The sequence below is a fragment of the Salminus brasiliensis genome, chromosome 14, assembly GCF_030463535.1.
Source record: "Salminus brasiliensis chromosome 14, fSalBra1.hap2, whole genome shotgun sequence".
NCBI classification, from domain to species: domain Eukaryota; kingdom Metazoa; phylum Chordata; class Actinopteri; order Characiformes; family Bryconidae; genus Salminus; species Salminus brasiliensis.
In genome coordinates, this window is record NC_132891.1 from 25,684,895 (window position 1) to 25,829,073 (window position 144,179).

Genomic DNA, 144,179 nt, shown 5'->3' on the forward strand with positions numbered 1-144,179 from the left:
TCTGAGCTTGCTAGCGGTGCTGACCCGCTTAAGTTAGCTAGTGCTCAACAGGACAGGTAGCGACGTTAGCATACCTTGCGCGTCCCGCTTTCTCAGCGACGAAGATAACATCCTGTCTGCAAACGGGTTCTGATAGCCCAGATTAGTGATCCCAAAGAAAGCCATCGTGAAAATGAACGTAGTTTGGGGAATGAACTGGAGCGCGAGGCTAGAGTCGAGCCAGCCGGCGCTGAACCAGCCGCTCTAGTCATGACTGTTGTTTGGCGTGTCACGTTGTCATGGTTACTGGCGCCGCCTCTTCAGGCTCTTTTTCTTCTTCTTTTTCTTTATTTTTCTTATTTTTTTTACAAATATGGGAATAACACAGACTTTCTGTGCCTAGGACAATTAGGATTATTTGGCATACGTGGAATTAAATGAAATAGTATTAAATATTATTAAAGAGTAATAAGGAGCAATAAACAGTTGTATTCGGTTTACGTCACACCTCAATTATTAAGATGGCGTATCTCATTTCCGGTTGGGATACATCGCTGTTTCCGGTTGCAGTAGTTGCGGGGAGAACTGAGGGAAGCCGTTGAAAGCTGTTGAGATCATGAGTGTTTTTACGATAAAGGAGAAACGATCAGTGACATGTCGCCGTCAAGAGAAGAAGACGTCTCTACATTGCTGCGTGCTAATTCTTCAAGGTACAACTCGGAGAGTAGCTTTCATAGGTTTCCAGTGGATCCTGAGGTGCGGCTCAGTGGCTTACTAAGATCCGTAAGGGGGAGGTGATGAGGAGAGAGAAAAGTCAATAAGCAAATAATAATTCAATGCATATTCAGTTGAATGTCAAATTAGCATCTACAGTGGACCGTCCAAGTAAAGTGATGGATTCAATGTAAGAGCTGTGAGAGACAGGCCAGTACAGAGTCCATTTACCTTTAAATAAATAACGATGACTCTGAAATCTGTAAAACTACTCTTTGATTATTCTAATTAAAAGGCACCTGCAACCACAATACTGTGTTTCATGTCTTTAATTACACTTAAAGAAGGCAATGGGCTAACAGATGTACAAGCTTAGAAAATGAATGAAAGAATGAAGACAATATAATGAATAACCTATATATTTATTTCATTACCCATCTCTGACTTCAAGCCTTCAAACAAACTGCCATGTAAAAGTCAAAACGATTGCAGCAACTTCTGCACCTTTGTAAAACCTCTGGATGATCATGTCCTCATTCTCGAAGCCCGTCTCACTATTACTTCTGTGTGCTGTCGTCGAAGCCTGAATGATGTGCTGAACACCATTGATGGTCATTTTTGGCAAGTCTTAAAATCTTTGCTTGTAGAATGTGATTTTGCGTGCTGATCGGAGGACAACGGAAATGCTTGTGCTCATCAAATTTAGAACCGGAAACGTCACCTTACGCAACTAGGCAATTTAAACCCTAATATTTCCTCAGGTATCGCTGATTTTTCTAAGGTGCAATCAAGTAGATCAAAGTATGACTTTAGAATGAAGTTGCAAAAACACGGAGCCTAAGAGCCTGACATTTTCCCCTAAGATTGACTTCAAACATTCAGGTGTTGCAGGAAAAATGCCTTGTGTTTTTCTTTTAATCAGTGAAACTGACACCTGTAACTTCATTGAAGCAGCTGTGGTGTTGAGGAGGCGGGAGGCCCGTGTGCCACCCTGCACCACCCTGATGCCATGTACCAAGGCCTGCTCAGCATTGCACAAGAGAGCGCGGACACGGTGAGCACTAGGACTGAGCTGCCCGAGACTACAGAAAAAGGGTCACGTGTGTTGAGACTGTTGGAGCCCCACTCGGGCTGTTCGTATGTTTTGTTGAGTTTTTGTTTGGGTGTGGTGGAGGGAAAGCAGAATAAAAGGTTTGTGAGTCACTTGAGCCCTGTGTTTGTGTTGTCTCTGAGCCTTGCTCCCTACTGGGTCAGAGGGGTGCGCCACGCTGCATTATGCCAGAATAGGCATTTCTTTGTCCTGGGCTTCCTCTACAGCCGGGAAGTGAAATTTGCCTCTAAGAACAATGCTTTTCACATGCATTTTACAAGCCAATACAACGGTGTAGAATTAGGTAGAGACTGCCTAACTTTTGCCCAAGCAAATGTTTATACCCATTGAATGCCATGGTAGATATTAATTTGAGATAATGATAGTACTTTTGGAGAAATTAAGATGTATACACTTATTCATTATTAATTTAATTGGTCAAATGAATACACATTGCTAGCAACTGCAAGCTATTTATGTATTTATTTAAGAAAACTTGTGCTACAAAATAATTTTGAAATTGATAAATAAATAAATATTTTTGCAACTTCGGCCAGAGTACTCCAAGAAAAAAAGAAAAAAAAACTTTGGTCAGTGTGCCCAGGTTTGATTGTTGGAAACTAATAGGCCACTGTTCTCCAACCCTGCTCCTGAAGGTCTTACCTTGCTGCAGACCCTGGATCCAACCCTGATTCACCTCACCTGATCCAGCTAATTGCTGTACTCAGAAATCACTGATTGGCTCTACTACATTTCTTTTCCTTCGTCCACTTTACTGCAGGGCTCCAGTCCTCCACCTCTCTATTACTTCTGTATGATACATGGTTGTATTTTAAATACAATACCCCAAAAAACAAAAACATGGTCAAATAGCTTTTATACTCAAAATATTAAGAAGTAAATTAAAACACCTTTCACAGATATCTAATCAGCTCGGCAAACTAACATGTCTAACATCATGCTGGCTACTTAATATTAGCATGTGTTAGCATAACAGTTAGTCTGAGCTTGACTATTATATTAATAATAAATAAATAAAATATTTACATAACTAGTTAAGTTAGGTCGTGATTTTCATGAAGGTTATTGGACGAATTATACATATCAGAACCGCCAATCAGCGACGGTGGGCGGGGCCGCACATCCGAGGGCTGAGTGGAAGCTGGCGAGGGGATGTTAACCCAGCTCGGAAACGGCGGTGTGTTTGTCCGTCTACAGGCTCCGAGTCTCCAGACTAATTAGCAAGTTCCAGCTACCATCAGCCATTCCTCCAAGAATCAGTTTATACGCTAGTGAAACACAGTCAGCGCAAATCAACCCCGAGGCTGTGTTGTGAGCCTCACTTGTGACGGATTTCGATATCTGACAAAGTTCGACTGAATTGGCCAGGAGTGAGTTTGGTTTTCTCCCCTTGAATGAGGACATTTTGTCTTCTTTCGTCAGACGAATTTGCCTGATTTGCCAGATTTTTTTTTTACCTGGAATATTGGTGAAGATCTTGATGTGTCACTGAAACGTGGTTTCGTCCCAAAACACACACTGGTACACTAGTGCTTAATAGTGTGTGGTTTGGGACGCAGGCAGGGACAGGGAACGCTTGGCCGTGCAGCTGTGTTTCCCAGTTACACAGTCCCAGTGTCCCAGTTATATCTCGTTTAGCTAATTCGTTTAAATCTTGTTAACAGTGCACTAAAATTATTTTTTTTATTATATTGTTTATTTTTATTATTGTCCTGTCCTGTCTATCTGAGCTTATGATCCAACACATTTAGATCAGAAGCTTGTCATGCATAAATGTACAAATGTCCCTAAATACAGTGTCATTATGGAATTGAATCAAGCATAGATCTGGGAAAATCCCAGAATTATCATATTATAGTTGGATATATTACTGTAGCACTGTTGGTTTTCTAATTTCTAGCTGTTATAACTATTATAAAAAAGTGCATAACTATAAGTAAGACTTGCACATAAGTGCAAACCTAGTGCAAAAAAAAAGCAATGGGCCGAGTTCAATCAATTTGGAATCCGCTGTTAATGAGCCTAGCCTCAAAATCCCCTCCTCGTTGTGTCCAGCGTATGTTCCACTCTAGTACTGTAGTAATATTGGTAAGTTTAGCCAGGTGTATGTGAAACATGCTGTAAAGTGACGGACCCGCAGCAGGACAAGGCTGGAAAACACTGATGCATGCTAGTCTTCATTCACTTGATTCCCAACCTGTAACCTTTGGGTTTCTTTTTCTCTATAGAATGCGCAGGCATTTACGTCGCCTCCCACTGCTGGTCAAGCTTGTCCTGTTAGTTTTACTACTTTTCCTCAGTCTGTTAATAGCACTGCAGAAGAACATGGGGAGCTGGACATCGTCTGACCAAAGCTCACATGGCCTGTCTCTTAAACGAAGAGAGGCTAGTACAGTTCCTAGCACAGCTGACCATCTGCGGTTTCAGATTGGTGCCCCCTTTCCACAGTTGCCGGAGGTCTCGTCAATATCTGCAGATCAAAGTTGCCTGTCTGGATTCTACAGCCCTGATGAGTTTAAGCCTCGTCTTGCGAGACCACTGGAGGACCTGAAGGGTCCTGGGGCCGACGGTCATGAATTTATTCCGGACAAGATGAGTCTGCCTGAGATTGCAGAGAAGGAAGAGGGTTTGTCTAGGAACTTTTTCAACCAGTTTGCTAGTGATCGCATCTCTGTGCATCGTAGCCTTGGCAACGACACCCGCCATCCCGAGTGAGTATTAGATATGGGGGTCTGCATATTGATGGTATTGTATGGAAGGTTGTAAAGCAGAAGCAGCAGAGCATGCTTTCGTATGGCTTGTCTTTCACAAGATGTGTCGACCAGAAGTTTCGCCGCTGCCCACGCTTGCCGGACACCAGTGTAATCATCGTGTTTCACAATGAAGCATGGTCCACTCTCCTCCGTACCGTCTACAGTGTCCTGCACACGTCCCCTGCCATCCTGCTCCGAGAGATCATCCTGGTGGACGATGCCAGTACCCAAGGTAAGAAAGTGACTGTTGAATCTTTAGGAAAACATGAAATTCACATATACCTTTCCTGTATGTCCCTGTTGGTTTTTCTCCACAGATCATCTGAAATCTCCACTGGAGTTGCACGTGCAGACTCTGAAGATTGTGCGTGTTCTGCGGCAGAAGGAAAGGAAAGGTCTGGTTCCTGCTCGGCTGCTGGGAGCACGAGAGGCTAAGGGAGAAGTGCTGACATTCTTGGACTCTCACTGTGAGTTGGTTATGGTTTAGGAGAGATTAAGAGTGTCTATAACCATTTTCCCAATACTGGAGACCCACAGCATGACACTTTTAATGGCCATCTTTTTCTAGCAAAACCTAGTAGATTAGTAGAATGCATAATTAACTGAATTGGGTGTGTCAGATAACATGGACACTTAAAAAAATAAAGAGCTCTGGGTTCCCAGGAGGAGGTTTGGAAAACGGTGGTCTATAAAAGCAGTGCCCAGCTCTTATACAAAAACACCCATTTTAAAAAGGGTAATTAACGACCAAATTGTACTGAGCTGGAGTGCTGTAGTAATGTGCGCTGGATACTTTTGGTTCATGATATTCAAAACAATGGATTGTGTTGATTTGACATTGTGATTTTTCTCCCCTCTCCAAAACAATTTTAATTTGTCCTCAGGTGAATGTTTTAATGGCTGGTTGGAGCCTCTTTTAGCTCAGCTACGAGAGCAACCCACGGCTGTTGTTAGTCCTGAAATTGCCATCATCGATTCAAATACGCTGAAATTTACCAAGCCGCTTCCCAACTCGCCCGCCAGAAGCCGTGGTAACTTTGACTGGGGACTGAGCTTTGGCTGGGAAAACATCCCTGAACCCGAGCGATTAAAACGGAAGGATGAGACTTATCCTGTGAAGTGAGGATGCTTAACTGTTCTGTTGGTTTAAACATGCTTTGCCCAGGTTGCCAGTTTGTATCTACACTAATTGATCACTTTATCAGGTAAACAAACCATATAGGCACTTGGTCGATTTTGTTATGAAGGGAAAGGGACCACCATAAGACCATCACTGACCAGATATTATTTGTGACCATGTAACCATAGTGGACCATGCTCAGCACAACATGGTGGCATGGTAATTGGTGCTGTGTATCGGGCACAGTTTTAAATGCTGTATGGCTTAAAAGGCTTGGCGTTACCATAGTCTTTCAGTCAGCTTTAACTAGTTTGGACGTTCTCCATTGACCGTAGTGTTTTTGTCTGCATAAGTGCCACATACTAGTTGTTTTTGTTTATTTATTATAAACTCTAGTGACTGTTGTGCTAAAAAAGAAGATCCAGCAGAAGACCAGGAGATCCCCGCAGTTTTAGAAACTCTCATATCAGCCTGTCTGGCACCAAAAATCATGCCACACTCCAAATCGCTGCAAAAGCATTTTCTCATTTTGATTGTTGAAGTGAACATATTTAGAAGCAGCTGGCCTATATCTGCCTGATTTTGTGCATTACACGATTTGAGTATGTCTTAATAAGGTGTTCACTGAGTGTATCGTGTTCATGTCATTGCTGTGCTGTAAAAGGACGACTATCTAATGAGTCATGGTCGAATGGTGGTCCCTGTTTGTTGCTGGATGGGCTAGATGGTAGGTGACAACAGTTTGTAATTGAAAACATGTGTTGGTAATCGCTCAATAATAATATTCCAATTTAAAAATATGGTCATTATTTCTCTTTTTTTTTTTTTTTTTTTTTTTAAGTGCTCTTACTACTCGTTACTTTACCAGCATATTGCTCTCCCAGCTCGTAGCCAGTTTTTGCTGTGCTTGTTCAAACTTGGGTTAGGATTCTTTTATTTTCTTTTTTTTTTTGTCAGTTTACAACAGTGGAAGCTGTATGCCTGTGAGGGCAGTTGTTGCACACTCTCCTTCTGCATTGCACTGTGCAATAATAAGTAATATTGGTCTCAAAAGTATAATGCAAGTGCTGAAATTGTAATGAAGTGAGTCACCATAATGAGAAAATGAATGAAAATGAATCTGCAATGCATTACTCTTTTTAGCCATGTTGTTTACAGTGTTCCCCTCCAACACTGTCTAAAATATGCACTGGTATGGTGGATAAAATGCCCAGTGAGTTCAATTACAAGGTAGTCAGTCAATAATGGCTATGATTACTTGATGCAACTTTTAAATAAATGGTAATTCATACTCCAGTAAGCTTTTGTTGGTTGTTGTGTTTCAGGACCCCAGCTTTTGCTGGTGGCCTGTTCTCCATCTACAAGAACTTCTTTGAGCACATTGGAAGCTATGATGACCAGATGGAAATTTGGGGTGGAGAAAACATTGAAATGTCTTTCAGGGTGATTTTTAAATTATTATTATTATTTATTACTTTATCAACCTTAAGATTGTGCCAATGTTTAGACTGATTTTATACATTTATAATGTGTTTTTTATACATTATAATTATAGTTAATTGCATATTGCAATATAGTGTCATTCATTGCAATCATATTTGCAGTTAAACATACTATAGTGGGCTGTACCTGTGTCTCTCTCTCGCATCTTCAGGTGTGGATGTGTGGGGGTCAGCTTGAGATTGTCCCCTGCTCTGTGGTGGGCCACATTTTCCGCAGCAGGACTCCCCACACCTTCCCCAAGGGCATGGAAGTGATCGTGCGCAACCAGGTGCGAGTAGCAGAGGTCTGGATGGATGACTACAAGAACGTGTTCTACCGCCGGAACAAGAAGGCTGCTGCTATAGCACAAAATGTGAGAGTTGATATAATAGATCATGAAGGTCTGCTGCACTGCACGTCTCTGTAGAATGTATGTGTATGAATGTATTTGTCCTTAGTCAGAGGATGTATGGACCCCAGAAGAACTTGTTATAAAATGACAGAATGTAGGAATTCCTTTTAAATTAAATGTGGGTTTAAATGTTCTAAATGTCATAACTGTCTAATAGACAGACCTCCTGGTCACTCTTTTCCTCTTTGCCTGGAGCACTGCAGAATTCTTATGGTGACCTCTCCGAACGCCTGGAACTCAAGGAGAGGCTGCAGTGTAAAAATTTCTCTTGGTACCTGGAGAATGTTTACCCAGAGGCTTTTGTGCCAGAACTTGCCCCTGCACTGTTTGGTTCGGTAATGCTCAAACTTACGTTGTTTATGCTGCACCCTGCTTCAGGTTGCTGAGGTTGAATTTCAGCTTGGTTTGTTCTGGGCTTCACAGACCTTCACTTGCTGACAATTGTTTTAAAATCTATGGTATGCACTGTTAAAATTCTACTTGTCCCTTGAATTTGCCAAACTGAACACCAACAGTGATTTACATTAGACAGTATGTTGCTATTATTTGTCACTCTTCATATCTCATGTCATTGTTTGTAGCTGAAGAACATTGGCTCCAACACTTGCCTTGATATTGGTGAGAAGAAGCCAATGAGGAAGGCTGTGATTTTATACTTGTGCCACAACATGGGTGGTAATCAGGTACTGTCATGTCACCTTCTTCTGTGTTGATCTGAATATATAACAACTGTGTACTTCAGTCATCTTGGGTGTTCAGGTGTTGATACTGTTATAGTGATTTTAAGGGTTCATATTTGTCAGTCAAGAACTTATACTTGCCTTATGGTTCAGCTCTCTTCACCACTGAAGTCTGGTGCAGGGACCATAATCCTGTCATCCTGCAATCTCTCTTCCCATCACTCATAACAAGACACTGAGATACTTAAACTCCTCCACTTGGGATTGGCTCACCCTCTTGATTTACCAGTTGATCTACGTCTCCACCCTCGCCTATGATAAGGAAGTGTGGGTGCCTGGCTAACTCTGCAGTGGTTTGAGCATCTGATAAGGATGCCCCCTGGTTGCCTCCCATTGGAAGTGTACTGGGCATGACCCACTGGGAAGAGAGCCAGAGAAAGACCCAGGAACTGCTAGAGGGATAATATCTCCTGGCTGGCCTGGGAGCACTTGGGGATTCCACAGCAGCAGCTGATAGAAACCCCCCCCCCCCCCCCCCCCCCCCCCCTGCATTCAGAATGAAAGCTGTGAAATCTTTAGTGCACTGATGTGGTCTATAAAAGCATTACCCAGACTAAGAGTACAGTAGAGTAAAGTTGCATACCTGCAGAAGACAGGGGTTGCATTTTTCCTAATAAATAGTCATTACACAGCCTGTTAAACATACTCTAAAGTGTGCTCTTTTGATTACACAGCATTTTGAATATACAAGTCATCAGGAGCTGCGTCACAACACTGCCCTGCAGCTGTGTCTGCATGCGACGATTGCACCCGAGCCTGTCCGCATCGAGCTGTGCAATTATAAAGGTGGCAGCACTGTCCCAGCCCCGCAGCAGCAGTGGAGCTTAAAACTGCTGTCTCAACAGGTCCAAATACTTTCAAAAAAAGTTCTTTGTTTGATTTTTCTTTTCTCTTTTTCTGCATTATGTCTAACCTGTTTACATGTTCTCCTGTTTTACAGTGCTATCTTCTGGAGTGTGAAGTCTTTAAGAAGTGTCTAACAGTAGAGGGGGGTAAAGCTATCATGGAAACCTGCAACCCTGCTGACAAATACCAACACTGGACTTTCAGTTAATCGGGATGAGTCAGGTTCTGAGTTCAGTAGATGAGATTTCACAATATAGGATTTTGTTAGCCAGCCCCCCCCCCTTTCCCTTTCTTTCCCTTTCTTTCCTATTTGCATGGTTGCTGTTGCAGCAGTTTCGGCTCTTGCTCACTCCATATTCCTATTCTACTGCCTAAGTGCAGAACATTTGAAAAAGGTGAGGCTTTGTATGATGGGCTGAAGTGCTAGTTTTGCTCACCTGTGTACTGACTGTCTTGTATTTCGAAGATAAAGGTATTTTGTGCAATTCTCAGACTTTCTTTGTTTGTTTTTTTTAAGCACCAGGTCAATTCACGTAAGCCTACACACTAGAGTGCTGGTCTGCTTAGTGGGGATTTGAGGGACGTGTTCTGGACGTTCACGTGCACCAGTAGGCGCACCTTTTGAGTCCTGGGGTTGTTAGAATCTGTAATTACCCGAAAAAAAAAAAACAGCCGTATTAGGACCTCCTAAAGTAACGCTGCGAACTACAGCACCTCCTGTAACCGGCAGTGCGACGTTTGGGAACGTCTGGGTTTGCGTTGTCAGCTTTGCCATGTTGATCTTGATCTTGTAGAGTCAGGTCTCTGATTGGCGCACGGCACCTCCTGTTTATCCTTAGCCCCGCCCAGACCCACTCTCTGTAAGAGCCTTGCATGCATGACGTCACCGAGCAGAACAGGGATGGGAAGTGGAGCGAGCGCTGGTGAGTTTCTGTCTAAACCAATAATATCGCACAATTCCGCAGAGTCACGTTAATGGGGAACGAGGAAGCGCTTTCAAACAAATGTCCAGCTAGCGAGCGCTTACTTCCACAGCCTTCACCTCTCATCACTCCGCCGTGCCAACTTCCCCCTTCCGCTGTGTTTAGCAGTGAACCTATAGATGTGAGTAAGCTCGTTTTGGTGCTCTGTGTGTGTGTGTGTGTGTGTGTGTGTTTTAAGCCCCTGTGCAGAACACCGCTATTACATCGCCTTCATTTGTTTTTTTTAAGTTCACGTTCAACGCTCCCAACTTCTGCAACGTGAAGCTGGTGTCCGGTTAGCCAGCCTCAGGCGTTCAGTCTCCACATACCGTGATGACTAAACCCTTCAACAGCGACCGTGAACGAGTGTGCGTTAATCAGTGGAGATGTGCGGAGTTAGATGCAGTATGTATGGTCGGCTGTAGCTCCTTTAAATCCAGGCTTTCACTGAGGCTCCTGCTGGCTAATAACGTGGGAGTAACGTTGACTTCTGGAGTCTTAGCTAGCTAAGGGGGTTAGTTGGGTTATTCGCCGTGGAGAAGTTGAGCAGAGGGCGCTTGAGCTCGATGTAGCGACTTACAACAGTGTTGTGTCTGTCCTTTTTATGCTGCACCACCAACCCCTCCACCTCCACCACCACCACCGCCGAAGAGCCCAGCACAGTAGTCGGAGGGGAGCCTGGTAGGCCTGTGTGTTTGTATGTGACATGGCTAGATAGATGCTCCGTTACTCTTAGACCATTGTGTTTGTGTGTGTGTGTGTGTGTGTGTGTGTGTTGATGGTGTTGATAATAGCTATATTTTACCTTGACAGATACTTAAGTCTCTTGAACCAGATAGCAGGGGTAAGGAACTAAACAGCTGACTGTTAGAATAATGAACCTCATCCCTTTGCTGTGGTCTTATTTTTCTTTTATTAAATGGTGGTTGACAAATGTGTTCCTACAGCCATCTTTAGGCTGTTTTAATAACCTCAAGCTTTGCCACTCAGCATCTCTCTCTCTCTCTCTCTCTCTCTCTCTCTCTCTCTCTCTGGGAAGTGGGCTTTGGTGGTTGCTATACTTTAAAGTGCATGCAGAAGTTCCTCCGCAGTGTCCTGTGAGTGCTGTGCATGTAGTTACCTTCTTGAATGAGGAAATATGCCTCATGAAGACAGCACCGGGGTTGAGAAATACAGTAAATTAGTCCAGTGGTGGGTTCATTTCATGGCTTTGAATACCGATCAGTCAGATGTGATTACAGCAGGCCGCCAAGTGCTGACTGAGACCATGCTATGGAAACTCGGCAGATGTAAAGTATCTAACCCTGCAGTTCATGCATTTATGGCGTATTACTTTTTATAGAAAATAGTCTGTAATTTGGCTTTAGTCTGTAAGTGACTTGATGACGGTGTACTCAACAGTACGCCACAGCACCTGTGATCATGGCTTTTGATCCACTTAGCTGAAAGTGGCCTTCATGTGGCATGTTTACAGGTATTAAATGACTCAGGAAATTTCAAACGACCTTCCTGGAAATTCTGAGGCCGTGCATGTAATTCATTCAGGATTCATGTCAGCAGGGCGTGAGTGGGAACATAACTGCGGTGTAAAAGGGAAATCTGGGAGGAATCCGTAACCTTTTTGTAAACGTCTTTTACAGAGAAGATGAGTGCCCTCCCCCTCTCTCGCTCGGAGGTGTTTGGGGAGCTGCGGAAGGAGCTGTATGATGATGTGGAGTTTCACCATTCCGACGTGCATATCTTCATCATCATGGGGGCCTCGGTGAGTTGGAATTTGTGATGGGAAGGTGCTGGGAAGTTGTGTCCCAAAGAGATTTAATCTTCATCACTTGCTTTTCCAACTTAAAATCCCTAGACACTGGTTTAGAGTATCATCTGAGCATGACCCAACAGGTGCTTATCCTGGAACCTGCGCTTCTTGGAAGTAGCACCCTTTAACTTGACCGTAACATGACCAGGACTTTTTTCTCCTATACCTCTTCCCCCTTTGGGCTTCTTCGTGCTGTGTCTCTGAGGAGGAAGTAAAGGTGTAGTTTTGAAATTGAGGAAAGGAAAGACGACTTCTTGAATGAGGAAATATGCTTCATGAAGACAGCACCGGGGTTGAGAAATACAGTAAATTAGTCCACTGGTGGGTTCATTTCATGGCTTTGAATACCGATCAGTCAGATGTGATTACAGCAGGCCACCAGTTGGCCAACTGTTATGAAAGGGCTGTGTGGTTATGCGTAACAGGAAGTAGGTTTGAAACTGGGAACTAACTACTAGAAGAGGATTGTAGAGTCCACTAGACAAAAAAACATCACAATCAAGACTGCAGTCTAAGGCAGTTTTTACACCCACACATTTTAAAATCTGGTTAAATCCGACTTGTATTTGTTATTTCCCCCCTGGTGCGATCCATTTGGGTAGGTGTGAATACAGTTCTAACAATCTGATGAGGACCGAAACGACCACTCAGACACCATCTCTGTCAGATCACGTTCTCACCACAAGCAAACCAGACAATCAGGTGTACTCCCCAGGTTTGAGCGCATTATCTATTGCCCAAAATGTCTGTCTAGAATGCAGGACTTTTTCCATGTGTTTGCTTTCTTGCCTCTGCCCCAGACAGGTCTGACCAAGTCCAAGTGGAGAAAAGTTCTCAAGTGGTTTGGTGTGACTCGTTTGGTTGGGCTTGTATTTTTCCCTGTGTGAAAACAAGCTTTACAAACTTGCTAACTGATTCGGACTAGAGCAGACCGACTACAGGCGTGTATTTTTTTTTAGCACAAGCAGTGGTACTGTAAGTTAAGAAGAGTTCTACAATGGACCAAAAAGGAATCCACTGTTATGAGTCAAACGAACTCTTGTTCAGGACTATATAGAGCTCTTTTTGCTGAGAGTATAGTACAAAAACAATGCTGAGTGTTCTGGTGTAGCACTGACTGCTGTTTGGCCTTATTTGTAACTGTAACTGTAACTAACTAACTGTAAAATCCTAAAGCAGACCAGGTTGGTTGTTTGTTTGTTTTTTTGCATTTCAGTAAACAAACCAATCAGTTTCCCTCCTTGCCTGTAAAACTGTAAAACCAGGTAGCAGCAGGAGATAAGGGTGTATGAGTGTGGCAGATATGCTTCTCAAATACTGGCCTCCCTCTTTTGCTTTTTTTGCTCCCTTAAAACAGGAGTGGTGCGAGTAAGCCAGCTTGTGCGGCATCATTCCTAGTCAGCACTTTTCTTTCAGCAGGCTGGAGTTAGCGAGGGAGGGAGGGAGGGAGGTCATGGCTAGGTAACTGTAGCACTCGTGGCCTTAGCTTTGGCACTGTACTGAGACATGTAGAAATGAATTAAGCAACAGTTGCATCAAGTCTATTCTTTAGTCTCTGTTTGTTTATTGGAACAACCCTGTAACTGATTTGGACTTCACTGTACTTGGAACTGATTTCTGCTTTTTGTTGAATTCTTCCTATTTTTCTTACCTGCTTATTTTGTCTTAAGAATATAAACCGAACTACCCCCCCCCCCCCCCCCTTTGGGCTTCTTTGTGCTTCTTTGTGCTGTGTCTCTGAGGAAGAAGTAAAGGTGTAGTTTTGAAATTGAGGAAAGGAAAGACGACTTCTTGAATGAGGAAATATGCTTCATGAAGACAGCACCGGGGTTGAGAAATACAGTAAATTAGTCCACTGGTGGGTTCATTTCATGGCTTTGAATACCGATCAGTCAGATGTGATTACAGCAGGCCACCAGTTGGCCAACTGTTATGAAAGGGCTGTGTGGTTATGCGTAACTATTCTTTAGTCTCTGTTTGTTTATTGGAACAACCCTGTAACTGATTTGGACTTCACTGTACTTGGAACTGATTTCTGCTTTTTGTTGAATTCTTCCTATTTTTCTTACCTGCTTATTTTGTCTTAAGAATATAAACCGAACTACCCCCCCCCATTCCTAACTGGATCACCCTGTTGTAGCTTTGTAGCAGTGCAGCAGAGGGAAAAACAACTGTAATTCTTTTGCTGTAATTTGTATTGAGCACTCTGTGAAATTGCACTACAAGGTTAAACCGAGTCTCTCTCTATGTACATATTATATACATATATATTTTTTTTCTCTTACATTTGGAAAAGCAAAAACACTAGGTTAAACACTTGGGGCTAACAGTATGAGCAATTGTGTAAAGTCATGCTTACCAAGCACTGAGCCTTTTGATTATACGAGCTGTGACTAATTGATTATTTGACTGGAGTATCTGTTAAGAAAACTAAAGATATGCCTCGCCCATAAACACAAAGCACTTGGATGCCAGAGAATTTTTTTTTTCTCTTCGCAGTTATATGTGGCTGCCTTTTAGCCTACTGATACTTTTCTGTAAAGGATTACTTTTATTTACCTTTGGTGTAAACTGGTCTTACTGAGCTGTATGTGTTTATAATTTGTCTGCACCAGAATTATGCATGGCACATGGTGCATGTCTGCAGGTTCCTTTGTAATTACTGACATCCTTGACATCTTTTCATGCCTTATAGTCTTAATCTATATCATGCGTTGTAATGGCTGACCCAATAAAAGCATTTTTCTTTTTTTTGATTTCCATCTGTTGCCTCATCTGTGCGGACTTTGCCATGAGATTGCAGCTGTTCAGTAACTGTGGTTTTGGGACGTATTATTTACTAAGTGAAAAAAGATGTTGGTTCAATAACTTGTGCAAGTTTATCTGGGAAACTTTGAGATCCATCAAGCGTTTAGCTGTCCTGGCCACTTATGTAGGCACAGGTTTTTTTAGATGTTAAAGGGCCCCTATCATGGGAAAACTCCCCATTCCATATATTGGGGAGGAAAAAAAAAAAAGCTCAGAGTGCTTTTTGAGCAAGGCTCAATACATGGTAGGCAAGTCCAAAAAGGGCTAGTTGATCGTGTATCCACAAGCCGTGCAAGTGTTAAGTGCACCTCAAGGAAAATTTATTAAATTTAAGACAAATGTAGGATATGACATAGCTTGATGGGTCACTTTTAAGACTGAGGTCACCAGTCCTGACTGAGACAAATTATTTAAACATCTGGATCTTTGTGGATAGGATTGGCTCCATCTCTCAAACATCAGTGTTTGAAATAATTGTTTGTTTTTACAGCCATGTCAAGTCAGTAATTATCAGTAATAAATATCAGTAGCACATAATTAAGTGTGATGGCTGGTTAGCGCATTGTCGCCTGGATAAATCTAGAATGCTTGTAGATAAGCACCTGACTGGCAGGAGAAATCTGATTTAGTTTTATCCATCCTTGCATGTGTTGCGTTTAGGAACGTTGGCCAGAACAGGGATTGAGTCTAGGTCTGAACTACATAGCCGTCTGAATGGAAGTTCTCTGTTGAAAGAATAATGTTGTGGATTCAGCTTTTGATTTCGTCATAGCCCTTATTTATGCATTTCCTTTTTCATTTTTAGGGAGATCTGGCAAAAAAGAAGATCTATCCTACTCTGTGGTAAGGAGACTTTTTTATTATGTAGTATAAAATTAATCAGGATGTTTTTATTGCCATTTGCTCCACAAGTATTTGGGATTGGTTCATAGTTCTTGGGGAAACGTGCAGTTAGAATATTGCACATCACGCAAATGAATTGCTGTAAGCAACAGTCAGTATTACAGAAAAACTGGATGTTCTGTGAAATATATATATACTCTCCCACTCGCAGGTGGTTGTTCAGGGATGGTCTGCTCCCTGAACAGACGTTCTTTGTTGGCTTTGCACGTTCTGACCTGACTGTGGATGCCATTCGTACGGCTTGCTTGCCCCACATGAAGGCAAGTTATCTCTCATGTGAAGTTTGTGTCTGTGTGTACATTTTCCGTGTTCTGAAATTGACAGTTCTCATCCTCAGGTGGCAGACACGGAAGCAGACCGTTTTTCAGCCTTCTTTGGACGCAATTCCTATATAAGCGGGAAGTATGGTGATGAGGCTGCGTTCTCCAAGCTGCATTCTCATCTACTTTCACTGCCTGGTGGAGCTGACGCCAACCGCCTCTTCTACCTGGCCCTTCCACCCACCGTTTACCATGATGTTGCTAAGAACATCCGACATCATTGTATGAGCAACAAGTGAGGAGCAGTGAGATTTCAGCTGACTTGCACAGTTTAAGGGTTTGTCCTTTACTCAAATGTGGCTGATCAACCAAGACGTTTGCATCTTTAGTATTAAAGCTAGCTGTCAAAGCTACATGCTTAAATCCTCACTTTCGGTCACATTTCAGTAATTTCAAATGGACTTACGTTGTCGTCTTTTTTTTTTTTATTTATGAATATTCAGCTGGTACAATCAATGTAAAACTGTGTAAATTGTGCTGTTTTAAGAATGAGATGTCCTTGATTGATTTGCAGAGGATGGAACAGGGTGATTGTAGAGAAACCGTTTGGACGTGACTTGCAGAGCTCAGAGGAGCTGTCCAATCACCTCTCCTCGCTCTTTACTGAGGACCAGATCTACCGCATAGACCATTATCTTGGCAAGGAGATGGTGCAGAATCTTATGGTCCTCAGGTAGCCTCCTAAAACTTATTTTTTTCCTTTATTTTATTTATTTATTCTCTTTCCACAATTCTTTTTGGTTTCTTCCTCGTTGTTAGCATTTGTTAAGCATTGACCTACTCTCTCTGCACTGTTTTGCAGGCTGGCCTTTTCTTTCCTCTTCTCATCTTTTGCCTTTCATCAGTTGTCAAACACAGTTGTTGTTTTTGCATAATGTCTGCATCAATATGGTTAGCAAGCTCTTGTCCAATACATGTGATGGTCTAATGAGAGTTGTTTCAAGTGTTTGTTTGTTTTTTTTGTTTTTTTTAAGGTTTGGAAACAGGATATTTGGACCCATATGGAACAGGGACAATGTGGCCTGTGTGGTTCTGACCTTCAAAGAACCTTTTGGAACCCAGGGAAGAGGGGGATACTTTGATGACTTTGGCATTATCCGGTAAGAAAATTAGGATTAGTCTGATCGAACAGATCTGTATTTTGTCAACGTCAAACAATATTTATTTTATTTATTTTATGAACTCAAAAAACTTAGATGCTCTAATTCTGTTATTTTACCATACCTAGCATGAACATGCATGTGCCATAACATGCAAAGTGTCAGATTTAAAGTGGACAATGGCATAATGGTCAAATGGCCTGTGGGGGGATAAAAACTAAAAGTCACACAAAAACTAAAAGTCACACACACTCTCATGTCAAGTTAATTAGAAAATCATTCTTGTACCATATTTATTTTTTAAACAGTGGACCTACTTGGAGCAACACTGATCTCTCAGTACCCAGTTGTATATTAATAATTAATTCCTTTAATGGCTTGGTTTGTAGATTTGATATTTAATTCCACTCCTCTGCCCTCTTCTCACTCATGTTTAGCGATGTCATGCAGAATCACCTGCTGCAGATGCTGTGTCTGGTTGCCATGGAGAAACCCGCCTCCACCAGCTCTGATGATGTACGAGACGAGAAGGTATGTAGCCTGCCAGGAAATTCAGTTTAGCCTAGCCCTGCTAAACTAGTCCCCAGGGACTACACAGACTTCTGAAGGGTTTGTTGTAACCATAGAAACCCCTTAAAGTTTGGCTGTGGATGACCCTGATTCAATTCAAATGACTTGATTTATGGCCTTGATTCAAGCAGTGGTGATTGCGTTCAGTGCATTTTTTCCTATAGGATGAAGGAAACATTAGATCTTATTAGATGAAAATTATTGTGTGTGTGTGTGTGTGTGTGTGTGTGTGTGTGTGTGTGTGTGTGTGTGTGTGTGTGTGTCTCTATTTAACCTATAAATTTGGATGGCACCTTCTTAAAACAAATTTGGTTTTCATTGGTAATCAATTGTCTGCCCTCAATAGAATAAATGACATCCATTAGCGCACCATAGGCAAATGCGCTTAAACTCCTCCCTGTCTCTCCAGTCTCATAATTACTTTGTCGCCCCCTGCAGGTGAAGGTGTTGAAGTGCATTGCCCCAGTTACTCTCTCAGATGTGGTTTTGGGGCAGTATGTAGGAGACCCAGAGGGAGAGGGAGAAGCTAAGCTGGGCTACCTAGATGACCCTACTGTCCCTAAAGGATCTACACAGGCTACGTTTGCCACAGCTGTCCTTTATGTAAGGAATGAGCGCTGGGATGGTATGTGGCCTTTTTTGCTTTGTTATGGTAATGTTAACTGCTTTTCTTGAAGTTCTGATGGAGTTTTTTGTCGATGGGATCTGATCTAATGAGGACAGCTATTGGTGGCTTTTCTGTTATTTGTAGCCTTTTTGCATTAGTACCCATCAAAAATATTGTACCTCTGTTAGCAGGAATGTGTCTGCCTCACTGTATGCCTGTGTGGACTAATCTTCCTATTTTACAGTTGCTGTTCTCAGCTCTCATTATTTCACTGTTTACATTTCATTCCCAAAGACTCTTCTGGTCTATAAAGCCACTTATGGCTATAGCGAGTTGTGATGACTCTAAGATCACTAACATGTCTTAAAGAACACCATGCTTTTCTCTTTCTAAAACCTTACATGGGTTTTTTTTATATATATATATTTTGCTGCTGGTCACATTTTCATAATTAGAGAATAACAAGGAAAGGCAAGTTTTTGCAGGAAGACTACAGCCTGGTCAGTTTCCCCATGGACACTAAAGTCTTCTCAAAACAAGTTTTAACTGTCAATAGAGGCTTTTTAGAGGATATCTTTGCAATCTACAAGTAGGACATTTGTGTGTGTGTGGTGGCTGTGGTGAAGATATTGATTCTGATTGGAATACATGTTCAACATTGAATTGGACGTTTTGGGTAATTTAGTATAGAAGAATAATGCATAGAAATGGCAAATGTTAGGGTTTAAAATAATATACAGATCATTTGTGGTGTAGGGTTTACTGTTGACTTACTGGCACAAACAAACAGTGACTGGAATTGTACCCATTTCTGCTCTTAATGCTTTTAATGTTTGGGTTGGTGAATTGTCTCTTGCATTCTTTTGCCATTCCTCATTGTGAGCCTTGATATTCAATTCCATTCCATCTTTCTTACCTGGGTCTGATCAACACAAGCTTTCATGTAAGATGCACATAGACATCTTGTAGCCTTTTCTTTAACATAAATACTATTTTCTGTGAAAGCTTAAAAAAGAAGGTAATAATGAGTGAAGTGAATGCTGTCTTTTAATTAACCCCCTCTCACTTGAAATAAGGAACATATGGTAAGCATGTGGTATTTATAGTGCGTTTGAGGTAACAGCTGTTGTGGTGCACTTTTGTTTTACCTTGTTTTTGTTTTGGCTTCTGCTGGTAAGTTGTTGGCCAGCTTTCCAAAAAACTAGATCTTTATACTACTTGGATAAATATTTTTTCTCAATAAAGTATAGCGAAGATGACTCCTACAAATGTCTGCTTTTCTCTGTTCCTTTTAATAACCTGGGCATGTGCAAATGTTGCACTGCATTATACTGACCATGAAGAATATCGAAAGTCCACAAAGGCCATGCCAAAGTTCCTTTTTGTGTTTTTTTTTTTTTTTTTTTTTTTTTTTTTAAACAAAGAAGAATGGTTAAAAATCTCAGTCTCTAGATGCACAAAGCTGGTAGAGACATACCCCAAAATACTTGCAGCCAACGGTGGCTCTACAAAGTCAAGTCAAATTTATTTGTATAGCACTTTTTACAGCTGTTGTCACAAAGCAGCTTTACATAATTAGTATTTAGTAAAAAGAATACAACAAATTATTGTATACTTTTGCACATCATACATTTCAGATTTTTATTTGATTGTGTGTGTAGATTTTGATTTTTACCATGTATTACTTTTGTTCCACTTCACAATTATGTGCCACTTTGTGTTGGTCTAGCACTTAAACTCGCAATGAAATGTAAGACAAAATGTGGAAAAAGTTTTTCATTTATTCAGAACTGCACAACATTTCTTTTCCTGAAAGGCTAAATGCAGCTGCATATCCTGTTCTTACAAGACTTATCCTTGGAGTGACAGAAGTCAGTCAAATAAATTTCTCACAATTTAATTAAAGTCCTTCTTAAAAAGTCCAACCATTTGCAAATGCTTTTGCAGGTTAATGAGCACTTGTGAAATTATATTAAGAAAAGGGCAGGTTAAACTGTTAAATCTGTAAGTCTGTTCTCTCAGATAAACAGCAGAGAAGAGACAATGAGACTCCACTCTCCCTTCATATCTGCAGAATGGTTTGTTGTTTCACTGAGAGAGGCAGTGCATATGGAAATATGGAAGGCACAATTTAAAAACAGAAGCAAAAAAAATGTAACTGACATCTTTTTTTAGTGGACTAGTGTTTTTTTTTAGGGGACCACTAATTTGCATTTTCACCCCAATACAGTTCTCGTAATACAATGAAACATTGTTCTGGTTTACTCTGTTCAACATAAAAGGATCTGGCTCAGACCCCTGCCTCTTTGCTTTGGGAAAAGCTCTGATTTGGATCCAGTTCATCACCAACGCTGCTTATTTCCACCAGGAGCTCTACAGGCAGTAGTTCTACTGGCTTTGAGACATGCATGCTCACGTGCTGCCCCAGAAGCAGTGGCATATGGCTCACCAGTTGAGCTACCTGGAACATATGGCTGAGCTTATCTCCAGGCAGAAAGGGAACAGGACTACTGTACCAGAAGCCAAAGAAGAACAAAGGCCTTCTTTGATGATCAGTTATTCCTGATGAAAGAGGAGGAAGAGGATGAAGTCAAACACCCATAGACAGGAAGGCTCGTGTGGACCACAGTAAGGAGAGTGCCAGTTACAATGTTGGGGGGGAGGGCGGAGAAGAATAATTTTTGGATATACTATATTGGCTTCACCTTTTTTTTTCATTTTACATAGGACACTAAGAATTGAAATTTTAAGCATATGTAAATTGAACTAATAAAATAATAAATTAGAATAATTATTTAGATTGTACTCTTATTTTCAAGTAGTAATAGTTTTTTAAATAAATATTAATTATAATAATTAATATTAATGTTATTATTACACCTACCCTGTTGTATGAATAAATGATACTTGTACATATCATTAAATATAAAAATAATTAAATTAATAATAAATAAATAAAAAACATGGACGATAATAATAATAATAATAATAATAATAATAGTTGTAGTACACCATGTATGTAACTAATTGGTTTGCTCTGGGGAAAAATCGTTGAATCTCGACTCTGGGGGGGAAGGTTTTATTTTGTAGCGGAAAGGCAGGTGACGTGTCTTCCGAGCATGGGCAACATGGTAGAGGAAGAGTAGCCGCTGTTAGCTTTCACCATCTTATTTACTCCCAACGGATTAATTAGCGACAGTCCGGCTGTAGCACAGTTTAGCGTAGCGAGACCGTAAACCTAAACGGCGGTAAAATGAATATTCGCAATGCGCGGGTGAGTAACGACTACCTGCCTGACTGTAAGCCACTCTAGTTCACGTTAGCTAGCTACCGTGTGGCCGGCAGGCTGGACCGCTCTCAGCTGGTCAGATACAGGTCACTACCGTTGTGACCAGCCGCCCCAAGTGTCTTCTCCCTTTCTTCTTGTCTTGTGTGTAAATAGTTTATAAGGACCTGAACGCGAATGGTTCGCATGCGTGCAGCAGCAGAGAGACGAGCCGCTGTTAGCCAGCTAAGCTAATTGTGTACACTGCTTCACGCTAGCGGGTTAGCTTGTTGGTGGAAAGTGTGCTCTGTCTTTAAATGAAGAGACAGCTCTGGCTGTGCATTCAGCCCAGTCTTTAAATAGTCCTCCCGTCCATTCTGTAGTGATGTCGAGAGATTTGCACTACTACTCCTGTAGAGTGTGCTATTAACATGTTCAGCGGTTTGGGTGTTTGTTGTTTTTGGGTTTTGTCTGATTAGTGTTTGTGTTTTTTTTTCTCTGCTTTTAGCCAGAGGATCTGATGAACATGCAGCACTGCAACCTGCTGTGTCTTCCAGAAAATTATCAGATGAAATACTACTTTTACCATGGTCTGTCCTGGCCGCAGGTATGTAGCACACTCCCTGTGGAGGTTGCTTAGCGTAGCTGTTGGTTGTTCTTTATATTGTGTCCAAAATAACTTGGAAGAAGAACCTGTGTTGCCATTTTGGAGATTCAACTGTTTTGTCACAACTTTTTTTTTTTTTTATACATGTGTGGTCTTGATTGATATTGACAGGATTACATATGACTCAGATTGTTGTTGCTTTTCTTGTTTTTTTTTTTTTTATTAATTTTTTTAAAAATACAGCTTTCCTACATAGCAGAAGATGAAAATGGCAAGATCGTTGGATATGTACTTGCCAAAATGTAAGTTCACAATTATCACCTAGATTTGAGTCAACGCAGGTGGCAGAAATTTCAGTCAAAATGTTGTCGCTTGTTTTCTAATGATCGTTCTTTCATTTTTTACAGGGAGGAGGATCCTGATGATGTACCTCATGGCCATATTACATCTCTAGTGAGTAATGGGAGCCTGTGTTTGTCTCAACCTCTTCAGTTGGTAGTTAGGTGAATGGATGCTGTGAATAAAACTGTCTGTGTTTTATATAGGCGGTTAAACGATCTCACAGACGTCTTGGCCTGGCTCAGAAATTAATGGACCAAGCCAGTCGAGCCATGATCGAGAACTTCAATGCCAAATATGTCTCCCTACATGTTAGGAAAAGGTACAGCTGCAGCTCGTGCTCTCTCTTGTATTTTGTGTGAACATAGTGAATGACCTCTGACACACTTTGGTCACATATTATTACCTTGTTGTTTTTCAGCAATCGAGCAGCCCTGCACTTGTACTCCAACACACTCAAATTTCAGTGAGTATCTGTGTTTGTGTCCCATAAGCACATTTTTAATTTCATGTTTGTTTGATAATATGATATTTATCAATAAGAGTTTGTAACGTTATGTAGTTTATAGCATCATTTGTATTATATTAACTTACTTCTGTACATTCTAACTTAGGATAAGTGAAGTAGAGCCCAAATACTATGCAGATGGAGAGGATGCATATGCCATGAAGAGGAACCTCACACAGATGGCGGATGAGGTACACATCTCTCTCTCTCTCTCTCTCTCTCTCTCTCTCTCCCCCCCCCTCCCTCGCCATTTAAATCTTACTTAATTTTTTTTGGTTGTTTGCACCCCTCAATCACACCCACTCGCACACATTGTATATGTTTACAAGACAATTTCATGACTTGAATGTATGGTACTACCTAAAAAACTTTCAATGAAACTATTTAACTATTTAGTGCAATTCAGAGTGTTAAAATGCAGTTGTGCACCTTAAGCTGCTAATCCTAAATTATACCCTGCAGCTTTATATATGTAAAATAAAATATACATTAAACATTCCCCCCCCCAAAAATACATTTTAATCAACCCTAATTGGCTCTGATGTGTAGTTGCAGAAGCCAGGTGTGCGTCTGTGGGGCTCTGAAGCACCTCCATCACAGGTGACTGCAGTCACAGGGCTGGTGGAGAAGCTGACTGTGCAGGATGGAGAGAAGGAGGGTGATGGAGACAGTGGTGGAGAGAGCAAAGAAATGAGTGAAGTGAGCGAGGCAACCGAGAGCACAGACGTCAAAGACTCCTCTTCTGATTCTTAAACCTCGGCTTCGTCTGATCAAAAAGCTTCTATCCCGCTCCCCAACGTCTCACCTTAGGTTTTTAAATTGGTTTACTACAACTGTGTATTTGGTTCATTTTATCAACAAAAAAGATGCCTTGCTCCTGACCATGGGAATATTTGTAACAGAAATATGTGAATAAAATTGGACACTGTATCCCTGACCTTTCAAGGCTGTTTTTTTTTGTTTTTGTTTTTATTTTGTTTTGTTCAATCATAGCATTGTATTCTGTTTTGTATTCTGACCTCAGAATGATCTGGTAGTGTTTCTGATATTCAAAATATTGGATGCTGTTATTCTAGATGGTTAGAATTTTTTTTTTTTAAAGTGTGTCCTTGTGTAAATTAAAATACTACTAATAATATATATATATATATATATGAGAGACCAGTAGGAGGCAGCAGGGTGCCGATTCTACTCTAAAATTGTACACTAAAAAGCACAAAGGCAACATTCCTTTTATTCATATTTATGATATAAAATACATATATAATAATACATAAATTATGTAAAGATGGTGGTTGGTGTCAAACAACTACCCAAAATCATCGTACTTGATGATGAAAGCTTAAACAGCCTTGGACCAGATATAAACATGCACTAGTATCTTCTTACCTAGCTGTGCTTGAGATGCAGAATAACAAGGGTCAGCTCCAAAAGTATTCATGTGATATAAGGGTAGAAAAATACATTGCTACCAGGCCATTTACTCATCAAAGTCATTTCAAAAACATAATGCAGAACAGAAGCAAATCAGTGTTACTGACCAAATAAAGAGTCGTGAAGAAGCGAAGCTGTCTACAAAACCTTTCAACTGTTTTGACTTCACCTAAAACAGAAGCAAAAAAAGTGTACAAATACAGTAAACAAATATGCCTGAATAAAATTCCATTTCCATTGCTTTGTTGTAGATGTGACCAGTAAGCAACATCTTCAGCATTAAAGGACACTTTGTGGCTCTTGTCCATGGATATTCGCCTAAAGACATTTTTTCTTTTTCCAGCTATCATTCAATGGTGGAAGATGGCCTAATCTGTGAAATAGGGATCGTGGTGCATGACTGTATCATATATCTGTAGGTCATTGGTAGTTGAGAACACCCACTCTGGTCTCTGTGTTTGTCTGAGCAGACAAACACTCCCGTATGCTCTGTATGCTTCACACTGGTTGAGATGTTTTATGCAGTCCATCTAAAAGCTTGCTGTCCTCAGAAAAGACTGGTTTCCCTGGACTCCAAGACTTTGGGAAGAGGTACCTGGTGAGAGAAATTCAACATCAGTACAGTATATGACTGACCATTTAATATCCTTTGTGTACTGAAGAAGTTTACTAACATGAAAAAGCTTGAACCTTTTGTGATCTACAGTACTCTCCAATAGTTTAGGCATCTGAGGAAATGGCAATTAAAGCTGTTTCTCTTGGTGGTAAGCATTTCTTTTAGTTTCAAGGAGAACCAACATTAGAATAAATAAAATAAAAATAAATGCACAGTTCAGTGTGATTTTCTGTATATCAGTGTTAGTTTAACAATTAGCTCCTCCTCAAGACAGCAGTATTTACGGCTACCATCCATTGCCTAGTTTATCTAATCGGTTCTGCGTGAAAGTAAATCAGATGAGCTGCTGGGAGAACTGATCAAATCTATACAGCGTCTAGAGCTCATGGAGACGTTATTGATCTCGTATTCTTCTAATTGTGCTTGTCTAACCAACGTTTTTACACACATGGAAAAATAATTTTACTATAGTATTACTTTAATATCCTGCTTTTTAACAAATAATGAAAATAACCACAAACAAAAGTAATAAAAATTCAAAAAAAATTTTTTTAACAACTGTTTTAAAAGAAACTCCTTCCACCAGCAGTAACCTACTGACCCCCACTCCTCACAATTTCTACACGTCTGTATAGGTTCTTAGGTTATTTTAATTGGGGTGTTGCATAGCTCTACTGGACAGTAATTGACTGCTAATTTGAGGAGCCTCGACAGCACTTACCGATTTTAGATAGGCCACATTGCTCTGTCGAATTTCGCTCAGGAGATGGTCACGTGGCGTTAGTTCCACTTTTGGTGGCTCCCTTCTTCGGGGAACTGGTTTCAAAGTCTTTATCAGGTCTTTCAGGTTGGCCCTGTCATCTGCTGGCTCTTCACTTACAATGCTTCTCTGCCTAGGAGTGCTGCGTAGATGAATGTTAGCCCTCCCCTCTCTTCTATCCTCTCTTGGATTCAGCTCCAGCAGTGGGTCACGCCGCTTCGGAGTCTTCTTGAGCTGCACGTCCCTCAGCAAATTGCCTGAACCTGAGTTTGAGGTAGAGGGAGGTTGCCCTGGAGGGCGGTGGGCCCTTCGTAGCTGCGGAGATGGGCTTGAGGCTGGGGAGCGCTCTGGAGAACCTTGAGCGATATTTGAAGGCTCCTGGATGGCCTGCAGAAGCGCCATCTCAGGTATACAGCCTCCTAACATCTCCAGCAGACCAGGAGGCAAGTTCAGACTGCTTTCGTACATTTCCATGATCTGCCGTTGTTCTTTCATTTGCTGAATCCTCTGCTCTTCCTTCCTCTGCTGTCTCTGACGGTCCAGGTTCCTGGTGAGTAAGTTGGTCACAACCATTCGAGGCCCAGGTAGCTCAAAGTGGTAACCCATCTTCAGAAGTGTGTTGTTGGCTTTGAGGAGACGTGACACCTCCATCTCGGCGTGGTGGCCCAACATGTGCCTCTGGTTGTGAAAGCGAAGTTCGGTCAGAGTCTCGTTGAACTGTAGGCAGCGCATTATTGCGATGATGCCCTTTCCAGTGATAAAGTTGGACTCGATGTTTAGAGTGGCGATGCTCTTGTTCTCTCGCAGCATGTTGGCCAGGGAAAAGGCCACATTTTCATCTGCACCTGTGTTTGCAATGCTGAAGGTCTTCACATGCTTGTTCTTCCTGAGTGCTTCAACGTAGTCCAGGAGCATTTCTTTGGGAATGTTTTCAATGTTGTTGAGGTTGACCTCGGTAACAGAGGGGTTGTTTTTGCGAATCTTGTGTAGAGTGCTTTCCAGATTGGTCTCATTCCCAGAGGGCCTTGCGGTCTTTTTGATCAAGCCATCACCAAGTGCTAGCTTTGGGATCTTCAGCTTGGAAATGACCCTCTCTTCTTTCTCAGGGACCCAGTTCTCATAGGCGGATTGAGCAGGTTCGGTTGGAACCGGATCTGCTTGTTTCTCTTCAGGTATCTTGGATTCTTCCTTGTTCTGCTCTGAGTTGTGCGCTTCTCCTTCCTTCTTTAAATCAGAGAACTCTGGAGGAGGCTGTACGATTTCTTGAGCGGTGAGAGACGCAATAGTGCCGTTTTTAGTTTCGGCTTTAATGTGTTGTTGGGTTTGTCCTTCTGTTTTGTCATCCTTCACCTCCAGCACTTCTTCTATTACCTCTTCAATCACTTCCTCGATCACCTCGTCACCCTCTCCTCCCTCAACCTCCTCCACTATCTCCTCATAAACATATTCTACTTCCTCAGCGTTTTCATTCCCTTCTTTAGCTTCGTTCTTAATTTCCTCTTCCATTTTTTTCTGGAGACAACAAATGGAAAACTGTCATTTCTCCAGCCAAGGGCTGCATGATGCTTACCTAATGTTGAAGTTTCAGGTTGCATTATTGATGCTGTGCTTGAGAAATCCATACTGTAAGGCTCTCTTACCTGACTTGGTAGCAGGGTTGCGGGGACTCTTTCCTCTTCTAGCATACGTTTAGACTCTCTCTCCCAGTACAGGTAGTCCACGAGTGATCTGTGGTCAAATGAACCTGTTGGTGGTTTTTCTGTCTGGTCTTTCTGTCTCATCCCAACTGGCACTCTCTCGTCAGGGACAATCACTTCCATCTCATTCTGGAGTTGCTTGAGCTCCTCAGCTGAGAGACCTGCCAGAATTGTATCTTCATCAAGCTCCTCCTCGTCTTCAGATCCTTGGTTTTTATCTGAAATGAAAAGAGGACAAAACAAAACCCCTGATCTATGAACCTTCTGTACATTATCAAATGTTTAAAATCCTCTCAGTCTTATAACTAAAAACCATGTTTACGCAGAGCTTATAGTTCAGAGCATTAGTACTTAACGTAAAGGGAAGCAAATATTGTAAGCTTGATTGTTACGTTACGTAATTTTGAGAAGGAACGTCATGGTAAACGACACATGAGCAAAATCCAAAACGGCAAATACCTTGACCCACTGCTTCATGAGAAGCGTCTTTTTGTCTCATCCCCACCGGCAGTCTCTCGTCAGGGGCGATCACTTCCATCTCGTTCTGGAGTTGCTTGAGCTCCTCGGCCGAAAGGCCTGCCAGAATTTCATCTTCATCAATCTCCTCTATGTAGGAGTCCTGGTCACTGTGGTTAGACATGTCCTCTCTTCAGCTACTTCAGTTTGAAAAATGTAATTCAGGGAAAAACCAAAAAGGACAAATGGGTGCAGTAACAGAGCTACTGCATACTGCGAATGTCCGTCTGAACTCTGTGCGAGAGAATCCCTCAATGCCTTATGCTTGTCTATAAATATCCCTGTTTGACAGAGGGGAAGGTATTTATGGTACAGGGGGGGTAGATACTAACATATTCTTTTTTCAGCAACTTGAGTCAGCTGGTGCTTGAGTCCATGGTGCTTCAGTGTGGCAGTTGACTGAAAGGGGGTGAGAAAGACAGAAGCAGGTGGACGTGCCAGTCTAATAGCCTCCGCATCTCAGCCCAGAACCAATCCCTAAAGACTTTCTCTACAGCTATTCTACAGATTTGTTTAGGACTGTTTTTATGCAGTGTGGAAATGTTTATGAGTGCTCCTGCTGTAGTAAATGAAAAATACTCTACACAATGTACAGCCAGTCAGCAATCGGTAAATCAAAACGATCGATTCGTAGGAGATGCATTTATATTGAAGAGTGTCAGAAAGGAACACTTCTGACCTTTTTCCCCATAAAAATAAAGACTATACTTGACTGAGAAGGGGTCAACATGAAGGACACTGGCTGTGATTTAGGACACACACGTTCTTCTTTTCATGCTGCCCCGCCTCTGATCCCTAAGAGTTCTGTGTAGTAATAATATCTCTGATATACACAAGAGGCTTGGCTAGCTGAAAAAAGAAATCAATTGCAGCATGGAAAAAGTGCACAGGCAGTGGCTGAGTTGTGAGATATGAGAGTGGAACTTTAGAGGGGCTGAAAAGCTGAAAAGGGACTAAAGCTGTATCTGCTGCTTATGCTGTTAACTGTGTCTATGTGTGTGTTTTTTTATGTTGGATGTGTTTTAGGCTTAATGCTCAGTCTGCTTTAATCCAGCACAGTATTCTCAGTTACACAGTATTCGTAAGTATAAATGACACTTACATAAGCAGTGACGACTGGCAGAAACACACATTACGTAGGCCAGTGTCAGCTGTCAGAAAGGCTTGTTTTGTAAATTTCAATGTGGTGCTGACAGTTTTCATCACACTTTCCAGTTTGTGAAATAGCAGGCTGGAGGCGTACACCTGCTCATGTTGATCACCTCCTGTCTTGGTTCAAAGTTTAGTTTGATGGCCACATTTACCATGATCATCTAGCAGAGGTGAGCTGAGCGATAGTTTAGAGACAACAGAGCTTAGTGCTCAGTGGCTAAATCAGTGGTCAGCAACGGTGCTGTGGTCGACCTTCCAGACTTCCAGACCTAATGTACTCTACTTGTTTACCTCATTACTGCCTTTTGAAGTTCTTCATTTCTTCTGGACTGCATATGAGCTCCCATAAACAGCTACCAAATACAAATTCATCAGTCAAGTCCTTAATTTGTCATGAAATACTTAGGGGACAGGCCACATCTGCCCTGCCAGGTATCAGTGAATTGTTCCATTACTTTGTAGCCTGTGAAAAAAGAAGGAACTATGTAACGTGTAGTTCCTGTTCAAATTAATGTTAAACCCCTTGAATTAAAGCTGAACGTAAGATTTTCCCTTTCTGCTAATGCTAGTAGACGACAGAGCTTAGTCCTCAATGGCTTTATCAGTGGTCACCAGCTGTGCTGTGGTCTACCGTCCAGACTTTACCTGATCTACTCTACTTGTTTACCTAATTACTGTCTTCAGAAGTTCCTAATTTGCTAAATCAGTTGTGTTTGATTTGGGTTGGGGGTGAAACCTGCAGGAAGGTAGATCTCTAGCAGTAGAGTTGCTGACCAGTTGGGTTAGATGCATAGATACCCCCTCCTTCCCCCATGTAACGTGTTTATGATGATGAGGCATAAACCTACATAGATGTAGGGGAAGTCAACTAGAACATCAGACATTTGAATTTTTATAGCACACATGCTGTTAACACTTATAAAGACAGTTTTTGATTGTAGCAGTGATATACCTACAGTGGGGAAAAAAAATATTTAGTCAGTCACTAATTGTGCAAGTTCTCCCACTTAAAAAGATGTAAGAGGCCTGTAATCGACGTCATAGGTACCCATCAACTATGAGAGACAAAATGATAAAAAAAAAAAATCAGAAAATCACATTGTCTGATTTTTAGAGAATTTATTTGCAAATAATGGTGGAAATAAGTATTTGGTCAATAACAAAAGTTAATCTCAATACTTTGTTATATATCTTTGTTGGCAATGACAGAGGTCAAACGTTTTCTGTAAGTCTTAAAGGTATAAAAGGTATAAAGGTGCACGTATTCGTCACTGTACAGTGTGGACTGTACAGCGAAATGTGTCCTCCGCATTTAACCCATCTGGTAGTGAACACACTCACACACACACACGTGTTAGGGGCAGTGAGTACACACACACACCCAGAGCGGTGGGCAGCCAACTCCAGCGCCCGGGGAGCAGAGAGGGTAAAGGGCCTTGCTCAAGGGCCCAACAGTGGCAGCTTGCCGAGCCCGGGAATCGAACCCACAACCCTGTTATCGATATCCCGGCGCTCTAACCGCTTAGCCACCACTGCCCTCTTCAACCTTGTCTTCACAAGGTTGGCACACACCGTTGCTGGTATGTTGGCCCATTCCTCCATGCAAATCTCCTCTAGAGCAGTGATGTTTTGGGGCTGTCGGCGGGCAACACAGACTTTCAACTCCCTCCAAAGGTTTTCTATGGGGTTGAGATCTGGAGACTGGCTAGGCCACTCCAGGACCTTGAAATGCTTCTTAAGAAGCCACTCCTTTGTTGCCCTGGCAGTGTGATAATTCATTGTCATGCTGAAAGACCCAGCCACGTTTCATCTTCAATGCCCTTGCTGATGGAAGGAGGTTTGCACTCAAAATCTCACAATACATGGCCCAATTCATTCTTTCATGTACACGGAACAGTCGTCCTAGTCCCTTTGCAGAGAAACAGCCGCAATGAGTTGTGTTTGTACCAAACAGTTCTACTTTGGTTTCATCTGACCATAAGACATTCTCCCAATACTCTTCCAGAACATCCAAATGCTCTCTAGCAAACTTCAGACGTGCCCGAATATGTTCTGGCTTAAGCAGGGGAACACGTCTGGCACTGCAAGATCTGAGTCCCTGGCAGCGTAGTGTGTTACTGACGGTAGCCTTTGTAACGTTGGTCCCAGCTTTCTGCAGGTCATTCACTAGGTCCCACCGTGTGGTTCTGGGATTTTTGCTCACCATTCTTGTGATCATTTTGATTGAGATCTTGCGTGGAGCCCCTGATCGAGGGAGATTAGCAGTGGTCTTGTAGGTCTCCCATTTTCTGATTATTGCTCCCACAGTAGATTTCTTCACACCAAGCTGCTTGCCTATTGCAGATTCAGTCTTCCCAGCCTGGTGCAGGTCTACAATTTGTTTCTGGTGTCCTTCGCCAGCTCTTTGGTCTTCACCATAGTGGAGTTTGGAGTGTGACTGTTTGAGGTTGTGGGCAGGTGTCTTTTATACTGTTAACGAGTTCAAACAGGTGCCATTAATACAGGTAATGAGTGGAGGACGGAGAAGCCTCTTAAAGAAGTTACAGGTCTGTGACAGCCAGAAATCTTGCTTGTTTGTAGGTGACCAAATACTTATTTTCCACCATTATTTGCAAATAAATTCTTTAATTCTTTTCTTTAATTTCTGATTTTTTTTTTCTCATTTTGTCTCTCATAGTTGAGGTCTATCTATGATGTCAATTACAGGCCTCTCTCATCTTTTTAAGTGGGAGAACGTGCACAATTGGTGACTGACTAAATACTTTTTTTCCTCAAGAGTGTTCTTGACTAGACTAGATGCTGTGAAGGACTTTGTTCCACCAGGAAAGGAACTCTGCATTCATCCATTTTTAGTTGTCTTCCACTGTGGTGATCTAGGTGCTTTGGAATTGTTGAGCTCACCAGTGAATCCCAAACTGTTCATTTAGTTGAGTTTTTTCCGCCTGATGACACAATTCTTTACTTGCTATATCACCTCTTTGGACTGCATATGACAAAAATACAATTTCAACAACTGCAGTCAACACCTTATCGGTCAGGTCCTTAGTTTATCATGAAATAATGAGGGAACAGGCCACATCTGCCCATTAAAATGCTTATCAGTTAATTGTCCCATTACTTTGTAACCTGACAAAAGAAGAGGCTTTGAAGAAAACTGTAGTTACTGTACAGGTAATTAACTTTTTTGGTAAACACTTTGAATTACAGTCGAAAGTAAGATTTCTACTTTTTTAAGTATGTGTAAATTTGAAGATGCACTAATTAAAACTTTTCCTGGGATTTTGTCTACTAGTGTACACTGGGGAAAAAAAGACATGGGACAAAGAATTGTCTGTGAGTTCTAATGGTTCGTAACCAACTCAAAAGCCATAAGAAATAACACTAGATTTTTTATTTTTCTTTGATTCAAAAATCAACAAAAACAACAAGGTAAAATTTGTGTCCAATGGCCAAAAATAATAAAATTGAAAAAAAAAGAAAAAGGCAAATGTTAATACAGTAATGATACATTTTGAGCATTTTTTTTTCTATTTTTTTTTACAGTGTCTGAATAACAAAAAAGTCTGAAGAGAGACTGAAGCAAAAGTTTGGCCACCCAGCATAGTCAGTAATTAGTAACACCCCATTATCACAAATGCAATCTAATTGATATTTCTGTGAGATGTTTGAGCAGTCTTACATGCAGGGCCATTTCTAAACCTTCAGCTTGTGCCATGTTAGGCCATCAATTGTGAATTTGCTAGTAGTTGAAACAACGATTATGAGCCATAACCAGAAAAAGGCTAGTTAAGGTGAGAGATCGTGGTAAAGGTTTCCTTTTTTCCACTCTAAATTAGTCTAAAACAGAACTAATTTACTAATCTGTCCTGCAGTGTTAAACACAATGTAGAATGTTTTTATTGGTTTGTTTTACAAAAAAGTTTTATTTAGGTCTTAAGTTATTGGTCAAAGTAGACCCAGTGCAGGAAAAAGTGTATCATGAACTTTTTGTACTTTGTTTCCCAAAGCAACATCATCAAGGAATTTTTTACTGCAATCACACAGTTATTTCTCGAGATTCATCCTGAAGACAGTTGATGTAAGGAAGGCCTGGTTTAATTGTATCACACTAACTCTTCTATTTTACCTATTGTACTTCTATTTTAGAGACAATTACAATTACCTCCATCTGTTACAGCGTCCTATTAGTTATTTAGTGGTTGGTGCAGGTTTTTATACACTGTATTATACACACACACACACACACATACACACACATATATATATATACACGTTGGTCAAAATTGTTGGTACCCTCGGTTAATGAAAGAAAAACCCACAATGGTCACAGAAATAACTTGAATCTGACAAAATTAATAATAAATAAAAATGCTATGAAAATGAACAAATAAAAATCTGACATTGATTTTGAAGCATGCTTCAACAGAATTATTTTAAAAGTAAACTCATGAAACCGGCCTGGACAAAAATGATGGTACCCCTGAAAATAATGTGACCAAAGGGACATGTTAAATTAGTGGACACTAATTAGTGTCCACTAATTAGCATCACAGGTGTCTACAATCTTGTAATCAGTCAGTGGGCCTATATTTAGGGCTACAGGTAGTTACTGTGCTGTTTGGTGACATGGTGTGTACCACACTCAACATGGACCAGAAGAAGCGAAGGAAAGAGTTGTCTAAGGAGATTAGAAAGAAAATTATAGACAACCATGTTAAAAGTAAAGGTTATAAGATCCACGGGACTGTAGCCAACCTCCCTGGATGTGGCCGCAGGAGGAAAATTGGGAGGAAAGAGACAGATAATACGAATGGTAACAAAAGAGCCCAGAAAAACTTTAAAGGTGAACTTCAAGCTCAAGGAACATCAGTGTCAGGTTGCACCATCCGTCATTGTTTGAGCCAAAGTGGACTTCATGGGAGATGACCAAGGAGGACACCATTGTTGAAAACAAATCATAAAAAAGCCAGACTGGAATTTGACAAACTACATGTTGACAAGCGCCAAAGCTTCTGGGAGAATGTCCTATGGACAGATGAGACAAAATGGAACTTTTAGCCAGCTCTATGTTCACAGATGGAAAAATGCAGCATATCAAGAAAAGAACACGGTCTCTACTGTGAAACTGCATCTGCTGCATCTGGCACAGGGTGTCTTGAATCTGTGCAGGGTACAATGAAATCTCAAGACTATCAAGGGATTCTAGAGAGAAATGTGCTGCCCAGTGTCAGGAAGCTTGGTCTCAGTCACAGGTCATGGGTCTTGCAACAGGATAAAGACCCAAAACACAGCTAAAAACACCCAAGAATGGCTATAAGGAAAACATTGGACTATTCTGAAGTGGGCTTCTATGAACCCTGACCTAAATCCTATTGAGCATCTTTGGAAGGAGCTAAAACATTCCGTCTGGAAAAGGCACCCTTCAAACCTGAGACAACTGGAGCAGTTTGCTCATGAGGAGTGGACCAAAATACCTGCTGAGATTACTGTCTCATTGACAGTTACAGGAATCGTTTGATTGCAATGATTGCCTCAAAAGGTTATGCAACAAAATATTAAGTTAGGTGTACCATCATTTTTAAAATAATTCTGTTGAAACATGGTTAAAAAGCAATGTCTGACTTTCATTGGTTAATTTTCATAGCATTTTTATGTATTATTACTTTTGTCAGATTCAAGTTATTTCTGTGGCCATCGTGGGTTTTTATTTCATTAACCAACAATTTTGTGTTTATATGTTCTTTCCCCACTTTCCACAATCTTTTTCAATACTTAACAGATCAAACATAATTTGTATTACAGCTGCTAAAAACAATTGACAAAAATATATTTCAAATGCAAAATTATTGTTTATTTAATTTGACTGGCTTTATTTTCTCAAGCTATTTATACGACCCAGGTCTTGGCGAGAAGCTAAGACCACAGTAAAACGCCAAGTGGAAGTAACTGTTTTCTTTGTCTTAATCAAAGGTTTATTGACACAACAAAAAAGGTTAAAATTCCAATAAACTGAAATTGCTTCCTTTTAACATCTCTGCAAACAGTTTTACGACTATAAATTCAGTGACAAGTTCAAAAGCAACTGCAGCAACAAAGCCTATCTTCAAGCGCAACCCATCCAATTAAAGGCAACTTGAAACAATAAACAATAAATAATATATAGTTCTAATAATGTTGTTCTTTATATATGGAAGTATGCACAACAGTATTTATTAAGAACAAAAAAAAAACAGAATCTTAAATAGTATCTAGAGTTGACCACATTTATGGCTTCATAATTTCTTCATGTTTAACATTCAGACATGAAGCCTGAAGGGTTTGGTGATGGTTCATATATTACCCACATTGTAAACTTACTACACACAATATTACAAACGTTCCAGTTTTGCAATATAGATAAAAAGAACATGGTTATGTTTAAACATAATGTAGCTTTGGTTCGACAGACAAAGACAGGTGAGCAGAAAAGTCAAAGCAACACAAGCCAAAAACAGACACCACACAGAAATATACAACAGATTTCTGCAGAAACTCCACCTGACTCATCATATTAGAAAACAGAAAATGTGCCTCGCACATCCGTGAAATAAAAGTGATATGTTGAATTCACACACACAGACTCTCTCTCACACACAGAGGCACCACGCATGCACAGAAACACATGTAGGCACATTTTATCAGAAGGGTCCTGATTCAAACCACCTTCAGACTCCAGAAGAAAGCAGAACGTTGACTTGATCACAGCCTTAATCATGGCTATAATCAAGCGTCATGGCTTAAATAACAAAAAAAGAAAAAACAAAAATATATATATATATTACGGTATAGTATAATACGGTTATTTTATTTCTAGCATACTGAAATGATGTCATCCATGTTACTTCTTTAAATTTCAACAGACTTTTATTTCGTTTAAAGGTTAAGAACACAATAAATTAAACAAACAAAAACAAGCAAAAATGTCCCATGTTTTGGAGGCATTTGGATGGAACAAATGGCCAACACACTTTGGCTGATGGGATTTGAGGTCCACAAACGTGTACAGATTCTCACCGCTGAGTGCCTCGAGTGTACACTTCATTCACTAACTCCCCGAGCCAGTGGCCGGCCTTTTATACCTCTGTGTACAAGCTGACAGAGTACAGTAGCGCACGTGAATGAAACTCTGATCATGTCTCCAAGCGCAACAGAATTAAAGCTGCAATTCCTCTTAGGAAAAACGAACAAAACAAAAACAAAAGCACTCTCAAAACGCCCTTCATTATATAATGACACCAAATATGATCTGTGCATTCTCAAGTTAGTGAAAGGAAAAGATAAATGAATAAAGGAAATCACTATTCAAAGCTTCGCACCTGCACACGAACGGTTGGAACAAAAGCACTTAATGTAAATGTATACAAAGTATACTAGATTATTTTTTGGTATAATATTCATTACTTAGTGTACGTCAGTAATATAGAAGCATGTGCGGTACTTTTCCCTTTCTGACAACATCTAACCCATGAGCCTCTGCAGAGTTCTCTCTGTTCTCTTCAAATCAAAGTACAACTGGAAATATCGAACAGAAATGCACAGAACTGGCACAACAGAACTGGTTCTTTAAAAAAAGCCACATGGCTTACTGTCCACAAAGAAGGCAAATCTGAGTTCGTCACGCTCTCGTAACAAGAAATCAAAGAGCAAAATGAAATTCACCATAAAGCTTAGCATCCAGCACTTAATAATAACAATGAGAATAATAATAATAATAATAATAATAACAATATCAATGATAAGAATTAGAATTTGTTAATCATAGTAAGTGATAAAGCATTTCATTCCCATTTTCAAATGTTCCCGGCACAGACACTGAAAAGAGACATACACACACACACACACACTCTTATAAATCTTTCTCTCTCTGTCTCTCACATTCACACACATACATACATACACACACTCACATACACACACACACACACACACTCCAGTTTTCACTGTTTGTGCCCTTGCAGATAGTCAAACCGAAGCGAGGGAACATCTAAATAGACTAGTAATCTTGCACAAAAGACCTAATAATAAATAACCTATCGAACAAAAGAAACCGACACGATTCACTTTACAGCATGCGCCAGACTTGATGGACTTCCAACACAAAACCTTTTACACCTCATTTAAAAAAAAAACCCAAAACAATATCAATGAGAGGAAGAAAGAAAGCAAGTAAGAAAGGAAGAAAAGTAAAACTAGAGAAGGAGCAAACATCTGGTGTGGTTGATTAAATAAAAAGTCGATGCATATGTTTCTGCTCCCAGATGTAAAATAAGGATATTACATGTGTTCGGGGAAGGCATGGTTTCTCCCTGTCAAATTACAGAGGTTTCAAGATTCCAGAGGCAGAGAGTGAATTCTGCGAGGAACTGTAAAGTACACTCAAATAGAAAGAGAGAGAGAAAGAGAGAGAGTTCAATATTAATATGAATATTAATAATAATAATCATAATAATAATAACAATAATAAATCATCTACAGAAGGAACAACTGTCTGTGGTTTTAGTTAGATTCATTTTCATTTCTCTAAGCGTCTCATCCTTCAACCATGCCGCCATCTCTGGGGTCCTTCATGCATACCACTTACACGTGGGCATGCACATCTACACACACACATACGCAGCTGTCCCACTGGATACTGTTCCTCCTTGAGAATGAGATCTAGAATGCAAGTTATGTGGAAATATTACAGAGGGACTGAGGAAAGTCGGAATATACACACACCCTAACCTAAGGTGAAGCGAACCTAGTCTCTCTCTTTCTCTCGCTTTCTCAGTAAAACACTTTTGCGACTCCTCTTTCACTACAGAAGAAGAGCTGTGGAGAACTAGAAAGATTCATTTCTGCATAGTGTTCTCTCTTCCTCTCTCTCTTTCTCTCTCTCTCTCTTCCTCTCTCTCTCTCTCTCTCTCTCTCTCCCTCTCTTCCGTCCGTTGGCTTTGTTTCGCCACCACAAAATCATCAAATGTACGGGTTCGTGTTCTTATGTGTACATGGTTCAGGAAAACGTAAGTGGCGGAAGAGGAAGAAAAATATCAAAAAGGCATACATTATAATCGGCAACTTCTGCACAAATATTCATATATAACAGTCATGAGGACACGTATAGTTAAAGGTAGGTGCGGTCACCATATTCGTCTATGTAAATTGGAATAAAAATGTAAACCACAGAAACAAGGAATTGAGAGGAATCTAGTAAATGTTTGTTAAAGTGCAAGTCTGTGGCAGTTTTTCTTTGCAGAAAACAATGTGCTAAAAAAAACTGCTGAAAGTCCTTTGAAATATACAGCTTTGCAATAGATAAGACAGCACCCGCTGGTGACTGCATGGCAAGACCACTCTGGTCATATGCTTCCTTTCTCTGACCCGTCAGCGTATTCTACTGATTAACAGCAACAACTAAGACACTTTGAATCTCTGTGGTCAGGAAAAAAATAGATATATAAAACACCAACGCTCAAACGCATCTGGTCCTCGCGAGGGAAGAAAGAAGGAGACGAAGCAAAAGCCAGGCCAAACAGACATTAGGGTCATGAAGAGAAGACTACCCATTCTCCTCTGACAGCCCTGCCTCCATCTCTAGGATCTGTGTGGTTTTGATTGTGTGTGTATGTGTGTGTATATGTGTTTGTGTGGCTCCGTCCACACACAGCGATCCGACTGTGGCGCTTCAGATCGAGCACACACCCCGTCAGAAGGGGGGGAAACAGGTGCTTCAGGATTGGACCGGGCCTCCTGGCTCTGAACTAGGAGATCCACGCAAAGTCTTTCTCGCTGCCCGCCCGGGCCTCGCCCTCCTGGGCCGAATCGCTCTCCTCTTTGCCATCGTCCGTGGCTCCGTCGTCGCGCTGCGACATCCCTGAGTCTGCTGGCCACTTACTGCTCTCCTCCTCCCCTTCGCCCATCAGCTCGGCCTCCGCCATCATCTCCTCCTCGCCGTCGGCGCCGTCGTCTGGGAAGCGGTGGTCTCCGGGGAAACGGTGGTCGCCGGGGTAAAGGAGCTCCTCCTCCGGGGAGGCATCCTCGCCGTTCTGGTCCAGCAGGGCAGCCATGCCCCGGCCCGAGCAGTCTGCGCACACGCCGTGGCGCCGGGAGCCGTGCTTGATGCCCACGCTGGCGGCTGACATGAAGACACGACTGCACACCTTACACACGTACTTCTTGTCCTTGCTGTGAACCTAAGAGAGAGATCCAGAAGTGGGATACAGAAGCCCGTTAGGGGGAGGGAGAAACAGATGGGACAGTTAACCAAACCACAAGTTAGCCCTATATCTACATCTGTCATGAAGAAATCCAGACCTGTGTCAAATCTGGCCTTTTTCTGTTACATCACAGAGAAATCAGTCCTTGTCTTTTTGAATCTTGGAGCTATGCTTTAAAATGTAGATCACAATACATTATCAGACAGACCTGAAAGCTCTCGGCCTTGGCGAATTTGTATTTTAATCCATGATATTCACTGGGGTGTACCTCAAGGGACTATTACGGCCCTTTTTGTATTGTTTATATATGCTGTGATTGTTTCCTGTAATATGTTGCTGCACCCATTGAAGTGGGTGCGTCTTTTCTTTAAAGCACTTTAAGCAGAGAGAGGGGCAGGGCTCAAAGTCCTTTAGGCTGGAGTTCAGGTGGCATCTGTTTTGAGCTAGAAGGCTAGACCAAACACTGATAAGCAGAGCTAGGCCTAAGAGATATGACTCTATATGGGGGAGAACACAGGTTGTAGGACATTATAGGATGTAAGAATGAAATAAGCATGTTCTATCTCCCAAAAGTCAGTTATTTCATGACTCCTCCGATAATATAAAAGTATTCTAATGAACAAACAGGAAGAACTATTGAGAAATAAGACAGATCATTAATCACTGCACTGAAATAAGACAGATTATTAATCACTGCACCCAGTGCAGAATAACAGAGCAGCCTTTAACCCTTTTTATGTTAAACTGTTAAAAGGGCCAGATCTATGAGGACCTTTTGGAGGTTCTACAATTTAAAAGTCTGCTAGTTTGGACCATACCATCAGCATATGATAACTTGGAAAACTGTTTGTGGTGGGAAGCCAGCCCCCCGTCTCTAGTAAGTGAAGCTAGGAATGAGAGATGGTAGAGTTTAAAGGGAGGAGGGTCGGATTCAAATATAGTAGCCTAAAGATCCTGTAGGAACGTTAATTACCGAGCAAGACACCGCTACGATCATTTGAGGAGTATTTGAGTTCTTTGAGGAACCTACAGCCAACATGTTTCTTGTCTCTGGTTGAAAAATATTAACATGGTTAAGGATGAAAAATACATCGCTTGGCAGGGTGCAGAAGAAATATTTTACTGATGCGAAAGAAGGAACAACATATGAAACGTGGGCTTGAAAAATGGCAAATGTAGTGCATTTGGACACTACATTTGGCCTTCACTGTGAATATGTATCTTTTTTGTGAGTTTTTTCTTTGAAGTTTTTCTTTGACTTTTTGTACATTTTTAAAAAGCAACTGTCTTTTTTCATTATTTTTTAGTAGTGCAGCCCAAACTTGCTCACTACTGTTTACAGAAAGTGAATATGTAGTTTTTTTTATGGCAGATAGAGGGGCACCATACAGAACAAAGCTTTACGACATGATGGCTAGCTAGTACACAGCGGGGACAACAATCATGTCACTGTTTTACTATCAAACACATGTTAAGCCTTCAGTTCTTTCTAGCTGTTCTCACAGCATGCTGCCTGTTAATACTGCTACTCTGTTCTTGGTTCTCTGATCTGCCTCAAACCAGAGCTGATTTCTGTGGCATACTCTGTTAACCACATTCTGACAAACATTCACCAGATCATGCACATGCTTTCTCACGAAACAGCTCAGAAACAGCGAGATAAGAGGAGGAGTGGGGAAATTGGTCTCTATTTTATATTTAGACACTCCTTATATATGTGCATAGAATGATATTAGGCTATACAGTAAGAAACCAAGCAACTAAATAAAACTATACAATATACAGTATCTTAAGGCAGGAAATGCTGATAAAATGTCTTTTCTTTTGCACTGTAATTATTAAAATGCCAATACTCAATACTCAGAAATCTGTTTATTTGTTTGGAGTGTTTGGTTAATTTGCATCCACTTGTGTCTAATTATTTTTTCCAAAAGTTAGCACAATCAGTCATAACAATATTTCCATACTTTTTCCCTCAGTAATAATAACAGCATTCCCACAAATACCCTTCTCAATGGGCAGTACAGTTTATAGGCCTACACATTCTTTAAATCATCTTTGGTATTTTAGAATATAATAATATATAATAATCGGTTCCTCGTCCTAATATAACATTTTTAAACAAATTTAATTTCTTAACATAATTATGTATGAAATTAAGTCACATATTTGTATATTTGTTTTTAGAAAACAGTCTAATGCAAAAATATTTTTTTATCAGGAATATTAGTCATCAGCTGTGATATCCATAGTTAAAAATATCCTTCCCCTGTAGTGTTTCATCTTAAAATAACCATCTACAGCATTTTCATTCATATTACTTTCTAAAAATGGATCTAAACCCCATTGCTGCCCCCTGCTGACTTCCTTGCATCCTGCATTTCACTGCACTCACCAGTGTGTGCCTCTTCATATGTTCGCGACGGGTGAACTTCTTCCCACAAATTTCGCAAGGGTAGGGTCTCTCTCCCGTGTGTGAGCGCATGTGCCTCTTCAGGATGCACTGGTGCATGGCGGAGAAGCTGCAGTATGGGCACTTGAATTTCTTCCTGATCACCGTGAAGTCGTTTACTACAGACAGAAAGAGGAGAGATGGTCAGAGATGGTGCACACTCCCTGAGCAGACATCACGACAGTCCCAATTTTAGACAGAGATGCTCTGGAGGTGTGAGTATGGTATACTCACAGTGGGGTGAACCTTCCCTTCCTGCTTGTATAGATTAACAGATGCTATTGTTAATAATGTGAGTTACTGTACGCATGTGAACTCCCTTGCCTACTGAGACTCCAGTGCCTTTTATGTTTATATAAAACCTGGGCCATATGAAAGATATTTTGCCTAGAAGCTAGTGCATATAAAGACAGGGATGGGATAGTACACTCACTATAAAACACATTACCACTGAAATGTGACCTAACAGAAGCTCCCATCACATGCCTGCTTGCATTAATGTGCAGAAAATGCCTGATTTTGTGCTCATTGACTGTTCAAGTCATATATATATATATATATATATATATATATATATAACTATATATATATAGTTGATTCATTAGCAAAATGCTCAACCTATGCTGAGAAATATTAAGCAAGGTCTCTGAGCTAAGCTCACCTTCCCTTAGCTACCAACGCCAGTCCTAAAGGACAGTTTCCTTAGCAACCACTACAGCACTGAGGCACATTTGGCCACATTGTTGAAAAACTCAAATTCAACTAAGATATAAATATGGAAGAATAGCAGCACATCTCCCTGTTGTCTGCTGAACGGTGTAACTGGCATACACAGTGTGACTGGCATCAACTGGTTTGAGGCCAAGATGCTTTGCCTAAGTAACAAAGCAGTTCTGAGGAGACAGAGGAAACAGTGTGCACATGCTTTGTACTTTTCCCGTTCTGATGTCTGTAATCGCATTAGGCCAATGGTCTAGACCAGCAGGGCTAATAAGAAGATGAGGACAGCAGGCTCAGGCCAGCACAGAGCCAGGTCCTGCTTGCTAATAAAAAAGGGCTCTGGCCTCTGCAACAGAAAATGTGTGGAACATGAGGTTAAGTCTCAGAATCAAGCAATGTCTGAAGCACTTCCACAATAACATGCTGAACAGAAGAGGTCATCTTCAAAAACATTTCTACACTAAAAAAAGTGTGCATGTATTCATGACCTGTTAACAAGGTTGCGAATAACGGCAGTGAGATTTCATTACAGAAGAAGAAAAATGGATACAGTTTTTCGAAGATTCACAAGAAAATTTATTGACTACAAAGATACAAACAAACATTTACACAACTGCTAAAAAAAGATAACAGTATTTGGTATGAAAACGTTCTTTTTGTTTTGTTAACAAAAGTTACAGTGCAAACAATACAGCAGTGATTGCTGCATCACATACTATAAAATCCCTTAAGGGCTTTTCAGCATGGTTTTCATTCGCTTAATGTGACAGGAGCCGATCCGTCTTTTTTTCCCTGAGGAGAACGTCTCCAGATCTTCCACAGAAGTTCAAGTTCCCTGTTGTCTTTTTTTTTTTTTTTTTTTCCATTTTTGCATAGTAGTTAAATAGTGAGTTCCATAAAATGCCTCCAACATTCAGTCTAGCACCAGTGGTTATACCATGTTTTGTCATTTCAGGTTATACCACTTTCAATACCTTGAAAGTGAATACTTTGGCATAGATCGGATAGGTGTTTTCCAAATACACCAAAGGTTTGTATACAAGAACCAATTATACAACAAGAAACTTGCAGAACAACCATATAATATGGACAGCTCACTGAAAGACATGGGAATGAGAAAAGACCCACCTTCTCCATCACTGCAATATCTGCTTAGAATAGACACTAATCAGCCATAACAGTACAACCACCTTCTTAATGTTGTGAAGGCCCCTTCGTTCCACCAAAACAGCTCAGACCCATCAATGCATGGGACCCCACAAGACATAACCAGCATTAACGTTTCCAGCTGTCTGTCTTTTGTGAGACCAGATCAAATGGGCTAGGCTTTGTGCATCAGTGAGCGTTGAATACTAAGACCTAAGGCGCTCGTTCACTGGTTGTCCTTCTTTGAACCACTTTTGGTTGGATGTAACCACTGCACTGCATGGGAACACTCCACAAAACCTAACATTTTGGACATTCTGTAACTAACTTGTCTAGCTATCACAATTTGGCTCTTGTAAAAGTCGCTTACTAATTTTCCTGCTTCCAACACATCAGCCAGTTCCAGTGCTTTTGACAGGTGCCATTTTAACAAGATAATCAATGTTATTGACTTCACCTTATGGTTTTAATGTTATGGCTCATTACCGTAATGTTTTATAAGCCAGTGGTTATCAGTAAACCCCAGATGATCCACATATTTTCTCTATCCCAATCTGTTTGATAATCATAGGTGTCCTAGTAAATGCTTTCAAAATGAATGACTAGGCACCATTACAGACGTTTCCAGTGCATATCCACATAGACCTGTATGTTCTCCCTAATATGCCTATGCCAAGACATGATATCCAAAATTAACAGCTGTAAAATGCTCTAGAACATGAGTGCCCAGTTTAAGTCCCGGTGATCTTCCACCCTGCACAGTTTAACTCCAACCAAGTGTGGTGGATCGAAGCTCTCTAGGTTGGTAGATCTCTAGGACCAGGATTGAGCACCCCAGCGCTAGAAAACGAGGTAGCTCTAAGCTCTAACTGACTCCTATTTTCCCACTGGAGCTGTTTTATCACTGACAATTCAGTGGTTGCATTCAACAGCTGCACATTTCTTGCAAATGACAAACACTGAACAATTATTTATCTTCTGAATCAATAATTAAAGCTACGTGTCGGGCAAGCCATTGCACCAGGTTCTGTTTTATATGCTTTTTTTTTTTCAAAATAAACATTTCTGAAACCAGTAAATCAAAATATAGTCCACAGAAGCCCTCCTTTTCAAAAGATGAGCGAGCCTGCAAAAATGTGATTGTGATTTAGACCTAACTGTAACACCACTAGGCCACTGTTTCTCCTAAATACCCCATGTTCTCCCCTCCTTTCTCTCCTGTGGCTCTGACATAAACTCTATTGTAGGGTCAGTGAGGTTTATGGAGGTTACTAGGGCACCCGCGACCTTAATGACTCTACTTCTCTCCTCCCACATCCTCTTTATCTCCGAGGTCGGGGGTGAACCGGGGTGAGGGCCATGCTGAGCCAATTACTGACATTATTCAGCTGTGCTTAGACACACAGACGCACACACATACACACACAGAGGCTTACAGTGAGGACGTTGCTGGCTGAGGGATTTAAGGTCTACCCCTAACCCTCCTCATCCCTGATCATCTGACTTCACTCAATTATAGAATCGTACAGGAAGGAGTAACAAGGAGATTGCACTTTCCTCCTGCAGGGGGCAGCACAACGCGCAGCTCCCCAGACCCCACAGCGAGGGTATGCTTGCGTAAGGCAGAACTTTTCCAGAAAATAACACTTTAACGGTCAGCTAAGTTAAAGCTCCATCTGAAACCTGGGCTACTCAAAGACACACTAGGAGATAAGTTCCTTACTGGGACACTGGAACAGAAGCTCTGTTTTGCATTCTTACAATGAGTGGGACGAGGGTTTGAGAAACAGAGCCACCCAAACACTGGTCATACTGGCATCCATTTCACTGAGATCACTGCGTTCTCTTGTCTGATTAGTGCCTAGTATGAAATGAAGTCAATGCACAAACACAGGTGCCTGGGCGTAAGATAAGGTCAATGTTTTGTCTTTGTCCTTGCATAGAGGTTGCACTTATCAATACCCAAAGCTGCTGCAGTTGGTGCATGTCCAGTAATCATATAAAAATATTCACATATATATATATATATATAGAATATAGAGTTTAATTCACAAATATTCACATATATGTTACAAAGTCTGTACACATCTTGTACAAATACATTACAAAGCTTGGTTGTACAAAGCTCAGTGCTAAAGCCGAAAATAGGCATCAGTTCTTTTAAGGAACCCCTGAGTAGATTTTGTGGTGATACTCTTGTGTCTTCATTATTACTTACAGGTCAAACTGAGTGTTGAAGCAATTAGAGGGCAGACCATGAGTATCCAAGTCTGGTCCTTGAGGGCCAGAGCCCAGCACAGTACAACACACCAACTAAGCCTGCTATTAAAACTAAACTGATGCTGAGCTGAATCAGGTGTGCTTAAGTTTAAGCAGAGAATTCTGAAACTGTGCTGAGCTAATGGTCTGCATCAACTCCTTAACTTCTAAACTTGTCACACCACCAAACTGACACTACCAGTTGTTTAGATAATCATCAGGAACTGGTAAATATATTAGAAATGCACAATGAAATCGGTATCATATTGGTAGTGGAAGATAATTGCCTTAAAAAGTATCTGAGGGACAGACATTTAGATTTCACCAATATTTCAAACTGATATTTAATGATGTGTTTACTGTACTGTAAAAGGGACAGACGTTTAGGTGATGCTGGGTAGCTGTGCTAAAACGATGCATTCTTATTAACTGTACTGTATTTATAACCCTACAGAAATTAATGTTATCTTTTCTGTAAGGCTTATTAAGTACCAATTTATATCTATATCTATCGCATGGGACGCTTCAATGCTATATTGGTCATTTCATTCGTGTTCATTTGGTGTCATATGATATGACACGCATAACAGGGAACTAGAGTTTACACCTTTGTCAGATATTTGAATGTAACTTGATAAATGCATCGGTTTTCAAGTGTATGAGGACACATCCATATGCACTAGAAGACCTGGCCCCCTATGGTGGAACAAAGACACAGAGCCAGCCATCATTCCGCACTATGGTCTAGCCTGAGGTCAGAATGGACTTCTTCCCTGAGGGCGTGCGAATTCCAGAGTGGCTCTATGGGGGCGGCCCCTGCCTGGCAGCAGACCTTGGTGTGGGTGGCCAGGTTCTTTTGAGTGCTGAAGGCGCGGGTGCAGGCCGGGCAGGTATATACGCGCTCGCTGGAGTGCACGGACGACAGGTGGCGGTTGAGGTCAGTGCGGTCACGGAAGTGCTTGAGGCAGTACGGGCAGCGCATCAGTTTGCGCTTGAAGTGGATGGTCTTCTCGTGCCGGTCGGCGTTGGACTTCAGCGTGAAGCTGGCTGGACAGCGTGAGCAGTGGTAGCGCGGCGGTGGCGGAGGGGGCTCCAAGGTGGACGAAGGAGCCATTAGGGGGCGCTGCGGCTCCAGGCAGTCCAGAGACAGGGCCATGAGCGAGAGCGTGTGGCCGTACTCGTGCTGCCTCAGCTGGAGCAGGCTGCTAAACAGTTGCTTGCACAGGGAGCAGGCCAGCCCTCCGGCCCGCACCTCCGCCACACACACACCACGCCGCTCCTCCACCATCTGATCCTCCTCTATAGGAGCCTGGCCACACTCCAGGCCTGCGAGAGGGCGAGAGAGAGGGGCAGAGAGAAGGAGAGAGAGAGAGGTGAGAACTAACACCGGGAGACGAGCTTATGTATGTGAAAAATAACAGCCAGTCATGCAGAGAGGGCCAGATAAGGTACGAGAGGCCAGAACAGCTCACATGCACATACACACACACACACACACACTCACAAATACCTGCACTGTTACCCGGACTGTCTTCGTCCTCTTGCATCTCCTCCTGTAAGAATATATGCACACAGTGTTAAAGCGAACTGCTATATACACATCTTGTATAATGGAGTGTACTCTTGTGGCATGCAGTTTCATGTCCTGTATGAACACACACATATATACACATATACACACAAATGAGAAAGAAAATTAAACAGACAGGACCCCTGAACAGAAATACAACAGAGATGGTTAATGAAAGAAACATTAAGCAAGAAAAACAAAGAGACAAAGGAAAGAGCTAGTCTGTTAGAGGAAGCCTTGCTGTTGGTGGGTATGGTCAGTTTAATACTCTGACTTTCCCCCGGGTTTGTCTTTCAGTGAACACAGCAGGTGGAAAGAGAAGTAGAAAGCTCTTTGTCTCGTGACACAAGAGGATATTCAATATTTGTTTTTGAAGAGGTGTGCATGTGTGTATGTGTGTGTGTCTGTGAGAGAGAGTGTGGAAAAGGGGGTGGTAGTTCAGATGCACTTTTGTTTGCACATCCTCGCTCTGAGAGTGTATGTAGGTGTGACCTATCCACCTTTATATCTCTATAGAGCCCCCTCCTTTTCTGACTCGCCCTCACTTTCCTCTGCCCCTCTCTTTCTCTCTCCCTCTCTCTCCCTGCCCCTCCCTTATGTAAAAGCAACATGCTTGAGTCTAACCAAACAGATGGCTTGTCCACAGAGATGGTACGGCTTCTTGGGAGGGAGGTCCTGTGAAACCAAATGCCACCTTAGAACACACGGGGAGAATGCAATTTCCTGGACCCGTGCAAGAAAACACAAAACTCGCCCCGCCCCTCTCATTGTCCAACCCTATTGATTCCCACCATCGCCTCTCCCCTCTTCTTATCTGTGGTGGCCCCTTGGCTGGTGTGGTTGAACTGCTTGAGTTTTCATATGCGTGATGACTGTTCTGCAGCTTGGGGTTCTGGGCCATAAGAGGAGTCGCATGCAGGTGGATTGTTTTTTTTTTTGAGAACAGAAGTTGACAGAGAGAAAGTAAAAGACAAGAAAAGACAAACAAAAAAAGGGTGGAAAAAAAGAAAGGCAATTCAGCAACATAAATGCTGTGTCTCAACGCAGCACACTGTGCTAGTCAATGTAGCGAGTAGTGTGTGTTTTTTAATGTGAAATGTAATGGAACATTGTGCAGTTAGTACCCAGCTTTTTTAACAAAGTACCGCTAGAATTGCTTCTCCCTCTTGCCCCAGCCTGACTGGTTGTCTGATTAGTAAAAGTGCAAAATGCTTTTCCACTCTACTGCAGCAGTCTCTAAGTGAGACACTCTTGTCTGGGTGCTTGAATGGCCACCTGACAGATCCTAGTTGGAGTTAATGTTGGCTATCAGTGCATAGTAGAGAAAAAGGATTCGGTGACTTATATCAATAGTGGAAACCCTAGCTGGTGCTATATAGACCTTTTGAAGGGGTTCTATACAGAACCGTGTGCAGTTTTTATGTTAAGAACCATTTGTCCATGCAAAGAACCATTCATGCATTCAAATGGTCCTTTTGAGTTGTCATGGTTGTCTATATAAAGCCATTGCCTTTTTTACCGACACCCTCCTTTTTTAAGGGTGATTAATATTAGGGATAATTAATATTATTCGAAAATTTAGTATGCACAAATTTTCTGACCAGAAAATACTCAGATTAAATGTGTCTGATGCAACAAGAATTGATGAGCAAAAATGCAGCATTAGTAGGTTATATGCTGGTTTTCGTTCTAGTACTAGTCTAGTCTAGTCTGATAACCCTGGATTATATCAGCATATCACAGTATATCCACTACTCCAGTCTAGACCACGCCGCTACTGAGCTGAGACACAGGAAAAGACAGAGAGACGTCGAAAGAGAGAGAGTACAATGAGTGTGTGCTGATGGCCGACTTACCTCGGAGGGCGAGGGCTCTGGATCCTGCTCCACATCCTGACTGTACGAGGAGCCCCCGGCCAGCGGCAGGCCGAGGGAGGCCCCCAGGGGCCGCGCCTCGGAGGGCGGCGGAGGAGGTAGAAGAGGGAGAGCGGACGGAGGAGAGGACGAGGAGACCCCACGTTTGCTATCAAATGGGGCCCCGGGGCGGTGGGCGCCACTGCCGCCGCCATCGGAGCGGTGAGACCCTGGGGAGCACAGGAAAGGAGTCTCACCCACCTGCACTCAGAGCAGCCGCCATCTTCCACACAGCAGGGGTGGGGGTGGGGTGGGGGGGGTTCAGGGGCCAAATACAGCCACTTCATTTTACAAGCAGAGAGGGAGAGGAGGAGAGGAATAAAGGAATAAAATAACGAGAGAAAAAAAAAGTTGAGGCTTTTTTTTTTGTGAGGAGAGGGGTTAGGGGTTGAATTCTCTCTCTCGCTCTTTTTCGCTTCTCCATCCTCCCACGTGCGCACACGAGGGAGGGCCGCATATGTGTGTGTGTGTGTGTGTGTGTGTATATACTCGCTTGCTTGCTTGTGCTTGTGTGTGAGAGTGAAAGAAATCGAGTTTTGAAAAGATGGCTGAAGTTCTTGTGAAAAACATGGTAAGTTATTTGACAGGGTCCATCTGAAAAGAAAAAAGGAGCTGCTGGATATATTGAGCGGTGTAGAATGGTAGGCTCTGTGCTGTTGACCATCCAGGAAATTCACACACATTTTTTTCCCCCCACATTGTAACATTAGCTGACAAAAGGCTAATTTTCGACTGACTTTTTACTTCAGTCCTTCGCTTGTTCCACTGCTGTTAAAGGTTTGATACTGAATGAAAGGAGTGAATAGCGGCCTATTGGAGTGCGCCAGAAGAGGTTGGCTTACAGTTTGCATGTTGATGTTGTAAAGCTTGTATTTATTTTCACAGCTTCAGAGTGCTCACAGAATCCGCGCCTTAGGACAGATTTAAGCCTCCATGCTGCGTCCTGTTCATGATTCGGTACGTGATTTTTTTTGCAATGAAATGTATATTCCGGTTTGTCTGTACATTTGTGTATGTGTGTGTGTGCATGGTTGGGTAAAGAGCGGTAAGTGTTGAAAGGACAGATGCACACACTCCGGTAAAGCAAGACCACGGATGGATTCCTGGAATGCTCTTCTCCCACACCCTGCACTCCCATTTCCTCATGAGAACACACACATACGCACTCAAAAATGCATACACTCTCTCACACATACACACCGGCCAGTGTGCAACACAAACACGATATGAGTATTTTCAAATAAAAGTGGCCTCACCTCAATCTTTGACCTACCCTCCCCATACACCACTCATCCCCCTTCTCCTAGGAAAGGTCACAAGGCCAAGGGTGGAGCATGCTCTAATCTCCAGTTAACCGCCCCCTTTGCCATTTTTCCAGTCTTTTTATGACGCCTTATCCCTAACAGTAATTGCATCAGCGCATCCATACAGCACACTTCAGTCATCTCCCTAATATCAGCCTTATGACTAAACCAAGGCTTTCATTCAGACTGCTGTTCAGAGTGTTCAAAACAGTAATACAATTAACAAAAAGAATTCAATCAGAAATGCTAATGTTGCTAACTGTACATTAAGGCAAGTAACCATCAATTAGCATTATTCAAATGACATGCTAATCGGTGAATTCTGAATTCGTGTTCATTGTCATGTTAGCATATTTACACAATTCCAGCTCAGCTGCAAAGACCACATTGGTCCTCAATCTTTCTAGGAAGGAGTTAAGGGGAGAATTGGTGGCCTGATAAAGGGTGTGTGACATGATCGGTGTAGGATCTTAGTCAAAGGGCACCTTTTTTCCTGTTTGCTCCACCTCATGGCTTAAGCTGAACTGCTGATGCTCATCTCAGATTAGACTGTGAACCTCAGAAGCATTAGGAGAGTGTGATATACTAGGTTGTCTGCTTCCATGGCCTGTGGTCTCTCGTATTTTATTGGGTAAATAATCCATTATTGTGTTTGCACTAAAATGCATCTCTTCCCATGTTTTGTTTAAATATTCTCATCATTCTCACTTGCAGTTATTTGAAAGATTCCTAAGTTTTCAGCCAATTTTGAGTTTGAACAGGATAAATGTTATCCTGCTTCTCATTAAACTGAATTGATAATGTAATTCTGTATTATTTAACAAATAACTTTAGACTTCTAGGGGTACTTTAAGATGAACTGGCAGAAAAAAAGAAACACTTGCAGGAATGAAGCAATAAGCCAACCATCAACCTTGGCCAAAATGACAGCCAATCTGAGAGTGAGATACGCTTTCAATATAGCATTCAACGCATTCAAATATAGACCCTGCTACACACCCAGATCATTTCCCCAACACCATTATATGTGCTTTTAACAATTGGTCAGTGAGTTTACTAGTAGCAAGATCTGCAAGGAGAAGGAAAGTTTATGAGTTTGTATTATAAATGTAGAATTTATGGATCACATCCCACAAAAAAATGAAACTTTCTCAATCAAGGTGTATGAGTTTAACAGAGATTAGGATTTAGATTTAATACAAACTGTGAATTGGCTGACAGCTTAAACCAATGTGATTGTGTAATATTAACAATCTAACTGATATTGATGGTTTCAACCTTGTAACTTCATTGGTTTTCATCTGTTATTTTCTTTTGTATATCATTTATCGCAACAATTTGAATTACTAGGGTTAAGAAGTGGTTACATGGATGTGCATTCATTCTTTTTCTAAAGTTACATAATTGAGCATTTTGGTAGTTTAGTTTCAACAGTGATGATGAACTTAGTTAAGAAGGTTTTTTTTTCTCTCTGTCTCTCTCTCTCTCTTTCTCTCTCTCTCTCTAAGGAAGTGGGCCAGAGCAGGGCAGGCAGGCTGCTAAGTGCTGTGTTCACCTCACTAACCCCCTCCTGCCTCTGCACACCCATGGGAGAGGAGCACCGAGGAGAAAGGCCACTCAGCACTACACGATCCGAAAGTGCTCCAATACACAGCCACCTGCAACTTTTCACGAATGCAAAAAACCAAACAAAAAAAAAAAACACAAAAAGACAATGAAAGCTAAGGCGAAATGTTCATTACAGTATTCAGGTCTTTCTAGAGGAACTACAGCAACAACAGCAATGGCAGCAGCTAATTTAGCTAATTATTCAGCAAGTGTTGGCTCTAGTGTTTGCAAACCATTTGAAAGATCCCCAGATTTTTACCAGGCTGCAAGTCATATATCATAAGTTACAGGACACAAATAACCAAACGATGTGGCTAACGTTGGCTTATTTCCCAGTCATTAGAAAAATATTGGATTATTTGGTTCCGTTTCGTCAGTGCTTAGTTTGTGCTTCTGACACTGACTAAATTTACGAGGAGTGCTGGCTTATTAACACTTGTATTTTCAGATCGCAGCGTGATCAACAGAAGCACCACCACAGAATCAGTATACGTTGTCAAAAATGTTACAATATTATGTGCAAGAATATTCAGATGAAGCAGCCTTACATTAAACATTATGTACAGTTTAGACAGGTGCAAATTAGTGCCTAATACTGAACTCTGAGAGGATACACTCAACAGAAACACAGCATGCGCTTACACACCAACTCACATGTGCCCACGTGTTTGTGCTCACACACAAACTCAACGATCCTAAGCTGAGAGCAAGGTTAATTGGTCTCTAGTAATTATGCTAATTGTAGATTCTCTGAATGGCAGAAGTTTCCAGATGGCAGGACAGCTCCTGCAGGATAACAACCATTCTGGGGTCATAAGCCCTATTCGGACCAGATTCAATTTACAAGGGGTCCTGGCGTAATTCTCTCTTTCACAGGAGCTCCTCTGTGATTTTATTTCCGCCCGGATCGACCGTGTCTGTGTTTTTCTCCATCTTCCTTAAAATTACAGACTGAATTACCTACTGTTTTTCACTGAACTCAGTGTGGGCTAAACATTTTAGTCCTGTCTGCATACACATCTCTGTGTTTTCAAGCAGGAAAAAAGGGGCTGTGGTATGCTGCTAAAAGCCATGTTTAATGTCTGTGCGCAGGTATTCGTCAGAGAACCTTGTATCTCAATTTTTGTCATTTTTCACTTTGACACAACGAAAAATGGAATTCTGTACATTGTGCCAACATTTCGTGATGAATGGACCAGTAGAAATGTTCCAGAAAAACGTGGATTCAAATCTTTTCAAATGGACCATTATGTAAAGTTGGGCTCACATTGGTGGAACGCGGGCTAGGTGGGTTCCAGGTGGGCCTGGGCTCTGAGTGGGTTTGTCCATGAGTTACTCCAGCTTTACAGCCCACCCTAAGCTCACATGGGTCTCATCTAGGCCTCATGTGCAGTGTACAACCAGATGGGGCTCATGTTTAAACCTTCCAGGTCCAATTACTAACCCTGGTGGTACTCTGGGTTACATGGAACCCATGGACGAAACTCTCCGTTTGCCAGTTGTGCCCCACATGGGCATGTAATCTGTGACGGGAGTTCACAGAGAATTCAGAATCCAACCCTGCCTTCTTTTAACCAGCATACCAATCACTTGTTACTATTGGACCATTTGTGTAATATGAATTTTCAAAGGCTAATCTATAACTTTAGTATTCAGTCCTTTGAGTTGCAAAGAGATGAACTCAAACGTATGATGTAGCTTTTATAAAAACACTAGGATTACTGTTTTGTACCTGAAATAGTGGGTTGGTGCTAGTTTTCTCTTTGTCCTGACAAAATGCAACAAAAACGACGCACAACCGCACACAAGCACACATGCACACATGCACAAACACGCTCAAATCGATTCGCCACCTCCCTGTCATCTTTATTTTCTTGCAAAATGCAGCACAATAAAAAAGCCCTCAGTCCATCAACTCGCTCGTCAATCTCACTTCCGCGCCTGTCCCCTGTAATACGGCTCCCACACGCACTGTGGGATCTAACCGGCATCTGAGTGTGTATCAGCGAGCGTCAAATTCGCAAACACTCTGCGCGCATCTCCCCTGAGAGGCTGCCGGTGACAGCTGGGTGGACAGGTTGGCAGCTCGCTGTCACAGTCTATAGATCAGCCTGTGAGAGAGGGAGGCACACACACCTAAAGTTGAGCACACATGCTGCCCGACCTGAGATCAGTTTCTTACAGAGGCTGGGAGGAGAGTGCGACAGCAGACGAGCTGCCGAGGCCAACCTGGCGCGACCCCGCGGCTCGATTAAATCAATGCCTCTACTCGGGATTGCAAAAAAAAAAAACACACTTTGAAGTTGTGGAGAGGAGTGGCTTGTGGCTGGTGATGCAGCGGAGCGGGCAGGCCTCAGGCCTCAGTGCTGTTTGTTTAAGTGGGGCTGCTTGATCCTTTCTGTTAGGCATTAATGAGAAGGCGTGTGTACGGTTGAGTTCCTCCTTTTCTTTTCTTCTGCCCTTTTTTTGGGAGATTTTACAACAGTAAACACAAGCAAAATACCATGATTTCCCCCAATACCGATAGTAATGCTGAAGATGATGATCTGTGATCCTTTGTTTTCTTTTAAAAACTACTAGGCTGTAAAATGAGCTGCTTTGAATTCAATTGAATTAATCCGGAAGCTGTGCATATGTTCAGTCTTGCAAATGTAAATAAAGTTATTCCTATTGTGAAATAGTGTATATTGGTGGTGAAAAGAACCAAATGGTCACAATATCTATAACACAAAGAAAAGGCATTTTATTTACTATCCAAAATCACAAGTAAAGCAACATGTTGTGAGTTATTATATGTTAATTATTAAAAAAAAAAAAAAGCTTACAGGAAAGAGCCAATAAACTCTCTCAAGCCAATTAGTCTTAAAGGTCTCAAAAGAGTGTTTCACACCAAACCACCTCTGAGTGACTTTGTTTACGATCTAACTTAACCACTTGAATGCAGAAGTTGAAAATTTAGTGTATTTCCCCTTTAATCTAAAAACACCGTGATCAAACCTCTCCGACCCACTCAAACTACCCTACAGACTGACATAAATAGCCAAGATGTGGCTTTTACACAACAGCAGCTTCTCAGTTTTATTTCTCAAGAAAAACAAAAATGGTTACAGACCAAATGTGGGCAAAATTAGCTAGTTCAGAAAACTACAGAATGATAATTCTTGGTATGTTAAGTTATGTTAAGGTTCCATGTGACTACAGTGTCCATCACATGACCTTGTCGCTTTATATTTTTTTGATCTGGCATTTTCTGTTGGTACCGGCCTGATGCCAAAGCTGGTTATAAGGTCAGTGCCATCTCCAGTAAACACATACTGGGAGATGACTATGTATCATATTTCGTAATTTCTCTATGCACAAATAAGACACTTTGAAGGCTTCAGGGAGAACACATTTTTCACATCGATCAGATAAAGAGCATTACATGCTTCCTTATTGTCCTTTGGCTGGAGTTTGCCAAACAAAGCTCCGGTGGCCTGAGTGACAGCAACTGTGTTTCATCCTTAAGAGTGCCCATTAAGCCTTAATCCAGTCCAGAGAATGAACACACACATACACACACACACACACACACACACATACACACTTGAGCCTGCCCTGAGGGATAGTATGAGTAGCTGTGGGTTTTCCTCTGGTGCTCCTCTCTCACACAGAAGATAAAGACTGGGAGTTAAACACACAAAAGACACAATTACCAGAAAGAGAGAAAGAGAGAAAGAGAGAGAGAGAGAGAGAGAGAGGCACAGAGTACAAACACAAGTCTGAATATTTTTTAAAGCTTTTAACCTATAATCTGTACGGCTGTGAAAAAATATTTTTAGGAAGGACAGGGTTCTGGGGGCCGCAAGGCTGAGTGATCGTGAACACGCACGCACGCGTACACACACACACACACACACACACACACACACACACACACACACACACACACAGAATACAATAGTACAGAGCAAAAATCAGACAAACAGCATTTAAAATGTGGCCTTTTTCACACAGCCCTATTAAGCAAACATTGCTCAGACAAATTGAATTACAATTCACAGCCATTTAAAACACGCCACAGATGTGCAAAACTCACCAGCTACCACTAAATATCTACAGTCTGATCACCAAGTATCCCCAAGTACATTCAATTACAAAGCCTGTGCCTAAAGCCACGAGAACACAGTCACTCTAAAACAAGCACAGAACCAAATAATAGGAAGGGACCGAAATTTATTAGAGAATGACAATAACCTCTATTTTCTCCAAAGGCAAAGGCATTTCTAAAGGAACTTCAAACCCACAGAAACCTATTACTGAACCTACGCTGTCACCTGCAAGTGCCTCACCATAGGTGGACTTTATGACAATAGGTAATCATTATTGTGATCGATTTAAGTGACAATACACTTTCCATCAGTACTTCTTCTAACACTGGACAGCTCCATGTACCTTAATATAACACATTACAGTACTGTAAAAAGCGACCAGTCTAAGCTGAGTTGTTCTAGTTTTCATACTTCCATGTGTTTTGCATGTTGTTCTTTACAAACCCCAGCAAACCAAATACAGAGAGAGATATTATGCATCATGAAAAGGTCTGGTTTTAAGTGCTGTGATATTATTATTTGCCCTATCATCTACCCGTACTACAAGAGCGCATCTAATCAGAAGCCTTCAGTACTACAGTAGCTGAGGGGCTCTGGGAGTCTACATGAGCACACATCCTCTAGGAAGATGGTGTGTGAGCTACAGCAGAACAATAAGCTGCTACTTACGGGACAGCGAATGCCCTCCTTTGGGCAGGTAGTCGAACAGCAGGGGGTTATCCTCACTCAGCATTTCGGCCCCCAGAGACAGCAAGCTGTTCTTGCTCATCAGCGCCGCCCGCAGGTTGGCCACGGAGCTGCCTCGCTCCTGACCCCGGCCCCCAGCCTCCTCCCTCTCCGCGGCCAGCGACGAGCCCATGAATCCCGACTCCCCGGCCAACGCCTCCTCTTGCTTCACGAAAAAGTCCATCCGCTCTCCCCGGCTGTCTGAACTGGGCTCAGCCTCGTCTGCACCTACAGGATGAGAGATGTGTGGTGTGACTGGTTTAGAACGCAAATTTAATTTCACTTACTTACAAGTTATAGCTGCTAGACCATAGTGTAGTGGAGCTCACAACATGTTCAAGGAAAAGTTAGTCAAAATACAAAACTTTAAGCCAAAGTGGTCTGGAAATGAACCTTAAAGATGACTGATCAGCCAAGATTTGATTCTCTGAGATGTTCTACAAGACCAATAGCTAATACATCTTATTTGAACAAAATACATGAATACATAATACATCTCAGTGATGTTCTACCATTCTTTAAGAATATCCAGTTTAATCAAGTTAAATCATTTGTATACTAAAAGTAACTGGTTGATTTACATTGGTATAGTAATTAGTTTTTACTCAATTTTATTTGGTAATATCCTTCAATGAAGACATTTCTTAATGAAATCCACTTAGATTCTGACATACACCAATGTTTTCTCAGCTGGGATTTGTTCGATTTACAAGGATAAAGGGATCCATCATTATGAGAGCAGAGCAGTGAACAATTCTGTGGTTTTAAAACACATCGTGAATCTGATGTAGACTTTTCTCAGCAAAAGATTTAGGCCCAGTGGTTTAGATTTACAGTGTTAGCTACATGCCTAATCATCTAACCTCTAACTACCTCAAACCATAAGGAGCAATCTCACATAGACTTGCTTCTGTGGTTTCTGCATGACATACTGTTATAAAACCAAAAAATAGTAAAACAGCAAAGCTGTGTCTGAAACGGTGCCCTATCCACTCTCCCCTACAAGTAAAATCCAGATCGCTATATAGAGAACTCTTATAGGTAGTCAACAATTTTGGATAGTCATTGTGTGTGTGAGCTCATTGCTAGCAATTTGAAGGCCGGTTTTCCCCAGAGAAGCTGCGTGCAAATCTTCAAACAAAACAACACAATGGATTATGGGTATTTCACATCTATGTACATCTATTGTACGCTATACATTGACGTGCATTGAAAAAGTCAGCACTACGTTTTTGGGCACCACTACAAAATGAACCCCAAAAGTAGTGCACTATATAGTAAATAGAGCATAGCTTCAGCAGCTTGGCTAATGCAGACTGAATCATGTCCGTATTTTTGCCATTTTTTGTACAGATATTAGCATATCATACTATGTCAGAAACACAAAAACACTTCTGTATTAGATCCCTTAACAACTCGCCATGGTTTTAGGCAAGTGTTGAGTGATTCAGATTAGTGGTTTGCACAATCACAGCTAACATGTCCATGTGGGGCCTGTATGGGTAGCTCAACTGGGAACCAGAACGTTTTGTCCTTGAGTTCTACGTTAGCCCCAAACATGGAAGCCCACAAGGGTCAGTGATCAGGACCAGGAGGGGTTAAACATGGGTCCATAGATGGGAGATTAAGGTTGGCTGTAACAAAGGGTCCTATTTGGGAAGCCAAACTGGGTCCCAGTAAAAATGTATGTACAAACCCACTCAGAGCCCACGCGCACCTGGAACCCACCTAGCCCACGTTTCACCCATCACGCTGGGATGCTAGTTGGTGTACATAATCATTGATTCCCGTACCTGTTAACTGTTTTAGCCTCACAGCTTCAGTGTAAAACTTTGAACCCTAGACATGCGGGGTGATCAACTACATTTATAGAAAGAGGAAGACAGAAACATGACTTTAAAGACGTCTTGACGTGGGAACAATTACAGCTACAGTTTTGCGTTCGCCTTGGCATCTGCTACTAAGTCTGCATAGACTTCAGTTACAGCTAAAAATACAAAACTGAGCCTCAAAATAAATCATCAAATGGATCAAAAGCAATACTTGATAATTTCTTTCTTTTCTCAGAAAAAAAGGGGTGTCTGTTTCTCCTATGAAATAAAGGCCTAAGCTACGAAGTAAAGGCTGCTCACACACACACACACACACACACACTCACAGACTCACACTGCACCCATCACAACATCTCCTTCCTCGTCTAGGAGACAAGGACGTGCGCTTGGATGGATGGAGCCTCACACAGTACCGTAAATGACAAGAAGAAAGAAAAGCAGGGAGGAAAAAAACAGCGAGATGGAGGGAAAAAACAACAGCGTTTAGTGAGTGCGAGAAAGGAGGCCTGTTTAGACTGCGCTGACAGTCCAAAGCGGAGGGGCTGTTCAAAACAGCTGTCACGCCGTTCCACAGTGACTTTAGATCAGCGCTGGGCTCAAAGCAGCCAGGCTGACAGGCCGACCGAAAAAACCAAATCAGGCCCAACTGAAGCTACACACACTACACCATCCACCAGCCAATTATAGCTTAAAGACAGGCCATAATAACTCAAAAGCTAGCTCGCTACCAATCTCCACACTCACATATCCTCAAAAAACACACATATGCATACACACACTAACACACACGTGAGCGCTCATGTCCCTCCTGAGATCCGAAGCATGGTGTGTGTTTACACTGTATTCCCTGGAGCTTGGGCGACAAGAGACAAGTGTGTGGCTCTAGAATGAGCGGTGAAGTATGATAAGTACAAACGGACTCCTTGTGTACACTCTGTGCCAGACGCACACACACTCACCCACTCGAGCACACACACATGCTGTGAGGGTAGGACAAGAATTGGTTCATTTCAGGAGAAAGCTGTATGGGACATAAAGGTTGGATTGTGAATGAAGGTGTATCTCCTGTGTGGATATGTAGATGTGTTAAGACCTGTGGGGTAATGGAAATGAAATGAAATCGAAATTATCAAAATAATGACACTACATCCACAAGATGTAACTCGTTGCCGATTAGCACAGGCATAGTAAAGTGATGTGTTTCTCTGTAGTTACAAAACAAAAACCTAACAAAACAACTGCTGCACTCCGAGTGGTGTAGAGGTCTAACGTGATGACACTATGGCTTGGGGGTGGATGTTGGCCAGCACAGGTGTGTCTGTTAGCTGGTCATCAGCACTATCAGCTGTGGTAACTGAGAGTACAATACAGATAGGGCAGACATACATACTGAAAAGCATAGGATGGCATTCCTCTATGTGGGGTGCCAGTTGTGCCATTACCGGGGATCGTGCCCATGATAGGGCCAGCCTTTAATAGTAGCCAGGGGTGCCGTATTGGGACCTGTGACTGACAGGAACACCACACTTTGGGTTGTGGGGCCTAGTGTAATATCTTTTTATTGAGGCCCAAAATCCCTGGCAGCGCCCCTGGTAATAGCTCCCAGAATTCTTGTGCATTTGTATGGATATCCCAATTCTTACTCTCACCTATGAATGGCTGCAAACATTAGACATTGTTTTTCATAGCTTCTCATGAATATGTCTGCCGTAGCACTGTTGTATATTCATTAGTCCTTTCTTCCTTCATTATTTTTATTGCTATTGTCATGGTATTGCTGCATGTTCTGGATGGGTTCCTCTTTTGAGTCTTGGTTCCTCTCCTGGTTTCTTCCTCCTTGGTTAGGGAGTTCTTCCCTGCCACTGTCAGACTCAACTTGCTCACTAAGGGCTACGGATTTGTGTAAAGATGCTTTGTGTCAATGGCCACTGTAAAACAGTGCTGTAGAAAAAAGTACTGAATGGAAATGAACTGAAGTGACCTTGAGAGCTAGTTTGATGGGTTTTCTAGATTTCTCCAGCTCACCTGATTTGATATACACTACATAGACAAAAGTTTTGGGACACCTGCCCATGTATTGTTTCTTCTAAAATCAAGGGTGTTCATCCTGTTTATCCTGCTTTTGTTGGAGAAACTGTCTCTACTGTACAGGAAAGGCATTAGGCATGGTGCCACTACGTTCATGTTGATCTGCTCCAGAAGCTGTGTGTGCGGACTTAAAGTAGCAGAATGCATTCATTAGAAGGGGGTTCATTTTGACTTAAAGCGAAATTAAACGCACTGATTTGCCAAACCAGCTGTTGGATGATAACTATAAAGAATATCTGACTCTCATGAGATGCTCTAATGAACACAGTGATGTAAAACCACTGTGTTTTGTATGAATGTGAATTGCACAGTACTGTAAGTAAGTAAGTCTGAATAACAGAATAACAGAGTGTGTATCTGAACAGATACATGATCCATCACACATACAGATAATTCCATTTACCTCCTAATATTCTTAAGAGTACAAAGTGTACAAACATGTAGCATGTATTTGTTACCACTGGGTTTTATAATCGAGCGGCCAGTGAAAGAAGCATGCACACTTTGCCTTTCAGATCGTCAGAGTGAGAAAACAAAGAAAGGGGAAAGAAAGAGAAGAGAAACAAGCAAAGAGGTCACACACAAACACACACGCTCACACACACACGCATACAGAGGCAGGCAGAGTTAATTAAGGTGGTGGAGTGGGGGAGTTGGGCTGGGAGGGCGCAAGGGTTGGAAGAATTCATTAGAGAAAGTCCAGCCTTCATCTGTGGGCAGGGGGCACGAGAGTCAATCAATAAAATGGATCTTCCACTCCCAACACTCTCACACACACACACACACACACACACACATGCACACACCCAGCATGCGGAGACAGAGCCGCTCACCCTCCGACCCCGATCTCCCCCTTTACTCATTTGCTCCCTGCATGCTGCAGTGACCCTTCTAACACACACACACATATAACACACACAAGCATGCCATTCAGATACCATCACCTACACGCAACACGCGTTCCCATGCTGCGCTTGCTGCGTAATTCAGCGACATCGGACTGTGCGTGACACTCAATTTAGTATTCAATGCGTCCATTTGCCCACGAATGAGGGTATAATCCCTGCCGGTGACAATGCAAACGTCCAATTAGCACCACAGTGCATCGGCAATACAACACATTAATAAATAATAACAAATAATCTACTTAGAATAATAATGCTGTGCAAATGAAGCGTGCTCACGCAGCGAGGTGGAAATCAGAGAAGTGCGCTGACTTTATTGTTTGACGGCAGATTTGGAAATCCGTAGTCAATTAGAAATCTGTACAAGTGTGCGTTTCCTATGGCCGCCCTTTGTTCCCGGGTATTATGTGAGAGCTTTTAAATGAGCAGTGGTTTAATTACCGTGTCACATTGCGTCACGTTACAATGGCGGCTTAAAGAACACTGGAGAGCATTGTTATATCTCTCCCTCATAAGAGAGGGGCTGAATAATTTTGATGCCTCCTTGCAAAGAAATTCTCAGTTTAATTTGGTTGCCATGGCAGCCAGGCACACTTGGCTTCAACATTTATGCTAAATAAAACACCCTTTTAAGAGTAGACACAAATAGGAGGACTCATGGTGAAGGCTTTGTGCGCCTGTATGTGTGTGTGTGTGTTCATATGTGTGTGTGAGCGCACCCATGCGTGGGTGTACTCCAGTTTGGACATGATTCTGTATGTTGTGCGTTCAGTGCAAGTGTGTGAGCGTGTGTCCGTGAGTGTGTATGTGTGAAGAATGCATGCAGAGGAGGTGATGTATTGGCCTATATGTGCTTGGACTGAATTTCTGAATTCATGTATGCACAGAATGTGTATGTGTGTATTCTGTGACTGGATGTGTTATGTGCGTTTGTCTGTCTCTGTGTGGGGGTACGTGTTTAATAGAGGGGGCGGTCATTTTGGAGTGTCTAATAAAGCGATCAATAAATGAGAAAAAGACAGGATGGTGATCAGCTGACGAAGTTTCACCCCATGACCCCAGGGTCCAGCTGCAGTTCTATCCACACCCCTGCCCTTTTGAAACACTGTCTTTTGTTTTGCATGCTTTTGGGGCGTCGCTGCTGGAGTGTGTTTCTTTAACCTTTCAGGTTTCATGTTTATTATGCTTTTAAAGGGATCCTCCAGCATCAGGATCTGTAGCATACAGTTTATTAGCACGGAGGAGCATTGCTCTGTGCTCGCTGAAGAAAGCACCTGGTGCTGAATGCTATTTTAAGGTGTTTGTGTATTAGGAATTGTGCACTACAAACATCACAGACAGAAACTGGATTAATAAATGTGTTTTTTTATATTAGCAAAGAATATTATATTAATTAATAAAAAACCTTATAGGCCCTATTTTATCCATCTTTAGGCATCTTTAGGTACCTGAACACCTGTACCTCATTTGGAGACCACCATGCCCATCGGCGTAGATATATTCACAAGCACCGTTGCTATTTAAGCAATGCAGGCAGATGGCGTAAGAATAGACTGTTGGCGAGGTGTAAGATAGCAATGAGCATTGCGACGCGCCTTGCGCAGGACCACAGGCCCCTCAACTTTCAATAGTCATTGTGAAAAAGATTTTAGTTCAAGGAGTTTTAGAGCATTTCTGTTGATCCTTTCACTATTAAATTTGACACAGTCTAAAGAGCCACTGCCAAGTCAAAAACATAAAAATAGAAGTACAAGGTTTTTGCGTGACAGTGACAATATGTTATGTCGGAAAATGAGGAAACAAGGAGTCTCTTAGACTTAAACATGTTAAAACTGGTGGTGGTCATCAAGCGGGTGGCTTATTCTGGACGGTTGAATTGGCCTGTCAAAAAATTCTAAAACTGAAAACTAATCAAATGATTCATAATTCATTCAGATTTGAATGTAGTCCTGCTATTAAACACTATATTTTCACTGTTGTTGCTTATATGCATTGTTACTCCACTTACTAATACCTGAGAATTGGAATTTAAAATATCTTGTGTGTGTGTATGTGTCCCAAAGATATTGTATTGGGTTACTGTGATTAAGATTAGGGTTAGGTAACACACAGCTACCTGCAGATCATTGAAGTGTTCACTTTTTGACAAGGTGGATGTGGCATTTGCTCTTGTTTTTAATTTTTAATAATGTATGGACCAATAGAAATGCCCCAACATTAATATTTGTTCTTACACTGACTTCTATTTCGGAGAGATTTTAGTGTGACAGGGACAATATATACAGTTTTAAGCACCTAAGCATTTATCTCTGTAATACATTTGCAATGAGTTTGTACTGTACTGTAACACTCCACATTACAGAACAGAACATAAATCCAGTTAAAAGTAACAAGAAGTTCTCATTTTGAAGACAGTAGTGGAGTTTGTGTGAGCTAGTTTGAAGAGCAAAGTTTAGTACCAGGTTTCTCTTTGATGCCCCCCCCCCCATGTGGAATTGTTGAATTTCATTGCCAGCTCAGCTGATTTAACATCATAAACCACTGATTACCAAACCAGGTGTTGAAAGATACTTATAAATAATACTAGACTGCCATGAGAAGCATGTACAACCCAGTGCTGGGTGATATCACCTCAAATCAATATCACGATTAATTGCACATTTTACCTCAATAACAATTAAGGAACGAATAATTACCAATTAATGAATGATCATTGTTGGTACACTTGGCTTGGTGTCTGAGTTCTCCTTCAAGTTGATCTGGACGAGGGGAGTCATGTGACTACACACAGTAGTATGACGTATGTTTTAAAGGGGACAGTACAGTAACACACAGTGAGCAAAGTACTAACAGAATGGAAGAAATCACAGGCCAGATTATATCGATTAGAGGTTTTGGATGTTGTCACATTTTGTGTGAAAGTTGTTAGTATTTATTCTAATATTAGTGTTTAAAGTGCCTAAAACCTTACTGTATATAAGAATTCCCATGAGCCTGAGATCAATCAAAAAGGTCTAAAAAAAATAAATAAATCCTGTGTTAGAGAATGTGTGCCTGTCCAGCGGCCACTGCAGGAGGGAGGGAAGGTCTGACTTGCCTCCTCAGCACGACAAAGTTAGAAAGGGTAAAAAGTAATTTCCAAGGGAAGAGGGGAGTGAGACACTGAAACAGCTGAAGAATTCAAAGGCAATTTAAAAGCAGTGTGGGAGAGGGGAATGAAAAAAAACACTGGGTGAAGAGAGAGGAGGGGAGGATGGAAAGTAAAAGAGAGGTTGTTATTCTTCTCTCTCTCTCTCTCTCTCTCTCTCTCTCTCTTTCACTCTCTCTCTCCTTTTCTCCCTCTCTCTCTCTCTCACTCTCTCTGTTGTTTTTAGGGACTAGCTGGGCTGCAACCTTCCATGGAGCGAGATAGGGCGAGGGAGGGAGTGAGAGAATAAATCAAACAAACCCTGAAGGCTAGGAAGACGGGAGGGAAGGAAGAAGGGAGGATGAGGAGAGTGAGAGAGGAGAGGAGAGGTGCGGGTAATGGCGAGGGGTTGTTGGTGGGGGGTGGAGGTGGTGGCGTGGGCGATGGAGAGGGTGAGAGGGCGAGGGGGGGGTTGAGAGAGGTTTGGAGGATTGCAAGGCTCAAGGTAATCTGGGGAGTTAATGCAGCTTAGCAGAGAGAGAGACAGAAAGAGAGAGAGAGAGAGAGAGAGAGAGAGAGAGAGAGAGAGAGAGAGAGAGACAGTGAAATAGAGAGAAAGAGAAGCGTAAGGGAAAAGGGGGAAAGAAGTGAAAGAGGGAGAGAAAGTAAAAAATGGGAGAGAGAGAAAGAGAGAGAGTGCAAGGCAGGAATAAAGAGGGTGTATAAGGCAGCGAGAATGAAAGGCAGTGAGCGCAAGAGAACAAGAGAAAACGGAAGGCCACGAAGTGGGAGAAAGGAGAAAGGAGAGTCTCCGTGGGGTGTGTGTATGATGTGTGTGTGTAGGGGGTTTGAGCTGGGGGAAAATGGAATGCTGGGTGGGGAAGGGAAGCAAACACGAAGGGCTTTGTGCTAAAAGCAGGCTGAGGGAGGGTGCGTCTGCCGCTAAATCCACACAGCAGCCCAGAAATCAGGGTTTAAAGAGCATGCAACTGGGCTGGCCCCTTTTATAGCCATCCGCACGGATGGACAAACACACACACACACATACACAATAATTATGTTCTCCTGTACTAGTGAGTCACTGGACCTATGAGGCTAATGTAGCTAACATGTTATGGACATGTATAGCCCACTAATTAGCACTGGGGACATGTCTTAGGCTAGAGATATGCTTACTTTTACGCATGATGGCTGTCTGGCATATCCTGTGTCTGTTTGGTGCACGGCCTCAGAGATAAACGCTATGTGTATGCAAGGTGCCGTATGTTGCAGTATTTCAGCAGCACAAAAACAGTGGAAAGTATTAAGAAAGGCTGTGTGACCAAGTTCACAATTACCCGTATCACAGTGACGAATACGCTCGTCCAAACAGCTGGGCAGAGGAAACCTGGTCACTGTTCTCTGGTATAGTCTCTACTGGAGTTCTCCAGTAACATGTGTAGCACATAGGAAAGTGTGTGTGTGAACACATTATTTGTCATGGACAGTCCCCACTCACCCCTAGGGCAAGAACTTGGCAATATATTATGTATAATGATACAGAGATTACGATTCAATATATTGCAATATATTATAATACAAGGTGATTTTTATCCAATCAAATTATGTTTTGTTGGAGTCCTGGCAACGGATGGCTGTGGCATCACCAAAGAATGATTGGACCAACGCTTAGGAAGTCACACCATTTAAGAGCTTGTTGATTTCTGACACTATATAACAAAGGGGTCATTAGACCCAATTTACTGGGGAATGTTGTTGTTCCCCACTAAAATCATGGCGGTAAAAAGTAATCCCACAATGCCCAAGCTCCTTACCAAAAGCTGGAGTAACTAACACTTTCAGTCAGCGCCAGTTTATTTTGATGGATATTCATAAATATTTAAAAGACACTCAGCCACACAACAGGCAAGGTCATGAAAGCTCATAGCTATATGTTTTTTTGTATAGCCACTTCTAATCGTATAACCAACAAAAAATACATATTAGATCACTACAGCAAAGGCATTAATGACAACAGCAGAGGCATCTGTGACGTTAGCAAAGGCTTTATTTATGCTAGCTGGTAAAAGGGGCGCTGACCACACAAGCTTGCAAAATGAGCGTCTAGTTATAGACAAAATAACAGTAATGTACTGTTTTCTAGCTATGGGTTATCTAGCTAACACGTACTGATGATGCAAAGACAGAATCATAGTTTCACACACCGGGCCCTATCTTACACCCTGCGTCGCTACGATAGCAAAGACACACTGACACACGCCCTAAATCAAGCTGTACGGTGCACAGCTGGCGGCTCGCCAAAAGATCGCTAAAATAGGGCCCATGGTTTTTTGCTCCAAAGGAAATATTCCATGCATGTGTTTGACTAGTAATATTACTACTAACACTATTATTGTTAACACATTGTTATTATTACTGTTATTACACTCAATTATACCATATTCTGTGTGTGCCTAGCTAGAGCTTGGAAACGCCTCTGCCTGATAACATACTAATATATAAATATATATAAAACAAGCTATGAACAAAAGTATGCGTCACAGTTAAAACAGCAGTAGTCCTACTTTGGGTACGATTGTGTAAATTATACTCGATGCATGCCAACTTGTGAAGACCTGTGAGAACCAGCAAAAAAAAAAAGAAATACACACACGTCTGCATTTTTTTTACATTACTATACTTGTGAGGACATTTAATATTTATCAGAGAATGAAAGGATTGTTCCAATGTGTGTGTGTGTGTGTGTGTGTGTGTGTGTGTGTGTGTCCCATGTCCCATTCCTGTTCAGACCTACAGTATTCTGACTCATCCTGTTCTGTATCACATCCCCTATATTTCTGTATCCTTGGCAACTTCTGCACTGAACAATGGAGAAGATGGAGGCCAGGGAGGGAAAGACTGGAGAGAGAGAGAGAGAGAGAGAGAGAGAGAGAGAGAGAGAGACATAAAGAGAGTGAAAGAGCAAGATAGAGAGTGAGACTGGGAGATATAAAGAGAGAGATAGAGAGAGATAGAGAGAATGCAATCAGCAGTGGTTTTATCAACAGGGAGTTGAGCCACTGACATCTACACCACCACTGCACGTACACACACACACACACTCTCACAGACACAAGGACAACTAGCTGAGAGAAGAAAGGAGGAAAGGATGGCAGATGATCAGATACTGCGCTGTTTCCATCTTCCATCAGACCAGTTCTGTCTGCTCATTAATCATACACACTTCTTCTTCTATGGTCATTCACTGACTTGTGCTTAAAGTAGCAGTTCAGCTAGAAGAAGCAGAAATGCAGTCAAGCTAATTGTTTGGCGACGACCTTCCATTTGCTGTTGGTATTGTTAACATGTTTAGTGGAGCATCTCCTTTCATTCCTGGAACATGTAGAGTGCAGAACGGCGGACAAATGCAGGAGCTCAAACGTGTTCAGTTGTTTAACAGCCTCACTCTGTCCTGTGCGGGGTAAAAAAAACAAAAACTCAACAGCACCCATATTCCATGTTTAGGAACTGTCACATTAACGGCGATTTCACTACCGACATCCAGACACGAAGCCTGCAGCGCCAAATGGTCAGCGGAGCGCCATGGCAACCAGATCTCATCACACTCCGAACCAGGTAAAAGAATTTCGCAAGCGAACACGGGCAGTGTGTTATGTTCCCTTACTGCGGCTTCGCAGGAACAATGAACACTGCGGAGTGTGTGTGTGTGTGTGTGTGTGTGCGCGTGTGTGCACGCACGTGCAATGTGCCAGACTCCCAATATAACTTTATACAAGGTTAATGTGACTGACATGAACTGATCTAGAAATGGAAGATGAGGAGGTTTAAGGGTGGAGGAGAGAGAGAGAGAGAGAGAGAGAGAGAGAGAGAGAGAAGGAATGAGAGAAGGAAAGAGATAGATAGAGTAAGAAAGAGGGAGGGGGGAAAGAGTGAGGGACAGAGAGAGAGAGAGAGAGAGTGGCAGATCAGTGTGAGCTTTTTATACCCTCTTTGCCAGAGGAGAGGCTGGCCGTTGAAATTAATTGCATACGATCAAATCAGCAGAACCTTCACAAATGAAGGAGTCACCCCCCCCCCCCCCCCCACATTAACCCCCCTCATCAGCCCGGAGCTCGTGTCACACAGGCAGAGCGCTTATTTAAGCCTGCTGACATGTCACTGCCCTGTCCTCTGCTGTAACACACACACTTACACACACAAAGACTAGTTTTTTTTATATCAATGTGCAAATATACAATAACACTTTCCTTACATTAGTCATTAAACCATAAAACACACACACACACACACACATACATAGCCCTTCCATTACTTATTCCCAGCAAAACGTCATCAATGCCATGCTACGCTAGTGAGTAGATATAGAGGAAAAGATCTGAAAGGAAGAGAGAGCGAGAGGCATGGAAAGAGAATAAGGCTAAAATAGAGGGAATTGAGTTAGAAGGGTGGGATGAGAAAAGGGATGGAGGAAGAGAGAGAGACTGCAGCAGCGGAAAGGAGAGAGAGAGAGATTTGGAGGCCAAAGGAGGCCGAAGGAAAGAAGCACTTGAACTACAGGGAAAACCAGCTTTGAAAACCAAAGGAAAAAAGATGGAAAAAGCGATACTTGTGATGGAGAGAGCAGAGAGGAAAGGAATGATGGGCAAAGAGAGAGAGAGAGAGAGAGAGAGAGAGAGAGAGAGATGAGGGCAAACAGAGATGGGCAGATGTGTAGACAGAACAGAGAAAGAGCAGAAAAGAGGGAAAGAAAAGGAGATATGGGAAGAGGGAGGTCAGGAGAGAGTAGAGAGAGAGAAAGAGAGAGAGAGAGAGAGAGAGAGAGAGAGAGACTGTGATAAAGAAAGGGATAATTTGGGAGTAGAGAAACTGCAGCTTCAGGAATGCAAGCGGGCGGATCTGAATGTGTTCTGGGGGTGGTGTCCGTGTGTGTGTGTGTGTGTGTGTGTGTGTATTTGTGTGTTGGTTTTTGTACATTTCTTGTCATTATTGTCTATGGCAATAAAAGGAAATTTTATTTGAAATGTTTTGATGCAATTACACCTTAACTACGACTAAAATTTCAAGTTTTCAATTTTTTTCATATCAAAGGATATTTAGTCCATATATACAGAGAGAGAGAGAGAGAGAGAGAGAGGGTGAGTATGTGTTTGCCCGATAGAGCAGACAGGAATCCCTAACCCCCACAGACTATGGAGACACTTATCAGAGAGAGAGGGGCCATGCTGTCTCTCTAACTCTCTCTCTCTCTCTCTCTCATACCCTATCTGTGCTCCACCCTGTCTCACAACCTCTTTCTCTCTTCTTCCTCCTCTCGGCCCTCCTCTTCCACTTGGGGTAGTGTCTGGCTTTTCCACAAGGACACATGAGGGAAGAGAGAGAGCGAGAGAGCGAAAGAGCGCGAGAGAAAGTGTGAGAGAGAGAGAGGTGTAGATAAAAAGAGAGGAAGGAGGACAAATCCTTGAATGTGTGTTCTCCTTCAGTATTGAGGCAGAACACAGAGTTCAGCAGCCGAACCAACTCAGCGGAGAGCGAGAGAAGGTCATAAACACGGTGCCCAAGACACAACACTGCATCTCTCTATTTACTTCTTCATTCTGCTCGCCTCTTCCCCCGTCTTCTGTAGTCAGACCTTCCAGGTGAGAAGGAGACGTGCTCTTCCTCACATATAACTTGTACATATTTGTGTGTGTGTGTGTGTGTGTGAGAGAGAGAGTGTGTGCACTTGTGTTTTTTTTTTTTTTAGAATGGATCGTTTGGGCGAACAAACTGAACTGAATCACCTACACGAAAGATTAGTTCTGCTCTGTGCTCAGCTATAGCCCAGTCAATGAGTCATGGTTTTGAATGAATCTTTAAAAAAAAAAAAAAAAAAAAACCTCTAATGCCCACCACTGTGTGTGTGTGTGTGCTCACATATAAGTGATGTGTCCACTGCCAAAACTGAGTTCTTTTTGAACAAATCTTCTGGATGAACGAGATGAACTGATTCATTGCAAAGCAAGAGTCATTTTATTCGGCTAACAGTGCATTTCTGTAATGCTCACATCTCATGGCAATGTGCACCACTACTGTAGATATGCATGTGTGTGTGTGCGTGTGTGTGTATCCTTGCATTTGAGTGTTGAGTGTGCTGTTTGTGACAAATTCATTCCATTTGTACGAATCCTTGTAAGCGCGAACTGAACTGATTCTCCTCCTCCAAGGATTCAGTGCAGCTAATTTGATTCAGCTAATTTAAGTGATTGGTTTCTGAACAAATCTTTAAAAGGAACTGTATTACCCAGCACTATTGTGTGTATGTGTGTGTGTGTGTATGTACGTGTGTGTTTGGCAGGTAGCTGGTGAGGGACGTCTCCTCCCAGGAGGGCTTGATTGTTTGGAATAAAGCTGGTGAAGAGCCCAGAGCCTCCAAAATGAAAGAAACTGCCCACCTCAGGGGTGTCACCCTCTCTCTCTCTCTCTCTCTCTTTCTCTCTTGCTTTCTCTCTCTCTCTGCCACCACACAATGCCTCTGAGAGGGGGAACAGCCTGCCAGCTTCCTGCCATTTTCTCTGAAAAAGGAGGTTTGTGTTCGCCCCCACTGACAGGCCTCTTTTTTTTATACAGTCAGTCAAAAAAATATACTTCAGTGGAAGAGTATTCACAAAGAAAGCCACACTGCTTTTCTTCCCTGTTTCTGCACGTGTCTGAGTTTTTAGTATGTGTGTAAAGCAGACATTTAGGAACGCATATGTCCAAGATTCAGGAAACCATTTCACACATTCACTCAAAGACTAATACACACACACACAAACAAAATGATAATATTAATTAATTAAATAAATAAAGCACCGCAGCGCTCCTATTGAGGGAAAGCAGAAGTGGCACTGTGAACTGGTGGGGCAGATGAGAGATGTAGAGTAAAGGACAAAGCCATCTGGCCTAAAAGTCCAACACCCTTCACACACACACACACACACAAAGACACACACACACACACACACATATTACCCAATCCCATCACCAACACAGCTCTCACATCTTTCCACTGTGTCACACTAAACACTACCTACCAAACAAGATGATGCATGCATGTCAAGTGGTCAATACGCAATAGTCTGTGACCCCTACCACCACCCACCCTCACCCTCTGGCCCCACCACCTACACACTGACTCACAGACAGATAAATCCTGGCAATTTTACCACCACTGCTACCACCACCACCATCACCACTAACACCACTGCTGCTGCACAACAGCATTCTCATTAAAAAACCCCACAATACTTTCAGACAGTCCCCACTACACACACCACTTGCATGATACGAATTAGTCCAATATAAACTCCCCTTATATGTTAGCTACATTAGCCTCTAATACTAAATATCTGATGTCTGGGTTGGTCACCATTTGCCTCGTACATGAAGAACCACATTATAGTTCTATATAGAGCCTCTGCATTTACTAAAGAACTCCTGAAGAACCCATTTTATTTTTCTCTTAATGTAGTACTGCTAACTAACTCACCTGTTCATGGCTCCTCCTAGCAATTGCAGTGCTCCCTATACTAGAAGGGTAAGCTTAACACATGTCTCCTCTGAAACATGCAAAGCCAGCCACCGCCTCTTAACAAACTGCCACAGGCGCGGCATCACTGGGCAGACCACTTACTCGGAGGAAAGCAACAGCAACTGTGCTCTCTCAAACTCCGGCCTCTGATGCCGAAGCAGCATGGCTCAAGAACTGAACTCAAGACCCCCGGACCATAGAGGCAGTACAGAGGGTGTACTTGTGACGATTTTGAAAGCTTATGTAATACGAAAGGCTTACAATTCCAACCTTACTTTAACATTTTTTGGTACTGCCTTTTTAAACCGTCCTTTAGTTCTGATGCCCTGTATTTAGCCTCATTCAAAAAGTGGTCCGTTCTGAAACACTGCCTATAAGTTGGATGTAAATGGGTTGGGTTAATGTGCTATAGACTGAATAGGTGTTTTTATCTAAATGTACTGGTTTTCACAGCGCCACAAAGAATTCAAACCAGGAAATTCAGTTTTTCATCATATGGATCTTTTAAGCAATAGAATGACTAGTAGCATCAGTTCTAAGTAATGTAATTGGGAGTAATCGACAGTGCTGCCCTTTCTCATAACTTCCTTATCTACACGTCATCACCCCCTCAATGCTCTTTCCCCTACACTTCCCTGAGGGGGCAGATGAGGTTGAAGGACACTGCCCCATGGGAAGGGGAGTGGAGGAAAAGGGGGAGCAAGCAAACTGAAGGGAGAGGGAGAAAGACACAGAGAGAGAAAAAGAGAGAGAGATGGGTGTGGGGGTTAAAGAAGGCAGAGCGTGTGTGTGTGTTTTTAACCGAGTGTGTGTGAGGAAGGGAGACTTTACCCTCCCACAAGGGTTGCGAGTGTGTGTGAGTGTGTGACAGGGCCAAGCCGACACACCCAGAGGGCAGTAGACCTCCACATCCTGCCTGCGGCGTCTGCTTGTCCTAACACCCTGCTGCCTCTTCCTCTTCTCCTCCTCCTCTCCTGTTCTCCGCTCTCTGAGCGCTCTGCTGGAGGGAAGATGGTTCTCTGCTTGCTTTTTTTTTTTTTTGGGTTGGGGGCGGGGGGTTTGTCTCTAAAGAACAGAAATCCCCCATAAAACCAGAAGAGGAAGAACAAGCCACAGAATAAAATAGAGCAGTAGCTCTCCGGGCAAGAAAACAAACAGCAGGGCGTTGTCTGGCCCTGAATGGGGAACTGTGACCGTTTTGGTGGTGTTCTAACCCCCTTCTTTCTCTCTCCCTCTCTCACACACACACACACCATACCTCACCCTCCCCGTCTTGCCCATTGCTAGAAGAGGAAATAGCAAGGGAGGACTGTGTGGGGGGGGTTTGAACCTACAAGAACACAGAGGCGTGCAAGTATGAGATCCCGACCGATATGACTGATTGTGATATTGGTTTTAAGCTGAAATGACTTACCACTTATTAAACAAACTAAACGTTGTAATTTAACAGTGTTTTACTGACTGATACTATATCACATCCTCAACTGTCCCATTTCTTAAACTTAAACAGCAGAAAATTACTTTTATAGTGTTTTGTGTTTAACAGGTCAGTTTGTGTTAATGTTAGAGAGCAACTGATGAGCAACTGGTGTCAGGTATACATGTGTACATGTACAGATATCACTACAATCCCGAGAATTATAAAAAAAAAATTCATCCGAGCACATATGCAGTGTTTCTGCTACATGATGCTACTGCTTCAGAATTTTATGAAATCACAAAACTCTACACAGGGCTTTTGATTCGCAATAACGGATACAGGAAGCTATCCATATCTCTGTCCTTCCCGTCTCCACGCACCCGACAGAAGAAAGAGGGGGAAATAAAGACAGGTAGAGGAGGGAAGAGAGAAAAGTAGACTAAACTGGCTAACGTTAAGTTAGATAGAGTTTATAGTTGAAAGGAACATTCATTCGCAAGGTAGCATAAAGCCTGCCGCGTCGACACATGCAGTCGCTTCTTTTGAATTCCTCCACAATGCTCCACACAGCATTTTTACAGCACGGCATTAAAATAAAAAAAGCCACACCGAGACCACATACAGTCACAGTAGGTCACATGTGACTTGAAATTTAAACAGAGGAAGGCAGCCAGTCTTTTGTAAACCAACAAACACTAAGGCCAGGTTACCTCAGCTAAGGTTACTATCTTAGCTTGTTTTGCAGTCTAGTTTCACTGTATTTCATCTCTTATGTCATATTTCCTAATGTTAGTACTTTTCACATTCATCTCTGGGGGGTGGGTGGGGGAGATGTGGCGGATGGGTGGGTGGGCCTCGGTCCGCCGCCGCTGCTGAAGAAAAACCTAGAGGAAATGCTGATATGCCTGCATGCACACATACAGTCGCGAACTGAAAATGATTAGTTGGGCACAATTGGCATATTATCATCCCTTAGCATTATCTCTTTTGCTCTCTCGCCCTCTGTCTCTCTCTGATCAGCTGCTTACTGATTACTGAACGAGTAAGACAAGTGTTATGAGAGTTGAAAAGCTCACTTAGTTCGCTAGCCAGGGAGACATGACGAGAAACAAAAGATTTTTTTCTGACGATCAACTCTTCTACGGTGTAGTGACGAACGCTCAGACCAAAATACCCCCTCCCCTAAATTTCCATCACGATTAAACAAATTATCTTCTATTAGACATCTCTCCACCACATTAAGTGGCCTGTCTAATTCTGTTTCAGTCAAACCATCTATCACAACTCAGCAAGCCAATTTACTATCAAACGTTCTCTCCAGAAAAAAAACACGCTGTGCAATGGTTGCATTAAAGCCTTTTTCCTGGTCAAATGAAGAGGTCAGATAATTCCTCAGAAGCTTGCTCTCCAGAGGATGTGCATGTTAAAGCAGGTCTGTCGGCTGCCGGCTGGACATCCCCTGGACTGTACGATACATAACCTAGTCCTCAGGGTTCTGTTGCCTATAAATCTGTGGTTCACAGATAAGAAAGTTCTACATATTGTTAGTCCTCAGTTTTTGAAGTCATTCTTCAGTTGACCAGTGTTACAATTCACAAGAGCTTCAAATGTTCAGCACCCAAACCAGGTTCCCACTAACCAGGCTGATTTCCCAACTCACAGTCTAATAAAATTATGACTTTTACAATTTCCACAAATCACCTTGCTGGCTAATTAAAAAAAAATACAGGCTGATTTATGAGTGTTTTTCTTGATGCAGGTTTTATCGGTTGCACCACAGATTTATAGCCAACAGAATCCAGAATCGCTAACTGCAAGCTATCAGTTCCACCTGGCTTGAAATGGGGGTGAACCGTGATCCCTGGCTGAATTCAATAAGGCAGGGCCCCGGGCCGGCGGAGCCAGGCACGGACGGAGTGCAGATACACTGACACGGTGCAGGTGCAGGGTGGAGCCGCAGAACTGGGCTGCCAACTCCCTTTCACCCCCCCCCCCACCTTATCCCCCCAACTCTGCTGGGTAGCAGTGGCCATATGGAGAAGGGGCAGGGGGTGGTGACGTGTTGGAAACTGATGTCTGTGGCAGTGGTTTCCTGGCCTCAGACATCACAGGTCACACAGGGCATGTATATATATATATATATATATATATATATATATATAGCGCAGGTGTGAGGTTGTATGATTGTTTGTTGGGGAAGAGGTAGAAATGCTTGATGGGTAGTCCTGTCGGCGCTTGTGGTAAAGGGAGATAACGCTGCGAGTGCTGGAGATAGAGAAGGGGAACTCCGTGAAGAAGACTGGATTTTTCTGGCCGCGACGCTGCCTGTCGAGCTTGCAATGTGAGAGGCAGAGAGACGGAGGTGGGAGGAGTGAAGAATTGGTGGACATGCTTTATAGGGTAGTGAAAGACAGAGAGTGAAAGAGGGAGAGAGAGAGAGAGAGGAGGCAGAGAATGGTAAAAGAGGGAGGTGGAACACAAAAAAGTCTTTCTGGCAGATCGACATGACAACTTTGCCCAGAACAAACAAGCATTCAGCCCCATTCAGGGGATAACACAAAAAGCTGTGGGGCTGAGCAGACATGGGGGAGAGAGACAGACAGAGCGCGAGAGAGCGCGCGCGCGAGAGAGAGATTTTGTCATTTTGGTAGGCTAATGACTTAAGAATCACCTTTTTCCCAAGGTAAGACAAGAAGAGAGTGAGAGATCGAGAGAGATAGAGAGCTAAAGAGAGAGACAGTGAGAAATAAAGAAGCTCAGAAAGTCATGTTGGTAGGGTGACCGCTCCAGAATCACCCTCTTTACCTCAAAAAAAAAAAAAAAAAGAGAGAAGATAGTGATGAAAAAAGAAACAGACAGAAATACTCAATGTAATAGACAGAGAGAGGGAGAATGAGAAAAAAAACACTCTGAATATTAGGCAGTAAAAACATGACGAAAGAAAAAAAAAAACTAATAAAAAGAAAAGAGAGACAGAAAGAGAGAGAAACACGAGTGAACGTGTGGGCTTAAGTAAGAAAGGATCCCTGAACGCAGGGGTTAAAATTTAACTTGTGAAATATTAAATCTATTTTGGTTTTAATGGAGAGGGAGTACATTAGGAGGAAATATGAAAGTAGATTATTAAACTGGGAGAAGGCAGAGAGGGTAAAAAAAAAAAAAATCCAAAGGTGAAAGGGGCGAGGGGGCTGAGCTATGTTGGCGGTGTTTTAAATATTAAACCTATTTCAAGTTTAATGAGGTGTAAATACTATGGGGAGAATGGAGAGGAGAGGGGGTGAAAGGGGGGCTCACTCTCATTACTGCACACGCTCACCTTTACACTACAGAGACTTAGTGAAGGAAGAAAAGAAAAAACACAAGAGAGGCTGGCGGTGGAGAGGCAGCGAACAGTATGAAGGTAGCGGCATGGGTACAGTAGAAAACTTCAGACACCTTTTAGGCTAAATAACAGGGATGCACAGTATATCGTTTCAGTAGCGTTAGCGCAATGTGCACTTGTGCAACAGTCCCATCACAGGATGTGTGACGTCTTGTGCAAAATTTTGTCAAACTACTGTTCTGCTGCTTGATCCAAAAGGAAAACATTATTCTCATTTTCCATGACATCTGTGCCATCTGTCAAACATCATTTATTGTACTCCGGATATACAGAATACATTAATAATATCATGACATGTTGGATCGCTGATTTCTGGTGAAACCTTGTATTTTTTTAATACCAATAGATTTAGCAGAAAAAAACAACATTAAAATGTCAGGGTTTTTTTTATATCATGCAGCCCTACTGAATACACACACACATAAAACAGACATGCATTTATATACACACACGCACACGCAAATACTCGCTCTCTGCAGAGTTTACAAACAGGAGGCATCTTGCTGTGACAGCGTGTGCTGGGAAACGATGCTGGAAATATCACGTTAAACAATCTGATGCTGGCACATGAGCAGCTGAGAGCAGACATCATCTTCCTGGCTGCCGCACATTCGTTTATTCTGACCTGACACAGTCAGTCCATCAAAAAGCTCAACTGGAGCCCAGTATTGCTAATGTTGGGTGGAACTGTTTGAAGAAGAAGTCCATATTAAAAGCCCTGAGTGACAGTGGTAGGGGATAAACAGACTCAGGTGGAGAGGAAGAAAGCTTGAGAGGAACCTAGACTCAAAAGGGGAACCCATCCTTCTCTGGTTAACACCGGATAGAATAACAACTATCAGAAGAATAGACCAATATCAGGCCAATTTTAAAGAAAAATGCTGTATCGGACACTGGAAGGACACAAACAACGGGCCTCACTCATGAGTACCTTCCTATGATTCCTATGGTTTTTGGAATCTTTTTGAAAACAGAGCAATTGGGTTTTACGAAGAAATTCCCTTGTTCATGTGTGTGTTTCGTCCTGTGGGGTAGAAACACAGTGTTTGAGTGGTCTGAGCATATTTTAAGCCTACTTTAAGAAGCTTGTCTTAATTGAAGATCCCAATCAGCCAATCAGTTTTGAGAATCGCTTTTACATTATATTCACATTAGGTGACACCAATGATAGTATCACATAGTGCCTTTTATTGTCATTATACACTTGTAGAGTACAAAGAAGTTCTCCTCATCATACAACAGCACAGCTTTTAAAACCAGGGTCAGAGTGCAGGGCCAGCCATACTACAGCACCTCTGGAGCAGAGTGTGTTAAAGGTCTTGCTCTAGGGGCCCAACAGTGGTAGAGAGCGTAGAGAACAAAGGTATCAAAGCCACAACCTTATAAACAACAACAACACAGTGCTCTAACCCCTAAGCCACCTCTGACTGGGTTGTATACTGGTAGAGACAATATAGAATTATGAGCATGTCCAACACAGCAGTGGCATAAAGAATCAAGACAGTAATCAAGACTCAAAAGGGTAACCCACCTCCCTGTATGAGAACACTGAACTAAAGGAACTAAAAAAAAGTCTTATCATAGATAAGAAGCATCCAGATTGACCTGCAACTAATATTAGAACATGAGAGGTATTGTTTGCCTGTGCAAAAAAAAAATGAATCAGCCATCACCAGCTCAACCACAGACCGTAGCAGGAGTCTGAGACGAAGTGACGATGGAGTGTTCATGACGCAAGTCTCCATGACAATTGGGCCGAAGGCTTTTAATTGCATAAATGTCAAACTCAATTTTTTAACTAAACTGTGTCAGCCTTTATGTGAGTGGTTACTTCAGGCCAGAGTAGACAAACCAGACCAACCCGAACTAATGAGAATATTCTATTCAACAGCAAGAAGTTTTCCCTAGAATGTCCGGGACAAGAACTATGAAGCCAAATAACTAAAGAGAAAGAGAAGTCTTCTCCCAATCAACTATGATATAGCTAGTCACATTCCTCACACAATGACTGTGTGTGTGACAGACTTTTGCCTGTGTCTGCATAGATGTGTGTCTTTATGCGCCTGTCTGTGAGTGCTAGTTTGCTAGTCTACAGCCTATGTGTGCCTTTTGGTAAGTGTGTATGTGTGTGTGTCTGCGTTTGCATGTGTGCCTGATAGCACATCTATACATGTGCATGTATGTATGTGTGTGTGTGTGTGCTTTGGGAGGAGGTTTATTCTTTAATGCTTTTGAGTGTTTATCGAGAGTGACTGGCTTTAAGTGCCTTCAGAAACTCCCATTGATACTTTTCATTCTGCGCACACACACACACACACACACACACACACACACACACATACACACCTGCACAGTAAACCCTCAACAGAACCCAGGTCTAAGACACACACAGCTGCAGACCTGCAGAAAAAAAAAACCCACAGGAACTATCTTCAAGAATTACATTGAAAAATTAGCGAGAGAGCTGTTGAAAAAGACAATCACAAAGCCCTCCGAAAACACACACCGCCTCAGATGTGGTGGCGGCATTTAATCAGTGTTATTTCGTGAATCTCGTATCATATGCAGTGGAAAGGAAAGGGGGAAGGAGACGGTAAACTTAGTTTCGACTTTGATGCCAGAGATATCACCATGCTGTCTACAATAGAATATGTGTGACAGGGACGCATCCTGAGCAGAGGCCAAAAAAAATCCCCATGATCACACAAAAAGGTCAGAGAGTGGGTCTAAATAAAACCAAAGAAACCCCCCTGCCTTGCCCTGCAAATCGTCAGCACCCACCACCATTACTAATGTTAATATCAGCTATTTAAATAATAATAATAATAATCAAATGTTTACCTCTAATTCTATAACACTGTAGGCATAAAATGCCCATTAAGTAATAGTGATATTACTAAAACTACAACTGATCTGGCTGTTGATATATGTATGTGCAGAGTAATAATAACCTTAATCTTTATGTAAACCTGCTTTCAATTCCTCAGCTGGTAGACCTCTGCTAGGCCTCATATGCACCTTGGATGACTCTTCTTACATTTGACTGAATTATTCCTCATTCATAGCTCACTGAAACAAAAGGAATGTGTTTACAGTGTGGATTTGAAGCTTTTAACCATCCAATATTTGTGTAAGATATATATTATATATTTAACCTGTTGATACGGAATTTGAATTAAATGTCATTTGGTTAATTTATTATGTAGCTTTTTAAAGCATATTGGGAACATCATAAGCACTCAAAGGTTTTTTTTCTGGATGTAGTACAGCAAATTGCCAGTAGCACCCAGCTGAAGCTTGGCAGACGAAGCCCCTGGCTGGACAGAAGCCCCGTCCTGTGAATAGCATCCACAAAACAAACTAATTCAATAGCTAGCTAACTAAATACACCAAGCGAGCTAACACTGCAGCTACTGTTAGCTACCTAGTTACTCAAATCCACCAATCACACCGCAGCTCACCCAGTTATCTAGCTAGCTAATTTAATCCACCAAATGAGCCAATTCTGCATCTACAGTTAGCTCGCTAGCCCAGTGTTTGTATTTCTGAGCCAGAAACCACTGATTTAATTCAACTGAGATCATATAACATATATATCTGCATTGAGCATCTGAGTACATGTGTCATAATATCGTGATACAAATCGTGTCTTGTGGATATCTTTGCTCTGTTTCCCCCTGTAATGAAAAGATGCTACTTTATGTTATAAAGTATTGTCTAGACTTTTAAGAGTTAACAGTGTGGCAGTGCTGGTGGTGCTGTCTGGCTCCTGTGACGTGGTTGAGTGTGTGGGTTTAAGTCTGAGGCAAGAGAGTAGAGGGTTGCCCAACAGAAGGCCTGGCTTTCTATGGAAGTCTGAGTTAAGTGCCCATTATTCATTGCTGTGCGCGCACATACACACATGCACACACACACACACACACACACACACACACACACACACATACACAAAGAAAGACCCAAATACTAACTGGCAGTGTGCCTTCACATAGCTGCTCATAATTGCATAACTTTTCTAAACAGCTGTCTGCAGGAGAAAGAATTTTAAACTAGATAATATGAAGAGATCAACACCGTGCATCTGCCGAAACCGACAAAAAAAATTAGCAGGCCAGCATCTTAACACAGAAGCACAGGGAAAAATGACCGAAATATATGCGAGAAGATATGTAACGCATGCCGTGTATAAAGATCTGTGTGTGCCTATCTATTTTTCACATTGACTTCTTGGTTGTTGTCATTAAGCTGCTTGGCCAGAGGCTTCCGAAATGGACTGAATCCTTTCAAAAGAGGCATGATTTAAACGCCCAATGGAAGTTAAGTCTGTAAAAAGTAGTATGCAAATCAGGTCAAACCCATTATCTCTTTTAATTCGGGATTAACTTAATGTGTAATCACCATTGTGAGAAGGTCATTCAGCAGATAGTGTTCAAACATATGGACAAACAGTATCAATACGGAATGAGGCAATTAGGCTTAGCTCTTAGTGGAGGTGGACTCAAAAAGTCATTGTGATGGGGGGGGGGGGGTGTTGGTCTGTCTGTGAGTGTGTGTGTGTTTCTGAAGGAAAGTAAGAGAGAGAAAGACAGAGAGAGAGACAGTATTATGACTGGCCACTCTTTTTGTTTAGGCTTCATATTCATCCCAAATAATCCCTAACCTCCGCACTAATACTCCACTTACCCAAACACACACACACACACACACACACGTACATACATGTATATAAAGTACATTACAGGTCTCAGACAAAGTAAAAAAAAAAGAAAGAAAGAAAATCAATATAAATTTAAATAAGGTTGAAACACAAGCTACTACCTCTACCCTGCCCCGAAGCATTTTCTCCACACATCAGCGAGCGTAGCACCCAGCGTCCTGAAAGCACTTTCAGTGGAGGAACTAAATGCCAGACTGGTCCATGCCATCACTCCATCTGCAACTAGACACTTCCTGTGGCCTTTCACCGAATCCGGCTCACTCTTCCAAAGGCTCTATACCGCCCTGAAAAACCATACTACCTGAACTCCCTGGTGGACTTCAGGTAGCGTGTAAGTTCAACAGGTTTTACGCCGCCATTGATAATGCATTTCTATTAGCACTATCGAGACTACTCAACCAAACTCAATCATTCATTATTAGAGAAATTCATTATATTAGAATATTCATTATATAAGAAATAAACAGAGAAAACAAACACAAAACAGCTGATGAATCCTTAAAGATTAGCTGCACTTTAAATTCTCCTATAGGCCTGATGGACGCTCGTTAGTATGCATTTATACGTGGCATATATATATATATATATTTATATTTTATTTAAAAACTGGTGAACCTGTTTTCAAACCCAACATCTTGGCAAAAAAAAAACACCCAGAGATTTTGGTAATGTTCCAGTTTTCATGCTGCGTTAAACTTTGTAAATCAAATTCATCAAGGCTGCGTCCTTTCTTTAAATTATGCATGAATTCCAATTTGAATATAATAACCCGAAGGTAGGGATGTGCAATGCTACCAAAATCATACAGCGATCAGCCATAACTTTAGTAATACTGAGGAACATCCATTCAAATTAGGTCTTCAAAGAACTAGGTTTCGTACTGAGGAATCCCAAACGTTCTCAGAGGCACCTCCAAACGCATTGAGGAACTGCTACTTTCTTACAGCAAAAAAGGACAAGACCCTTGAGGAACGTTTTGAGGTTCTCCAAATTTAAAACTGTGGAGGAACCTACAAGAAAAGATTTTCAGAAGAAAAAGCACCCCAAGAGGTTTCTCCAGTTTCAAATGGAAGGATCTCCAAATGATCTTGTACAGTGTAGGCCCCTCTTGCGCCACCACAACAGATCTGACCATTTGAGGCATGAACTCCACAAGGCCTCTGAAGGCGATCCTTTAAGTCCTGTAAGTTGTGAGCTGGGGCCTCCATAAATCACATCAATGAGCCTTAGGTGCCCATGACCCTATCGGCGGTTTATCCTTTTTTTGGAGCACTTTTGGTAGGTTTGCATATTTTTCACTTCACCTAATGTACTAATGTTACGGCTGACCAGTGCATTCCCTGTAATTTCTACACTTTAGGAATGTTTATGGATCGCAATTGACAGACAGATACATAAAACCATCAGACATCGCATCTTTACCCGAGGGTTATTCTAGTTCTGTCATGTTAAAAGTAAAAAATTAACAAGAATTACCACAGTTCACATTAGACATTCTTAACATACATGTGAAAATATTTCTTTGGAATACCCAGCTCTTCATTGGACCCCCCCCCCCCCCCCCCCTCATTTTGTTTTTCTCGATTCTATTTTAGTAAATGTCTGAAAGTCACATTATGAGTAAAAGAATACCTATTATTAAGGCTTTTGACAGACATGTCCTAATAACATTTCCCTGTTTATATAGTCATCTAAAGCTGCTGGATGCCTTATTGGCTTGGAGGAATTCAGCAGAGAATCCGTTCAACAGTCAGGAGACATGTAGCTAAGTGATTGTTGGATTATTGGATTGACTTAACACGGTGTTAGCAGATTATTATCGGAATCTATATTTGCAGCTTGTGAATGTGTACTGTACTGTCCCTGTGAAGTGCTGTACTAAGACACTGAGACGTATCAAGTCTTGTTCTTCATGTTTGCTCTTTTGGGCTGGGTCAGCATGTGCGGTTATTTCTGTCAGAGCCTCAGGTATCAGGGCTAGTTGGTGGAAAGGAGGTGTGTGCGTGTGTGTGTGTGTGTGTGTGTGTGTATGTGTGTATATATATATATGGGTGGGGGCTGAGAGAGTGCCTCCAGAGTTAAGTAGGTAAACTGGCTCTAAGCTGATGCAGATCTTTTCTCCTCCCTCCCTCTTTCCTCACACTTCACAAGACCTTCTCTAAAGCCCCCATGGGGTGGAGCCTCCAAACACATGCACACACACACACACACACACACACATACGAACGCACACACACACTCGCGCAGACAACACACCTTAATCCTCACTTTGCCACCAAGGTCAATTCAATTATCCTGTTTTCTTAAAGAGTATGTGTGCCCATTTCGCAGCCTGCTCAAATACACCAGAGATTAGAGTTGCCTCACTTTTAATGATCTACATACCTATCAGCAGCAGCAGCTAAATGCTACTCACACAGGTACCCCCCCACCCCTCCACACACACACACACACACACACACACATACTAGCGTGTTCTCATTCCTAAAGTCGACAGTACGTTTTTGTTTTTAGGTTGATGAGGCTGTCTCTTGTCCCATGTGTGTGTCTGATATTAATGAGGAGATGAGTTTTCAACCCCAAACTCCCCACCTCAATCTATAAGAAGCTGTAATTGTCCAATATTTCATAAAAAAGGATTTGCATTGTCTCTGCAGCTGAACTAATTCTCCAAAAAGGTTGGAATTATAGAAGATGGAATTAAGCCACAGAATACAGACTCCATATGACCAACTGCCACAGCGATCAAGAAGAACCTGTGTCAATAATTAAGACTGTAAGCACCATTAACAGCATATTGATTCTCATCTATCAAGTATTGTTGACAACATTTAGAATTTCAGCACAATCATAGCAAACCATAGAAACCCTGCACGCGATAGGAGCATTGCAAGCACCCAAATGTAAAAAGGAACATACAGCTATATACAAATGTTTGGGCAGTCTTGGTCTAATGTAATATATACATATATATATATACATATATATAAATCTTATCTGTCCAACTCACATATCTGTGGTGCAACCACAAATGCACACTTTTATAGCTGCTGTTGCAAGAATGGACAACCTTTACATAACGCTAATCAAAATGCCAGTCAACCTAACACAGTTCTTGTCAAAACACATGCATTGAAAGTACATCATACATTTTATTTAGGAGGTGTGTGAACACACTGTTAAGAGTCACTGATGCTCCTTGAAGAGATCCGCTGCCAACATTTTCCACATTTGTACTGGCATTATAACAGAAAGCATGTTGCCATGTGAAAAAAAAGTTAAAAAGTATTAAACCTACTTGTATAAGTTGTATGATGTATGATGGGTGGTTTAGTTCCACCAGCAGCTCAACTGACTAAACTATGTACTATGTACTCACTGTAAATACTTGGCTTCCTTAAGGACATGTTTGGAAATGATCAAGCTAATTTACTGTTTATTTGTTCATTTCTATGTATTCTAATGGTAGTCATTTGAAATACATGATCGCTTACTGCCCAGATAAATAGCTTAGCATCATTTGCTCAGATGTATAAGACTTTTGGAGTATATTTTAATAAAGCCAAGCTACTTGGCGCCAATGACAAGCAGAGACAGAACTCTTCAGATCCAAACAATCATTCCGACTGCTCCAAAGCAATCTTCCTTCAAAGCATCAACGAGACAGTAAGCTTGTCAACAACCACTTCTAATGTAGCCTGTTCCATCTCCTCTACAAAGCTGACTGCTGATGGTCTTACCTGGTATGTCCTGGTTGTAGTTGTTCCAGTTGGCTGAGGACAGCATGGAAGGCAGCGGCGACCCTCCCCGGCTGTCTCCCTCGTTCTGTTGCGTGATGTGTCTGACCGTGTCCTTGTTCTTCCGATTCTTTCTGCGGCCCGAGCCAGGCGCCTGCCAGCCTCCGTCTCCCCCTCCGTTCCCTTGCTCTCCAGGCGTTCCCTGTGCCCCTCTGCCCCCCCCAGTCCCATCCCGTACGTTGGAGGGTGACACCTGCTCCTCTTTGACCTGCACAGAGCGGTAGTCGGCAGCCCAGAGTGGCTGCGAGCAGGCGTCCTCCTGGCTCTCGTGGCTTTTAGGCTCCTGGTCCTCTTTGCCATAGGTGCTGCCACCTTCGCCGTGACAACTAGCAATGGCTGAGTCCCCTGACGAATTCGCTGGACTGGTGCGGCGGTTCAACCACGGCGAGGAGCTGCGGGCCGAGATCATGGAGGCCAGGGCCTCTGAGGCTCCTCCTCCTGCTCCTCCTGGCCCCATTCCGGCCCCCACCGAGCCCACCATGCCCATCTCCATGTCAGCCAGCTCGTCAGCCAGTTCGGAGCGGATGCTGATGTCCAGTGCTGCCTTGATGAAGCCATGGCACGCCTGCACAATGTCAGTCATCTGCAGGTAGCTGGCTGCAGACATCACCTCAATGACGTTCTTGCTGGTGAGCGCCAGGTGGGCCGAGTACATGAAGTCTAGGATGGTCTTGAAGCCCTGCGCTGTCACAATGTCCAGGTGTGTGATAGTGGCCTGCTGCTCCGTGCCCTTTTTTACCTGGAATGGCCGACATGGCAGAAACATAGCATCATTATATATATATATATATAATGTATATATCCAATGTCGTAATTCTTATGCTAATATGCTATTATGCTAATATAGTAGCATAGTATTGCTAATATATGAATTATGATTATTAGTATTATGAATTATGATGCAGCTACCATCCAGTTGTTGTTTTATGTTTATGTACCATCTATAATCGACTCAAATCTGACGAACAGAGTTGAAAAGTGCTGTAGAAGTTCTGCCAATACCCATGATAGGCTTCAGGAAAGCGCACTGTGATGTAATTTATTGCAATACCTGGCAGTAGAGTGTCTTGAAGTAGCGGCTGCTGCCCAGCAGCACGTTCTTGTGCGCCTTGAAGATTTTGCCCTCCACGATGACGCACACGTCGCACAGGATGCCGTGCTGCCGCTGCTCGTTCAGCTCGCGCAGGAGCTGCCGGTAGTGCGACGTGATCTCCATGTCTTCCTTCCGGTTATTCATTGGATTTACTGGATGGCTGCGTCTTCTGGACAGAGTCTGTGATGGAGACATGCACACACCCTGGTTAGCACAGAATCTCTTACACACACATGCACTGGTTAAAACAGCAGACATATATGAGGAGAAGCGCATCACTCTAACCAAGACTCCAAAGTACCATTAGAGGAACTGGCTTTTTATTTATTGCTTGAGAGAGCAACGGTAGGAGAGTTCTGGTGTGCTTCAGTTTCCAACATGCACTTCTTTCATTTCATATCTTTCGAAGGTTTGGAATCAATATCTTCAATAATACACAACCAGTTTGGTTCCAGGGAAATGTATGAAATGATTCGGCAGGGGTTAAACAACTAGCACTAAGCTGCAAGTACAAGAGGTTAAAAGTTCAGGTCCAGAAAGAGCAAATCTACCCCAGGATTTTCTTCCAACTGCATGTGCAGCTATGCTGCAGCTGAGCTGCTCAGGCAGTTAGAGCAAAACTCTGGGGTGGATATTTACTAATTTACTAATATTTACAACTACTGTCCATAGCAGGGCAGTAGTAGTAGGCAAGAGGGTCTGGAGTTCATCACAGGTTGTTAATTTTCCAGCTGTAACAGACCTACTAAACCTGGCAATGAGTTGAATCAGGTGTGTGCTTGAGCAGGAATGCTATAGCCCACCCATTGGTCAATAGACTACAGCTGCTGTTCTCAAATACCGGATAATGCAGTTTATTATATCTATAACATTTACATATTGTTAGTCTTATTACTGTAAGATTACTGTATTATTATCCAAATCTTTAAACAAGTAGCGTGATTAGACGTCATAATAACATCAGGTCCAGTTTTCTTTTATATTATATATCAAGCAAATCATTTCCATACAAAGGCATAATGCTATGTATAGAGGCCTATTCATTCAGACACACAGCTCTGTGTGTCTGTAAACTCAACCACATCACCCCCCCTCAAAAAAAAGGTCCATCATTTGTGTCAAGACCAGCTCAGACATGAAATGTCAGGGGGAATACAGAGCTGAGGCGAGCGACATGCTTTGGCCAGTGTTGGACGCTCGAGGCGGGCGGTCTGCTGGGCAGCAGCCATGGTCTTCTCTGCTCAAAATGAATCAGCTGTTCGGCAGCCCCATTTTCCACTTGATCACTCCACTAACTGACAAAATGCTAATTAAATCCAACCGTTTAACAACAGGAAAGGGGGGAATGTGTGAAGAGCAGAGGCAGTGATTGCAGTAAAGTGCTTAATACCGGCTCGGGGTAATTTTATTCTGCGGCTAATAAACCAAAACAAAAGCGTTATTAGTTGAACAATGAACACCTGAACTATGTCTATTCTAGTCTAAAACAGAGAGAGAGAGAGAGATAGAGAAAGACAGAGAGAGAGAGAGGGGGGCCATTCAAGGTAAAAGAGGGGCAGTATGTCTTATGGGTGCCTTAAGGTTGGTCAGACACTCAAATACATGTACACAGAGATCACACACATACACACAGTTCAGGTGATTAAAACAAACGTGACACAAATACACATGTGCACAAAAATCAACTGAACACACACACACACACACACTAAGCAAAAAAGTTCCCTGCCTCTCCAAACTGCACTAGTGTGAAACATTAGAAGTCAATCAGCAGGTCCGGTATACTAGAAGCTGTGTACTTTGGCGTGGTGTGTGTTTGGAGTGTTTAGGCTGTCAGCTTGTGTTGGGCTGAGCTCAGTGCGACAGCTCCTCTTCTCCACACTGACAGCAGCGCTTGCTGCAGGCCGGCACACTTCAGGTCACGTTTAGTCGAGTTCCTCAGAACCTGACGGTTTGTACGATCAAATCAATCCCCCACGTCTCCAGTGTCCGCTCAAACAAACACACCTTACTTTGAAGGACGGTGAGAAGAAGAAAGCGAGAGCGACAAGTGATAGTTTTTTTTGTTCTCTTTTGAGGGTTTTTGGGTTTTTTTTGGTGGCCACAACAACAGTGGTAGTAACACAGGTTTGATTGCAGGGTGTTTTTTGTTCCCATCAGTCAAAAAGTGACCTTTGACTAAAAAGGCCAAACCTTTTGAGAAATGTGTTTTTCATCTTTCTCACATATCTTTCAGGTGAAAGTAGATATCTGTGGTTGGAAGTTTACATACACTAATCATGGACATGGATGTTGTGGCAATATTTGAATATTGCTTGGAACTGTTCCTCACAGACTGGACAGATTAGGTGTACAACATACATGATTGTGGTGCACAGGTTTTCATTTAATTTTGGGGGGTTTCTGAAATAAACGCATGTAGGTTCCAGAATATGCATACAGTTAATATTTGGTTAAATGTAGAGCTGGGCGATATGGTAAAAATACTATATTATCTATATTATAATATTTATCACAATACATGTAAATCACAGACTAAAAACATCAGTACCCATACTGAATGGAGTAATTTGAATGCAACATCTGCTGCACTTCATCTAATGAAACCAGTCTAATCACACTGTTTGTAATGAAACCAGTTTATTAAGCACTAACAGGATCCTCCATATGCTTAGAAAAACATTTTGTTATTACGATATCAACATTTACCACAATATGATAAAATATCGTCATATTGCCCAGCTCTGGTTAAATGTGTCTTAGAAAGTTACACCTTGACCAGACACTAGGTTGCCACTGGTAGCCATTAAGCTTCTGGCAGAATTCTGGTTCTGGTTCTACTTTGTTGGTTCATGGCTCACTGTTCTGGTGGAACACCCTCATTGTGTCCATGTTTCAACCATCCATCATCTAGCTGAATTTTAAGGTAGTTCCCCTTCTTCATTGCTCCAAACACATTTTCCCCATTTACTTTTATTTTTAACAACTGATACGGTGCTTGTGGGGTTGAATGCCACACCTTTAACCCCCACCCCCCACCCCCCACCCAATACTTCTTGTTACTGTGGCTAAACAACTCCTAATCCACCCAGAAGGCTTTTTGTCAACTTTGGAGAGGGGGTTCTTTTTTGGATGGCAGCCTCTCAGTCCATGAAGATGTATTACTTGCTTGACTGTAGACAGTGACACTGGGGTTTCAGCAGCTTCCATTACACTGCCTAAATAATTCTTAGATTGACCATCCCACCCAATTTCTCCTCAGCTGAAGGTGTAGTTAGGGTCTTTTGTAAAGTGACTACACTTCCCTATTATTTACTTAAATTACTTATATACAGCAGTTTGAACTGATGATTTCGGAATATGGAGTTGTTAAAAACAGTTCAGATAAACCACTGAAAGCCCAATATTACCATGACATTCATGCACATGATGCGAGCATGTAAACGTCTGATCACAACTGTATCAGCCACTTCAAACTATGATGATAATGAACGGTGCATGATATGTCTTGAGAGCCAGAACAATTCTTCGGTACTATTAATTATAATTACAATTACAAAATGCTCACGTTTGCCTTTGTCTAACCGATGAATATGCGTTTAACTGGCTGATATCGCTACAAACAAACAACAGTACACATTAGCCATACAAATCAAGACATCCAAAACAAATAGAGCAAATTGTTGGACATGTGTAGTGAAACAGTACGCTAAACACGGAGTGAGACACAATGCAGTCAGCCTAATCAGATTTTCTGCTTCAGCAAGACTGGAGGGATCTGAAGGTTAGTGGAGCAAAAAATGGTAAAAAAAAAGAGGAGGGAATAAAAGGAAGGAGTCTATAATGGACTGATGAGCCACACAACCTCCGTGAACCCCTTTGGAGTGCTCCTCTGAAAGCCTGCTCGGAAAATGTGCCGTCCTGTCCCAGTCACGCTTCCCTTGCTTTCATTCACTACAGCAGGGCTGTTGGTTTCCCAACATTTAAAGCTTGCTGACTCTACAATCAAACACAGTCAAGAGTTTGCAGTCACTCATTAGACTGCTTAATGTTTGGCAGTTTTAGTTGATGCTCATATCTAGAGCAACTGAATCTTGATACACAGCTGGAAGAACATAGTATTTAGAGTCTTGCATAAACCTATATATTGGTCTAGTGCGGGGAATCAAATCCTAGTCTGGGCAGTGTTGTTACCCTCCAAATGAGTTGATGGACAGCGGAACTTGGTCAAACATCCTGACAGCAGAAAAAAGATACTGCAAAATAGCAGGTTTTCCATTATTCAATTACAGATTACTCAGCTACTCAAGTGTGTGACGGATTAGCCAAGTTTCCATTTTGCCTCATTTAGCAGCCATTGTAGCTTTATTAGCCTTATGAGCTTGATTGCGAATTTAAAAAACAACAATGCTTCGGCTCTTCGGGTACATTTGGAATTATAGTCTAGGAGGGTAGGTAATGAGACGTGCTCAATGATGCAGGGTTAGGCTCAGTGTCATTGCCGTGAATGAGTTTAGAGGCTAAGCGACGAGGGGAAGTGAGGACATAGTGGAGGACAGTGGCTGCCCGGCCTGCCTAACACCACTCTGGGGCTGGAGTGTTAAAGAGTGCCATCGCTGCTTTAAGTTTCTGTCACCCTCATCCACTCAAATCTAAAGTGACTGGCCTCCTCAAGCAATAGGCCCCATACACACAGAAACATAAACACACACACTTTAAAAAGATGGAGAATTTTTTCCCCGTTCAAGTTTGTTGCTAATGGCAGTGGCAATCCGACAAGCACAATTTCCCCCTTACCCCAAACTTAGCTGATCAGTGCAGACATGTTTGATGCCTAAAGTCGGCTTCTTCATTTCTGCACTGAAGACAACAAACTAATGTAGCTAAAATGTAGGGGAACTGACCCCTCACCAAATCTCCATCAGTAATCTCTAATAAACTTCCTTTTAAGGTTATAAGGTGTCCAACTGTACAACATGCCGCTGTCTATTAAAATAGAGCAGTGCTAGCAGCGACCTTAAAGCCTAAAGTTTATCCATAGGCTATTTTTGACCAGTAAGCCATATTAGCCAGGGCCAACCTAAAAGAAAAACAAACTTCAGACACCAAACATGTCTTGGTTCATTTGGGGTAAGAGGGAATCGCTTTAACCTAGGAGTTTGAGAGTTGGGCAACAAGATGGAAGGCGTTAGGGAGAAAGAAAAAGCCACAAAGGAGATAATGCGCGTGTACGTCAGACCACGTGGCCAGTCATTGTAAAGCCACTACACTGAGCATCAGTGTTACTGTCCTGAGGGTTAGCTCCCCAACACATACATGGAGGGAGAGGGAGATGAAAACTTTACTAACAGGACTAGATAACCAATAAGACTTTCAGTGTCCGCCCCTATCCATGTCTCTGTCCCTGTTTCCGTCTTCTGGCTAGAGTCCAGCTGGTGCAGGTGAGCCCGTCACACCACGGAAAGTGTGACCAGAGCGGATCTAAAAGGCTTTGAAAGCCTTAAGCCCTCCGCTCAGCCTCCCCCACCTCCCCTGTTCCTCTCCGGGGGCAGGCAGGGTGAGTCCGGGAGGAAAATCCACCCTCAGGGTCAGGAGGGTGAGGGAGATGAGACTTGGAAGCCGCTGTGTATGGGTGTATACCGGTACGCACACTGCTTCAAGAAATGGATCTCTAAGTCAGGACCAAGTTCCTCTTTACAACCGTGACAACTCAAAGAACCATTCGGATGCTTAAATGGTTCTTTGCCTGGTTATAACGTTTTTTAGAAAAGGGTCAGAGAGGCGGTTTTAGTACTCTTCAGAACTCATTTTGTAAGAATGGACTGTGGAATGTGCTTTGGATAAGTGTGGTCTTATTAGGCTTTTAAGTAGGCTGTAGGCTTTTAAATTAGGTGAAGCGTCATACACATGCTCTGCGTAAAATTACGTATCTGTTTCTGGAACTGAACTGAAATTTACACAGTTTCTAGGCCCACTTAAAAAAATAAAGGGTCAGGCCATGGCCTGGGTGCCCCCCAGAGTTCTTCAGTCCATGTGTGTATATACAGTGAGCATACCGCAAGGTGCCAGTCTTAGCGTGCTTAATTGAGCTGCCCGCAAACACTTGCGAAGTTGCAGCACAGTTGAGGCCCTGACCTCGGCTTGCTCTCAAAAACTCAGCGACGAGGCCAAGTCATCAATGATCTTTAAGAGCCTCGGGCCGTGTCCTCATCTTCCAATCCTCCCTCGCTCATACGCTCCACACAAAGGCCCTCGTCCCCACCCTCCTCCACGCTCGCCGACTCAGCTCAAAGGGCTTTGTGCAGACTTCACCCCGTCTCCCCCTCTGGAAAGCTGTCTGACCAAACTCTTTCGCTGTTCAGACGCGCCAGGGCTATGAGAGAAAAAATGAGAGAGAAAAAAAAAAACTTTCTGCAATACCGCCGCCTGCCAAGGACACTCCATTTCGTCGGCAAACTCCAAACCTTTCCCTTTCTTCTGCATGATCACGGAATCAAAGGCAATAAGACATCACCTTGACTTTCTATTTTCCCTCGCCTTCCTTTTAAATACACTTTTTTTCCCTTTCATTTTCTCGCAGTCTCTCTGGTCTTCTCTCGCCGAGAGTGGGAAAACGCTAAAGCCAGACGGAAAGCAATTAACTTGTTAACCCCCTAAAACCATACCTCATGGAGGCCCTTTTTTCCAGTAGGGACCCTATTTGACACTGCGGTATCTGGCCCCTGTCTCGTGCGCTCCCTCTCTTTTCTTTTTTCTTCCCTCTGTCCTAGTGTGTTTCTGGGCTATTCGCTGCCTCAGAGCCCCTGAAGCCAGCCGCGTCTCCAGTGGAGGCTCCCTTTCTGACAACCCGGGGCTTAGCCTAAATTCTCTCGCTATTAAAAGCTGTGAAATGCAAATAATGAAACATCTCATTACCACTGTAGGAAAATGAAGAGAGCGAATATGTGTGTGTGAGTGTGTGTGTGTTGGGGGGGCTGGTGAGGACTAGGAAGAAGAAGGGGAGAGGGGTGCTCTAGAAGATAACCTGACATAGTGTCTTCTGTTACACAAAAGTTCACTGTACAGACTTGGATTAGCCAGTAAAAGAGGAGTGGCTTTCCACCAGCACTGTAAACTTGTTGTGTACATTCTGCAATAGGATTCTCTTTATTTATTATCATGACTTAACTGGAGATCAGATCAGCTTTTAGGAGGCATTTGTGTAGACGTCTAGGTAATTCCGAAGGGTTTGCAAACTTTTCCTCACAACTGTATATATTTCAAAGGAGATTTTAATATAGATTAAATGGTATAAAGGGAAACCGTCTCTACTTCCTATACTAATCCCTGTACACAGAGTGTATTGTTTCAATAGATTAAGCAGCTGACTCTAGTGCAGGAAGTCAAAGAGTGAGGGTAGATTTGTACAGATATGGGATATAGGCCATCGTCTGCGGTGGCTTGGGCGTCACACATCTTCTACTGCAAGTAATAAAGGTAGAGGAAATACATTACAATGTGTGTTTGAAAGCAGGGGTGGGCAACGGGGGCTAGAGTCCAGCACAGTTTGCAGACCTACTAATCCTGATACTTAACAGGTAAGTTGAATCAGGTGTGCTTGATCAGGAAAACTAAACTCATAGACTACACACCGATCAGACATACCATTATACACACCTGCTTAATATCGTGTAGGCCCCCCTCGTGTTGCCAAAACAGCTCTGACTCACTGAATCACAGACTTCTCAAGACCTCTGAAAGTGGCCTGGTGGTCTCCTGTACTAAGATGTCAGCAGCAGATTCTGTTATGGATTGCATCACTGAGCTCTGGGTACCCATGACACTGTCACTGGTTCACCGGTTGTCCTTTCTTGGACCACTTTTGGTAGGTACTGACTACTACGTACCAGGAACACCTCTCAAGACTTGCCATTGTCATCGTGGTTCAGATTCTTGCAGCCTAAAATGCTGTAAAAAATAATGCTTGAATCAGCCCACTGGATTTTTTTTGTGAGTGAGAAGAGCCTGTCTGGTCTACTTCCTGGTGCATTGGTTGATCTTCTGTTTAGATGTACATTATTTTACATACACAATTTTCCAAGTGCTTATTTAGAAATGTCCTTGAATTCTCTTCTTGTAGTGCGCCGAAGTGTCATCTCTCTTTAGTTGAGATTGTGCTGAATCTGGGGACGTGTAATACTTGTTATGGTCAAAATGAGAACACGATCAAGTAGAACACACAAGTAGTGGTATGAACAAGCGGAAAGGCCTTAATGTAGGTCTGATGGGGTTAATTTGGCGGCATTGGCGGTTTTGGTGGCCTTCTATGTGTTTGCCCTCACTGCTACGCTGTGCGCTGAGTACTGTGTGAAAGTGAATAGAGAGGAGTTGGAGAGCGTGAGTTAAGTAGCTCAATCTGGGAAGCGTGAGGAAATTCTCCTGAGAGACGGGGGAGAGGTTGATGATTTTGGATCGTCAGGCCGCGCTACTGAGTAGGAGTCAAATTCCAACACGATCTCCACCTCTTCCTCCTCCTCTTCTCTTTCTTTCTCCCTCCCACTCCTTTTTTTCCCTGCGAGTTTATACACACACACACAGACACGCACATGCACACACACACACACACATTCACAGTCATCGTTTCGAGAGCACCAAATGGTGCGGCAATGACTCCCTACAGCTCGGCTGCCGCTACTCACGAATCAACGAATCATCTTTAACACCTTCCTGGAGCTCGCGCCCCAAGAGGTGTCACAACAAACCGACGTTCTGGCGGTGAACAGAGGCACAGCGTTCCTGCAAGCACACACACACACAATACACACAATATACACACACACACCCCACTCTGAGAAGACATTACCACGGCAGGAAGGTTCGCTGCCACCAGCTACAGCCCACCAACAACTAAACTGGTAACGCTCTGCCTTTTCCATATCACACCAGTATGAGTTTCCACTACTGCAGGGTTTAGCATGGACTGGAATTATCATGAGGTCACCAAAGAGTAGTGAAATTTTTTTTTTTCTTAGGAAAGGTTCTTTTTTTGAAACTCATAACAGCATAAGCCTTTAAAGGAATACTCATCACACAACCCATTCTTTGTATTATGCATCTGTAGCATACGGCTGACTAACGTGTTATATGTTTCCTACTGGTTTCTACTGTGTCTTTTGAGTCAATTTTTACTAAGTACTAGGGCCAAGAGACTAGCGATTCTATAATAATTAAATATTGTGATTTTTTTTAAATCAAATTTTAGCAGTAACAGTATCTGCGTTCCAACGCTTAGCCTGCTGCCCAGAAAGGCTGCATTTCTCGGTCTCTAAGTCATAAAAGGCTCTTCCAGAGTGAAGAGCCCTTCATATACAGCCAAGAAATGCAGCCTATGGGACAATTAGAAGGACATACAACACGGCGGGACATAAAAAAGGCAGGACCTCTCTGGTGATGTCACTACGCAGCCTGGTGAGACTGTTCCATTTGACCAACAGGCTACGAAGAAGGAGTTTTCATAGGACTCCCTATGAAAGGACCCCCCCCATCCACCTCAGCTGCAGCTTAGAATTTGGAATGCACTTAGTGTTTCTCAACCCTGGTCCTGGATACCATGCCCTGCACATTTTAGTCTCCAGGACGAGAGTTGAAAATCCCTGATATAAAACACCATCATATGCACAAAATCTGTATATAAAACTGGTATAAAAACAGTTCTAGAACTGATCTAGGATCAGATCTAGCGGTCGGGGTTTGATCACAGCACAACGCAAAATATAATATCGCAATACTTTGAAATATCAGTATTTTCTTACACCCCTACTAAATACAGGCAAATACAGCAACATAGCTGCCCTTGATAAGCAGGCAGATTGGGTTGAATAGTGCTGGAGTAGTACCCCCTCTGCATGCGAAGGTGAAAGCAGAACTGAGCAATAGAGCATAACAGGCAAACTACTGGATGATGTAGCAGGACCTAACTTTTGGGAAACTCATTTTTAGTTTGTCTACCCAGCTGCACTCTACCAACCCATCACCTCCGTACATCCTCCACAGAACATTCTTCAAAGTGATGTTTATCATACTTTTACATCTCCTGATTAAACGCACACACACACACACACACATACACGCTCGTATACACACGCACGCCAACATGTCCTGGCATGAAGCGTCTGTCAGTAAACTAATTGTAATAATCAGGAACACAGGCTCCTGTCAATGAGTCAGAGAGAGAGGGGGAGAGAATGTAAGAGAGAGAGAGAGGGAGAGAGAGAGAGGGAGAGATGCATGGGTGGACAGAATGGAGGGGGTGTCTGTAGCGTGACTGCTGTCACCTCTACGCTGACATCTCTCTCATCCACTGTGGATAACCTCAGACTAGCTAGGAAAGAGAGAGAGAGAGAGCGAGAGAGATGTAGAGACTGAGAGAAGGAAAGAAAGAAACCCAGGGTATGTGTGTGTGTGTTTGGATGTCATGAGCCTCACGATCAGCAATGAAAATCTGAAGAGGAGGAATAAAACACTTCATGAGTAAACAGAGGCCACACAGTTGCTCCTTTTCTCTCTCCCCCTCTCTCTCTCTCTCTCTCTCTCACTTTTTAATACTTTCTTCACATACTGAAGTCTATACCAAGACTGCCCTACCGCCTTGGAGCCCTAATCTAACACACCTGATCCTGTTCAGCCTTCGGCGGCATCTGAATATTACAGTCAGCTGTGTTTGAATGCTGCAGGGTGGTTAATCTACAGGAATGAGCTTGGGCATGGCTGATCTGTAGATTACCCAGATATGCACAAGCATCCAACATTCAAATAGGCCAACAGCATCTCAGTAACCTCAGCAGGAAATTCGAAATGCACGCATAAAAAGTGGTGCTATGGATTTTTGTGTTGATTTAAAGCGCATTAACAGTGTGCTTCAGTTTCACGCCAATTAAACGCATTATTCACATCAACAACCGCTGTCTCAGCATCACTGTTAAAATTATATATTTTTTTATTGAATGTATTTCATATATTTTACCTATTTAATTATATATTATTCCTGTGCAATGGTTAAATGACAGGACCATTTTCAGCAGTTTTATGTCCTGGACATCCAATAAAACCATATTCCGGCAGACTAGACAACAAGTCCTGTGGACTGATGAGGTTAAAATGAAACTTTATGGCCGCAGTGAGCAAAAAGGTGTTTGCAGATAAAAGGGAGCAGAATTTAACGAAAAGAACACCTTTCCAACTGTTAAGCAACAGAGGGGACTGATTCTAAATCATACACCCCTCTCTGAACATAAGCTGTTTACTGTTGTCTCTACCCGAACGCTAGCTGCTCCCTATTCCTGCACTGTACATTAGGTTTAGGAGATGCTGGTACAATACCAGACTGGTGTATCTCAGCATGCACTCTTAAACTCCCTGTTTTCCTGATTCCTTTTAGTTGTTAGTGTAGTAATTTAGTTTGGACCTTAATCACCCAGCACATATTTATATTTGTACATTTTGGTCTTCGTTGTATTTACTGTCTTTGTACTTATTGTCTCTGCAGCCTGTCTCGTGTTTTGTCTATAGCCCTTCTACTATTGTATGTCCTACCTATTCTGCACCGGAGACTTTGCCTAACAGTGTTTCATTGTACTGTATAAGCCTGTATTAGTATACCGACAGTAAAGCTGAACTGAATTGAACTGAATCTTGCTTTGTGTTGCAGCCAGAGAATAGACAAACCTTTACTGGGAGAGGGAAGAATGTGTTCAATAAAATACCAGCAAAGTCTGGTAACAAAGATCACACCAACTGTAAAAAAAAAAAAAGCTGAAAATGGAAGGAGGATGGCTTCAACAGCAGGATCATGATCTGAAACACACCTCCAAATCCACTTGACTACCTCAAGAGGTGCAAGCTGAAGGTTATTCCATGGCCCTCGCAGTCCCCCAACCTAAATATCACAGACAATCTCTAAACAGAACTCTCAACGGAACCTGTCCAAGAATCTCACTAGAAGCCTTTGGTAAGGAAGAATGGATGAAAATCCCCCAAATAAGGATTGAAAGACTTTTGGTTGGTTTTAAACAGCATTCCCAAGCTAAAGAGGAGGGTTACTAATGCTGTGTTTCATTTATACCTAAGTTTACCGCGCTCCAGGTAAACAAATGCTGATAACTGTACCCTATTTCAAAGAATTCCACAAAATACGTTGCTAAAGACTGTAAAAATCTAACCTAAATATGTCCCACTTTTTACGTCCCAGGTTAGCATTAGAAGCATTGTCCCAGGTTGGTACTGTTAGCAATATACCAGTTGATAATGATACAGTGTGCTGTATTTTGTGCACCCAAACATCATGAAAACACATCCACAGATAAAGGTTGGACAGTGCTGTGTGTATGACTGATTTAATGAGACACAAATAGATGGAGGTACTAATAAAGGGTATACTACTAAAGCTTTTATTACTGTTTAGGTACACTGCTGCCATCTTGGATTTTAAACTCAGGGTTGGTGAGGCTCTGCTGACTGTCCCAAGCAAAAAAGATTTGTGGGGGGCGTTCAAGGTGAAATTTCCAACATCCCAGTTCAAACGAAACACAGCAGCAGTAGTACTGACCATGCAGGGTGCTCAAAGACATTGTCTGGAAGACAAAGTGCTTCCAGACATTTTCTGTTTTTTTGTTATTTCTGGATTTGTAAAAAATGCTTAAAATAATAAAGGCTTCACTTTTAACTTCATGCCTTTTGGAAACCAGGTCACTTAGCAAGTCACTGTAACAAAAATGTACACCAGGGTGCCCTGGTCAACTCATGCATGTCACTTATGCATGGATTTTTTTAGAGAATGCAAGTGAACACCAGTGTCACCACTGTTCCAAAATCAGTGTACAGCTAAAGGCTTAATTAGCACCACTCAGCTATAAGGCTTATCCAATTATGATCACTGCATAATGGAAATCCGATTGGTCGTACAGTTATAGAGCATCCTATTTTGCAAGGGCTTGCCAAGTTGAACACCCAACATGAACATCAATGTTTGTTCCTGGTTTAAGATCTGTTGAGCAGAAATGCTGGTTCGTATATCTAAGAAATTTGACACTACAAATTTTGCATTACATTACAATATGTTGCATCATTACTCTCTTCTGCTCCTTTTGCACACCCTACATTAAGCAGATTCTGACAGAGCGGACAAGTCTGACTTGAGACAAGGAGAAAAAAAAAAGGGAGAGAGAGAGAGAGAGTGAGAGATTAACTGCGCTAAAAATGATAACCACAGTGATCGATGACCACTGAAAGCATCTGTTTTTGCTTCTGTCCATCATTAAGCACATTTACGCGCTGGTATTATGGATGTACTCATAAAACATTACATATTAACTTCTGCCCTATTGATATTTGATATGAACATGTAATGAATTATTGACCACGTCCGAGTCACCCGTTCGGTCCTATTTAATTCAAATATACCATAATACTGGCCAGTGTTTTAACGCAGTCTTGTGTTGCCATAGTTACCATGATTGATAGCATGAGTGTGGCTGCGAGACGCCCCTACCACCAGACACCTCTCTATTGAGCAATCCCAATCTTTCTTCTTTTCTTTTTTTTCTCTCTCTCTCTCTCTGTCTTCCGCTCATTTTGCTCTCGGAGTGAATCTGTCAATAACGGACAGTGAAGTTGGGTCTGGGTCTAGCATAGAAATGCTAAACACGAAGCCACACCAAAACAGAGCAAAACAAGCAAAATGAGAAAAGGGGGATAGTGTCTTCAACACGCCCACCTCAGACGCCTAATTTTAAAGAAAGTCACACATTCCCACACTGTGAAGTGGCAGCATCGAGTGTCCAGCCAACACTTTCACTGATGAGCTCCTTAAGTGGAAATGAGAGAGAGAGAGAGTGACAGAGCGAGAGAGATAGAGATAGAGAAATAATCAGAAAGTCATAAAGAGAAATAAAGTGAAAGTGAGTGAGAGAGAGAGTGAAACAGTAAGGTAAAGGCGGGGGGGGGGGGTAAAGTGACTGACAGAGTCAGAGAGAAACAGACTGAGAGGCACCTCTTTTCTGAGAACGCCAATGTGTGGAGGAACTTCAACCACAGAAAGAGGATGTGACTGTCGCTGGGTTTCACGAGCCCCCTCCTGCGCTATTCCGGCCTTCAGTTAATATCTTACCCCACACACCCCACACACATGACTCGCTAACCTACCTGATTTTCTGTGAATAGCTCTGCCCAGTATCACTCGATCTTTTCCTAATATGTCAGTGTAATATCTGCGTTTCCTTCCACCAGAGCTTACTGACCACTGTTTTTTTTTGGCTGTGGGAGTTGCTAAGAATTTATTGAATGTGTTATTCAGTTCATTGGAAATTAATGACTTGTTTTCATTTTCCTTTTTTTTTTTCTTTTTGAGAGCCCAGTCAGGTTGGGTTTGGATGTCTTACACATCTGACAAAGCTTATTTTGACAGTTCTGTTCTGTTTCTCTTAAACTGTACACACAGATTTCAAGGAAATGCATGAGGAAACGATCTGAGATGAATGATCTGAAGCACCCAGTGAATGCCATACACAAGTTTTTACTCTCCATGCATATAGACAACCCACTACAGGTCAACGTTGTTGAGAGATACAAATACCAGTGCAACATTAGAACATACAGTATGTTGGCCAGCATTAACTGTGAGGGAAATTTCGAAATGGTGGAACGATGGCCTGCTCACCAACACCAGGAGTGTTCCACCCAACAGGAGCAGCGTGCAAAGTCTAAAGTCGGAGAGGGAATGCTGCTCTTTTTTTGTCTGAGTAGAAATGAGAAAAGGAGCTAGGAGGCCACAAGGGGAGCCTGTCCCACTTTCAGCACCCCCTTGGTAGGATGGCGGAGCAAGGGCTTGGGGGCGGAGGGGATGGAGAGGTGGATCTGACAACCCGAAGGAACGGCATTACAGTCCATAGGCCACCGATGATCGGCAGTGTCAGCTTTCTGGCAACAACACGGGCCAAATTCAGTTCAATCAAGCGAATGCTCAGAGTAGTCCGCCTTAATTGAAGTGTTTACTATGATTTTTTTTTTTGGTAAATGCAGAATAATTGTACAGCTTAGACAAACAACTTTCATTTCAGGCAACTTTTCTATTTTTTTTTCTGTCAACACAATGAATTTGATCAGGTCCTGAGCTCCTTGTTCCCCGACCACACACACTCTGCAAATGCAACTCTTCATTGTGATGAATATTTCATGTCCTGATGGCACTTTTAAGATAGAACTAATTAATGAAAACAAGTTGATCTGGCATACGTTAAATCAGCTCAATTAGAAGCACACAGGCAAACTCCACATGCTAATAGCTGCAGCGGCAGAGTAATTGTACTATGTTGAGGGGGAAGAGCTGAATGTTAAACAGGCCTTGTTAACAGCACTTTAGCACTCGCCGATGAACTCCCCTCTGGATTTCAAACCCTTGATAATGGGCTAATGCAGATCCGAACATCATACAAGGCATTTAGAAAAACAAAAGGCTTGCACCGTCCATTATGCTAACCATGGTTAACGCCACCTCACAGTTTGTGGGGTTGATGGTGGAGAAAAAATGCCAGAGTATGACGGCCTAAAGCTAGTTTTACATTTTCTTTTATGACAGTTAGCCTTTAAGTTAGCGTCCTTCCTTGAGTTGAGGGTGTAATTCAATTCTCTAGACTTATAACACCACCAAAGTGGGTTAAGTAGTGCCTTTTGGGGGGGGGGGGGGGGGGGTAATGAGAACATAGGTATTATTCAGTTCATAAGAGTTTATTCTATCTTCCTTTCTTTTCTGAGAGTTGTCAGCATCCAATCAGGTTCGGCCTCATGTCTTGATGTCACTGGGAAAGGGGAAGTTGGCCCATGAGGATAACTGAGGGATGTGCTGTGCTAGTGAAGCTGCATATCGTTGCTGTCAAATCACACCAGTAATTCCATTTGTTTTTTGGGGTTTTTTTGTTATTTCTTTACGTCTGTTCTTTGTAGTGTCTGCATATTTCATGCCAAATGAACCATAACAGTAGAAATGCTCTATAATCACTTGGGACAACATCTTGTTACATTAACACACATTAAAGTTAAAAAAGGTTTGCTCCTTCTTTCGTAAAGTTCCAGTTTTGTTACAACAGGTTTCGTTGTCAACCTTGAGGCCTCAGATGTGGGGAGATTTTCCAAATATAACCAGGTGGTCTGAACGTCTTGCCTGACAACCAACCAGCCAATCACAACACGGCTGCAAGATAGCACAGAGGAGATAATTGCCAATATGTAAGGCTGACCTCAAAGGCTCTCAGATGACACTGTTGCCAGGGGGTGTGTCCACATTGTTGTGAAGGGGTGTGGTCACATCTAGGCAATCAAAGAAACACTCCTGACCTGAACAGATAAATGAACACCGCTCAGGGGTATTGACTGTGACACTAATTGTGTTTTTTTTCACCTATTGATTAAATCGTGTATGCTGGTTATCTTAAAACTCAAAAAATCTTTCAAATTTATTATAAAATAGATGAAAAACAGAAGAAAGATTGGGAAAACATGCAGAAGGGAAAACAGGGAGACGGCAATGAAAAATGGCATTCTCCCGAGAGAATCAAGAGGATTTAAGTGTGACTACACAATCACACAGAATAAAAAGAAAACCCTGACCCTCATGACTACAAAGCGTTTCTTCAGCCTCTGAAATTCATAGGGAGAAAAAAATAGTGGATTACGTGGTATTGTGGGGTAAAATGTGTTAGCATCATGAGTGTCTCCACCCACCCTTTATGGTCAGTTCTTGGCAAGCGCGTCCGGATGAAAAGTATAGAGACAGACTAAACCGTCCACTAAAAAATAAATAGTGTGCCAGTGAGAGTGTGAGAGAGTGAGAAAGGGAGAAAGAGAGAGCGAGTCAGTGAGAGGGAGAGAGAGAAATGGAAAAACGTCCTATAGCCTAACACTCTACCTGGAAGCTTTGATATGGAAATATCATTCGTTCCCAAATGTGAATGCTAGTGCGGTGTCCACTCTTTTTTGGGCCTGCTAACCTCCTTTGAAAGGAAGAGAGGGAGAGAGAGGTCAACAGTGGGCTGGACTGGCTTCTAGATGAGAGCAATGTTTGAGGCACAGGCTGTATGCATTATTGACTCTAAACAAACAGAAGAGTCACTCAGATATTTCTATTTTATTCATAACTCCAAAATCCAAAATCCAATTAAAACAAGTTACACTGATTAAAAAGTTTAATGTGGTTATTCAAAAGGTATTGCTGACTGTTCGTAGTTATTGTTCTAATAGGAATAACTGTACCAAATCAGTTCCGTATATATGAATGTTTATGTAAATCATGTAACATATCATTTTAGTGTATTTTTAAATCAATTTAGTATTAATGTTCTTGAGAAACTTTAGAAGCTCAAAGTGCTGGATGGAGTGCACTCACTATAAACCACTAATCACCATGTGTGCGAGGGTTGTGGAGGATGGAGACATGCGGGCCTATGGGTTAAACTGGCAAAGGTTTAGCATGCCTACCCATGTATAAACATCCTGTGTTCAAGACCACGTGTGGTCAAAAAGTCATCCAGCGCAAAAAAGGGGTCAGGCGTATATGTGGCTGTTTGAGTGAACGTGTGTGTGTGTGTGTGTGCATAGTTGTTGGGTATGATATTATAAAAAAAAGACCACATAAATGATTCTTAGCTTGAATGTGTGGTTTGAGGAAAAACATTTGCTTTATACAAAGGTTCTTTACAGTTAAAAAAAAAGACTCTTACTACTTTATGCTGAATCCCATTTATAAAAATAAGGTTCTTAGAAAGAACCACCCATTAAGGGGTTCTTTAAAGATCCAGGTCAAGTGTTTTTGGTATATGGGACTGTTCCAAAGAACCCTGTTTGGCACCTTTATTTTTAAGACTGCACTAAAAAAAATCATGGGCTGAGAAGCAAGGCAGTAAGAATCGCTAAAGCAATTTAAGCCCCGCCAAGTCAATCCTCATCTCAAATCTCAATCCAACTCAGAGTCAGAGAGAGAGGGAGAACGAGCAGGCGAGAGAGAGAGATTAATAAAAAGTAGACATGCATAGTGCGCAGAACAAGAAAGAAAGAAAGAGAAGGAGAGAGAGGGAGGAAAAAAAAACCCTCTCGGAGACCACATCCTCTTTTTCAGCCTGTTAGCATGAGCTAAGGGCACAGGCCCCCGCCCTTGGTCCACTATCTCATTTCCAGCAGCTTTTTTCACTCCTGTTCTCCCCAGGGGCTTCCACAGAGCCCCCACTGAAATATTCAGGAGGCACCTGAGGACACAAGTCTAGGTCTATGTGCGGCAGGGCGGGGGAAAGCAGTTTTAACCCACACACAGAGCGACTAATCTGAGAGTGTGTGTGTGTGTGTGTGTGTGAGTGTGTGTGGGGGGGGTGTTTAAGGAGCACAGCTGTCACTCTTGAGGGAATTACAAGCACCTGTATGCACCCCTGTTAACAAGGTCCATTTTAATGATTTTTTTTTCTCTTAGTTACACAAAAACAATGACAAGTAGGAAGTTAAAAAAGTACCACTTAACTCTGAATACCGAAGTGTAATGTCACCTCCGATTCCCCACTGAAAAGTTGCAGCTGTCAGGATCGCTTGGTAAAACACAATTATTTATATATTTATCAATTAAAGTTTCCTTTGTTATTAATCGTCATGACGATAGATAAGGCATATTGTCCATTCTGTTGCTCACCCTTACATATTAATCTGTAGATTACTCAGTTACTACCATGATCAATAGTCAAGATTAATGTAACACAAAACTGGCCTATTGTGCTTGCATTCTTAATATGCCTAGACTCCACAAGATATAGCCAGCATTTACTTTTCCCACAATTTGTGCTACAGTAGCTCTTCTGTGGGATCAGACCAGATGGGCTAATCTTCGCACCCCACACGCATCAACTGTTCACCAGTTGTCCTTCCTTCAACCACTTTTGCTAGGTTCTGACCACTGCAGAACAGGAACACCTCACAAGACCTGCTGTTTCAGAGATGCTCTGACTTCAGTTGTCTAGCAATCACAATTTGGCCATTGCCAAAGTGTCTCATATTCTTACATTTGCCCGTTTTTCCTGCTTCCAATACGCCGGCACCGCGACCTGCCTTCACTTGATGCCTAATATGTATATAGCTCCACCAGTTTGGGAAATAGTGAAATATGTAAAATGTGCATGCAGTCAGACATAGACTACAGTTATTATCACTGATGAAAACTACTACAAAAAGAAGAAAAAAAGAATTACTGGAGCAAGATGAATATTAGCATTAGCAATAATATTATTATAATTGTAATTATAAACACAGAGAGCATGTACATCCCACTTGCGCTTCTCAACAGTTCAGCAGTAAAAGAAATTTGTGCAGGCGTTACAACTTTGGCCAGAGACGAGGCAAACTGAAAGAGATGAAGGCGCTAGTTGTCGACAGAGGTGTAATTAATTAAATACCTAATAATTAATTCTGTTGTTCAAAGCACACAAGACATACATCCACCCCTGTATACATACATCAGAATAAGGTAAAGAGCATATCTGCATTCATTCGTGGCATTTAGCTGACGCTCTTATCCAGAGCGTCTTACAAGGTAACTCGCATATCAAACACTGGCAAATGTTTTTCTGACCACAGCTAATATCAGCACAATACAACTGAAATATATACACAGGCATATCAGAATATTATGACCACCCCCGGTTTGGAATGAACTCGGCTTGGGAGGTCACAGATACCCGTGACAGGGTTTGCTGCACGTATAATTAAGCGAGCACACCAATCAGTCAGCAAAAAGTCAGTGCAAAACAATCATCACGGGCAATGGACACACATTTGACTGCTGTCCAAAAGGGCATGATAATAAGGTACTGGGCGAAGAGTGGTAGCATCTTGCAAACTTTGTAGGATGTTCTAGAGCCACCGTAGTGTAGGAGTACCGAGAATGGACTTCTTGCACATTGAGTGCCTCCCAATGGCATAACAGGCTGATGCCAGATGGGGACGACCCCGGCGAGTGATACAGAGCAATCAAGCCACCAAAGTGGACCAGTTAACCTCTTTAATGAACACCTTCCGTCACCCAGTACAGTCCATGTCATCTCGCTAGTGTCATCCGAGCCAAGGGTGATTATTCCCACTATTAGGTAGGTGGTAATAATATCTATAAAAAACTAATAATAATAATAATGATAATAATGCAATTTTTCACTTTTTGATGCAGTTTAAATCTGCCGATTGTTCTTTACATTGTGTCAAAGATCTGTGATGAATGGACCAATAGAAATGATCCACTACTCCAAATGTGTGATAAAAACAAAACTAAATAACTATAATGCACTCTTCAAACGACCCTAGAAAACAAACGAATGATGCAAATGCAAAAAAAAAAAATAAAAAAATAAAAATAAATAAATCAATACCATGTTTCACACATAAGTTTATAGCAGACAGTGGTGGTCAGCGTTAAAAGGCACGGATGGACACGCTACTATCCAGAAATAAGCGAGAAAGCGCACAAACAGCTGAGTTGTGTGTGGTTTGTAAGTCGGCAGTGTAGCAGGCGTACGCATCCTAACCTGTTACCCACACAGTGCAGCCCACAGCCTGGGGAGAGCAGCCTTCAGTCACACACGCTCACACACTCCGCCCACTCACACACGCAGAGTTCAGCTGTGTGTCGTGTCAGCCTGCACCCCCATCTTACCAGCCCCCCCACCATGCACACAAGACCAGTTCACCAGCTCAGCCACCCCCCGCCTCCAGCTCTCTCTCTCTCTCTCTCCCTCTCTCTTTCTCTCTCCCGCTCTCTTTCTGAGGCCCTCACCATCTACCCCCATAGCAATGCTTTCTCTGCAAATGATCAGATTAACAAGCGCAACCACCCTCAATAAACATCTCAGAGCGCATTTTTATTCAACTGTTTCTTCCTCAGCTGCTTTCTAGGTATAGCCTACATATCACTGCTGTCATAAGAAAACCTCATTACTGCATGTTACTGCTTTTTTGTGCGTGACTTTTTTTTTCACCATGTTTTTTTTGTTTTTGTTTTTTTACAGCAGCAGCCATCTATATCGTGTGAACAGTTTATGCCCAATGGATGAGGAGAAATGTTGACTTTTTTCCTTTATCCTATGACAATTTACTACTTCTTTCAACAGCTTTAAGAAAATATATGCAAGTATCATGAAATGATGTTTTGCAGTATTGTATCGACTTTTTAATTAATAGTTACATGTGGTGGCTCATTACGAGTTGTGTTTTAAGCCTCTTCTATCTCTTCAGATCCACTGCATATAAAGTAAATCTTTTATTTATTCAGATTTTATGTACATAATTGGGTTTCTATGGGTTTCCAAAAAGTTTATTTGATAAAAAAACCACAATAAATCGCATTGCTTACAATATCACAATATATCGTAATAAACTGAATTGTAACCCCTGTATTGTGATACGTGTCGTATAGCCAGATTCTTGCCAATACACAGCCCCACTATAATACACTTTCAATACATCCCTTTGTCTCTCTCTCCCTGTTTCTTACATACACATCCATATGAATACACACAACTAGTGTCACGGCTCACAAAGCTAGATGACTGAAGTCAACTCAGACCATACAGTCTATGTTAGACTATTTTCTTACCCATAAAGCTTCTACAAGGATCTGCTCCAAGCGAAAGCCAGAACCTTTGAATCTTCAACATGTCAGGTCTTCAAATAACAGCAACGTGACAATGCAATCCCCATTATGATCTACATGATACTACAGTTAGGTTCATAAGTATTTGGGCAATGACAGTTCAAGCGTAGGCTTTTAGTTTTAAGGGGTTTAACAGAAAAAGTAACTACAGCCATTTGCACTGGCTCTTAAGTAACACCGCTATAAGTAAAAGGAATATTTTGAATACTTAGATGCAAATCCTTTGCTGTCAATATACTGCCTGAGGTGTGGAACTCACAAGCTTCACCAAACATGATGCTTTGGCAGGCCTTTACTGCAGCTTCAGCTTCACTGTTGTTTGTTTGTCTTTTCTTTGTCTTCTTTGTTTTCATATGTTTTAGGTCATTATCCATCTGTATTGTGAAACTACAGTGAATCACTTTTGCAGCACTTGACTGAATCTGCACATAAAACTAGCTAGCTATATCCACATCAGAACACTACTGTATGTAATGTTACTACTAACGAATAACCTTGTAAGTCGCTCTGGATAAGAGCGTCAGCTAAATGCCATAAATGTAAATGTAAATGTACCATCTGTCACTAAGTCATACCATCAACAAACACCAGTACCCCAGTTCCACTGGCAGGCCATGTCTTAACAGTGCCTCCACCATGTTTTGTATGCTTCAGATCATAAACCCCTTCTTTCCTTTTTCATGCTCAAGTTAGTCTTGGCTTTATCTGTCTTAAGTCTTGTTCCAGAACTTAGCAGGCATTTTTAGATGGGTACTAGCAGTCTAGTCTGACCTTTTTGTTCTTGGGTAGATATTGCATTTTGAGGTAAACCCCCTGTATTTACATTCATAAATCTCTTCTTGATTTTAGACATTGACAGTGATGCACTGTGTTCCTGACTGGACTAAATGGGCTTGTGAATGAGCTTTTCCCTCCCAAAGAAAGAATTCTGTGAAAATATACTTTTGGTAACGCTGATCATGCTGGTGCATTCACTTTTTAAAGAATGTACCAACTTGGTTATTTGGTCCTTCCTAAAGTGGATTGCGTATTGAGAGTTGTCGTGTTTGGGGTGCTTTTGTGTCTAAATTACTTTCTGGCTCTCTTCTTTTAATTAGGCTGTTAAAGTCAGACCTGCCGAAGTCGTTAGTCACACTCTGATAATGTGCTCATTCTCTAAACTCCATGAGTCCAAGTAGAACTCATTCCATCTTTTTACCTTCTCAGAGTCCCTCTTGTCCGGCCTGACTCTGGGCTCCCCTGCTACCCATGTCAGACAAGCTGCACACCCTCCCGCTACTGCTATGTGCATACCGACATGGACATGGATTATTATAATAATAATTATTATTATTATTATTATTATTATAACCACTATTAAGAATCTTTACTTTCATTATTCGTAGCAGCGAGCAGTTCTGACCACAGAGGGATGGGTCCCACTTGTAAGTCTTGGTTCCTCCCAAGGTTTCGTCCTCCAGCTCTAAGGGAGTTTTTCCTCGCCGCTGTTGTCTTTGGCTTGGGTTTTTTTTTCCAAGATTTGTTGATCTCTTGTTCTATTACTGGATTCCTGTAAAGCTGTCTTGTGATGTCAGTTGTAAAAACGCTATACAAATACATTTTAATCAAACTGAACTGAATGAACATCTGAAAACAACTCCAGACCTTTCATCTGTTTAATTGTTCATGAAATAATAAGGTAACATGCAACAGTTAAATGTTCAATTACTTTTGATCCATAATAAAAATTCAATATTTTTGTTAACCCCCTTGATTTAAAGCTGCACTTGATCAAGCACTTTGATTTTGCTTCATTTCAAATCCACTGAGGTGGTTGACAGTGGCAGAAGGACTAAACATGTGTCACTCCAAATAATTATGGACCTGACTGTATATTGCATACATTGTATATATCGGTAAACTTTGTGCTTTGTGTGTAGTAAAATGGCAGTAACTAAAATGGCTGTCCTTATTCCATTTCTATTCCTCTTAATTGAAAACCCCTTGCTTCTCTTTCTCACATGCAAAAAAAAAACAGTTTCCCACCTCAGTCTTCTGTTGACACAACACTACCACACCTGCAAGGAAGTCAGTCAGCACAGAGGATCGCAGTTCTGTTTTCCACACTGAGCACGCACCTACACACACATAGCTATTATCCTCATTTACCAGCACACTATGGACCAACCCAGATACCAGTTCAAATATACACTGACCTTCCAGGATTAGACCTTTTGTCGTCTAATGCTGTCTATGCGCGATTGTCTGAATGAACATGCATGTGCGCCTGTTTGCTCATGTATCTACACTCGGCCTACAAATACTATGTTCTTTTGAAGCAACTGCTGTGAGCAGGGAAAAGCTTTACAGCTGCCAGAAATCCTCTTTAACCTTACCAATTTAAGCTGGAGTTTAGATTCACTACACAGTGTTGAGATCTGGGTTGTGCAGCTTTAAGTAAATGAAAGCACAGGTGTGGGAAATGATGACAATTTTGGTGCTATGTTAACTCTTGGTATATTACACACCAAAAAACTTTATAATAATCCAAACACTGTGAACTTTCACATGCATACAAAGTAAATAGCATTAAAGATAACCAACGCATTCAAACTTCAAGCACTGAGAAGTTCTTTTCACACTCCAAATCCAGGCCATTGCTGGGTTATTTCACTGATAATGTTCAGGCTTTGGTTCATTCACACATGCAGCCCTTAAACAATCTTAACGAGATGCACACATTCATACTTGCCATGAAATTCACAGTAAACAAGTATGAACGCCCAACAGCTCCTTCATTTCTAAATCATGTAGTTTTTTTTCTGTCATGTAAACTGAAAACATTGCTTTTGCACATCAGCAGTGGTCGATTTTGCTGCTCCCCTTTAGAGCCAGGTACAAAACACATTAAAAACCCTTCTAAATTTAAACATTACAGAAATGTTACTGTATTTCCTGGTAATGTATCGACTTCTGTTCACACATGAGCCCTCCTGGTAATTATCTAGTTATTGCACTTTATCAACTTCACTGAAAAGAACCAGTTAAAAGTGCACGTGTTAAAGAGGCTGCAAATTAAAACTAGCCCATTTAGACATCTATGCAATCTGTGTTACCGTCCAATGTCAAATCATGCTCTCAATCTCCCTCTCATCCTCAAAAGCAAGTACCACACACACATGCAACAAATAGTAAGGTCTCTGGAAAGTTATATGTTAAGCCTCCTCACCTAACAGATGTAATGCTTTTGGCAGGATTGCACTGTATATCCCAGAATGTGTGTTTTCAGTCTCAGAGTGACAGGTGGACAGGCTCGCTACTTTACACTGACTGTTCCAACAGACACCTGCCAGGTGCCTGAGGCATACACTAACTCCCCTGTTCAACAACAGAAAGTCTACCTGCCACGTTATCAACCACGCTAAGCCGTCTGTCTCTGAGTTTTAAACGGACGCTCTGATGGATTGAGACACTAATATGTGTTAGCCAAGATGTGGGCTTGTACCATTTAAGAAATAATAAAAAAAAAATGACAGACCTGATTAGGAGAGGAAGTGGATGTGCCTGCGTTTTCACTTCAGCCCACAGTGGGCCATGAAGGCAGTTCCCTTGCATAACCAGAAATTATTCTGCTCAATTTAGCCCTTAACCAGTTGACTAATTCTCGGACTGAGCAGCGCGCAGTCACTCAAGACATCTTTTATGACAGAGTTTCACAAAAAAAAGGCTCACGCTTATAGGTCATTTGTCTACAATAACATTATAATACACACAACTAAATCTCCGAAACTTAGGGCCTGTTCACATCTGGCATTAGCATGCATATTTTACATCCAGACTGTATCTGGATCTACTTTGGCCGTAGATTCTGTTTACACTAGTCACATTCCCATCGTTTTTGGTTCCGTTTAACTTCCTGTAAAGCAACAGTTTCTCATCAAAAATGTCCAGCTCAGGGAGACTGTAAACACTTTAGAGGAAAGGTAGGGGTTCTACAACGCTGTGAAACAATAGATGGTTCCATAACAGCTCAATCAAGGACTACAATGAACTATTTAAACCACAAGGGAACTAACTTTGTAAGTCTGCTATCTACTGGTAAATAAGCATGAGTGTGAGCATGCACACACAAACACACAAGAGAGTGTGCGGAGAGATAGAGCAAGAGGGAGAGGGTTCACTTCGACAGACGTATTGTATACACTACACTTGTAGCACATACACTTGTATTAAGAGATCCATCTCTGACCACCTCCGAATGTGGTTTCAATGATCTGATCGCAATCTGATCACTATACATCTTGGGGGTGGTTACTCCCAGCTTTTCACATGGACAAGTGGAATGCGATCGTGATCCGATCACAAAGATGCTTGTGGCAGGTGTAAACAGGCCCTTACTGTTTTCAATTAACACCTGATATGGTCGTTTAAGTCCAGCTGGATCCATAAATAAACACCAAAGCTTCAGCTTCATTGACCCTTTAAACGGCCTATGGCCCGCTGGTGGGCCAAAAATGTTATTACAAACTTCTATTACCAAAGAATAGCCTCATCACTTTGTACAGTAGTTCCTGTGGTTACTGAATAACACACCTCAGCCTTGGTGTGTTAAGGGGTTAAAGGGTTTTTGTGGAGCAGTGAAATGAAATTGACTAAGTAGAGCTCAGTATTTTTATTAACATGGATTAAATTAACAGTCTTGGAATAATTCTGTCTTTCACAGAAGCTCCTCTGCGATTTTGTTGTCTGTGTTTTTCCCTTTCCTCCTCCACTGAGAAAAAGACAGAATAACGGTAACTGAAAAATTCAGTCAACTCAGGTCTGATCATCTCTGTGATTTTCCAGGCAGAAATTCCAGTCCCCCGATAACTGAATCTAATCCGAAAATAAGTCTATAGACACACAAGTGACCACCTCTGAAATCAACTTGCTCAATCTAGGCCTCGTAGAATTACGCTCAGTTCGGTGACCTAATACCGAGGCCTTTAGAGTGCCATGGAAAAGCTTTACACAAAAAAACACAATTAATATTTGGCTAATAGGCCTTTTTTATAAGTGCACTTTGAAATCTGTGGATTCAAGCTGCGAGCAGACACATTAACACCACTCTTACTTAGTTCCACTAAAAATAAACCTTACACGGGGGCACAAATGTCGAAACAGTAACTGTGGCTCAAACCAGCTCAGTTTGGCATCCACCCTGGCCAATCCAGCAGGGCCAATTCCAATGGACACTCCATTCATTTCGACCAGGAAAATGAAGTCTCTGGACTGTGCCTTGTAGGAAAGCTATTAAGGAAGCTTAGAAGCGCCGGTGCTGTTCAGAGAGAGCTGCTTAAACACGTCCTCTCTACCTGTCGGAGTCTGATCCCCACATTAACACCGCTCTACCCAGCGGCTAGTTCAGAAGACGCGCGTCTGACGTCGTCGCCCAGTGACGCTGCTCGGAAGGCGACCCCCCTTCCCCCCTTACGGAGAGCCAGAAAACCAGAAAATGGAGGAAGACGGAACTGACCAGCAGCGTGAACGCAGCAGCGGGGGGGAAAAGGGGGCAGACGGGCTAGGAGACACGAGCACGACCCCCAGAGATAGGCTCTCCTCGTGCACGCGGACATATAGCCTACACGCTCACCCTGCACTTTTTTAAGTTGCGGGAAGAGGCACACAAGGATTAAACGGCGGATGGATTTACGTGTGGTGGGACCTACTAATTGTAAGGGAGTCCGAGGGAAAAAAAGTATTTAAAAAAAAAGAAAGAAAGAAATCCCCCCTGCTCTTGTCTGGTGCGCTGGGGTTGGGTGTTGACGCAGCAGAAATTTCCAGCAGGAGAAATTCCCCTCTTTGGAGGTTAAATAAGGGGAGAAGGGGGAGGAGGGGAGAGGGGGCGGGGGGGGGTTAAGCCCTGACTCGCCGAGCTGAGTGCTTTTCGTTTTAACCCCCCCCCCCCAAACACACACACACACACCCCTCGACCGCAAGAAACGGACAGTTAGAATCGCGGAAGCAGGAATAACCGACAGCGCGACTGGAGCTCTGAGGCCAAAGAGTCACGATACGGTCAAAACTTGAGGGAGAAACGCTGCTGAACGCGTGGAGTAGAAAGGTGGTCTTGCACACCGTGTTAGCGCGGTGTTTCATTAAAATGTAACCTGAACGCGCTCGTAAACCCCTCTGGTAAAAAAAAAAGGGACGAGATCAGGCTTCACCTCAGCGCTACAGCTAATCCACCACGAACCGCGAGAACACCGAGCCGCTGAAGCCTAGTGCTGAGCGGACGAGCCCTCATCCCTCAGCCTTACCTACAGCTCCACAGGCTGCCATTGTCAGGGACTGTCATGTGTGTGTCTCACCTGGCGACGTCAAAACAGGTTTGTCTCACAGAAGCGGCTAAAAAAACTTAGCCAGTTACCACCTCACCGTGTGTCTCAGAACTGAAACGACCAGCGACCAGCTGTCAAAACTCACTTGTTGTTCGACAATCGGCATCCTCCAGAAAACTCCCCGCGCCGTAACTCGAACTCACCGCTCTCTCCCTCTACCTGACATGTTAAGCTCATAAACGCCGGTCCGCGTCTGAGCACCGAGCGAAAACACTCGCTAGGAAAGCTGTGGAGACCGAAGCCGACGGCAGTGACACCGCTGTCAGTGTTGTGATGGACCACAAGCGAGGCAACTACAGCCTACTGTAAGAACTGAGTGCGGTAGGGTGGGATAGACGTACCTGTTAACCCATGAGTTCTGGGTTCAAGCGGTGTCGATGCCTCGGGCTTCAGTTTTTGGCGTCACCCTGTGAGAGACGGAAGATGTGAGAGATTGTGTGTTCTGGTTCTCCCCGCGACGCTTTTGTGTCCGTCAGTGTAATTCCCCTGTTCTCTCCCCCTCTCTCCGCCTGTCTCTTTTTCCCCCTCAAACTCTCCCTCCCCTGCTTTTCCGTGTCTCGGTATCAGGAACCAGCCTCCCCCTCTGTCTCTCTCTCTCTCTCTCTCTCTCTCTCTCTCTCACACACACACACACACACGCTCTCTCTCTCTCTCTCTCTCTCTCTCTCTCTCTCTCTCTCTCTCTCTCTCTCGCTGTATCTCTATGTCTCTCCCTCTCTCGCCTGAGACTCAACTACAGGAAATGAGGCAACGTGAACGCTCGCGCTCATCCTAACGGCAGGCTGAATAAAGGATGAACCGTGGACAGCTCCGGTCTGACTGACAGCCTAATGAGAGCCGTCATTCATCGCCACACACTCACACCTAGAAGCAATAATAAGCATTATAATAATAATAATAATAATAATAATAATAATAAAATTATTATTATTATTATTGTTATTATTGTTATTATTATTAACATTTAGACACACATAATATATATATAATGGTCTCCTACCTCTCAAACATATACGTCCTGTCAAGGTGGTATATATATGTATATATATATATACATATATATCTTTAAAATGGCAACTGTACAGGATAAGTAAAAAAAACAACAACATAACTTTCCAAGTCATTTTAGAGCATTACTATTGGTCAGATTGTAATTGTGCAAAAATGGAGAAACAATGTTTTTACATGACAATGACATTTCATTGTCGTAGTAGTTCTTTGAGTAGCTGTTATTAATATTATTCCTATTATTATTGTCCCTATCATTTGGTAGCAGTAGTATAGTGCAGTATATCTTGTCTAGCGCAGTATTAGTATAGTATCTTTTACCTCCCTTTTGAAAACTTTTTGAATTCATGACCGGTTATTGCTCATTCACCCTAGCTAAAATGTATCTGAAATTGATCTTAGCCTGTGGCTCTAGCTGAGTCTGTGTAAGAGTAGCCACCACATGCAGGCCTTCTGCAGGAGCCCTTAAGCAGGGCAGGAGCATGTAGGCGTGAGTGAAAGCCTGGAGCCTGCTTTGTCCACTGTTTTTGCTTTTCAGTGGTGGAGAAATGAAATGTGCCCCCTAGTGGTGACACTAATCCTTAGATCACTCAGCAAGCGATCACCATAGGTATGGTATCATTTTATGCACCCCACTGTAGTTGTGCAGTTTTGAAGATGGATTTGAATCCAAACGTATAAAATAACACACAGCACGCTCCGTTTCCCTGACACTGAGTGTTGCTGTTGCATTGATACTAGTGACTGTGCTGCATTTCTGTCTTCTATTTCCAAATTTCTTCACAATTTCCCATTACTCTCAGGTTCACGTCTGTAACAGGTGTCGGAATCATAGCTTTGCTTTCCCGAAGGGACAGGGCTTGTGTGCACTTGTTGTGTGTTTGTGTTAGTGTAGTGGCTGAATCAGGGCTTGGGTGTGCATGTGTGTGAGCCGAGTGTGTGGTTGTGTGCGGATTACTGCTGTTGGCCTGTAGCAGGCCTGCTGGCTTTGGCCTCTGTACAGTTGTGTAACGCTGATGTTCTCTTGCCACTCTGTGTGCTTGCAATCCGTGTTAGAAACAAGCTGCTTTACTCTCTCTCTCTCTCTCTCTCTCTCTCTCTCTCTCTCTCTCTCGCTCTGTCTGAGCATGCCACGGCCTGTCTGCCAATCCGCCTGACATGACACAGGCCAACTGACCCCTCCCTCCTCTTCTCTTCCCCTCTTCATCTCTTCATCCCTTCATCCACCTCTCCAGTGTCCTGCCCCTCCACAGCCCTGCTCCCACACTTCACTGCCCACCACACACAATGGGGCTTACACCTCATTAGTACTCTTACTTATTTATTCATTCATATCATGAGCACTTATCAAAGCTGCCTACCACAGGGACCTGTGGGCCAGGGCAGGCCACGTACACACACACACACATACAAACACTATCCCAAACAGTGACCAAACAATAGAGCTGTCACAATTATGCTCCCAAAATACACAGATAAACTAGAGGACAGTGCTAACTGATCTCCAAAATAGTGACTTTACAGGACAAAGGCAAGTAAGTTCTTAACTTTGAATGGCAGTTAATGTAAAATAATGCATTTCTATTGGTCTATTCATCCAGAATTATTCAAGCAGTGTACAGGAGAGCCACAGGGTTCAAACAATGGAACAATTTTATTGTACAGCAACAATATGAATTTCATAGATTGATTGAATGGCAATTAATTTGACATCATAGGTCAAAAAGAAATGAATTTAACATATGTGTACTTCAGTTTCTCTGTATGTGTTTGTGTTGAGATATTTGTGAGAACCTATTGTTCTCGTTAATATAGGAATATCTGTACATTTTATGTATTTGAGAATATAGTTATGATTTTGGAAGCCAAACGACAGTCTTTTCATTACTGAGGTGTAGGCTCGGGTTAGGGGTCAGGCATTATTCAGCTACAGTACTGCATTGTTCCACAGACGTCCTCACAAACATTGTAATACCAGCCTGTGTGTTTGTGTTTAATCTGACATAAATAAGTTGTATGTAGGGACACAGAGGCTGCTCTAAGCGCAGTGGACCCCTCATACCGGGTGGGGGGAAAGCAGCTTCATAAAATAGGCCCTGTACACTGCTGCTGCCTTACAACTTTATTTAGGCCACAGGCCACAAACACACTCCCCTATATGCAAAACACACACACACACACACAGGCGGATAAACAGGGAGTTAAAAGAATGTGTTAGAGCTCAGTGCAGGAAACGCTGCCTTGCGTTTGAACCATGACAAAAGGAGGAGAAATATAAACTGCATCCACTCGAGTGCTGTTTTGAAGTGGTGAATTAATTGCACTTTTACTGCAGACCCGCAGCTCTAATTGGTGACGTCGAACGAAGCTCGCCCGCAAAAATAAAATATAAAAATAGCACAAGATGATTTCAAAGCACTGTCCCCTTCCTCTACTTATCACAGTCTGGCAATGGAGAAGGAGACATGCCAGGTGTTTGTGTGCGTGTGTGTGTGTGTGTGTGCGTGCATCTGCCTGTGCCGTTCAGAAACTGTCCTCTATGGAGAAGTGTCCATTCTGAAGACGATGTGATGATAATGGTGGGTGACAAACAAACAAAAAAAAAAGCTTTCACCCTCAAAGAAAACTCCCAACACAATGACAGAAAAACCCACAGCGAACAGACAGAGAACGTGGCTGGCAGCTTGGCAAGAGTTCAGGGGAGGTGATGGAATGAAGTGGAAGAAAAAAAAAGAGGGGGAATATGGAGGGAGAAAGGGAAAAAAGAAGAGAAAGTGACAGTCAGTCAGTATGAGACACTTAGGACAGGTGTTAGGAACGTGGGTCTGTCACTTCAACATGTCTGGACGAGTCTAAGCCTGTCAGGCTGAAGCATCACTTAAAGCAAAAGAAAAAAACAAAAACCCCAAACATAAATTTACACCATTTCCCCCTCACCCCAAATGTAGCCGATCAGCCAAAACACAGTCTGCACTGGAGCTATGAGATAAACGATGGAGGCTTACACACTGTTAATTAGCATCATCATCGAAACTGCTTTCCTAAATCATCACACAGTTGAATGCAGATGTTTAGGAACCCCTGGCCAGTCCACATATGTTTGTTGAGAAGAATTAAATACATCCTCTGCAGTAAACTATTTAAAAAATCAGCAAATAATAACACACATTGTCATCTTATACCTACAACTTTCAAAAGTATAGTATGTGCAAGTTTAAAGACCCTTTTGTTAGTCAGCTGGGAGTCTTTCTATTCTGGTTATAGGAATCTGCTCCCACTCTGCCTAGCAGAACGCTTCTAGTTCTGTGATATTCTTGGGCCGTCTTGCTGCCCGAGCACGTTTAAGATCTACCCACAGATTTCCAATCATGTTCGAGTCAAGGGACTTTGGAGGCCATTCTAAAAGCTTCAGCTTGTGTTTCTTAAAGTAGTTCATGGTGGATTTTGAGGCATGTTTTGGATCACTGTCTAGTAGCAAGCAATGCTGCACAGTAGCACAGTGCACCACCACTCGTGTGTCAGCTAAGGTACTTTGCTCTGAGGGATACGAGGGTTACTTTGCCTTTTTGACCAACAGACACTTCTGTCTGAAAGTGTTTTGAGTCCTCCAGACCTTCCCTTAATATACACAGTTCCCCATAGCTGCCATTTCCAAATGACATTTCAGGCAACCTTCCCCTGCTTCGTAGGCTTTATTAGCTTCATTTTCAGATCCTCAGGCAGCTGTTTGTGCCATGTACACACTACACGACTTTCAGAGATGCCAGTTCATTGTACACTTCACATTACACAGCTTGTTGTCTTGTAATCAGGGAATCTTTTAGTCGTTGTGGTTTGCACACTACACGACAGGTCAGTGATACAGGGTCACGAATTACAAGATCTCAAAAAACGCATTTTGTTGCAAAATTGTGCAATGCTAAGTCCTTACAGGCAAGTCTGTTCACTTGACGGCCTTCTTTGCTACGCCACCAGCCGTTTTTCTTGTCATACTCTCCCGTCTTTATGATGATTTGATCTGTTCTTTTTGCTGAAGGGCAGGACTTTATCTGTTCTCTGAGCATTAAGAGAACTCCCATTCATATTTCAACCAGTGACCGGTCTCCTCATCCATAACATCTCTGGTCACATGCGAGACACGTTTTTTGTCTTCCAAAATGGATGTTAAAATGGATTGGTTAATAGATGAGCAATATGCCCTTATATGTGATAAGGACACATATGTGTAACTCCACCTTTGGCTTACTCCCCCCTGTGTACTGCACTCTCATTGGCTATAGCTAGTCCCTCCACTAACTTCCAGTCACAACACCTTTCACGCTACTGGATTTAGAGTTGGCATCAGGTCCAGATATGCTACACCTGCTAGATATTTGTCGGGAACTTGCGAAGCATCTGCGATCATTCGGGGTGCTCTCGGATTGCGCCATTCAGCCAGCGCTGAGTGAACACCGATTTGCCTCCGAACCTAAGGCTCCAAAAACAGTCTGCGACTGGAAAACCGGGCCTAAAATCAGTGTAGTGTGAACCTGGCATTAGAGGACTGCATGTTTGTTCAGTGTTAGCAAGGTTTGAAGAGTCCTAGCGAGTCAATTAAGACGTAATATGTTAATTAGTTTCTAAGACTTTACAACTGCAAGGGTTTCCTTAACTTTTGCACATTTCACAATTAATGTTTTTTTTCTATATTGCTAGTGCAGTGTCTGATGAGGAGATGGAGAAGATGGGGGTGTGAATTTTGTTGGACTGACAAGCAGGGTATATAAAGAGGAAGGAAAGGAGGAGTTTGGGGCGTGGTCCTTTCCCTAAGATGACATTATGGCATAACTCCACTTTTAGTTAATTTAGTTAATTTTTAGTTTCCATCTGCATGAGATGCTGATCTGTAAACACACAAACATACAGGGACAAATTAGACTTAAGAATTGTTGCTCCTACTGTTTTTAACTATGTGATGTAGCCAAGCAGATGATTTTTATGAATAGACACTGAACCCAAACCCTAAGAATATTGTATTCCAAGTACTTCTGGTTACAGACCCAACCCAAGCCTTTTTGAGGCCCTAAGCAGATTTTCATTTGGAGCCCCCCATACCATCACCTCAGCAGCAGATGCCTTATGATTCCATTGAGAGAGCGATATTGTGCAATACGCTGAAGTGCCCGGGCCTTTATCGATCACATAAGCATAGCGTATCTGCATTTGCGCAACAGTGGCAGCAGCTAACAGCAGATATTAATTGATGTAGAATTGGTTTATATAAAAATTGTGTTGTTATTATTCAATGTTATTTTTAAAATACATATTTTTTATCATGATATCTTAGTGCTCATGGGCGTTAGTGCTCGCATAATTCGAGTATGCCTTGGGCCGGCTCTGCCTGGTTATGAAATGCTCATGCAAATGCGAAGGGTAGCTTTTGTGTTTGAATGATTTAGAAATGAAAAAAAATTCGGAACCCATATGTTACACTAAATAAATTTAAGATTGTTACATTTTATGTAGTTTGGGGCAAGTGTATGATAACGACCGTATGCAGTGTGCATATTGCTAACTAATATAGGCTTCCATTACTTTACGTCATTTTTCTCCAGCACACAATAGCTGTGTCTGAATCTGAAGGTTGCTGCCTTGGTCCCTTGTTGCTTGTGCTGTCTCTGTTACAGAATCATCAACAACATGTCCTGAAGTTGCCATGGTGTCGACAGCTCATTACTAGCGGTTAGCAGTTGGCTGTATTAATGAAATGTACTGTATTTTAAGAAGGTTAGGATACTGCACTTTGATTCAGGTTTGACAGTGTACCTTCCCGCCTCAGAATACTGTCAGAGGAGCGCAGGTGGCATTTCTTACGTTTCAGACGCTGCCTATGTCTGGTATGTTCAGGTCAGATATCTACATATCCACAGTGCTTTAGACAACTGACGCTGTCTAAGGGCAGCTTTGCACAAATCCAGCCCCAGACCCCTAATAAGCAAACTCCCTAAGAGATGAGAGCATCAGGAGAAACTCCCTAAGAGCACGAGGAAGAGACACTGAGAGGAACCACGAACCAAAAGAGGAACGCGTCCGCTTCTGGGCTGCACCGGTTGGTAGAGTTTATATGTCAAATTAAACAGAGGTACTCTGTACATACACACTAAAAGATCCCTGATGATCAGTGATGATCAATAAGCGATGAGCCGTTGACTACTGATCTGAGAGAACTAGGCTCAGAGCCTGTTTTAGTTCTTGTTCTTACACAGTTCTGTTTATTAAGATACAAAAAAGACAAGCTGACGATAGAGATGTTCAATACATTCGACCCCCTGTCGAATAGGTCGAGTTTTCACTCTCTCTCTCTCTCTCTCTCACACTCTCTTTCTCTCTCCTCCCACTGCATCTCCTGTCTTTCTCTGCTTTTCTTGTGTAGCCCAGTGGCCTTGGCTGACCACTGCTACTCCCCACTCCCGCACCACCCCACCGCTGCCCCCCAAGCAACCCTGCTTCAGAAACCACACAGGGCCTTTTCTCTCTCTCTCTCTCTCTCTCTCTCTCTCTCTCTCTCTCTCTCTCTCACCCACCCCCTCCCCTCTCTCTCTTCTCTCTCTCAGCCACTCTCGCCCTCTCTCACACTCTCGTTCTCTCACTTTTACACACTCTATCCTCCCTCTTTTTTTCTCTCTCTCTCTTTCTCACTCACTTTTGCTCTCTCTCCCTCTCTTTCCTTGTCTCCTTGGTTCTCTGCAGCCAGAGGTGACCTACTGCTTACATGCACACACACACACACACACACACAGACCTGCTTCCTGTTCAGAGCACAAGATTCCAAGTCTTCTCTTTCTCCCTTTCTCTCTTTCTCCTTTTCGAAATCACAGCTCTTCAGCATCTGTGTTTAGTTCTTTCAAAAAATGAAGCTTTTCCTGACATTTCTGACTTTGACTAGCTCGGTGTCATGAACCTCCCGAACATTTATATGTGTATATGTGTGCGTACACACAAACACGTAGCTGCTCTATCTGCTCTCTTTCTCTCTCTCTCTCTCTCTCTCTCTCCCCCTCTAAATCTCATTTACTCCCTTGGAAGTTGTAAGGGGCGGGGGAGAAGGAAAAAAACAGAGAGTTGAGTACAAAATGACCTTCTCTTCCCTGAAGCAACAACATCATCCTATTGTGGAGGTCACCCCTTAGACACGGCTCTTCAGCGCACACCACCGCTCTGCTTGTTTTAATGATGTTGGGGAGCTCCACGGAAGCTTCTAGACAGCCTCCACTTCCCTTTTTTTTCCGTTTCAGTAAAATCCAAAATCTAACCCCCTCACTTTCCTTTTCCTCAGAGAGAAAGAGAAAGCCTCCCTCGCTTTGCATACTTCCAGAGAAAAGTAGTAGTAGTAGTAAATCTTTATTGACTCTTCCTAGGGCGGTTTGGTTGGAGCATAGTTAAAAGACATGACATGATTCACAGTATCACAAAATATACACATAACCTAAGATAAACCACACCTAACACGACACGCAGTACTGTTGAGCCTCCTTCAGTTTAACAGTCAGCTTAACAGCAGTAATGCTTGGAGGACAAGAATTGGGCTCTGAAGGATCCTGCAACCTGCAACAAGCTCCGCCCACAAATATGTTCATTGCCTCTAACTGTTAAAAGGCTGGCCAAGCTCTATGGAATATTAGAAAAAAGTCCCAAACATTCAACCTCATGAGAAACTGTCATCACACAATGGTTTTGTGAAAATACCTACATTTAGCGTGCAGTTTATCATATGTGTGTGTGTGTGTGTTAGACTGTCTGAAGTTTCACTTATCTGCAGCAACATACTACAGCTTGGTAGCGTAGAACGTAGCGTAGGAGTGTAAACTCATCATTATGAATAGCAGAGTACTATGGTCACCGTATTGACTTGTGCTTAGTAATGTCTAAAGCTTAGAGGTGTCTTTGAACTATTAGTCTATTATAACCAGCTAAGTTCTTGGGTAAGTAGCAAAGCACTTTTGTAAGTCGCTCTGGATAAGAGCGTCTGCTTTAGACATTACTAAGCACAAGTCAATAAGGTGACCATAGTACTCTGCTATTCGCCCAAGTATTCTCTGAAGAGGTGGGTCTTCAGTCTGCGTTTGAAGACAGCGAGCGACTCGGCCGTGGGGCAGTGGTGGCTCAGCGGTTACAGCGTTGTGGGTTCGATTCCCGGGCTCAGCAAGCTGCCACTGTTGGGCCCTTGAGCAAGGCCCTTTACCCTCTCTGCTCCCCGGGCGCTGGAGTTGGCTGCCCACCGCTCTGGGTGTGTGTGTGTGAGTGTGTGTTCACTACCAGATGGGTTAAATGCGGAGGACACATTTCGCTGTACAGTGCACACTGTACAGTGACAAATACGTGCACCTTACCGTAAATGTAAAATCACACACTTCTGTACTTTGCATACTTCGCTAACAAAGTTGCTGTGTGCTTCTGATTGGTGGTGCACAACATGTACGTACTATTCAGTGCGGTAGTGTGTGGTAATGGGACGCAGTCTCAAACAATACTTCTACTGTGTTGTGACTGGATATGCTGCATTTCTGGATTTGCGGCATTTCTGCAGCATTTGATTGTCATTTTGATGAATTTCAATTTTTTATACAACGTTTAGTTCCAGGCACGCAAGCTGATTAGATGAGAAGTGTTCTAACTCTGCTGTAGTTTCGCCATTGCCACAACAGCATTTTTTTTCACAATACACACTGTATCATGTTCACGGCTCAATTGTTTTATTTCTTAACATATTTACTTTCTAAACTGTTGTATGAAAACAAAAGAAAAACTCAATGTTGTGTAACAGCACGACTGTGATAAAGTATGACACGCTCCCTCTCCATTCTATTGCTTTAGTACAACGTTTGTGAATTTGCAGCACATTTGAAAAAAATAGCTAAGGTGTTGTCATGTTAGTGGATGTGTTTTGTGATTACGCAGCACGTGTGGATTTTGCAGAGAGTTGGGTTTCATCGGCCTGTAATACAATGAAGGCATAGTATGACACTCAACTTGTCCAACCTCACAGCAATTGCTACCATTAAACACGTTTGTGGGCAGAGCATTGATAAGCATAAGTGGAAAATTTGAGTTCAAAATATAAAAACTTTTCTTCCACTTTTCTGAGCTCAGCTGGACCTGAATTTTCCACCTCTGCTGATAAGTCACAACCATGGATATTACATGCAGCATTTCATAGGACAGCATTTTCATTCATTTTCAAAAGACTAAAGGTTATTCAAATGGACAGACTGTACACTGGTTCCTGATCAGACCTGTACCTTCAGTCCTGTCTCCCTCAGTTTCTTTTCCCTTCTCTTTTTGTCTGTATTTAGTAATATTATTTTTTATATTTATTATTAAACTCAAAATTCCAGGAATTTGAGGCTTAGATGAGTCAGTTCAACTTTTTGGTTGGTCTTTCTACCTGACTGGCCTTCTGAGCTGCCGCCTCTTGAGGAACTGGGAGATATAAAACTTAAAATATCTTAAAATAAAAAGTCAGTGACTTCTACTGTTGTTGTTTTAAAATACTAAACCAAGATCTAGGGGATATAAAGAGCTGTAAGTAACATGCTCACTGTCTTTACTCGTCGTGTTGACCTGAAGTTAGCTAGCTAGCAAAAAGATTAGATAAGAACAAGGTAAAAACTTGATAGCTAACTATTGTAGATACACTACACAGACAAAAGTATTGGGACACATCACACCTACAGGAGCTTCTAAATCATTCCATTCTAAATCCATAGGCATGACTGTGGAGTTGGTCCTCCAATATGCAGCTGTAACAGCTTTCACTCTTCTGGGAAAGCGTTCTACAAGATTTTTAGATTTTAGATTTTAGAGTTTAGGCCTGGCTCACAATCTCCATACAAGTTCATCCGAAAGGTGTTCTATGCGGTTGAGGTCAGGGCTCTGTGTGGACCAGTCAAGTTCTTTCACACCAAACTTATCCAACCATGCCTTTATGGACCTTGCTTTGAGCACGGGGCCATGGTCATGCTGGAACAGGAAAAAGCATGCCCTAAACTGTTTTCATAAAATTGGAAAAAAGTCTTGCCATGCTAAAAAAAACCAACCCCATAACATTATCCCTCCTCCTCCAAACTTTATAGTTGACACAGTGCAATCAGGCAGGTAACATTCTCCTGGCTTACGCCAAACCCAGACTTGTCACTTCACAGAATGGTTCTCTGCTCCAGAGTTCCATGGCGGTGTGCTTCACACTACTTTGTCTGATGTTTGGCATTATGCCTTGTGATGAAAGGCTTGCATGCAGCTGCCCATCCATGGAAACCCATGAAATGAAGTTCCTAAAGTTTATGTGCTGATGTTAATGGTAAAGGAGGTTTGGAGCTCTGTAGTTACTAAGTCAGCAACTTCTATGCACAATGTGCCACAGCACACTTTATGTGGTTTGCCACTTTTTACTGAGTTGCTGTGGTTCCTAAATGCTTCCACTTTTTGATAATATCACTCATAGTTAAGGAATATCTAGGAGGGAAGAAAATTCCTAAATACTCTTTAATAAGCCTCAAATTCAGTGAACTCTTTAGAAACACATATTTACACATATAAATCACAAATGTTAGAAAAAATGGTAGATTGCTAGATGCTTTATTTTCTATACCTGTGCACATGGAGACTGAAGGAAATTGCATCCATATAGTGTCTCACTAGCTGTGTACATTAACTGTGGTTGCAAAATCATCTGCCTCTACCTCCTTTATATTTTTAAAGATCAGGGTTGCAGTAATCAAGGATTAGAAAACAAAAAACAGAAACTGAGTAATTTTTACAGAACATTGTGGAACGATCTTGTTCACTAGCTTCTTATTCACATTTTCTGTTCCACCTCAAATGAGTGCAGGCGTTACAGGTGGAATGGAAAATCAAAATAAATTAAACAAATTCACACTTATTGTCACATCACATTACGCAGGTAAAGGTGAGTAAAAAACCTAGGTGCATCGTCCATCACAGTAGTAAAACACAACGCATACACTATATTGCCAAAAATATTCGCTCGCCTGCCTTTGCACGCATATGAACTTGAGTGACATCTCATTCTTAATCTATAGGGTTTTTCATATGATGTCGGGCCACCCTTTGCAGCTATAACAGCTTAAACTCTTCTGAGAACGCTTTCCACAAGGTTTAGGAGTGTGTTTATGGGAATTTTTTAACCATTCTTCCAGAACCGGGTTGAGGTCAGGACTCTGTGCTGGCCACTCAAGTTCTTCTACATCAAACTCGCTCATCCATGTGTTTATGGACCTTGCTTTGTGCACTGGTGTGCAGTCATGTTGGAACAGGAAGGGATCATTCCCAAACTGTTCCTGCAAAGTTGGGAGCATAAAATTGATCAAAATCTCCTTCTGAAATTGATCAAAATCTCCTTCTGAAATTGATCAAAATCTCTTTCACCAGAACTAAGGGGGTGAACCCAACTTCTGAAAAACAACCCCACACCATAATAATCCCCCTTCCACCAAACTTTACACTTGGCACAATGCAGTCAGACAAGTACCGTTCTCCTGGCAACCGCCAAACCCAGACTCGACCATCAGATTTCCAGATGGAGAAACGTGATTCGTCACTCCAGAGAACACGACTACACTGCTCTAGAGTCCAAGCATGCTTTACACCACTGCTCTCTTTACGCATATGAAGTTTGGAGGTCTGTAGCGATTGACTCTGCAGAAAGCTGGCAACCTCTGAGCACAATGTGCCTCAGCATCCGCTGACCCCACGCTGTCATTTTACGTGGCCTACCACTTCGTGGTTGAGTTGCTGTCATTCCCAATTGCTTTCAATTTGTTATAATACCACTTTGTCAATTTGTTATAATACCACATTCCCAATTGCTTTCAATTTGTTATAATACCACTGTCAGTTAACTATGGAATATTTAGTAGTGAGGAAATTTAACGACTTGTTGCACAGGTGGCATCCCATCACGGTACCACGCTGGAATTCACTGAGCTCCTGAGAGCGACCCATTCTTTCACAAATGTTTGTAGAAGCAGTCTGCATGCCCAGGTGCTTGGTTTTATACATCTGTGACCATGGCATTGATTTGAACACCTGAATTCAATGATTTGGATGGGTGAGTGGATACTTTTTGCAATATAGTGTATTTACAAAATAGAAATACAATATTTCTATTTATAATATTTACACATGAACTTATACTATACATATTCTATAAACACATTATATTTACATTTACATTTATGGCATTTAGCTGACACTCTTATCCAGAGCGACTTCCAGGGTTACTCATGTTGCAGAGGTGGGTCAATGTAGTGTTCGAAGTCTTGCCCAAGGACTCTTATTGGTGTAGCGCAGCATAGACCCCCAGACCGGGAATCGAACCCCAGTCTCCCACATGGGCACTGTGGTAGCTCAGTGGCAGGTAATGGGGTTATCTGTTGCGCCACACCAACCTCATATGCACTACATATACTATACATACCATTTATTTGCAATATTGCACTGGTTTAAAGCAACAAATCTATCTCCACATGCTGAATAACAAAAATTGTACTGCAACTAATAATGTACATTTATTTAGGCTGAGGAAATCTCCCTAAGCCTGGGTTAGAAACACCCCTGCACTCCAGGTCAGTGGAGATTTCTAGCTTGTGTTTTCCAGTGCAGTGGGAGGTGCGTGTGGGGGAGGTAAGGGTTAAACCTCATTGCTGCCTCTTACTTTAATCGACCCCTGCAGCTCAGCGGGTCATTTGATTTGATCCCCTGACCTTTAGGGGCCTTGACACACTCCCACACCAGAACAAATTAGCTCTGACCCCTGAAGAAGGGGGCAATGCTTGGCCATAAGTGTGCCCGGGTCACCAGCGTTGTTTGGGAAGCATGGGAACTGCTCTGCCTTGTGTGTGTGTGTGTGTGTGGTTCGTGAAGATGAACAAAATAATGCATTGTAAACAAATCTTGGCAAGTGAAAACATAGTAAATGTAGGCAATATATTGTTCCATATATTGGATGCATTTACTGTAGACAATATATTGCTTTATATATTGGAAGCATTCACTGTTACAGATTGAGAACTTTGGTTAGGGAACCTATTCACCACACAAGAGCTTACTAAATGCCTTTTTTGTGGGGATACAATCCATAGATATCCATATTATGGGTAATTGCATAATTTCTGTTACAGTTAGAATGGTCTGGTTAGAAAAAACTGCAAAACATATAAATGTAATGTACCTGTATCCTATTTCTCATGAAATAGCAATTACATATTACATAGAGTTACATATTACATACAGAAATCAACATACACCAGTAATATACATCAATCAGAACTACTCTACTCTATTACTGTAATCCATTTGTAAATACATTACCAGGCACAAGATTGCTGTTGCACTGGTTTTGTAAAATGTGTTTTTTTTACTCACACCTATCTTTTATACATATGATTATCCAAAGAACCACCAACTGAAAGCTTCTTTAGAGACCCAAAGGGAGATCATTTGACCTATTGTCTTTACATGTCCCTTTATTTAAATTAAAAAATAAATTTCTTTATTTATTTTCTCTTTGCTGACAGGTTATGGCCCATTGAAGCCACCCTGTCACATGTCCTATGTCTAAATGGATCACAGAAAAATAAACTAGCCCATTATTGTTACTTAATAGAGGTTATGCGCTGATGTCACGTCCCAGCTGGAACACCCCCCATTTAGTCGGACTGAGCGGCAAAATGTTCCTCAACATGTCTGTGTTTATTAGGGAAAACGGCCAAACCGGGGATGAGACAAGCCATTATCTGCTAAGTTAAAGGCAGTTGGACTCAACAGCAATCTATCCAAATTACCAAAGAAGCAGTGCTCCATGGACATTGATGTGTACCCAGAAACGTCCAGATAACTGAGGCACAACTCGCACACATTTAGAGAATAAAGCTTCATATCTGAGAGCACAAAGTCAGGTGAATGGTCTTAGGAGTGTTTTCAACTGTTTTCTGGCACATTTAGTAGACTGGTTTATCTGGGTTTGCTAGCTTTCCCTTTTAATCCAACTTAGCATGTTGCTTAACTTGTTTTCCCCACCTGACTTCACCACTCAATAAGCTTCCATAAGTTTTGATGTCTGGCTCCTAGTTGTTTCTGTAAATTGCAGCAATCCATTTTATTCTCTTTTCTTTAGCTTTTGGAAGTCAGTAAAAGGATAGTCCCATATTCAACCGCACAACAGCTCTTTCCCGAATTTGATGTTTTTGTGTTTTAGCGGCATTCACACTTAACGTTACCGCTGCCACTCAGTCACTCTTATTGCCACTCAGTGTGTGTGGCCACAGTGACTCACACCACCTTTGACGTTACGTGCATAACCTCTATTTGTGAACACTACAAAATGCTTAGGCCTATGTGGATACCCTGCTCTTTAAAAATGTATAATTGGCTCATCTAAAATTCTATTAAGCATATGATGTCAGTTTTGCCATAGAGTCCCCCTCGGCAGATGAAGGGCTCCCCCACACAACTTGCACTGTTTGCATATAGGACCAGTACTGTCACCATCACTTAAATGCGCAGTATCTCAGGGCGTTCTGCGTGGAATTTCTGTTGGTTCTCCATCATAGTGGCATTTAGAAAATATGTCGAGATGTGAAGTGAAAGAAGAAATGGTAATGAAGACAAAAACCCCAGAGAATTCCTCAGACATCAACTGATTCACACATGTGGACGTGTGAAAATTAGGGAAACACCCACATGGCAGTTTGCAGAATTCCCCCCTCACAAACAAACACTCACATCACCATCATCACACATCATCAGGTCAGTCAAGTCCAATTTTCCACATATTAGGCCTACTTTTGCCTTGACTATGTCTCTTCCCCCAGCCCTTTCTCTCTTTCTTTTCCCTTTTTCTTTTCTCATTTCCCTTCCTTCTTTCCCTTCCTTCTTTCATCTTCCCCTAGTCGTTCCGCCTCCTCTCTTTTTTCGTTTCACAGCTAACCCCCCCTTAATATCTTTCCTAGCTGATGGTCCCTTGGGGAACACTCATTTTTGTCATAATCACCTCAGAGATTGGGGGACCTGCTTTCCACATACCCCTTCGCAATACACAACCCACAACACACACATACACAAACGGAAGCGCGCTCACTGTATGTGAACAGCGGTTAATAGGAGCGGACAGGCCTTCAGCCTTTGCCTTCACCACCAACAGAAAAGATGAAAAAGCAAGCAGAGAAAGAACAGATAACTGTCCTTCTTTTTCATCTGCCCCCCCTCCCCCAGTCACACACATCTAAGGGTAAAAGAGCTGGCACCAGAGCTTGTGATATCACTACTAGTAGGTGTATAAGCAGCTTACAAACATGGGGGAGAGAGACACAGATAGACAGAGAGAGAGAGTAGGCTGGAAGGATACGGGTCTATATGATGAACTAAGTGGGCAATAGTGCAATAGTGCAATAGTGGAGGTTTGGGGTTTAATAATGTATGCATAGATGTTTATTGTGGCATATTTAAAAATAAACATTTAAAAAGGGACTTTCTCTAAAATTGCTTTGGGACCCTTTCAATGAATGGGGAAAAATATTATAAAACTGTGTGAATTAGTGCAGAACATTTAGAAACATAAAAACAAAATCCATATTCCATATAACTACCATATTTTAAATGCATATGAACATACAAAATTGCAGATCTCTGTACATTAACAACCCAAATTTTATTTTAAGTATTTGCCCTTTTTTAGAAATTACATTTATTTCTTATTTATTGATAGAAAATAATATCTTATTTATACAGTATATTTCTGCTTTCTTCAATTACTATGTAAAATCTGTAATTAACCATGCAGATAATAATATAAAGGTTTGTTGTCCATACATATTGTCCATTGTTCAACAATTGCATTTTTTGATGGTTATTGTGGGGTAAATTCCATTTTCAAAAAACAAATGGCTGCCAAACAAAAAAACGTAGTTATACTGTAAGACATTGCTGTAATATAACAAGAGCATTTTCATCCTGTATTAAAACGAGTCTCTACTGGAATATTAATTTAGTGAATTAACAGTATTGTCCCGTTATTCAGAAAAAAAAAGGTTTTACGCTAAAATCAGTGCATGTCAGGCAGGAGCAATTTGATCTGGAGCTGGTGTGGCAGTAGTTGGTGGCAGTTCCTCATGTTCCTCAAGTTCTTGATTTTCATCCATCTTCATAATTAATTGGTTAATTCAACACCAGTCAGAGTTTCTCAGTCCTGCTTTACTCTCAGTCTCAGACAGCGAAGAGATGGTGTTAAATTCCCAGTGTAAAATCCAAATCATACATGGTGTGAAAAGGCCTGAGCACAAACTTGAACAGTCAGTGATTGATGTTGTTAGTTCTTTACTTGACTTAAAGAGCTTCTGTTTGAAACATTCCTCCAGTGTTCCTCATCTGTGAAGTATTGCAACACGTTAAAAGAGTAAATGTATTTCTCTTTCTCTTTCTTTTCTCTTTGTTTTCCTGCAGTTAAAAAAACAACAATGTACTAGAAAAAAGGCAAACACTTTCTAGCACTGCGCACCAGCACTGAGGAAAATTTAGTCTAGTTTCAGTTTGAAAGGGTGTCAGTTTCTACAAATGGTGTGAAACAGTGAAGAACATTCTAAAAAAAAAATGAGAGGGGGAGAACCCTCTATAATGGCGTGCAACACTGCAGAACATTCTAGTACAGTTTTAACAGAGGAGAACACTGTACAATTAAACAGTTAACAGCATTCTAGAACAGTGCTAAAGGTGGACAACACTCTAAAAAGAACACTCTAGAACAGTCTGAATGGGGGAGAACCCTCTACAATGATATGAAACAATGAAGAACACTCTAGAACAGTCTGAATGGGGGAGAACCCTCTACAATGATATGAAACAATGAAGAACACTCTAGAACAGTCTGAAAGGGGAAGAACCCTCTACAATGATGTGAAACAGTAAAGGGCCATTCTAGTACAGTTTTAACAGAGGAGAACACTGTACAATGGTGTAAAAATATTTAACAGCATTCTAGAACAGTGCTAAAGCTGGAGAACACTCTACAAAGAACATTTCAGAATGGTCTGAAAGGGGGAGAACCCTCTAGAATGATGTGAAACAGTGAAGGGGCATTCTAGAACAGTCTGAAAGGGGGAGAACCCTCTACAATGATGTGAAACAGTGAAGGAGCATTCAGTTAGAACAGTTGGGGTGGGGGGCACTCTACAATGATGTGATTAGCAGAAAAGGGTCTGTGAAAGTGACAGTTGAAAGGGGTCAAACAGAGTACTTTGCTGAGTGTGTGTGTGTGTGTGCGTGTGTGTGTGTGTGTGTAGACATGACGAGAGATTTAGGCCTCAGGTCTTGTGTAAGAGGGTCCACCCTGCTGACTCTACATACACACACACACACATACAGGATGGAGGGGTTAAAAGACTCACAAAGGAGGGAGTGGCATCATGGGAAGGCGTGGGATGCTGCCTCCGTCCGGCCTTGTTTTTTTTTTGGTGTGTGTGTGTGTGTGGGGGGGGGGGGGGGGGGGTTGGGGAGTGGAAAAGGGAGGGAGCGAGGTCATTAAAGGAGGAATGAGAGGGGAGGAGGAATGAAAAGAGAGAGAGGGAGGAGTGTAATTAAAGGGCAGGGCAGCTGATAAGGACGCACAAGGAGGCTTTTGTAAGTGCCTCAGTAAAACAACAGAGGAGACACCCTCAAAGACACGCTCACACACACACACACATACGTATTTAAGATTTTCAGTTGATTGAACATTAAACAGTAGGTTAATAGTTCAACAGTCAGTGTCTTATGATCTGTACTCTGTCATAGAAACTTATCTGCTGTTCCTTTAACTTAACATTTTACGTCAGCCCTGTCACTTTCTTTTTAAAGATCATACAACTGATCTTTTTCAAAGTAATAAACATTTTTGGACAGAGAAGTGTAAAATTAAACATGACAGACATTTTTCTGAGTGGCTCATCTGTCTAAGTTATTATAATTTTATATATAATATATATTTTAAAGTTCGCAATGACCCTAATAGTCATGCATTTTTTAAAGCCTAACCCAAACCTAACCCTAATTCTAATCCTAACCTCAGCAACATAAATATACATGGACATATACATATTGTCAACATTTCATATTTATGAAATGGTTTTCATAAATGCATTTATTTATTTATTTATTTATTTATTTAGTTCAAGTCTATTGGTCCATTCATTATAAAATTTTCACATAATAGAAACATGCTGTTTTTGTCCATTTTTGCCTTTTTTCGTGTGCAGAATTTGGGTTCCTATCCCAACATGTCAGTAAAAGCTGCACATTATTATATTAATTTAAATGATTTTGACCTGATTGAAATTTAAAAATTAACTGAGCATTAAATAGGTTATAATAGGTAGGTTAATAGTCCAGCAGTCTTATGGTCTTATGATCTGTAATCTGTAACTGAAACTTATCTGCTGTCTCTTTAGCTTAACATTTTACGTCAGGCCTGTTACTTCCTTTTTAAAGCTAACACAACTAATCCGTCTTCTTTTCCAAAGTATTAAATGTTTTGTAATGTTTTTTTTGGACACAGAAATGTAAAAACAAAACATGACACTCTCCTAAGTTCCTTCTCTGTCTAAAGCACCCCAATATCAGGAGGTCATGAGTTCCATTATAATCTTTGTTGGACTTTCATTTTAAAGCCTAACCCAAACCTAACCTCAGAAAAATATACATATTCAAACATATACATGCACACACACATTTCACCATTGTCATGACAAAATCTCATATTTATGAAATGTTTTTCAATAAATGTATTTATTTATTAATGTATTTAGATCAAGTATATTGTTCCATTTATCATGAAATGTTCACATGTTCGACTTCCATATTTATCATGTATATTCCATATGTATTATAAGGATCCTAATAGTAATAAAAAAAATTTAAGCCTAACCCAAACCTAACCCTAACCTCAGTAATAAAAAGAAATGGGTTTACCTTTTTGGTTAAAAAGAAAGAAATATGTATTTTTGGTTTAAAAGTCAGGAGTAGTATTTTGTGCTGACTTTGTAGATTAGTCCCTCTTCTTTTCTCAGCCAAAAAAAAAAGCACTCAAACACCCTTCATTTCCTTCTTGCTTAATTGCCTCTTCTAATTTGGATTTTTTTTTCTCTCCTCCACACTGCCCTCACCCACAGCAGTACTCCCCCCACCCAGTGCCCCTGCTTGTGTTTTTTAAAATGGCCTACAGTACAGCAGTAAATGGCACAATTAAAACTGAATGTGACAACAACTATGAGACAGAGTAGCAGCTAAAGTGGGGGGGCACATATAGCGAGCAATAAATAATTTGCTTAGAAATATTTATTCTCTAAGGGTTTATCTCCCTGTCACACACCACGAACCTTTTAGAATGAACATATACGCACAGAATTACTCACCCAGACTGGGAGCGAGAGAGAGAGAGAGAGAGAGAGAGAGAGAGAGAGAGAGAGAATGAGAGGCCAACTGAAACCCCAATCAATACAGTGTCTATGAAGAGCCAGCCAGGGCTGAGAAAGTGGGCCAAACAATGAGTGGAGAAAGAGCGAGAGATATAGTGAGAGTACTAGAAGGAGGAAGAGAATGAGAGAATGAGGAAATGAGGGACGGAGGGATGAAGTTGGAGGTTATAACCCTTGCCAGAGTGTTATGTTAGAAACAACGATAAAACCAAACATACAGGAAGACATCAATCAATAAACTGATCTTTCTGATGGGTTTTATAGTAGTTTGGACCAAGATGACTTGACCTAGACTTCTCTATCACATGACAGTCTGTGTATGAATGACTGTGTATCTATCTGTACATATACATGAAACCATGTATATTGTTACTGCTGGTTTATGGAACCAAAAGACAATGACTGAAGTTTTTGGATGTCCCTGAGGGTTTATCTACCATTAACCTACCATGCTTTTTCATACTTGCTTCCATGCTTTTCCACAGTACAGGGCAGCCAATCAGATCAGAGGACATTTACAAGTATCAGTCTTAAAGGTGTAAGAACAAAAACAGCCCATTTAATTCTAAAGGTTAAAGACAGGTTGTGAAACTGAAATATGACTGTTTAATTTTTTATCTAACACTACGTGAGTAAGGAGCAGCACGTAAGCAAACATCTGATTTAACTCCAGTGTATCATTCAGCCTTTCCAGCCCTAGCTAAAGCATGACACCACCCAGAAGAACAACTTTACTGATTGTTTTTTTACAGCAGCATTATATGAGAATTAGCATCTCTTGCTCCTGGGTTCCCCCTACAGCCGGGAAGTGTAATTTGAACTTAGAGCAACCTTTTGAGAGAGACGTGCTTTACACGTGCATTTCTGGACAAGCTGAGAGCTACAGAACTGTCACTTAAAAGCAAAGGAAGCATGTAGACTGACAGGGTAGGGTAATATTCCTGGACTGTACACAAATGTGGCTCAGGTTACGCACAGTTATGCAGTTCTCATGAGTGTTTGTCTGCTTGCTTCACCAGAGTTAAATAGTGCAGTGAGCAGTGATAGAGACGCTCTTCTCCCATTGCTTGTCAGTGGAGCATCAACATGATTGTGAGGCTGTTATTTTAAGGTACAAACGCTACACAGTGTTGCTATAAGGAGTACTGAGTCCAGTACAACCTAACAGCTGAAGAATTGTGCCTGTTTGTCCTGTTTTAATAACAAAGTATTTCCTTGTTTCCTTGACATGTAGACTATTTTAGGGTTCCATACAAGCATGAACAGTAACACAGGTAGGCCTGCTTGACTGTGGCACTGGACAGAAGTTGTGAAAGTGTTTTTTCATTATCACAAAACCTTCGTTCCACGTGTCTCTGACAATGAATCAGACAAGGCCTATGTGTGAAAGAGGGGATACAGGGATATGAAACAGGCTTTTTTGGGGGAAAAAAACCCTTCAGCTTCCGATAACAAAGAAGCTGTTTGATAGTGCTTTCCTGCTTTTGTGAACGGTGTGTTATGGTCAGGGTGAGAGAGACATTGTCTCTGCGGCAGAGCAGGAGAAGTGAAGAAGGAGAAGCAGAAACGGCGGTTAAATACTCCCCCTGCTTCAACTGACCATAGGGTACACACACACATACACACACACATACACACACACACACACACACACACAGTCATACACAAACACATACACAACAGTGCACACAAAATATGCAGCGCATCCAAAACTTTTCTGTCCAGATGGTTTTTAACCTTTCGCCCACACACACACATGTACATACACCACTTAGACACACTCATTTACACACACACACACACACACACACACATACAAACTCAACTTCTTAACATAACTTTTTAGTAACACACTCTAGCCCCCAATTTCGGACCATCCATCTCGAACAATCTTCTCTTAAGACCTAATGTGCTTTTACTGGCCTGACCATCCGCCCACTCATGTGCATACACACACACACACACACACACACACACACACACACACATACACACATACACACACACAGTACATCCCACAGAGAATAAAGCCTACTGTTGTACACTCAGGCTAAGAAGTGGGCAGTATGTCAGAGATGTGTGAGTTGTGCCAATCGCACTGGTGATCCTGCTGGACTGCTCAGAGGGAACTGCAGAGTGTTTCGCTCCACATGGCCTCAGAAAGCTTATTCTAATCATCTGACGAACAACTAACAACTATCAGAAATGTACAACTCAAGGCACCACATCAACCGTTGCTTTAGAATTTTCCACATTAAGACTTAACGCAGATACACAGTAATGACTGCACGTATCAGAATCCGAATCGCTTTATTGGTACTTGTGTGTACTGGGACTCTTAGCCTATTCAGACTGGATTGGTTTCTCAGGGTGACTTTTACAGTGAATTTACAGTGATAAAACTCCCACATTCAGACAACTAAAACATTACTGAGCGACTTTAGTACCTGTATATTTGCATCACATGATCACATTCATAGCGCGTCCCAGTGTTTGAAGAAAGGGTGGCTCTTATTGTAGTTCAGAGTGAAGCTCAAGATTCCAACAACAGCTTGATTTCATTTCCATTTTGAAATTGTGTTCAGTGTTCAATATTTAGATCAGAGGATCTCAGATAATAATGTGTCAACATCTGCCAATCATCAGAACACTGACCTCAGTGAAAAGCAGTAGGTGATGCTACCTGTAATTTTTTTCAGAGGACAAGGGGGTGAAAAACACTTAACTGATCCAGACTGAAATGAAATCAAAGAGGAGCTTGACTAACTCAGGACCACATGTGAATTGAATCCTGTCCGAAGACTCATCTACACAGGGTGTATCATGTGTGTAAGTGTAGTGTTTATACTATGTAAGGAGGGTTAACATCATTTGCATATTTTAGTCATTTCTTGTTTTATTTGCTTTATATTTTGAAGATTCCTTACTTTTTATTACTGAGTGCATTCTTATAGCCCAACAGTGCATCACATACACTGTGCATAACATAAAATGTAGAAATGAAGAGCATCAGAGTAACATATGCCAAACAAGTCATATTTATGTGCAAATATATATGTAGTTAGCGACCCAGACAGACAGAGAGAAAGGAGGAGATGATACATGGATATCATTTATCATCACTGATGTAATGTTAAAGAAGGCCCAGGGGCCACAGGTTTCCATCCTGAGCCTTGCTGCTTTGCTTACAGCAGCCACAGTCTGAGAGAGCGCAATGGGCACATGAGCAGTAGAACAGTCTTGGTGGTATGTTGACTTTTTATCAACAGTTTATATAGGGGATATAGAGGATGATTTTGCTGATTGAATTGCTGATTCCTGTAACACATTTCTGTAATTTCCACAATATTGCTACTGTATAATGAACATATTCTTACTGTAGAAACTGTATACAGCATGGTACTGTAGATTTGCAAGGCATCATAATCAATATTATTATTATTTCCAACTCAGAAGGATGTCTTTATATCATCCTGATAGATAGAGAAACGTTACAGAGACACACCCTTCTTAGCTACTGCACCAGTGCACATAGCATTACCAAAATAAATTATTTGTACATTAAATTTTGAGAGGTTTTGTTATTTTGAAACATTTAGTTGATACTAACATCATCAGTTTTGTGTAGGAGTAACATTACTGGTTAAATGTGTGTGTGTCTGCGTGTATAGCTAGCTAGCTACATGTGTGTGTGTTTTATAAATGTTCTAAAATGTTGAAAATTATACATTAAATGTACATTAAAAAGTTTTTTGACATCATTTTACAATATGGAATTATTTTACCATTCTAAATCCACAGTGTTAAAATGAATGCAGTTATGTCTTTTAAAGCAGTCTAATATTTACTGTGATAGACAATAAAGTAGCCTATTACAGTTACAATTATTATTACTGTAATAACAATGACAGTATCCTATAGGTACAGATCGTTTTCCTTATACCTCAAAATATAATCCCAACCAAGACCTGTTTGGTGTCTGACGTTTATTTCTTAAATTTTGCATTGGAGCCTTGAAGTCTTGTTATGCTATTGTGTAACTAACTATAAGCCATAAAACAAATAATTAGACATTGGGCCCTATTTGAGGGCTGTTTTATTTTAGCGGTGAACCGCATACCACTCGCCATTTCCTTTAAGAGCCAAGTCTGGTCTCATTTGGCGGTTTGCTATTTCAATGGCGCAAAACTGGGGTGTATGCACGTTGGGAACACGGCTATGTTGACAATTCACTGCCAAGAGATCAATGAACGTCTGACTGTTGTTTTCTGTTGCTAAGATAGCAATACAACAGAAATTTACCTGAACACCCCCCATTTGGAGACCCCCACGCCCATCGGCCTAGATATATTCACAAGCACCGTTGCTGTTTAAACACTGCAGGCAGAAGGTGTGAAAATAGACTGCTGGCGGGGTGTAGGGGTGTTTTAGACATTTCTCACTTTCCTGCAGAATTATCACCTGTATATCTGTCAGACAGCTTCATAAAGAAATGAGAAGGAAATAAATTCAACAGAAATTGTGAATGTTCTAAAGTACCCATATGGCTGTGTGATGCGTGTGTTAGATAGGGAGCAGGGTTCAGGACAACACTTGCATTCAGCTAATGTTCAGATGCCTGTGTGACCTTGATGAAGACCCATATACAGTATGAGCAGGTTGAATAATGTTTTGGACATGCATTGGGTCAATACTGACTTCTAGTATTTGTTAGCAACATTAGCCTGGTAGCTCCAGCGCTAAACTAAGTACGCAACATTTTGTGATAAATCCGTTTGGAAATTGTGTAAATGTGACTTTTGCTGAACTGTTTCTTCAATATTTCAGCTTTGACCACTGATACACACACAGACACTCACAAACACACACACAGGAAGTCACTGTAATAAAAGAACTGTAACTCCTGAATTCCCTCTGGATCTAATCTGAACCTTGTTTATTCTCTCTCTCTCTCTCTCTCTCTCTCTGTGTGTGTGTGTGTGTGTGTGTGTGTGTAAAGAAATAAAGAAGAGGATATATTGTGTGCATATTGACTGCTTCGGTCCACTTTCACCTTAACATGTCAAAACTACAGTCAGGTCCTTCAGTCCAAATACACACACACACACACACACACACACACACACACACACACACACACACACACACAGGAATCCACTGACTGTGAAGGTGTTTGAAGTGAAAGGACATGTATTCACACTCTTTACACAAACACATCAGAGGTCACTGAGGTCATTCTCCATCAGGTCAGAATAATACTCGCTATGACTTCTCATCTGACTCCAGTTTGCAACTGTGGTTGGTGGGTGCACATAAGCAAGTGTTTTCTTCACTTTTAATGACGACTGCGGCTCAGATTTATTCACTCCCTTCATGACAAGCATCTTTAGTACTTAGCAGAGTTTCCCTTTCTAATAAGTTCTACAAAGTTTTGCTTCATTTCTCCACAGAAGCTTGGAAATTCTGTTCTGTAGAGCGATGAAACGAAACCGGAACTTTTTGGGCCACTGTCTGCTTCGAACAATGAAACCAAACAAAAAGGGTTAAAATGTAAAACCTAAAAATATTAAATTCACAAGCATTTGTAAGTAGTCTCTGTTCATCTGATCTGCACAGCAAGAATAATTCAATTACTTTCACTACTAAGACCTAAATTTCACAATTGTGGTTCTCATTTTCCAATGTACTTTAATAAATGGTACAATATCCAATACATTATGTTGAATTTCTGAGTTGTTAATAGATTGTATCTATCTGTATCTATCCATGCTAATACTGATTAAGGCCTCTTTTTGCTCTTTTTTTTGCTCAGTAGCATAGTATGGATTCCATACAGGTGTAAAAAAAACATTCCTTTGAGATTCTGGTTTGCATGATTGCATCAACTAGTTTCAAATCCCAAAGTGTTCCATTGGATTCATGTCTTGGAAAGGCCACTGAAGAACACGTTGTCATTGAACCATGTTAATGAACTATGACAGTGTAGGAGACTTTTGCCATTAGAAGACAGGTAAATTGTGGTCCAGAAGTATGATAAGAAAACATTCCCCACAACATAACACTACCTCCACCACCCTAGACTTTTGATGCAAGACAGGACGGGTGTATGTATTCAAGCTTCTTGCACTAGACTATCTGTGTGTCTCAGCAGAACTCGAGAATCATCAGACTAGGTGACATTTCTCCATTATTCAGCTGTGCAGTTTTGATGAGCCTGTGCCCACTGCATCCTCATCTTTCTGTCCTTGGCTGACAGAAGCGGAATCCAAATGGCCTTCTGCTGTTGTCGGCCGTATGCCTCAAGGTTGTGCGCTGTGACCTCCGAGATGCTTTTCTGCTCACCTCAATTGACCTCCTTTATCAACAAGGCGTTTACGTCTGCAGAACTGCTGCTCACTGAATGCTTTTTCCTTATTATACCACTCTTACTTAACTCCCTGAAGAAATTTCTAGAAGAGTAACAGTTATAGTAATACTCAAACCAGCATATCTGGAACCAACACATCACATTACCTGAACCTGCTGGTCCGTATCTGCACTACTGCCACACGACTGGCTGATTCTATAATTGCATACATATGTCGGTGTATAGATTATCATAATTATTACATTTTTCCAAATATACCATTGGCTTGCGCTGTTTACATTATATGGAAAAAGCCTAAAAGGGCTTTGCTCATTGCAGCCGCTCACATTGATGTTAATGATTAAAATCTAATAAAAAAAAACAATTAACAGCAATAACGTATAATAATTTCTTCTTAATCAGTTACTCATACACTGTTGCTGCAGACATTTAACATATTATTTGAAAAAAGGACATTTTCTTATTTATTTTCATAGATTTCTATAAACTTTTGGCCTGTAAAGTACACCCAGAGACTGTGCAAGTCTTTATCAAGTCAATGTTTGATAAAGCTTGATCAAATACAGTTTAGTATATTTCATTTGGAGTGTTTGATATTCCCTACTGTGATATGTAAAAGACTTTGCATTTGCATGTGTTATTGGCTGTTCCCTCTGACCCCAGTCATGCTGAAGCATTTTAGTGCAAAGCTCATGGCCCATTCACATGGACACTGGTCCCTCTAGTGGTGATCTTCAACAGTGCCTAACATTTCTCCTCGCAGAGTAACTGTCTACTGCCTACAGACTACCCACACAAGCAAAGGCTGCATGCTTCTGGATTTGTTCCAACCGAATAGCATCACTGGATATGCAAAACCTAATCACTGTGCCTAAAAACCATCTCAAGCTATTCTGACATGTAGCTAACAGCTAATACATCACACTGCTGGATGACCATCTCAGTAACCTGAGACCTGTGGCCATAAGGGGTCAAAATATTGCATTTTTGCATAAACTCATGTTAGCCATGAAATAAGTACGTAAGTATTCAGTTGGGATGGCAAGTGAACGTAAATAGGCTGTAGAAGAAAGGCCCAGGCCAACTCTACTTCCTGTGGAGACTGAGGACCTGTGGTGTGAGAGGTCAGCTGCTGAGAGCTTTTTATGAGTCTGTGGTGTCAAGTGCTATTTTTTATGCTGCTGTGTGCCGGAGCAGTGGTATCACAGCGAAGGACACTAACAGACTAAATAAGATCGTTAGAAAGGCCGGCTCAGTCTCTGGGGCTAACCTGGACATGCTGGGGAAGGTGGTGGAGAGGAGGACACTGGCAAAAATGTCAGGGATCATAAAGAAACCCTCCCACCCATTCCATTAAATGCTACAGAGGCAGAGGAGTACACTGCAGTAAGGAGCACTTTCACAGGTCATTTCTCCCTGCAGCCATTAGATTCATCAGTTCGGCACTGTAATTCATACACACGCATCTCTGTACATGTATGTATCACCTGCACTGGACACTGTACTACTGTTTTGCCCCACAAAACTGCATTTGTGTGTATGTTATTTACCATGCATTTGTTATGTAACTCATGCATGGATTATTGGTAGTGTCACACTCAAATTGTATGGTATATATAACCCCCATATTGTGTATATATATATATATATATATATATATATATATATATATATATATATATACACACACATACAGTAGATTTACCACGGCCATACACACACAAATTTTTTTAATCTTAATATTTTTATTTATATCATATTTATTAACATATATATTTTACATACATATTTGTTCCCTCAAATTTCAATTCCTAAGCAGATATATGTTTTCAAAACGGCTCAATCTGTGAGCAAGGTCGTATTAGTGACCACCTGGGGTGTGCTGGCTAGTGGTCCGCAAACCACAAGGCTCATGGTGGAGCAAATATTGGAGACAATCCTCTGCAAATGTAAACAATAACTGAACGAATAGCCCTTAAATATGTACACGAACATGAATACGCATTACTATTGCAGTGTGGGGGCTTCCAAAGATGCTTGTGCCCAGGGGCCTCACAAGACCATAATCCATCCCTGTCCCGTGAAACAACACATTTTCCCCACAAGGAAAAATTATATATATATTTTTTTCATAAATGTGCAAAGATCATCTCAACTCTGTTGTCTCATTTAATG

General features: G+C 41.9%; 7 protein-coding genes across 13 annotated transcripts in view; 3 read left to right on the forward strand and 4 right to left on the reverse strand.

Annotated features, from left to right (window-relative positions):
• Window positions 1-240, reverse strand: part of LOC140534937 (sperm microtubule inner protein 11) — a 3,084-nt gene extending 2,844 nt beyond the window's left edge. The window contains exon 1 of the mRNA XM_072656563.1: window positions 75-240. Within this exon, the coding sequence (XP_072512664.1) occupies window positions 75-165 (91 nt within the window). The 5' untranslated portion in view covers window positions 166-240. The remainder of the gene's footprint in view (window positions 1-74) is intronic.
• Window positions 241-4,033: 3,793 nt separating this feature from the next.
• LOC140577051 (polypeptide N-acetylgalactosaminyltransferase 6-like) lies at window positions 4,034-9,365 on the forward strand. Its single transcript, XM_072696829.1, has 10 exons — window positions 4,034-4,515; window positions 4,617-4,789; window positions 4,875-5,024; window positions 5,442-5,676; window positions 7,003-7,120; window positions 7,332-7,532; window positions 7,775-7,906; window positions 8,153-8,254; window positions 8,986-9,156; window positions 9,252-9,365. Exons 1-10 carry the CDS (start codon window positions 4,034-4,036, stop codon window positions 9,363-9,365), a joined length of 1,878 nt encoding a protein of 625 aa, XP_072552930.1.
• Window positions 9,366-10,051: 686 nt separating this feature from the next.
• On the forward strand, window positions 10,052-19,496 carry g6pd (glucose-6-phosphate dehydrogenase). 5 transcript variants are annotated; one of them, XM_072697122.1, is made up of 10 exons: window positions 10,053-10,080; window positions 10,771-10,800; window positions 11,760-11,881; window positions 15,543-15,580; window positions 15,792-15,900; window positions 15,978-16,195; window positions 16,475-16,633; window positions 16,935-17,060; window positions 17,498-17,591; window positions 18,069-19,496. In XM_072697122.1, the coding sequence occupies exons 1-10, from the start codon at window positions 10,059-10,061 to the stop codon at window positions 18,303-18,305; spliced, it is 1,155 nt and encodes a 384-aa protein (XP_072553223.1). In that variant the 5' UTR covers window positions 10,053-10,058; the 3' UTR covers window positions 18,306-19,496. The 5 variants fall into 5 exon arrangements, with proteins under 5 accessions (XP_072553224.1, XP_072553223.1, XP_072553226.1 ...); XM_072697125.1 differs by lacking the exon at window positions 10,053-10,080 and adding an exon at window positions 10,087-10,261; XM_072697123.1 differs by lacking the exon at window positions 10,771-10,800 and having other exon boundaries at window positions 10,052-10,080.
• A 1,771-nt stretch (window positions 19,497-21,267) lies between these two features.
• naa10 (N-alpha-acetyltransferase 10, NatA catalytic subuni) lies at window positions 21,268-23,893 on the forward strand. 2 transcript variants are annotated; one of them, XM_072696752.1, is made up of 8 exons: window positions 21,268-21,511; window positions 22,011-22,109; window positions 22,353-22,411; window positions 22,517-22,562; window positions 22,655-22,770; window positions 22,870-22,914; window positions 23,063-23,147; window positions 23,512-23,893. In XM_072696752.1, exons 1-8 carry the CDS (start codon window positions 21,491-21,493, stop codon window positions 23,707-23,709), a joined length of 669 nt encoding a protein of 222 aa, XP_072552853.1. In that variant the 5' UTR covers window positions 21,268-21,490; the 3' UTR covers window positions 23,710-23,893. The 2 variants fall into 2 exon arrangements, with proteins under 2 accessions (XP_072552853.1, XP_072552852.1); XM_072696751.1 differs by having other exon boundaries at window positions 21,276-21,511; window positions 23,506-23,893.
• Window positions 23,894-24,605: 712 nt separating this feature from the next.
• lmod3 (leiomodin 3 (fetal)) lies at window positions 24,606-28,103 on the reverse strand. The gene is made up of 4 exons (XM_072697090.1): window positions 27,923-28,103; window positions 27,407-27,681; window positions 25,728-27,278; window positions 24,606-24,985 (listed from the first exon to the last, which is right to left on the reverse strand). The coding sequence occupies exons 1-4, from the start codon at window positions 28,101-28,103 to the stop codon at window positions 24,938-24,940; spliced, it is 2,055 nt and encodes a 684-aa protein (XP_072553191.1). The 3' UTR covers window positions 24,606-24,937.
• Window positions 28,104-36,012: 7,909 nt separating this feature from the next.
• LOC140577226 (zinc finger and BTB domain-containing protein 46-like) lies at window positions 36,013-115,781 on the reverse strand. 2 transcript variants are annotated; one of them, XM_072697092.1, is made up of 6 exons: window positions 115,469-115,781; window positions 87,024-87,245; window positions 85,916-86,711; window positions 57,099-57,383; window positions 41,762-41,937; window positions 36,013-39,342 (listed from the first exon to the last, which is right to left on the reverse strand). In XM_072697092.1, exons 2-6 carry the CDS (start codon window positions 87,207-87,209, stop codon window positions 38,911-38,913), a joined length of 1,875 nt encoding a protein of 624 aa, XP_072553193.1. In that variant the 5' UTR covers window positions 87,210-87,245; window positions 115,469-115,781; the 3' UTR covers window positions 36,013-38,910. The 2 variants fall into 2 exon arrangements, with proteins under 2 accessions (XP_072553193.1, XP_072553192.1); XM_072697091.1 differs by lacking the exon at window positions 115,469-115,781 and adding an exon at window positions 115,213-115,440.
• LOC140577422 (uncharacterized) lies at window positions 43,131-49,649 on the reverse strand. Its single transcript, XM_072697402.1, has 4 exons — window positions 49,628-49,649; window positions 49,370-49,596; window positions 47,454-47,496; window positions 43,131-47,269 (listed from the first exon to the last, which is right to left on the reverse strand). The coding sequence occupies exons 1-4, from the start codon at window positions 49,647-49,649 to the stop codon at window positions 46,671-46,673; spliced, it is 891 nt and encodes a 296-aa protein (XP_072553503.1). The 3' UTR covers window positions 43,131-46,670.
• Window positions 115,782-144,179: the final 28,398 nt, after the last annotated feature.

Bases quoted from the DNA above. Each gene is read 5' to 3' on its own strand.
- lmod3 (XM_072697090.1), bottom strand. From the start codon at position 28,103: ATGTCTAACCACAGTGACCAGGACTCCTACATAGAGGAGATTGATGAA. The intron at 27,682-27,922 runs GTATTTGCCGTT...TTTTCATTTCAG, and splicing joins TCATGAAGCAGTGGGTCAAG to ATAAAAACCAAGGATCTGAA. The intron at 24,986-25,727 runs GTAAGTGCTGTC...TTCTCTCACCAG, and splicing joins ATGTGGCCTATCTAAAATCG to GTACCTCTTCCCAAAGTCTT.
- LOC140577051 (XM_072696829.1), top strand. From the start codon at position 4,034: ATGCGCAGGCATTTACGTCGCCTCCCACTGCTGGTCAAGCTTGTCCTG. The intron at 5,677-7,002 runs GTGAGGATGCTT...GTTGTGTTTCAG, and splicing joins GATGAGACTTATCCTGTGAA to GACCCCAGCTTTTGCTGGTG. The intron at 7,533-7,774 runs GTGAGAGTTGAT...GGAGCACTGCAG, and splicing joins CTGCTGCTATAGCACAAAAT to AATTCTTATGGTGACCTCTC.
- LOC140577226 (XM_072697091.1), bottom strand. From the start codon at position 115,233: ATGCCGATTGTCGAACAACAA. The intron at 87,246-115,212 runs GTGAGTTTTGAC...TCTCCATCACAG, and splicing joins TGCCGATTGTCGAACAACAA to ACTCTGTCCAGAAGACGCAG. The intron at 57,384-85,915 runs GTAAGACCATCA...CTCATCCTGTAG, and splicing joins CTACAACCAGGACATACCAG to GTGCAGACGAGGCTGAGCCC.
- naa10 (XM_072696751.1), top strand. From the start codon at position 21,491: ATGAATATTCGCAATGCGCGG. The intron at 22,771-22,869 runs GTACAGCTGCAG...GTTGTTTTTCAG, and splicing joins TCCCTACATGTTAGGAAAAG to CAATCGAGCAGCCCTGCACT. The intron at 23,148-23,505 runs GTACACATCTCT...TCTGATGTGTAG, and splicing joins TCACACAGATGGCGGATGAG to TTGCAGAAGCCAGGTGTGCG.
- LOC140577422 (XM_072697402.1), bottom strand. From the start codon at position 49,649: ATGGCGGCTGCTCTGAGTGCAG. The intron at 49,597-49,627 runs GTGGGTGAGACT...TGTGCTCCCCAG, and splicing joins GGCGGCTGCTCTGAGTGCAG to GGTCTCACCGCTCCGATGGC. The intron at 47,270-47,453 runs GTATTTGTGAGT...GCCCTCTCGCAG, and splicing joins CAGTCCGGGTAACAGTGCAG to GCCTGGAGTGTGGCCAGGCT.
- g6pd (XM_072697122.1), top strand. From the start codon at position 10,059: ATGGGAAGTGGAGCGAGCGCTG. The intron at 10,081-10,770 runs GTGAGTTTCTGT...CCACCGCCGAAG, and splicing joins GGGAAGTGGAGCGAGCGCTG to AGCCCAGCACAGTAGTCGGA. The intron at 17,592-18,068 runs GTATGTAGCCTG...CGCCCCCTGCAG, and splicing joins ATGATGTACGAGACGAGAAG to GTGAAGGTGTTGAAGTGCAT.